Below are 144,179 nucleotides of genomic sequence, written 5' to 3' on the forward strand. Positions count from 1 at the left end.
AGACTCTATACCACACTTTGAAGGGGGGGACATGTTTTAATCACTAAAAATAAGAAATGCATGCAAGAAGGGAGAAGACTTGGTGCTAACCATGAAACCAGGCAAACATACTGTCTCAATAAACTATGAAGTTAAAGTCCTAAAATAGGAACAGTATAGTGTACGCATCCAAAAGTATTTTGAAGTCTAGGCAAGGGGCAGTGGTTCTTCAAGAATTCAGCTTTGTTGATCCAGGAGAACTCCATCTTAAGAGGAAACTACTGCTTGCAGATGTACTCCCTACTAGGAACTCTGCGGGCAGAGTTATCTGGAAGAGATGGTAGGGGAAATAAAAAGTATGCTAAAGACCTTGTCTTGTTGGGGTAAGAGTGCAGTAGATAACTGATTATTTCGGCATTGATAAGAAAATGTTTCCTCAGTGCCCGGAGTTCTTGCGTCCCATTCCTAGCCTTCATTCTAGACTAGGAATGGCTACACTGACTGAAATGCAGGCAAAGTTTCTAGCAAGCAAAGGCATCAGGTTTAGAGTAACTGATAGAAACTTCCAGAGGAGTTCAAGATCACAGATAAATTTTGATAGGCCCCAAACTATTCTCAAGGAAATAGACTAACTATCCTTTGCTAGAGAGGATTCAGAAACTGGGGAAAGGTTTAAATTGAGGTGATGTTGACCAGCACTGCCATTAAGGAAAGAGTATAAAGAAACCTTTGATTTGAGGTGAGGGGTCAATATCAATCTCAAAGTTAAGTTATTTTAGGACACGGTCCAAATGTCCCTGTTCAGTAAACAAGTGCTTTAGGGCTTCATGGTCAAAAATAGTCTCTTTCCACAGTTCTGTCACCAGAAATGTTTCTGCTCCCTGAAGATGCCCACCGTCCTGTAATGGAAAATTATTACGATTGAAGAAAAACTTATCTTGTAAGACAGGTACCTAGAGTCTTTGTGGTTGGGTAGAACTCAGGAAAGATAGGGAAGAAGTAGAGAACAAAACAAATGAAGTGAAGGAAGGAACAAATGCTGACACATGAGGGAGTGAGGAAACCAGTCTGACTGGCGTAGATCTGCAGGCAAAGAGAGAACAGGAAGGGTTATGTAGGGAAGTCATGGAGGACTTGGATGTCGGGGGAGGGGGAGTTTAGATTTAATTAGGAATTGAGTTATATGAAGAAAATGATATTTTAAGAAGGTAATCTGACAGCAATTAACAGGATGTTCGGGAGTGGAAGGATATAAAATCTTGATGATGAGAGCCTGAGCAAGGGGCAGGAGACTGGTGAGGAATGAACAAATACTAGGCACATTTAAAAGCAGATGGCTTTGGGGCGCCTGGGTGGCTCAGTGGGTTAAAGCCTCTGCCTTCAGCTCAGGTCATGATCCCACGGACCTGGGATCAAACCCCACATCGGGCTCTCTGCTCGGCGGGGAGCCTTCTTCCCCCCCTCTCTCTCTGCCTGTCTCTCTGCCTACTTGTGATCTCTGTCAAATAAATAAATAAAATCTTTAAAAAAAAAAAGCAGATAGCTTTGCTTTATTTTTTTATTACAAAGGTATAATGTGCTCATTTTAAATGTTTTAATGATACAAAAGTATAGAAGGTAAAAAAAATGTGTATATATATATATACATACATATATATATGCATATATATATATATATATATATATATATGTGCAACCACTATTAAAAGTGATATTTCAGGGGCGCCTGTGTGGATCAGTCAGTTAAGTGTCCAACTCTTCATCTCAGCCCAGGTCTTAATCTCAGGGTCGTGAGTTCAAGCCTTGCATTGGGCTCCATGCATGGAGCCTACTTAAAAAAAAAGAAGAAGAAGATTTCAAACTCCTAAACCACTATAGGAAAGGAAGACATGCACCTTGACAAATCTAGCAAGAAGAGGAAAAATAAAAATAAAAATGACAGAATTATAAATATTACAGAATTGTAATAAATGTGAAAGTTTTAATTATGAGTTAAAAGGTAGATATTCCAGATAGAGTAAAAAGAAAAAAACTCATCATGTACTGTTTTGAAAAGATACGCCTAACCAAAACAACATGGAAAAACTGAAAATATTGAAATGGATAAAGATACACCAGACAAATGCTAACAAAAAACAAGTAAATGTGGCAAAGAAACATCAAGGCAAAAAGCATCAAATAGTTCAAAGAAAGTATCTTTATGTTGCAAATTAACACTATCCAATAAGATAATCATGAAATTTAATGCACTGAAAAAGAATTTCAAGTATGTAAAGCAAAAAAGTCTAGCAATAAGAGACTATGATAAAATAAATGGGAGATTTTACATACTTGCAGCAAAAATTTAGATCAAGCAGATAAAAGGGGGAAAGCTGAGTAACAACAAGTATGATTTAATATGTAGAAATGTGATACACTATTACCCAAAAAGAAAATATACATTTGCTTTAACTGCCCATGGAATATTTACAAATGTTTATTATACTAGGATGCCAAAAAATTCCAAAATATATAATCCACACAGGAAATATTCTACGTCCATGAGAGAGTGTAAGCAGTAATAGGGGTGGGGTGGGGGAGGATAGAAAAACAAAAAATCAACTAAAACCTGACTGCGCTGAAATATATAAATACTTCCAAATAACTTTTGGATTAAAAAGGAAAACAAAACTACTGATGAGGCAACAAAACAAGGATTATGGTAGCACTGCAGGTGGAAACTAGGGGATACGGTCAAACATGTATCCAGAGGAAAGTTTATCCTTTATGTGCATTAAGTAGAAAAGAAGAAAGACTGAAAAATAAACTAAGCATTCACCTAGCTAATCTAAAAGGAAATCAAACAGAATCAAAGAACACAGAAGTATTAACGAAAGCAGAAAGTGTTATTTTAAAAACAACTTGTAAAAATAATTAACTGAAAATAGGATATACAAATCTATGAACAGTCAGTCCTATTAAGAAAAGAAAAAAAGGGGGATGTAGTCACATATATGCAAATTAAGACACATTAGAATATATTATGCACAATTTCTAATCAATACATTTGAAAATCCAAATGAAATGGAAGAGTTTTACCAACTGACCCAAGGAGAGGAGGAAAACCTGCATAAACTGATCTCAAAGCAAAAAGGACACTCTTAAATACAGAGAACAGACTGGTTGCCAGAGGGGAGGTGGATGGAGAGATGAGTGACATAGATAAAGGGGATTAAAAGTATGCTTATCTTGGGGCACCTGGGTGGCTCAGTGGGTTAAGCCTCTGCCTTCAGCTTAGGTTATGGTCTCAGGGTCCTGGGATGGAGCCCTGCATCGAGCCCTGCATCGGGCTGTCTGCTCAGTGGGGAACCTGCTTCCCCCTGCCTCTCTGCCTGCTTGTGATCTCTATCTCTGTCTCCGTCAAATAAAAAAACAAAATCTTTTTTTTAAAAAAGTACACTTATCTTAATGATCACTGAGACATGTATAGAATTGTTAAATCATTATGTTGTACACCTGAAACTAATATGAACTATGTGTTAATTACTCTTCAATAGAAAATAAAAATGAAATTTTAAGAATAAAAATTCATACACATATAAAAGAAAGATCTATATTTCTACCCTTCCCCTCCCCAAACAAGCACCAGGACAAAATGGTTTTGTGGGTATTACCAACTTTTCAAAGGAACAGCTTGTGTCTAAATTTGCACTGTAAAATAAGAAAAAGAATTCAAGTTTGTTCACCAGTACACACAATCATGATTTAAATCGGGAAAAGGACATCACACCAAGGAAAACTGTAAGTGAGAGTTTACCAGCAAGTGTGCTATGGATGGGATGTAGGTGTGATTTATCTCCTAAGGCCTTGGGTGCAAACAGGCAGAGCCGGAGAAGCCAGCTGCCTCTGACGTCAGCAATCCTGCCCATTTACCCCAGTGTGCCACGATGTGAAAAAGGTAAAGAGGCACTGCTCTAGGCACTTGTTAACATAGTTTATATCTTAAATTAAATATCGACATAGCCAAAACACCACTAACAACTCAGTGTTATTCCAAGAATACAAGCATATCTCAACATTAGGAAACCTAATAGTGTAATTACCCACATTAATGGATAAAAGAGAATAACCATATTATCAGCCTGGCAGATGCCAAAAAAGACATTTATACCACTCTACATCCGTTCCTGACAAAACTATAAGCCAATCAGGAATCAAGACTAGAAGGGTATTCTCATAACTCGAAAAAGGTTACCCATCAGAAACAAGGACAATCATCATTTTTTAATGGCAATCATCATATTTTAAAGTGAAAAATGGTATTTGTTTTAAAGTAAAAAACAAGGGACGCCTGGGTGGCTCAGTTGGTTAAGCAGCTGCCTTCGGCTCAGGTCATGATCCCAGCGTCCTGGGATCGAGTCCCACATCGGGCTCCTTGCTCGGCAGGGAGCCTGCTTCTCCCTCTGCCTCTGCCTGCCATTCTGTCTGCCTGTGCTTGCTCTCTCTCCCTCTCTCTCTCTGACAAATAAATAAATAAAATCTTTAAAATAAATAAATAAATAAATAAAGTAAAAAACAAGAGGATCCCTCTCTTTATTAATCAGTATAAATCTGTATTGTCCTAGAAGTCATAAGATCTTTATCAGTGTTATAGAAGAAAAAAATAGATATAAACATTAGCAAAGAAAAGATAAACATTCCATTTTCTGTAGCTGACATGACTGTGTACCTAGGAATTCAAGCTAATTAACTGGAAAAATAATATAAAGCTAAGAAAAGAGTTTAATATGAGGCCTGGACACAAGATAAATGTAAAACTCTGTATTGTAAAGACGTCAGTTCTTGACACAAAAGGTCAGAGGCAATTCAAGGGATTTTTTTCTAATAGAAGCTGACAAGTTGATTCTAAAATTTGTCTTAAAAAAGGAAATGTACAAGAATAGCCAATTCTCAAAGATAAAAAGAATAACGAAGGGGGAAGAGAACACCCATCAGATTTCAAAACACATTATAATGCTATGGTAATTAAGGCAGTGAGGTTCTAGTTCAATAAAAGACAAAACTGAACAGAAAAGAAACATAAGCATACCCATATATTTTATGATCGAAAAAGAATTCCAAATTAGTGCAGACATGATACAGTAAATACAGTAAGTAAATTAGGAAAACTATCTCTTCTGAAAAAAAAATGTAGGTCCCTACTTTCCAACACACACACACACACACACACACACACACACGCACACATCAAAGCCATTTGGACATATGTGTTAAAACACTAAGCAATAAAAAATATATAACATTTTGAAGAAAATGGTCTTTATTTCTTTTAATTTTTTTAATTTATTTTCAGCATAACAGTATTCATTGTTTTTGCACCACACCCAGTGCTCCATGCAATCCATGCCCTCTCTAATACCCACCACCTGGTTCCCCCAACCTCCCACCCCCCCGCCCCTTCAAAACCCTCGGATTGTTTTTCAGAGTCCATAGTCTCTCATGGTTCACTTCCCCTTCCAATTTCCCCCAACTCCCTTCTCCTAACTCCCCATGTCCTCCATGCTATTTGTTATGCTCCACAAATAAGTGAAACCATATGATAACTGACTCTCTCTGCTTGACTTATTTCACTCAGCATAATCTCTTCCAGTCCCACCCATGTTGTTACAAAAGTTGGGTGTTCATCCTTTCTGATGGAGGCATAATACTCCATAGAGAAAATAGTCTTTTTAAAATGTCAAAATAGAGATGCCTACCCAAGTATGAGACAAAACCAAGAAATTACAAAAGAAAGATTAGTATGTTTACCTATTTCCATAAAATTAGATCTTTAAGATCTAATTTAGATCTTAGATTTAGATTTAGACTTAGATTTAGACACCACCATAAATAAGCTTTTAAAAAGACAAATGACAGACATCTGTGGCAGAAGGCAGACAAAAAGATATCAGCTCTAATATGCAGAGACCTCCTACAAATCAACAAAGAAAAAAGATTCAACAGAAAAACAGGTGAAGGTTATGAACAAGCATTCTCCAACAGAAGAAACATAAATAGCTAATAAATACATTAAAATTTGCTTAATTTTACTAGTGATTAGGGGAAAATAACTTAATGGAATGAGATTGGATTTTTCATCCAAAATGCTGACAAATTAAAAAGAATGATCATTTCCAGCATGCTGGGGGTGGGGGGCAATGTAGCTCAAACACTTTGATCTAGCCATTATACTCTATAGTACCAGCCTATAAAAATACTTCGCAATGAGCAAAAGATAGATGAAAAAGAACGCTTTTTGTAGCATTATCTGTAATAGCAAACACACTGTTAACAATCTAAAAGATTTATCATGTGGAAAGAGTTGGGTAAATTATATAGTCCACCTTACTATGGCATTTTACCAGCTGCTACAATGACTTTCTATTGAGCAGGGGGTGAGGAGGGCAGGTTATAGAATACTATGTATAGGATGGTTTCATTTTGTAAAACACACCAAGGACACATGCACATAGAAAAAGAACTTGGGGGGCACCTGGGTGGCTCAGTGGGTTAAACCTCTGCCTTTGGCTCAGGTCATGATCTCAGGGTTCTGGGATCGAGCCCCGCATCGGGCTCTCTGCTGGGCAGGGAGCCTGCTTCCCCCTCTCTCTCTGCCTGCCTCTCTGACTACTTGTGATCTCTCTATCTGTCAAATAAATAAATAAAATATTTTTAAAAAGAGAGAGAGAGAACTTGGAAGATACAAAGCAAACAATCATGGCTGTCTCTGGACAGTGGGACTGGGAGAGGGATACTTTCACTTGTTACTTTATATACTGCTGCACCTGTTACTTTTATAATAAGCATATACTACTTTTATAACAACAAAAAGTAAGCTTACTGCATAATATTTGGATTAAAAAACAAGTATAAGAAAGTATAAAAATGATATGAAATCTCACTACACAAAGGCAATTGTTAACAACATGTCAATACCTTTTCAGTCCCTGTTATGCATGTTTAATGTATTTGAGATCTTACTCTATGTAATTTAGGGCCTGTTTTTCAATTATAATATTGTATTTTCTATTTTATAGAAAATTTAGAGAACAAAGAGCCACAAGGGAATAAAAAGCCCATGCACTCCAACTACCCAAAGATAACTATGTAAGAAAATATGAAATTTGAGTGCTATGAATTATATTGCGAGTAATCCACACACACTGTCATAGATCACGCACACTGTCTCACTGATCTATATGTGGCCCGCTTTTATTTTTATCTATTAAATTATTTTTGTTAATTTTCATAATACTTACACAATTATTAAATAGCCAATGACATGCTTTAACTTATATAATGAACGCCCACCCACCCACTGAACCTGAGCACTAGAATACAGACAATAACTTCTATTCACTTGCCTGATCCTCTCCTATTCCAAGCCCCTTTCCTAAGCCCCAGTGACCATTATCCTGAATTTTTTATTCTCCTTTGCTTTTTAATAAAATATTTTAATCCCAAATATATATGTACACCTAAATAATACAACATTTAGCTTTACTTGTTTTTGAATAATATAGAAATGATATCCTATTATATGTAGTCTTCTGGGACTTGATACCTTAATTAACATTATAGAAATACAATTTACCCAGATTATGTCTAGCAGTAGGTCACATTCATTTCATGGCTGTATAACGTTACAGTGTGTAAATCAACCACAATTTAGTCATTTTCCTTTTCAGATTTTTACTACTAACATGTTAGTGTCACTCTTCTGGTCATTTTTCTGAGGACATTTATACAGTTTCCTTTCTAAAAATTTGAATATTATACATACTTTCATGTGACCTTTTCCTCCCCCTACTGAGATCTTGTGAACATAGTCCCATTTCGGTAAACATTCTTCTGTGGTGTAAACTTAAATGGCTGCATAGTAGTCCATCATACAGTTACCACAAAGTTTTATTTAACCTTCCCCAATTGTTGGATGTCTGGATTGCTTATAATTTTTGTTTTTGCTCTGATAAGCATTACGATGTACATATCCCTTGACTCAGCAACTCTCCTTTAAGAGCTTCTCCTAAGTAATAGCTGACCAAATTTGCACCCAGTCATGGCCAGGATGGAACAGATGACATGGTTTGTGCTCTGCACAACTTGTGTAGTGTATGTGCTCATCACAGCAATTTTTAGAAGACAAAAAAAAGAAAAACCCAGAAAGAACCCTATGTCTACTAAAGGAAATAAGTAAGTTCTGTATTAAAATCAGAATGTAGACTCACAGCTACTGACATGGAAAGATGTTTACAATTTATTGTTAAGTGGAAATAATGGGTTAAATGGCAGTATGATTTCATTTTGTAAAAGAGAATAAACATGCCTCTGAAGGAGGGTGGAAACACATACACCAAAAACTTTATAGCAATTATCTCTAAGTAATGAGTTTATTTGAGATTTTTAACTTTTTCACTTTGCTTGCTTTTATTTTGAAGTATTTTCAACAGTAAAACTTGAATACATGTGTAATAAGATGAATAAATAATGAGCTTTCTATGCACAATCATTTAAATTTTTCCTGAATATACTTTCACACTGTAAGAACTTTGGAAGAAAAAAAGGGAACACCAAGAAGTAAACAAAAATCACACATAATCTTACCCACCTAGAGATAATTAGTTCACAATCTCTAATGTGTTTATTTCTAGTCATTTGACTCTGATTATATATATTTAAGATAATTGCAATCACACTTTATATAATCTTGTATGCTGATTTTTCACTTAACATTACATAATATCAACATACCATAAATATTTTAATGAAAGAATATTCCAGCACATGGAAATGGCACATTTACTTAATCATGCCCATAAAGTTAGACCCCTAGGTTTTTCTGTTTTTCACTATACCAAATAACTATGTGAGGAACATCTTTGTGCATGAATTATCCACATTTTAGATGATTTCCTTGAACATATTCATGGAAGTGAAAATACTAAGTTAAAGAGTACCAACGTTTTTATATCCCTTGATATATAGTGCCCAAACCATCCTTACTATGTATTTTAAGGCAGCATGGAGTAATAGGGGAAAAAAAGAAGTCAAGATACCTGGATCTCACGCCCATCTTTAGTACTTGCTGTCTAACCTGATTAGGTAAAACTGATATAAAAACATCCATCTTAATAATCAAATAAAGAAAGTAAATCCTTCACTCACCATAAATGTTACTTCCTCAGGAATGCTTTCCTTCACTTTCTAGATGAAAGTGAAGGAAACATGCTCTTGCAGCAACTGATAAATAATTGTTCAATTATTTGTACACTGTCAGTTCCCTAGGTGATCTTAAGCTCCTTTGAAATATGCCTGGCCCACAGCTGGTGCTCAATAAATATTTGTTGAATGAATTAATGAATGAATGAGTAGATAAATGATGGATGAAATGACAGCACTTTGCAAAATAAGGGACCAGATATTTGGAAGGTATTTCAATTTTAATAATAATTATTATTATGATTCATTTGTATTACTATGTAGATGATTCCAAATCTTTAGAGATTCCTTGTCTAACCATAATTTCATTATGTAGCTTTAATGTTTGTCAAGCCAGCCAGAGGCATGGTAGCCATGTTACTGGAAGCACCTGGTAGGAGCTGAGATTTGGGAAAACCAAGTAGTTAGTTCTCCAGGTCAGCAAGCTGAGAGTCAGGGAGTTGTAGTTACCATTAGCTGAATGCAAAGCAGTGGTCAGGAATCTAGGAGGTCAGTGATATTTGAAGAAACAGGTGAATCCTAGAGGTCAGAAACAAACTAATGGTAAATGGTCTAGATAATAAGGTGCAAAGTTGAGAATGGTCAGTGATAAGGGATGAAAGTAGATGGGAGAGTCAAATTCCAAGCATCAGTACTCAGAGCATGGAGCTGTGAATATGATTCTAAAGCAAATGGTACTTGAACTCAGTGCTTCCTTAATTATTTCTTCCTTATATTATATTATTTCTGCCCAAATGGTATTAGGAAGTATTTGTGTCTAGTTCCATATATATGGCAAGGAAATAATAGTAGCTAGTTGAGGAATGAGATCTGTGAATACAAATAGGTTCTGATAGTGAGAGGATGAAGCAAGACCATTTATAAAAAAGATCTGATAATAGTTTGCACATAAAATAGGAGCAATCATGCTTTGGATCCCATAATTCTCAACTTGACTTTCAACAGCAGATATTATAGCACAGTGGTTAGGATCATGGACTCTGGCCAACAGGCTAGCTGGGTTCAGTAGGCTAGCCAGCTCTATCATTTATTAGTTGTGTCCTTTGGACAAATTACTTCCCCTCTGTGTGTTAGTTTCATCATCTGTAAAACGGGGATAATATTACCTACACCTCAATGGGTTCTTGTGAAGATTAAATGAGGTGATGCACATAAGACCTTAGAACAGTGCCTGGACATAGCAAATGCTATGTTAAGTGTTCTTATTATTATTGTTGTTGTTATTATTAACCAGTCTCATAAGACCAAACAAAAATTGGCAGTATAAGAAATGGACAAATACACTGTATTAACATACTCTATCTAAAATAATAAACAGTCTCTAAACAGGAGTTTTTTTCATTAAAATAAGATTTCATTTGCACCTAATCATAGTTGACTATATAAAAACTATAAGCATTAGCAAAGTAGCAAAATTCATCACAGTAATCCCAGCGATGTGTTTATTTTATAGAAGATGTTTTATGAACACTATCTTAAAAAGCTGTAAATAAATACACATTTCCTAGTAGCAAAAAACACTATTAAGCTGCAATACAGTTGATCCATAGAATCTGGTCTATAAGAAGGAAAGCCTTATTAAATTTTCTGAAGCTAATTCTACTGGAAGCAGGATTATTTGTGTTGGAAGACCTGTCTGTGGAAAAATCTGAACATGGAAAGGCTCGGACTTGGGAAGACTCCTTTTAAAAGGGTCTGGACCTGGGGAATGGTCAGGAAGACCTGGACTATGGAACATGTTAGAATACCTGGATATCGTAGACGCTGGAAGACCTGAATGTAGAAGACCGGTATCCTGGAGACGTTGGAAGACGTGGATATTGAGCCCGCTGTTGGAAGACTGGGTAGTTGTCGGAAGACGTGGAGATGCCGGAAGATGAGCAGATTCTGGAAGACGCAGGGATGCTGGAAGATGCAGAGATGCTGGAAGATTCAGGGATGCCGGAAGATGCAGAGATGCCAGAAGACGCAGAGATGCCGGAAGATGCAGAGATGCCGGAAGATGCAGAGATGCCAGAAGATGCAGAGATGCTGGAAGGCGAGCAGATGCTGGAAGCCCTGGAGATGCTGGAAGCCCTGGAAATGTAGGAAGACAAGGATTTTCGGGAAGACGTGGCTTAGTTGGAAGACGTTGATGTTCTGGAAGACGTGGATTTTCCGGAAGACGTAAATTTGTTGGAAGACGTAGGTAGGCTGGAAGACATGAATTTGATGGAAGACACACAGCTTTGTTGGAAGACAAGGATTTGCTGGAAGACGTGGATTCTGGAAGCCATGGATTTTCAGGAAGACATGGATTTTCTGGAAGACTTGGAGGTCATTGGAAGACATGGATTTCCTGGAAGACATGTTTTTTTTCTGGAAGACGTGGATTTTCAGGAAGACCCGAATTGTCCGGAAGACCTGGATTTTTTTGGTGGAAGACGTAGATTTGCTGGAAGACCTGGAGGTTACTGGAAGACATGGATTTTCCGGAAGACGTGGATCTCTAGGAAGACATATATTTGTTGGAAGACCTGGATTTAGTGGAAGACATAAATTTTCTGGAAGACGTGGCTTTATTGGAAGACCTGGATATATTTAGTGGAAGACATAAATTTTGTCTGGAAGACGCGGACTGACTGGAAGACTGGATTTGGTGGAAGACATGGATTGACTGGAAGACCTGGATTTTTCCGGAAGATATGGATTTGACGGAAGACATAGATTTTTCTGGAAGACGTGGACGGAGTGGAAGACCTGGATTTCTTTCTGGAAGACATCAATTGACTGGAAGACCTGGATTTTTCTGGAAGACATAAGTTAGCTGGAAGACTTGGATTTGGTGGAAGACATAGTTTTTTCTGGAAGACGTGGATTGGCTGGAAGACCTTGAAATTGCTGGAAGACGTGGATTGTCTGGAAGACCTTGAAAACATTGGAAGACATAGATTTTCTGGAAGACGTGGATTTTCCTGGAAGATACAGATGTTGTGGAAGACCTATAATTACTGGAAGACATGGATTATCTGGAAGACGTGAATTTTCTGGAAGACTAGGATTAGCTGGAAGACCTTGATGCTGTTGGAAGACTTGGAATTTGTTGGAAGACTTGGGAGTTGCTGGAAGACCTGGAGTTGTTGGAAGACCTTGACACTGGCACCATTGGAAACCCTGGACATTGGAGACATTGGAAGCACAGGATGTTGGAGACATTGGAATCCTTGGATTTTGTGGACATTGGTTATTCTGGATACTGGAGACTTTGGAGACCCTGAACGTTGGAATTCATGGGTATGGGAAACCCTGACTACTAGAGATATTATAATTCCTGTACCTTGGAGGCCCTAAACATTGGAAGATATAGACAATAGAAGATATAGACATTTAGAGACCCTAAAATTGGAAGTCCTGGATATTAGGAGACATTTGGAAAACATGGGTATTGACACATTCTTGTTGAGACATAGAATTTGGAAGCTGTAATTTTCATGATGCTGGAAGTCACAGATTTTGGCAGCCCTAGACAGGAGATTTGGATAAGATGTCAGGATGTTAAAAAACCTAGTCATTCAGACACTGGGGATGTTGGAACACTTCAACATTAGAAGACCAGGTTCTTGGAGATATTGAAAGACTTGGATGGTGGAACTGGTGATAATGAGACACTATAAAACCAGAATTTAGGAGACACAGAAGGTTGTATGACTGAATGATGTAAGCACTGGAAGATATTAGAAGAGCTGGACTTGGACACAATGAAACTCGTGGACTCTAGAAGACCTGTATATAGGAGACACTGGAAGATTGGAAACATAGAAAAATCAGAACTTAGAACTCTGGACCCAGAAAGACAAGACCTGGATCTTGAAGACTGTTGGAGAAAGCAGAGGACCTAGACTTTTAATTTCCCTGATATTGAGGAGATTAGAAAACCCACATTGGAGATGCTTCAGGCCAGAGAATGGAAGACATGGGTTAGTTGTAACATTTAGAAGATCTGGCAGTTGGAGATGTTGGAAGCTATGGTGCTCAGAAAACCTGATGTCAGAGACACTAAAGAACTGAAAGTCCTAATCTTAGAGATGTTAGAAGGTCATGTTGACAGATACTGGCAATGTTGAAAGACTTTCACATTAGGACCTGATATGACATTTAAAGAACTATCAGAAGGCTACTCTAATAGTCTTTATGACTATGACATCTCTTTCCCTAACAATCAAAACACAGAGAAAGGACATTTTAAGAAGGCAACAAAGAGGAAGCAGGAAATTCAAGTAAAAGCAGGTAGTTTGAATGGGTTGCAACCTATTTTCATGGTCTCTGTGAACTAGCTTTCTAGGTCCATACTGTTTGACAGGAGGGAAATGATGAGTTATCAAAGAATAAGCAATATCAAGGTTTGGAAACTACTTGGCTTTAGATAGGAGTCAGCAAATGTTTTCTACAAATAGTTAAGTTTTTAAAGGCCATGTGGTTTCTATTGCAACTACTCAACTCTGTCATTATAGTGTAGCCATAAAACAAGTGTTTATGGTTGCTTTGCAATAATATTTTATTTAAAAAAAAAGTTGGACCAGATTTTAATCAAGGGCCCTAGTTTTCCAAGCCCAACTCTTTATGCCAAATCTAGGGTATAGTAAGTATATTAAGTACATTCCAGGCTAGCATTCACATGCAAAAGAATGGACAGAGTACTTTGTAACCTGATGGTTCATAAACATACTATGTATGTGATAATGCTCAGGACATGAGACTAGCAAGAACCTAAGAATGGAGTTTAGATCTCCACTTACTTGTTTCAGGGACCTAAGAAGGATATTTGTCTTCAGAGCCAAAATTAAATGGGTAGCATCCAGGACCCCAGGCAAGAGGGGCTAGGGTTCCAGGCAGATAACCTAATTTGGTAGACTGGAAGCTTAAAAAGAAAATTAAAGAAGAAAGTCATTTTTACAGACTGGGACTATCCTTCCAGGACTAAGCAGCACTCAACCCAAAGAAAGGGAGTCTCCAGCACAGGGCAGACAAGAAGTAGCAAAGCCCTCACTCTACCTCGCATGGGCTTCTCATTAGGGCACTCCTCATACCACTGCCAAGTAATCAGGAGCCCACTCTGTTTGTAATGATGGAGGAGAAAAGGAAGCGGACTACAGCTTTGTATTCTCATCTCAGGCACTCTGGCTTCAGGTAAGAAGTCTAAATTCTGTTTATAGCCACCAGAGCTTAAGTGACAAACTTAGGAGATCAGGGTTGAGTGGCAGGCTGAAGATCCTTAGTGCTTAGTCAGATAGGGCTGAGGAAGACACAGACTATCACATATATTGTATGAAAGAGAACATGGACAGACAAACCCAGCTCCAGTACCCTGGGTCTGGGTGGTGATTTAAAGGTGAAGTAGTGGAATACACAGACAATGGGCTGTCACTGAGGCTATATACACTAGGGCATCAAAGACTCCCAGTTAAGACAGTAAAAGGGTTGGGATATGAGTCAGGAGGCCACCATGATAATCCAGGTGAAGCGGTAACGGGGCCTGGAAATAAGGCAGTGACAGCTCTGTTGCTCAACAGATCCAGCACTGGGATTCTGATGAATACTCATCATTATGAAAAGAATGACTTTAAACTTCCTGAATGCTATCAGAATACATGAAATAACCAAGATGTTCAGATGCTAGTTAGGAGGAATTGTCCTCACCAAGTAACATGACGTGGATATCCAATTTTCTCTCAAAAGCAGCTAAGCTAATAACTCGGTGGTTTAAGCAAAGTAGGTTCTGCATAGTTTTATCTTTAGCTACTATTAACACAGAGTGACTTCATTATCTCAAAAGTGGACCCAAGTGGATGGATTATTTTCTAGAGAATAGGAATACAACTATGTGAAAAAAGTCATTAAAAGTAACCACTATATAAATAAATATCATGCAATGATAACTACATTCTAAATAAGTGATATAAATGAAACTGCAAGTCAAAGAGTAACACAGGGACAAAGGAACTACTGTTTCAGGTTTCTTTCACAAGCAAGAAAAATACTGAAAATCAATTTTTATTCCTTCTCTCTTCTTAAAACCATCATGCATACCATTTTTGAGAGGTATTAGATAAAATACCAAAACATTAAAATTTTGCAAAGACAGGAGTAAACTATCATATTTAGCTCTATAATGCTTATAACAATAACAATAATGGTGATGATAATCATAATAATATCTAATAGCAACAATTTATTGAGCGCTTGCTATGTGCCAGGCACTGTATTAAGCATTTCTTGTAATCTCATAGCAATCTAACAACGCAGGTATTTTGACCCCATTTTACAGATTAGAAACTCAAGTCTGAAATGGTTAAGAAGCATGCCCACTATCACACAGCTGGTAGCTGGCAGGGACAAGATTGAAGGCAGGTCTGACTCCACAGCCTAGGCTCTGGGCTGACTTGTCACATCCCGATAGCCCAAGAGTTATGGTGCCAGGACTAAGCACCACTCATCCAAAGAGAGGGAGTCCCCCCCGCCCAGGGCAGACAAGAAGCCATTGGCAAAGCCCCCCTTACCTAAGTCCCATGTTCTTCTCAGTATGGCCCTCATCACACCACTGCCAACTGACCAAGAGCCAACTCTGGGTGTTTGCAAAAATAGGTTAATTGTATCACTGGCTTTACATAGTAATGTAAGAGGAAGTGCGATGTCTCAAGCACAACTAGATTCATATTTAACTCCTCAACATTCATTGTTCATGTTAATGAAATGTACTGTTTGCCTTTATTTGATGTTATGGCTCCCAAGAACATATATACTCTGCTCATACCACAGTTTATTTCTGGATTCTTAAACAAGCATAGAGCACTGACATCAAGACCATTAAAAGGTAACTCTATGTAAAGTTCAGTGATCAATTATTCCATAGCACAAACATGGTTCACACACCCCTTTAGATTACACACACTCGAAGCCCTTTATTAGCATTCAGGTGGCAGCAGCTCTGAAATCCAAATGTGTGCATTTGCAAATGTGTGCAGAACCTCCTCTGCATTTTGAACTTAAAAGATCTTAAACAAACAAAAGGTTCTTTTTAAATGTAAAACCGTTTTTTTAATATTCTCTACAAAGTTCAGCAACTTGGGCTGCTCTTTCTCCCCACCTCCTTTTCCATTCTTTTCTTTTTGCCAGTGATTAAGTATGTAAAGAAGAAAACTGCTAGGCACTTTGTAACACTGAACCCAAGAATTTACCTGAACCATTTGATTCCACCCAAATTGTGTATAAAATCTTCTAAAAGAAATTTCAGCTTGTCAATTTTGGGGACTATTCTTAATTTGAAAAAGGAAAAAAAGAAACACCCAGTTACATGCACTTCTATTTCTACCACTTTGCCCATACCAACTTTCAAATTCACCTGTAAGTTCTGCTGACTTGTTAAATTCAGCCATGTTGAAATGTTCTGGCTTTTAGCCTCATCAATGATACTTCTTAGATTATTTTAACTGGGTATTACCTTAAACAAGAATTAAATTTATCTCAGTAATGTATTTCAAATGGCCTGGTCCCTAAACAAAAGTTTGCATCTATCAAGTCAAAGTCTAGGCATCCCTATGACAACTAAATCCATACAGTAGTCAGTTTCCCATTGTATTATTTTATATTAATGGTTCCCAGGTGATGCTCTCCAACTTAAATTTGATTTCTCTAATTCTAGTCAAATTAAGAGAAAAAATTCCAAGGCAGTAATCTCAATGAATGGTAAAATTTATCAGGAAACTACATTCTCTAAAGGCATATGGAACCATTGATTAAACTGGTAAAATAATCATTGACTTAAAACTATTTACCTCTAGGTATGATTAAGAATACACCAATTATCCATGGAACCTTGGAACAGCAACCCTGACACAGAATTCTCTCTGCTTTGGTTTATGAAAACAATAGATACAACATGTTAAGGTGTTTTCCTCATAATATCTATTATTTTCCCCAAGCCCTGTAACTCAGAAGAAAAAGAACAATTACTACAAATAAACTCATAGGAGGTCCCCTCTGTCTTTCCTTTCAGGAAATTGATGTTATGTTTGTTCTTTGTTTTCTATGCCTAACTCTCTTTTCTGGAAGGGACTAAACCATGGTCAAACTTGAACCAGAAGCCACCATTTTTAAAACATCAAGAACACAGTGCAGCAACACTACTACTTACCTTGGTCTCTATGAAAGGGCTTAGGTACACTCAAAGTCAATCAAGAAAATTGAAGAAGCTTTCTCTCAAAGTAACAATGTCAGAGATAGAGGGACCTTGGAGACCAAGTGGTCCTAATCTCTCATTTGATGGGTAAGGAAAGAGTAGGGTGGTTTGAATAAGACCATCCATTGAGCTAGTGGTAAAGCCAAAATTTGGAATAAAGTTTCCCTAGATCCTGGGCCCACCACCATTTGCATTGTATTTTCTATTACAATTCTGTTTAGACTTAGAGCAGCAGTTAGCAGCCATGGCTGTATAAAAAAAACAGTTGAGGAGCTTTCAAAATTTACAGATGCTGACCCCATCCCTGATTCAGCACATCTAGGGGCAGGTCCCAGAACTCTGTATTTTTCAAAGCTCCCTAACATGATCTGGATGCGCTGAGAACTGCTATGGCTTAGAGCAGGCGTGTAGGCTTCTCTGGCACTGTGGGGGGTGGGGGTCTCTAGAACCACAGCACCTGAAAACGAGTTTTCAAGTCTCATCTGCCTCTTTTGAACCTATTGAGGAATATCTGTCATCTCAACTGTAACTATGCGAGCAAGCCCTTTTAACTTTTGTATTTTTTCCCCCTTTCCTCTGCTCACTTCAAACTCAAGTATAGCTAGGCTATCATTCAGACCTCCAGGCCGGGGGTGGGGGGGAATTATTGGATTTCCACTACCCTCAGGGAAGAAGAAGTTTCAGTCAGAACCCCTTTCCCGGAGGATATCCAGATGTTCAGATTCCTGGGAAGACCAGATATGAGAACAGAGATCAATGGAAATGAACTCTAGCAACTTCTACTCCTCGATTAGATGCCAGAGTAAATGCAGGAGTCCATTGTCATTGCACTGCCCTTCGAGACTGACCCATAGCTACCTCATACAACCGCTGCAAAGCAAGTTCACTGATACCAAACCAGGTAAAGGGCAAGGGTCTGGATTCTTTCTGCTGAAAGAGCAAGTAAGGCTTAAACAGAATTAAAATAAATATCAGGATCGAGAGTACAAAATCAGATTGTGCAACGAAGTAGAGTAACTGCCCTCCCTGGGTATGAGAGTTGAGTTCCTGAAACCCTCGCTGTAGAGGAATTTCTGTTGGAAGGAGTCATGAGCTTTTGGGGAAAACTGGGGGCAGGGAAGGGAGTATTAGGACAGCCCAGACCATTGGTTTGTTCACTCAAATAAAACACGAAGTAAACTGAAGCTTGTTGGTATTTTCCTAATTTTGCATCAGCAATCATGATTAGTGGGCAATTAATTTCTATTTCTCTCTGATCTCAAGGTGAACACAAGCATGCGTCAATACAAGTGCCGGTCATCACAGCAGATATGGGGAAAGAAGCAAGACACTTGGGTTTTGTCTGGAGATAAGCTCTTCTGTGCTGCTTTCCTCTTCTGGCACATGGATCAGCACGTCATCAGAGCTGTCGGAGTCTGCATCCCAAGGCTCGACTCTCAGTGTGTGGCCTTTCTGCCTGCTTGTGGAACGGGTTTGAATGACAAGGACCGAAGGTCCAGCCTCTTCTCCCCTGTTGAAGCAAACAGAGAGAAAAGACTTACTGGCTTTCATTTGAAGCTTTCTTATTATTGCTTTATAGGGTTGTGGGTAATCATTTAAATCATGCCTGTAGGTCAATAAATACTCTGTCGAAAGATGTCTTTCCTCCGAACCATTACAGCCATTGGATTTGCAGAGTGGCTGCTTCAGCATTCTTCGAGTTCTGGATGTTAACCTACGCTGACCTCTTTTATCAATTTTTGATATGATCACATCTCTGAAAAATTTCTCAACTGTCTTCTGAGGGTGAGAATCCAACAGTTCAGCAAAATGTCACTTCATTCGAGGTCTCCAAATCCTCAACCCCCCAAATGTTTCCCGGATGCATTTTCGATTTCTTCTACCACTGGAAGAAAACTTCCAGAGTCCATGACAACTTCCTTCTTAAGTTTCCGCCAGGTTCCCTTAGGGGGTGATCGTGTTAGTTCTCCCACTGGTTTTTCTACTATCGTTAAAGCATTACGAATGGAGAAGTTTTGCCCAGCTCTTTTCACAGTAAGTTCTCGGGACCCTGTCATCAGGTCTGCGAGGTAATCAAATAGACACCAAGTACAGTACATGCTGAACAGTTTTTAGCACTCCCGGAGGCACTGGGTGAAGGAGTGGAGTCATACTGGGGGGTGTGGAAAGGACTGGAACATGAGGATCAGCATTTACTATCATGCTTTTGTCAGTGGAAATGGTGTCTGGAATCAGCAATACTTTGAGTTCATGGTTTTCTCAGTTTAAATATTGTTTAACCTCGGGAACAAAGCGCTTCAAAAACCAGTCCAACAAAGAGTTCTTAGTGACCCATATTCTATGGTTTCCTTCCGTGTGAACAGGAAAGTGTGTTTAGCATTCTCTTTGAAGAGGGCAGGACTTTTGGAATCTGTGAAGCAACACGGATTTAATCAGAGAGTCAACAGAAACACTGAAACAAAACAGAACTTTAAGCTGTTTTCTTCAGGCTGGAAGCCTCTGGTCTTTCCCTCATCTTTTGCAATGGATGTGCACGTAGGCACGCACTTCTGGCACGGGGCCAGCTCATGGGCACTGAAGACGCGGCCATTTTCCTCAGTCGGTTTCTTTCAGTACTTAGGCAGCTTCATGACTGGCTTCCTCTGCCAGCCATTTCTTGTCACACAGACCATGGCGCTTCTCGAACCTATCCAACCTACCCATTACTCACCATGAATGCTACAGTGTTTTGTCCAGATCGAAATTTAAACGAGCATCTTTGTGACGCTCACTAGCCAATGACGCCTACAGGAGGAGGCCCCATTCTGCTCTCTCTGTGTTAGAAGCCAGCCATGCCCAACTTTTTCCATTGTCTCTGTTTTGACATTTCAAGCTATGTATGATTTTCCTCAATGAGTCTGGTGTGCCCCTCCATACACTGGCCCTAATAGCTTCCTCATTTTTCTTTACTGTGCAAATTAGAGATGTATTAATACCCCCAAAATGCCCTACAGAGGTCTTGGTTTCACCGTTATCAAGCATTTCAACTTTCGTTTTGTTTGCACTCTTCTTGATAGCACTCTTCTTGCCCTCGTTGCTCTGCTTGCATTTCTATCATCTGTATTCTTGCTTTGCTGCTTGAATGCCATTCTTAACCAAATTACACAAATTTACAAGTATTGAAAGTTTTTAGATCACTGAGCAGGACATGACACTAACCTGTGACATATACGAAGCCAAGGACAACACTCACAAGACAAATAAGAAAAGCAAAACAGCTTTTGGATGACAACACGTGTGTGTGTGATCAATGGCCGTAGAGGGAAAGACAGGCAGAAGACCAAGGGCAGAAGCAAGCAACCCCAGTGTTGGTCTTGTCCCATGAGATCATCAGCAAGATGACATGATGGTGACTTGAACCTGCATATTGTTCCAAAACTCTCAAAGGTACACACTAGGTCAACTCAAAGTTTGTATGAGATTGACTTGCAGTTGCGACATGACCATGGAACTCAGGAGTTAAGGTCAGGCCACCGGGCTGAGCTGAGAAGGACGAATATCACCATCTAGGAGAAAGCAGACACAAAAATAGGAAATGAACTACGGAACAGAGGCAGACTGCCTGAGTAGCTTTTACCTTAGCGAGGAAACAAATTTGGAAGAATAATCATATATGCCAAATTGCCCTTACAAAGGCTGTACCAATTTGTATGCTTGCTAACAGTGGGTAAGAGTCCTTTTCTCCCGTATGTTCACCAACATGAAATATTACCAATCTTCGTAATTTGTGCCAAACAGAAGGTGAATAACAAGGTAGCTCATTTTTGTGTTAATTTTCATTTCTTTAATCGCCTTTCCATATGGTGAGTCATTCCTATTTCTTCATCTTTAAATTGTCTGTTTATATCCTTTGCCCACTTTAAAATGTTTTTCTTGCTGATTTGTAGGCACTATTAGCATATGCAGGAACTCTTATTTTTAACTCTATGTTGTAAATGTTTTGTCTGAGCTTGTCATTTACTTTTTAACTTTGTCTTTTGCCATCAAGATGGTTCAAATATTTATGTAGTCAAATGTTTCATGCCTTGCTTTGAAAAGGCTTCTCCTCCCTAAGATGATAAAAATATGTTCATGTACTTTCTTTCATTATTTTTACAGCTCTGTGGTGTTAATTCAAGGTATGGAGGAAAGGATGGACTACTCAGTGAATAGCGTTGGAATAAATGACGGTCCGTCGACAGGGATGTCAGAAGGCCTCTCCCAATGGCATTTCCCCTCTGTACTAGAGACAGGGGCTCTGGTAGAGTCAGAGCCCCAAGATGACCAAGTTGGAGGCTCAAGTCGATTCCGGTTGATGGCCCAGTGTTCTCCGGAGATCAGTATAGCTTGAGGAGGGGAGTGTTTCCAAATGAATCATTAATTACTATACATTTTGCTGGCTTAAGTTCTCTTCTGCTACCAATCTATAGTCCTGCCTTATATCAACTGAGGGACAGTTGATATAAGTTCCAGTTCTCAGATCTCTGAGCTTCCGATAATGGCTTCACTACTAATGAACAGTCACTCACAATTCTGGCACAACTGGAGAAACTTGGATATGAGGAGGCTGCTGGATGAGAATAGGTGATGACTGCTGACTCTATAGGTACAATCACAGAACCATGGTAATATTGGCAAATACTTTTTTGGGGGGAGGGAGAGAGCTGAAGCAAATACCCATATAACTAGTCACACTTATTTTATGAGAAAAGGTTAACAATTGTTCCTTCCAGGTGGTTCGGAGGTGGGCATGCATTTCAAAATCTCCCTTCTCTGCAGATCTGAACATTCTCATAATAAAAAGTGTGTGTATGTGTGTGCAAGCCCATGTGTGCATGAGGTAATAATCTCATATCTCTTGGGTCCATGTTGGGCACTAGCACATAGGTGTCAATGGCTTTTCAGGTTAAATACAAGATTCAAAATTACAGCAAAAGAACACCCTCTCCCTCTGCCCCGTCCCCACTCGTGTATGCGTGCACTCTCTCTCAAATAAATAAATAAATAAATAAAGTCTTTTTAAAAAGAGATGGAGATGTATGAAAGGAAATAAGGAGCAAAGAAGAGCATAAAAACAGATGACCCAAGGCAGGGCGAATGACTATGTTTAACCAAATCCCTGGTTCATTCAACCGACTTTCAAATGATGGAATGTACCTTTTACCCACAACATTCACTTTGGGTCAGAGCTTCACCTTGTGTTCTCTGCCCTTGCTAAGGATATGTCACCTTTGTTAAGATGCTGGCACCCAGCCAATGTGAAGAGTAAAGCCCCTGAAATAAACACCCTGTTACTTTTCAGTTCTGCTAACTGTACAGAGACTGGAAGCTGTGCGCATTCCTTCGCAAGGTATGATTCCCAAGGACATTTATCTCAAGGGCTGAGGGTGTCACATCCTTCCTCTAGTCCTTGTGCTGTCTCAAGAAGAAATAGAGCCTAGCTGACAGAGCTTTGAGTTAAAGCTCACACAGCTCAAGTGCCCAAAAGGGCAGGAAGATCTCAGGATGTTTTTTCTGTTGGTGGCATTTCAATACGGAAGAACAAGGACTTTCTCGACAGGCCACACCCTGTGAGGACTTGTCTGGACAACCCGGAGTGAGTTCATTGCAGCCTCCGCTGTGAAAGGACCTTTGGTCTCAAGGGTTTGCTGTCATACAAGCTGTGTAGAGCTATCCGTCTCCCCCTTCACAAAGCGTAAAACACATACACTCAAGTGGCAAGCTCAAAAAGTAAAGACCATCTGAATCATTTAACATTTTGGAGAACAGGGCAAGTGAGTGGGAAGGAAGTGGAGGCAGAGGCAGGAAATGCTGGGAAAAATGAGATGAGGACGAAAGACAGGGTGGCTCAAGTAGACAGTAAAACACAAAGCTGGAAAGTCTGTTGAGAGAAATCACAGAAGGCCTCAGATGGCAGATTTCCTTGGTGAGATGGAGTTATGTTTAACTGTCCTCATATTAATGAAAGGGCTTTTTGCAATAAATAAAAAATTTAGGGGCGCCTGGGTGGCTCAGTGGGTTAAAGCCTCTGCCTTTGGCTCAGGTCATGATCTCAGGGTCCTGAGATCGAGCCCCGCATCGGGCTCTCTGCTCGGTGGGGAACCTGCTTCCTCCTCTCTCTCCCTGCCTGCCTCTCTGCCTGCTTGTGATCTCTCTCTCTCTCTCTGTCAAATAAATAAATACAATCTTTTAAAATAAATAATTTACAAAGATGTTTAGGATAAAGCAGATCTGTTCTTCCTTGTTACTAGGTCTCGGCACACACATTCCTAGGAGAAAAAGTCCTATTTGTGTCCTAAATAATTTAGGTATATCATGCTGATATTTATTGTCACATTGCTATTTTGTTCTTGCTATTTTAATGTTTGATAACTACAGTTACAAAACATCTTCTTTCCTTCCATGGTTCGATGGGTCATTAATCAAATAGACAACCACAAGTTTTTAATAATAATGTATTTTTCACATTAATATTTCATGGAAAATCATGCATATTTCTTACTGGATCCAAATATTTTTTATAGCTCTGAATATTCTCTCCGCCCCCAAAAGTCAAAAGGATTCTATGCGGCGACAGTGCCCTCTGCTGGCTACAGAGTGGAACAGCTACACCAGGACAGGGAAGGAATGCAACCACCTAGGTGGCCAGCCATGCACCCTGCGGGACAAGGCTCCAGAAGTCCACATTTCCTGTTTCCTCCCCTTTTGTGCTAAGAATGTTGACTCAATACCTCCTTGAGGTAAGCAAACTCGTCTCAAATGGCCAGGAATTGGGCAAGTGATCCGGCAAATTCCCTGGTCTTTTGAGGAATTGGAAACACCCAAAGCTTCCAAAGATTTTTTTTTTTTTAAAGAAAAGGCACATACATTTGAACAATAGTTCCTGATCTCCTTAATGTGCTCTTCCTCTTTACCTCATTTTCACTGCCCTGTGTCAGACAAGAGGGAGGAACCCTTTAAGGAATCCAGCTGCCAGTCCTAATGGCCTTCCACATCCCAACTTGAAATATAACTAGGCCACCTCCTCAGCCGGGCCAGATGTGCCCTTTGTCTCTGTCTTAGCCACGAGGACAACAAACACCACAAGGTCAGCATAAAACGGTTCTAGGGGATAATGACAACTGAAAGCCACCTTGAGCCAGTGCCCCACCCTGGCTGGGGGTGAGAGTTGAATGAGGTATAATAAAGGGGAGAGGCACTGTAAATCACGGAGCATCGTCCTCATGAACCATGCGCGTATCATTGCAAATTTAGACCGAATTGCAATACCAGGAAATGCTCGTGGCTGGCTAGAGAGGAACAAGGTGTCCCCAAGCACAGAAGGATCCCTCTTTCTGCAAAATAATTTCCCCAGTCCTTCCCTGCTGCTTGTGGTTCCTTTACAATGTTGATATTCATCCCAATTCTGAATGGGTTCCTAAACCCATTAAGGGAGCACAGCTTCCTCTTGTGCCTTACTTCTGTGGGGTTTTGCTGCTTCCAATGCAGAGCTTTGCAACCTGGGGCTCATGCAAAAGCTCTTACCTTCAGTCTCCTCCCAACTCCATACTGTTCCTCCCGACTCCATACTGTTCTAATGGCCTCAGTGAGCCAAGAACGGGGCTTGCTCCTGGAGACACAGAGGGGCGAAGCAGCAGTGTCTCCTTCCTGCCGCCCAGCCAGGGAGTTATGCACATGATAAAAACCCAACTCACTGCACTCAAAGAGCCAATGTGAAGTAGGACAGAGGTCCAGGCCTTGGGAGCAGAGGGAGAGGAGGGAATCACTTTGGAGTTGATTTGCAGAGCCCGGAATTAGGATGAGGCCAGTGTGGCTAAGTGGTGTCACATCAGGGTCAGATCGTGTCTTTATTTCACATTCTCATGTGAAATATGGGATTCTGTTCATCATGGGATTTTTCTCCATTAACTTTGAATAGATATTGCATTAATTTTTATCCTAATTACTGGGTGTCTTTGTGCGCCCCGCCCCTCCCCACCGCCCCCGCGCCCCGCACGCGCGCCTTCAATTTTGCGGCCGAGGTGCCTCGCTCGATTTGCCCCGAGCCCGGGCGTGGGCATTGGCGTGAGGGATACTCGAGGGCCTTAATTTTGCAGCTAGAAAAGGGGTAAACGGCCGCCCCGAGCCACCGCTGTTCGGGGGGTGCGGGAGGCCCGCGAGGCGAGCTTCGGCGGGGGGTGCGAGGACGGGCCGGGAGCCCACGACGCTGCGCTCCGGTCATCTGTCGCAGCCCCCGAGGGAAACCGGCCTGGCGCGAGCCGAATGCCGAAAGGACGTGGCTGTACCTGCTCCCGGACCCTGCAAGCGCCTCTCCTAACTGCCAAGATACGATCTGCTTGCTGCCCCGCGGGGACGGAGCGTCGGTCCTCGCACTGCGCCCACCGAAGCCGCGCCCGTCGGCGCCGCCTTTATCGCCCGGCCGCTCCGGGGAGAGGGGGTCCCCCGGGGGACTCTCGCAGCGCCCGTCGCCCGCCCAACGTCCCCTCTTTCCGCGCCGGGTGGGCCCGTCCCCCGCAGGGATGGGAAGACCGCGTGCGGTCACTTCCCGGACGGTGGCCGCGTGTCACACCGCTCCCTCCACCCCCTGACCCCGCGGCCCAGCCTGGCCCAGCGGCGGCAGCCGAGAGGCCCTCTCGGTTACCCACGTCAAGGCCAAAGTGACCCGCGTCCGCAAAGGGCCGTTATTCCGCGGCGGTCAAAGTCGCTGATCGCCTGACCGCTGGGGCAGGCGGCCAATCTGAGGACGGTCTTTCGCACCCGATGTCTTTTCGTGGAAGGTCACCAAGCAAAGGAAATCCGTGTCCACAGTTGGTGCAGAAGAGCGTCCTACCGGGTGCGCGCGCAGAAACGAAAACAAGACGCTAAAGCAAGCTCTACCGATCGCTGCCGTGGGCGCGCTCGAAACTTCCATCAAGCGGGACGACACCGTGTTCAGACAAGGGTGGGGGTCTGCGGCGAACCGGCCGGCAGTAAGCCCTGTCCCCTAGAACACCAGCCTGGGAAGACTGGATCTGCCGTTCCCACGCAGCCCCTTCCTAAGCCCTCAAATTTCTCTGAAGCTCTTTGCAAGTGCCTTTGGGTTTCTTACGAATCAGTTAAAATGGCTTGTTCAAGTGAGGCTGGCACTCGGAAAAGCAGCACATACTCCTGGAAAATGGATGTGAAAAAAAGTGTTTATGCCGCGCGGTTGTTTGAATGCGCTCAAGTTAGGGGGGATGTGGAGATGCTCGTTTCCCTCAACTCTCTGAAGACCTAGTTCACTTGAGGAGCCCTGACTTCAGATGTTTGGTTATTTTTAAGGCGTTAGTAAATGAATGACGGACAAAAGTCCGTAAGTACAAGAACTGCCAGGTTTACCAATAAAAACACGGGTCAGGCGGTCAAAATTGAATCCCAGATAAACAACAAACACTTTGTTAATACAAGTATGCCCTATGCAATACAGGGAAAAAAAACTTTTATGTTAAAAATGATTCGTTGTTTATCTCCCTCCCAATCCCATCTTGCTTCATTTACTCTTCTCCTACCCCCTTAACCCCCGAGATAAACCATAAGTGACTCTTAATCTCACAAAACAAACTGAGGGTTGCTGGGGGGAGGGGGATTGGGAGAGGGGGGTGGGGTTATTATGGACATTGGGGAGGGTATGTGCTATGGTGACTGCGGTGAAGTGTGTAAACCTGGCGATTCACAGACCTGTACCCCTGGGGGGAAAATATATTACATGTTTATAAAAAAAAATAACAGAGGGGGGGGAAAAATGATTCGTTGTTTAACTGAAATTCAGATTTAACCAGGCGTCCTGTTTTGTTTTGTTTTGTTTTTCTGGCAACTCTAAGAACAATGCATCCACTACTTGAATTCTTTTTTTTTTTTTATAGTCAGTCTAACAAGACACAAAGCTATATTGAGAGGTAGGCAAAAATATCACAAACATTCCCAGAAATTTGTCCGCGTAAAAAAAAAAAAATAAGCCACATTGAAATATTTATCATGAAAGCAGTAAAAACGTTTATTTACGTTAACTAAGGAGACTGTCAGCCTGATAGTTAGGACTATTAAGAGTATTAATCCAGGGAGCTACGCATGACTCCTTGGGGAACAAGTCAGGCCTGTTGCCATTTTTTTGGTATGGTCTTTGAGCTAAAAATGGTTTCTATATTTTTAAATGGTGAAAAAGAATAAAAAGAATAGTATTTTGTGGTAAGCCAAACTTATATGAATTTCAAAATGCATCCATAATTAAAATTTATTGCAACCAGCCATGCCCATTCGTTTTCTCATTGTCTCAGTCTATTTGTAAGCTTGCAGCGTGCAAAGCTGAGTCCTGCAAAGCCGAAATGGATCGGCTTGCAAAGCCGGAAATATTTACTCTCTGGCCCTTTACAGAAGCAGTTTGTTGACACCTGATATGGATGAAACCATTACCTGCAAAGTGGTGTTATAAATAATCGTTAAGTCTGGTGGCTTTAACTCTGACTGGGTTAAACACTTCCTTATTTGCAGAAATTATTTGCTTAGCTGTCCTTTATCTCCTGGTCAAAAGGATTGTGTTTTCATAGATTCAAAATTTTGGTGAACTGAACCAATGGCGTTTGAATGAAATTTGTTTTCACAATACAGCTGGTCTCCACTTCTCACAAGTTCTAGTTCAGCCTTTGTCCCCTGCTGCACTGCTGGAATACTGCCGCATTTTGTAGGTCTCTAACCTGAACATTGTTTTACCAAGTGGCTCGCCTGCCATCTAGTGGGGAAAGTCATAAGTGAAGTATTATTTATTTACTTAGACAAACTGACTAGCTAGCCATGGGCTGTAGGACCTTGAATAGTGATGATAATAGTAATTCCTTACATTTGAACAGCAGCTTGTGATTTACAAAGCATTTCCCCGTATAGTGTTGTACTTAATCCTCCTTCAGGACAAGTGCTGTGTTCTAAGCGGATCTTCTTTGCCCTATTTTTCAGATGAAGAAACGGAGTCTGTACATTAGCTTACTCAGGGTCATACAGGGGGCTCAAACCCAAATGCCATGTTCTGCTTACTAAACTCAACTCGTCTGAAGTTAAGTTCCTTTGTTTCTACATGTCTAGCTCTACTCTATGAATGATTTTGAAAGTCTAGTTGCCACAGGTGCATTTATTTTAGGAAACTTCCATGGATAGTGTTTTTAAACAAACATGAGCCATCCAGAATATCCCTTCTCAAGAAAAACAAAATCAAAAGAGGCACACACAATTTTTTCCAGGCAAATTTTTAATTAGTATCTATCAAAAACAGGGTATGAGCTAAGATCCATTTTCTAATGAAAGCTGCAAAAACTGGGCAGAAGACACTCCTTGCTTGACCCTTGGAGGGCGGACTGTTGAATACAGCCACTGGCCACCTGTAAATCTTTTTTGATTGAGATCTATACTAATAATTGTTCCAGTGTAATGATTCCCTTACTTTTAGGTCTTCAGAATGATGTTTGCATAGAGCTTTGAGACGGTGAGACACAGACGTCTCAAAGGAGATCCATTTTAATTGCTCTGTGTCTCGGGAACTTCCAGAGGCTTGTTGTGAATCTACAAAGGAAACTTTGAGCCTGTTCTGCTAAAGCTCATTCGAGAAGGAAGATTTGTGGGCTCTTCCAGGAGTTACTAAAGTGCCTCTGTCTCGTAACGGCAGCCCGTGTGCTTAGCGATGACCAGGAACCAGATTCAATAACCGAAGTTTAGGGCAAGCCCTAAGAGTCACCTTTACGATGACATCCATCTGCTGGATCTGCAGCTGGGCCCACAGAGGGAATATATGAAATCACAGGCCACCTGCTTAACGCAGCTGTGCATGTCAAGTGTGTCCAAAAACGCACCAAGTGTCAACACAAGAAAGAACAGTTTCTAGAACTTTGCAGATCACTGTTCTCAGGCTGTGCCTGTTTCTTGCGAGCCTGCCCCCAGTGGAAATGCTGCAGGATTACTTGCAAATAGTCATACTTTCATACTAAAATTTCAGCTTGAGATAGGAGTAGGAAAACTGAGGCACCTGGGACATAGGCGTTCAAGTCTTTGATTGCCAGACTTTCTCACCACCTTACTTTTTTTTTAAGGACTTATTTAGCTATTTTAGAGAGAGAGAGCAAGAGAGACATGCGCGAGCGCATGAACAGGGGATGGGCAGAGGGGGAGGGAGAGAGAGAGAACCTCAGGCAGATTCCCCATCGAGCATGGAGCCTGATGCGGGGTTCAATCCCCTGACCCTGACTGAGATCAAGACCTGAGCCCAAACCAAGAGTCGGACACCCTACCAACTGAGCCACCCAGGTGCCCCCAGCACCACCTTCAGGTTAACAACAGGTAATCCGTATTGTTTGCAAGCTTTTTTGATGATGGGATTTGTACATGATGTGTGTGATTTGTAGACAGAGGAGCCATCCGCAACCCTAGCTTGGACGTGGTCCTGGACCTGTTTTACTGGTTGCCCCCATTGTTCTAGAAGTTAACACTCTGGTCGGGCCATTTAAACTGCTGAGGCCTGGTTGTTGATGTGGCTAGTACATGGATGAACACAGGCGTACCTTAACAATGACGCCAAGAGGACAGTATGGCTTAGCGCAAGAACTCGCTAAGCTGCTCCTATTTCTGTCACAGCTACGCTGCTCACCGCAGCTGCTGGCAACAAGTCCCACATGCCGTGTGCCCTCCTGCGAGGAGCTGTTATGAGAGCACCAGCTGGGGGGGACAGTATTACTGTCAGCCCCATCGTATGGGGGTTCAGACCAAGGCCCAGAGAGGCTAAGAGACTTGCTCAGTTTCATCAGTGGGCTTGAATGGGAAGGACGTGGCAATATTTGAACCCCACCAGCCCAACCCCAGAGCCCCAATCCCAAAGCAGAGTCAGAAGAAGAAAAGACACGCTGCTGACTCCATGAAGTCCAGCGACCCAGTGTGGCGTCCACTAGCTTCCACGTCTAGCTGCATCTCCTGTTTTCCTTACACGGGGCCATCACCCAGCCTTGTCCACTCTCGCAGCTCCAAAGGCCTTCCACTAGCAGGCCAGGCCTGTGTTCATGCCCTTCCTGCTGCTTCTTCCCCTCCCTCGCCCCTTCCCCTGTTGAACGTCTACTCAGCCATTAAGGCCCAGCTGCCATTCGACCTCTTTTTAAAAAAAAAAAAAAAATTATTTATTTATTTGAGATAGTGAGAGAAAGAAGCAGACTCCCCACTGAGTGGGGAGCCTGACATGAGACTCGATCCCAGGACCCTGAGATCAGAACCTGAGCCACCCAGGTGCCACCGAGGTGCCACCCAGGTGCTTCTGGACCTCTTTGCGAAATACTTACCTGAGGCCCCAGCTAGAAGTACACACATTCACCCCTCTATCCTCCCTCACAGCCCTTGGTCTGAAGTCCTCCTGGGGCACTCAGCACCTTTTACCTGGTATGCGTTCACTAGACTCTAAACTCACTAACGAAAGCCCAGCTCAACCTCGGCTTCAACCATGACTCCTTGGTTTCCCAAGTACATTAACTCATAGGTTTCCTCAACACTTTGTTCTTGCCTTAATTGTCTCTAACACTTAACCTTACTCCAGCGTGCTCTCATTACTCTGCGTATCTGCCTTACCCCAGAAGGGTAAGCTCCTTGAGGGCAGACAGTGTTTTCTTTGTCTCTGTATCCTCAGCCTAGCACAAGCTCCTGCTCATTTGCTTGTCGGATGAATAAATGAGTGAGTGAAGCCCTTCCTGAACCCCCAGCTGAACACCAATAGCTCCTTGTTCCTTCCTTGTGACATTTTTTAAATCTTTGTTGGACTATAAGCATCTTAAGGTTGGAGCTACGCCTTAAGCATAGCTTGGCATCTCCACGGTTCCATCACTTAGAAGAACTCCTGGTCCAGTACATGAATTCAGTAAGTATTTTCTGAATGAATGATTCATCACAACAAACAGAGACCCTTAAAGATAGACTCACAGGTGGTCCTAAAGAATAAGTTTTCAGAAAGAGGGCTGGGGCGCCTGGGTGGTGCAGTCGGTTAAGTGTCCGACTCTTGGTTTCAGCTCAGGTCGCGACCTCACGGTCATGAGACTGAGCCCTATGTCAGGCTCCACACTCAGCACAGAGTCTGCTTAAGACTCTCTCTCCGCTCCTTCTGCCCTTCTCCCTGCTCATTCTCTCTCTCTCTCTTAAATAGGTAAATAAATCTTTAAAAAAAAAGAAGAAGAAGAAGCCTGAACTGTATGGGACTCAGCCATGAAGGCTGAGGTGAGCTGAGCGTGTTGGAAGGGCTGTGAGCTCTGGGACGCGTCCCTCGCCCCCGTACAAACAAGCAGCCATCCTTTACCGCTTTGCTACTGGAGGTGTTAGGAAAACAAACATCAACATCCTCCAAGAGAATAGGACAAAGTGATAAAAACCCATAAAGAAAAAACCATTTTCAGGTTCATGCAACACCTGTATACATTCTGTGAAAAAATTATGCATCCAGGGGGCGCCCGGGTGGCTCAGTCAGTTAAGCGTCAGCCTTCGGCTCGGGTCATGACCTTGGGGTTCAGGGTCAGGCCCCTGCTTCTCCCTCTCCCTCTGCCTGCTGCTCCTCCTGCTTCTACTCTCTCTCTCTGTCAAATAAATGAAATCTTTTTTAAAAATTATGCATCCATTTGCCAGTGTGATGATACCCCAATCCTAGCTAATATTCCTCTCACATGATTAAAAACATCATCTTAGGATGTTTCCTTAGATAAGGAAAATAGTAAATGAAAAAGCCTGTATGCTATGAATTCCTACCTATGCAATGGTAGGAAAGTGTTGAAATATCATAAAAAAATTGTATGGGTCCACAGACTAATAATGGGTCATCCTTATGCCATCAACTGATAATTAAGTAAAAAATATCTCAGAATGGAGTAGTCTTCAAAACTGGGTTCTATATAGAATGACACCACTCTAAGATGTAAGAGAAGAAAGAAAAAGAACATTTCCTGAGAACCTTCTAGGTGTCAAGTACTATCCTCAATGCTTTTACCCACATTATCTAATTTATTGGTCTGAACAAAATCGTGGAAGGTCACATAGCTAATAAGCACCTGAACTGAAGTTTGGTCACACATCTTCTCTGTCCTCACCTTTATTCTGCCCTCATGCCCCTGTTAAGAATTCAGTGCAGGGGCACCTGGGTGGCTCAGTGGGTTAAGCCTCTGCCTTCAGCTCAGGTCATGATCTCGGGATCCTGAGATCAAGCCCCGCATCGGGCTCTCTGCTCAGCAGGGAGCCTGCTTCACCCTCTCTCTCTACCTGCCTCTCTGTCTACTTGTGATCTGTCTGTGAAATAAACAAATAAAATCTTTAAAAAAAAAAGAATTCGGTGCAAATATAACACTGAAATTCCTCGCCAGTTCTGTTTAACTGTATCCCTCCCTACCACGAGTGACATTTCAGACGCCGTCTGGACCAGTTAATTGAACTGCGGAGATTCATTCAAACCATCTATGGTCAAGTGGTCAGGGTTTCTTCATAGATACCCTATTGGTAGATAACCCTACTATCAATGCCTATGATCTTTTCCTTTAGAAAGTTTAAGCCTGTTAAGTTACACAGCCCACTAGTGTATTTACATTTTCTTCGTCTTCCCCAAACACACAGTCTTAGTAGCCTGATGACAGAAAGCCAGTCCTGGCGATCCAAATGGGCTGAGCTCCAATGGATCAATAACTCACTTGGCGGCCTACTGCCGAGTGGCCAAACAACCACCATGAGAAAACCTGGCACCCGATTCTTGTCTAGTCTGCCACTGTGGAGTGGGTCGTTTATCCTTGGCAGCGGTAACAGTCCCTTCCAGGCAATTCTGGCTGTTAGAGCAGTACGCAATCAGCATGCCACCAGGGGACGAAGAGCAAACACTTATCGACAGTTTCAGACTGGGGGCAAGTTTGTGAGAATGTAGAACCACAAATCTCAGCAACAGAGTATTCATAGTCAGTTTTAAAAACACTAAGCACTTGTCAACATGGCAGAGTTGATTTCTTTTAGAATTAAATGAAAATGAAGGAACAACAATTAAGCATGAATTACCCACAAAAATGTTTTTAAGATTTGTAATTACAGTTAATTGCTATAAAATATCATGTTGACTTAAAAAACTGTTAACAAAATTGAAAGTAAAGTAATGGCCTGGTGAATGCATATTTCCTTATGTTCCTTATCCCAGGCACAGGGGATAGGGAAAATCCCGATACACTCTGTGACCCAGCTCCCTGCCGTGCCCATGGAGGTGGCCATATATCCAACCTCCCTTACTCTTGTTGCACTGGCTTTCTCTCTTTCTAACTTTGTCCCTGCACATGTGCGAGGTCCCAATATTCTCTGCTCCTGTCCCCTGCTCGATAGAGCTCCTATGCTGGAGATACCAAAAGAAAACAATCCATGGGATTAAGAAAAATCAAAATGGAGGGGGCGCCTGGGTGGCTCAGTGGGTTAAGGCACTGCCTTAGGCTCAGATCATAATCCGAGGGTCCTGGGATCAAGCCCCATGTTGGGCTCCTTGCTCAGCAAGAAGCCTGCTTCTCCCTCTCCCTCAGCCTGCTGTTCTGCCTACTTGTGCTATCTCTTTGTCAAATAAATACATAAATTCTTTTTAAAAAAATAAAATGAAGCCATGGAGGTGATCTGGCTTTAAAATTCCAGGGGCGCCTGGGTGGCTTAGACGGTTAAGCAAGCAACTCTTGATTTCAGCTCAGGTCATGATCTCAGGGTGGTGAGTTCAAGCCTTGCATCACACACCATGCTGGGCGTAGAGCCTACTGGAGACTCTCTCTCTCCCTCTCCCTAACCCCCTCAAAAATAAATAAATAAATAAATAAATAAATAAATAAATAAATAAATAAAATGGGAATTCCAATGAATTACATCAGGGTCGACGTTCTCTAAGCTGGAGCTAACTTCAAAGCATGTCACTTTTATTCATTGTAGCCACAACTATCTCTTGATCCAAGAAGTGTCCGATCTTATTCTTTCCAAAGTTTCATTCAAGTGTCATTTAGGTTATGATAACATGAAGATGAACTTTCAGACAATCTACCCTCAGTAAAAAAGCATGAGGTCATTTAAAAAAAATCTAAAGGCATGGCTCCACGTAATAGCTCTTTGTTAGGTTAATATCACTATCCTCTTATAGCTGTTCTTGAAAACAGCTGTTCTTGAAAAGAGAAAGTTGGGCTACTAGGTACCCACTTGCTCTATTTTTGGGGGGCAGAGGTTATATCGGCAGTTCAGAGAATGCCACATTTTTCTTCAAGCACTGAAATATACATGGTTCAATATAATATATAATTCCTGATTACCAATCTAACTCCATGCTGTCCACTTCAATAGCTTCTTATTAGCAGAATTTACTTATATTTGGCTATCAAGTACCCATCTTTACCATTTTTCACATCTGAGAACAATTTGATCTCCCCAAATATCTCTGCAACATAAAACATGTTCCCCGGCCAGGGTGAGCCTCAAAGCCGATGGTCGAAGATGTTTTCTCTAGGGGCGCCTGGGTGGCTCGGTCAGTTAAACATCTGCCTTCAGCTCAGGTCATGATCCCAGGGTCTTGGGATCGAGTCCCGCATCAGGATCCCTGCTCAGTGGGGCGTCTGCTTGTCCCTCTCCTTCTGCCTGCTGTTCCCCCTGCTCTTGCTCTCTCTCTCTATGTGTCAAATAAATAAAATCTTAAAAACAAAATCCATTAAACCAGGTTTTTTAAAAAATAAATTGAAAAGAGAAGATGCTTTCTCTAGCTCTCCATCTATGCCTAGCACCCACTGTATGGAAGTGCCAGGGGAATGGAGGTACACTGAGTCTAAATCTTTGGTAGAGAAAGAGATTCAGCATTAGTAATTAGTTTAGCAGACTAAACCCTGGTAGTTGTAGATGGATCCAAAAAAGGGCATCCCTGTAAGCATGTACATTGACTATAATATTCATATTTGTAAATTCATTCATCTATTTACCCCACAAACCTTTCCTCAGCTGCTTTTCTGGGCATGTCACTGTGCCAGGTGCTGGAGATACACAGAGTGACTCACTGAATATTCACAGGAATATGAGGGAGGTACGTGATGATTCCTACTGCACAAGCGGAGCTCAGAGAAGTCATCTGCCCAACGTCACATCGCTAGTAAATGGTAGAGTCACTCCAAAATAACTCACACAACATAGACACCTTTAACTTCATCTTAACTCGGGGAAGTGGTATTTAATGAAAATCCGTAGGCAGAAAGAGGAATGGTCAAGCCTCAGGGCACCATGGACACCCAGGTTTACTGACCAGAACCTTTCTCTTACTAACTCCCCAGTGCCTTGCCGAGGTATCACCACCACTGCCCGTGGCACCACATTCGGCCATTCGTGATCACAGCAGCTCGGCGCCCCTTTTTCAAGCACCTCTGGAGTCAGGAAGTACTGTGACTTCCCCACACCCCAAGAGATGATTCAGTGGAGTCTGATTTAAAAGCCTAGAGTCTTGCGTTGTTTTTCAACCCTGTTCCAGATTCATTACCAGGACTCCAAGCTGAGGCATCCCCAGAGGGTGGACAGGCACCTGCAGCTCTGAGAACCAAGAGACCTATCAGAGGAGGAGCGCCTTGTTCCTCACCTAGGGCCCATGCCAGGGCCATGCCACAAACAACTGTGGCTCTAATGAGCACTCAGGGCTGGCAAGACCAGGGAGGGCAACTCCCAGACTTGAGGGTCAGGCTTGAAAATGCAGCATATAGTAATAGGAATCAACATGAACTTGACGGCTGCTTGCTCCGTTCTACAGGGCAGTCTCAGTCCAGTGAAACTGCCTTTTCTAGGTTCCCTTCGGTCAGTTAAACGTCCCCCCAAAAAAGGGTCCCCCCCCAAAAATGTCTCCACTAAAACAAAAGTAAAACAAAACAGCCAAAATTTGGCAGGAGGAATTCTCTAAACGGAAGAGATGGTCATACTCCTTGAGCCCCATTTTCCTCTTTGAAAACAGACCATGCAATGCCAAGTAGCTCCCTGGGAGGCCGGACAGAATGCTGTAAGCTGCTTTTCAGAACTGCAAATGCAGGAGAGCTAAGACAGAATGAATTCAAGTTACTGTTTTGGGTCTGCGTGCTTGATTTTTAACAACTGAAAAGCTAAGAAGAAGGCTCTTTTGCTGTTAACAACTAGCTGAGGGTCTGAGCTAAGCCTGCTTCCGTGTTGCATCCCCCTTCATCCCCCAGCTGTCCGCCGCAGGCTCATATGTGTTTCTCTACGATGACACTTCCTGTAGCCTTGTGGAAGAAATTCCAAGCATATAAGAAAGATCACTATGAGTTGTATCAGGTGAATCAGAAAAATAAGGCGGCGGGGGAGGGTGTCAATAGTTCTTAAAAGATCCCCGTGGGATTCTAAAGCGCACCCAAGACTGAGAACCACAAGGATAGATGGTTTCAAGTGTGGAAGGTTTTTCTAAGTAACTGGAACTCAGGTCACATGGAGAAGGAGGAACTCTCTGGGCCAGGATGCTCCAAGAGAAATATAATATGAGTCATGGATATAATTGTAAATGGTTTATATAATACAAAGAAGGAAATAGAAAGTAGCAGGTAAATTAATATATTTTATACAATCAAATATATCCAAAATATTATCATTTCAACATGGAATCAATGTAAAAAATAAGGGAATAATTTTTTCCATTCTAAATCCTGGAAGTGCGCTCTGTATTTTATACACAGAGTATATGCTCTGTCCTAGACAGCTCAGCTACAAGTGAAGGCACTCTCCCACCAGGGGAGTAAGTTCGGATGAATAACCCAAAAATGGGTATGGTTTCTACCTCCCTATTGGCTACCACTCCAGGATGGGACTCTATGAAGTAATAAAACTATGTTTCATCTACAGAGTCACTGAAAGGGCCAGAGCTGGAAGAGCCAGTCAATATTTGGTCCAACTCCTCTACCTAGTGAAGGCTTGTACCAGATGGTACTGATAATTTGTTATAGCACAAAGGCCCTGCAATTCTTGGCCGTTTTCTCTATCCTGAAAAAGACTGGTAGTTGAAAAGGTGGCATCTGTCCTAATTCTCCTTTTTCTTGATTAGCAAAGAAGTATTTTCTCTAATGCTGAATAAAACAAATTCATCAGATGCTTTTCATTTTATGTTAGAAATTCAAATACTGAATTTTCACTTTGTTGGGATTCTTTTTTCTTTTAATTTTAGTGCAGCGGGCTTTGGACAGCTTATCTGATGCCTCCTCAACTGTCAGTTTCAGCGTGCAGAGGGCCAAATTAACTCAAGAGGTTCCCAGCTGAATAGACTGATTTCTGGAACAATCCACCCATCTGGCAGGAGCAATCAGAAGCCTGATTAACAGACCTGAGTTAAACAAAATGTTAGCAGGGGTGTTAAAGGCCACTTGTTGTTTACACAAAGCTCCTTAATCTTTCATCTGTTCTTTAAGGAAACAAGAGTCAGTAAAGGTTACTTAAATACTAATAGCAAGCTGCCTAAATTTCAGGAGTGTATAGTAACTGAAGTGTTTCTCCCCAAAAAAAGATGCCTAGTGACTTATTAGCACGCGCTTCCTTGGTCAATGTGTTTGGGTCTTTTTTTTTCCCTTTAATTATTCTCTTCCGTGGTTTAGGTTAGGGTTAACCTAGAGACTGTTCTGTCCCCATTCAGTACTGTCTTTTCTACGGCTTGTCACTGTTACAGCTCATAACTGAGCAAAAAGCCAGACCATAGATACAAACAAACACATGCACACTGATTCTGTCCTTCATGCATCCGATCATTGACTAAGCACCCTATACAAGGCACTGTACTAGGCCCTGCAAGGGACACAAAAGTAAAGGAGATGTACCTTCTACCTTCAAGATGCGTACATGTATGAGAAGGGAAGAAATAAATAGCTGAACTATATCAAATACTCTTAGGTATTCAAAGACGTGCATATGCAATATTATGTGAGACACATCTTTTTATAGATCTATATCTGAATAATTTGTTTTTTGATCATTTTGACTAGATCTGTCAAATGAAAAAGGGAAAAGGGACACACAGATGAGGCAGGTGAAAGGACAGGCCATTTTGATAAACTCCAATACTTGAAATCAGCCCTTAAGGATGAAAGCTACAATTTTAGCTTCCACAGCAAAGGGTTTTTTTTTTCTTTATTCTGCTTTAATTACACACTGGTGAGAAAATACCCATTTACCCAGAAAAGTAATGCATTCTTGCTTGTCCAACTTGACAGTACGTTATAAGAGTTGGGCGTGAGTTTTTACCAAACCTGGGAAAGACAGCCTTCCCAGTCAATGGTACATTTACAAGACATTCAAATATTTGCACAGAGTTAACAAGAAATCCTCATTACAGGGCTGGCACACAGCCCAGTTAACCTGGCAGTATTCATGAGCCATGTGAGGAAAACACAAGCTAGTGGCCGTGTCCGACATTTGAAGCAACAGACACTGTGAAGGATTGCCCATGTTAGGGACAGAGAAGCCACAAGAAAGCCTGGCACCTTTGCTCTCTACTTCCTCCTCTTCTTGACCTTGGAATTGATACGACTTTTAAGTTTTGCTACTGGGCAGGCAGAGCCGGGAAGGCCAAAGACCACTGAAGATTTTGTTTCTTGTTGGTGGAGGAAGGGACAATAAGGACGATTTGAGATGAGTCTTAAAGGAGGGGATGAGTCTGAATAGCCAAACAGAGGAAGAGGAACCTTCTAGGCATGCCAAGGAAAGGTGGGAGGAAAGCCTACACTTCCGTACCAGGAGCCCTGGCAAGCCCATTCAAGAGGGCTTGCCTCATCATCAGCTAGGAATCAAAGAAGGGATGAGGGGACTGTATGGCAAAGGTGAAGGAACAGCTGTAAACGTCCCTTCCCCAAGCCAAGTTCCTCTGCCAAAGCTGTTTGTGCTCCCCTTTGTCTTTCCTAAGCCCCCCTGTGATAATGACTGGTTGTGGGGGTTGAGGGTGCAGAGGGCTTTCTGAGCCCCTGCAGAGAACTGAATAATAGGGCTTTGCAAACGAGGGGCTTTACATGTCCCTAATCCCAAGAAATTTAATAATATTCAAACACAAGTTTAAATGAAAAACTTGAAAAGCAAAAAATGTCTGCTACATTAATAAAGCATTAGTGGACCGTAATCAGGTTTTGATTTAATCTCTTTAGGAAGCCCTTAATACTCTGCATCAAATACAAAGCTAATCTTCTTGTTTCCTCTGAAACTCCACCTCAGCAAATTGTTCATCTAGCCGTGTAAAGAAATTGAAGCCTCTTCAAAATGTATTCTGCCCACTGGCAAACCAGTTGAAGCTTTCAGATCTTATTTTATATCACACGTCTCTCTTTGAACTCACGGTGATGATTTTGTGGGTTGAACAGTCCTCTATCAATAGTCACTTTTAAGTTTGGCAGCTTTGCAGTTTTTAAGCTGAGAAACTTTAAATACTTTTCAGGTCATTACCCACTGATGCTATTTCTCTTTCGTCCTCTGCCATGTCTTCCTGTAATTTATAGACACTCTGGGTCCACTTCCGGTTCACCGAGGCACACACTGACTACTGTGCATCTCCCTCTTCTTTTTTGTCTGCGTCATTGTCTCTGCCTCAAATTGTCCTTTAATTCTGGCTCCTCAAGTCTTCCTTCGGGGAGCTGATCTCAAATTCCAGGCATGGCTACCTGTGTGATTAGAATCCACCCATTTTCCCCTGCAAGCTGGGATACGTGTTTCCCTAGTGTTCGTTATTTTACAAAGTGTGCCAATTTGCTTCTCTTTGAGCTAGGGGTAAACAAAATGCCTCACAAAAACTCTCTCATACCCATCAGCCAAGAAAATTAGAGAATCTTAGAAAACTCTCAGCGGCAAAAAAAGTTTTATATTCCTGTAGCTGTGGCTATTCCGGGATGTAGCACGGGGACCACTGCCTCCTGTCTGGCATGCTCTAGGCATGTCATCTAAACGCTATACCAGAATTGTGGAAACCACCTTTTTTAAATATCCATGGAAAGGGACCAATTCTAAGAAATAGGTTGGAATCTAACTCAGTTGAATTATCTTTATCTTTTTAAATATATCAAAAGATGTCTGCAAATTCTATCTACTTCTACGGAAGTACACACTAAAATCTCCAGTTTTAATCACTTTACTGGAACAGTAAAAGCCACCCTATTAAATTTGTTAGGTATTGTTTTCCACACTGAAAAGTTATCTATGCCTCTTATTATAATTAACAATATGTCACAACTGTATATCACATTAAATATATGTGTTCATACATATTTTCTTACTTATATTCCCAACACCTGCTTTCATAGTCTCACTTTGACTCTGCTGCTGTACATGAAAAGCTAGGCCAAGATTTGATGCATTCCTACATAATTCTTTACTCCTTGGGTCAGAGATTTCCAAACTTTGAAAAAATACAAAATTCAGCTCAGCCCACCCTTTACTTAAATAAAGCTTTCTTACTATATTTATTATTTCTCCTACTAAGAAAACTATGCAGGGAAAAATGCATTTATATTTCCTTTTTAAAATGAACAATTTGGTATTTGAAGCTTACGTGCTGTTTTCTTCAGAACACTTAAGGTAGGACAAAAGTGAGAGAGGAGCAAGATAGCAGAGGAAAAGGAGATCTCAATTTCGTCTGGTCCCAGGAATTCAGCTGGATAGTTATCAAACCATTCTGAACACCTACAATCTCAACAGGAGATCGAAGAGAAGAATAGCAGCAATTCTACAAACAGAAAAACAACCACTTTCTGGAAGGTAAGACGTGTGGAAAAGTGAACCCGAGGTGATATTTGAGAAGAGAGACTGTGGGGGGCAGGGAGCCTCTGTCAGCGGGCTCCTGGCAAATGACAGAACAGCGGCACACAACATCAGGACTTTTAGAAGTCTGCTCTGCTGAGGGATATCACTCCGGTGGCTAAGTGGTGGGTGGAACCCTCGCTGGGACAGCGTGGTCTCAGGACCCGTGGGGTCACAGAAAGACCGGGGGTGCCTGAGTGTAACAGAGCTCCCAGGTATTGGAGCAGGGAATCCGGCTGCAGAGACAGAGCTGAGCAGTGGTCTCTTAGCTCAGGGTCGCCATAAACTGTGATCCCTGCTGGCACAGTCAGGCCACTGCTTTTCAAGCAGGAACCCCACAAGTGGCAGATCTGGGGAAACCCTCACTTCCTCCCCCAGGAAGAGTGGCATGGGAGTACGCTGCAGGAATCTGCTGGGTTTGGAGACTCCAAAAGGGGCTGTGAACCAAAGATAGAAACACTTGGTCACAGGCCGGGTGAGCACAAAGTGCGGCCAGAGACTAGAGAGATGGGAAGGATTGACTGCTTTTCTCTGAGGGTGCACTGAGGAGTGGGGCCCCGAGCTCTCGGCTCCTCTGGGCCAGAGATTGGGAAGCCACCATTTTCATTCTCATCCTCCAAAGAAAGCGCTCAGGGAACAAAAGCTCCAAGAGCGAACCCAAGCAGATTACTTAGCCTGGCCATTGGCAAGGGCAGGGCAATTCCGCCTTGGGCAAAGACATTTGAGAGTCACTGCAACAGGCCTCTCCTCCCCCAGAAGATCAGCAAGAACATCCGGCCAAGACCAAGTTCAACGATCAATGAGAACTACAGAGCTCCAAAGCTAGAGGAAAGCAACACATAGAATTCATGGCTTTCTCCCCATGATTCTTTAGTCATCCAAAGTTAATTTTTAAATTTTTCTTTCTTCTTTTTTTTTTGAATTTTTCCTCTTTCCTATTTTAACCATGTTATCTTATCAATACTTTTTAAAAATCTTTTTTAATTTCATTTTTATAGTCATATTCTATCCCTTTGTTGTATTTAACCTTATTTTTGTATATATATTTTTTCTTTCTTTAAAATTTGGGATGCAGTTTCTTCTAACAGACCAAAATACACCCAAAATCTAGTGTGTGGCTCTGTTCTATTCAGCCTGATCATATTCTTTTTTTTCCCTTTCTTTCCCCCCCCCATTGTGGGTCTCTTCTGATTCATTTACTGTATATTTTTCTGGGGTTGTTGTTACCCTTTTAGCATTTTTTTCTCTCATTCATTTATTCTTCTCTGGACAAAATGAAAAAAAAAAACAGAAAAATTCACCTCAAAAAAAAAAAAAAAAAAAGAAAGAGAACAAGAGACAGTGCCGACTGCCAGGGGCCTACTCAATATGAACATTAGTAAGATGTCAGAACTAGAGTTCAGAGTGACAATTATAAAGATACTAGCTGGGCTTGAAAAAAGCATAGAAGATATTAGAGAATCCCTTTCTGAAGAAATAAGAGAACTAAAATCTAACCAAGTTGAATCAAAAAGGCTATTAATAAGGTGCAATAAAAAATGGAGGCTCCTATCGCTAGGATAAATGAGGCAGAAAAGAGAATTAGTGATATAGAAGACCAAATGATGGAGAAAAAAGAAGCTGAGAAAAAGAGATAAACAAGTACTAGATCACAAGGGGAGAACTTGAGAGGTAAGTGATACCATAAGATGAAACAATATTAGAATAATTGGGATCCCAGAAGAAGAAGAAGAAGAAGAGAGAGGGGGGCAGAAGGTATACTGGAGCAAATTATAGCTTCCTATAATTTGGAAGCTATAGATAAATAGAACTTCCCTAATTTAGAAAAGAAAACAGGCATCACAATCCAGGAGGCACAGAGAATGACCCTCAAAATTAATAAAAATAGGTCCACACACCATCATCTAATAGTAAAACTTACAAATCTCAGAGACAAAGAGAAAATCCTGAAAGCAGCTCAGGACAAGAGGTCTGTAACATACAATGGTAGAAATATTAGATTGGCAGTAGACCTATCCACAGACACCTGGCAGGCCAGATATATTCAGAGCACTAAATGAGAAAAATATACAGCCAAGAAAACTATATCCAGCTAGGCTGTCATTGAAAATAGAAGAGATAAAAAGTTTCCCAGACAAACAAAAACTGAAAGAATTTGCAAACACCAAATCAGCCTTATAGGAAATAAGGGGTCCTCTAAGCAAAGAGAGATCCTAAAAGTAACACAGACCAGAAAGGAACAGAGACAATATACAGTAACAGTTACCTTACAGGCAATACAATGGAACTAGATTCATATCTTTAAATAGTTACTCTGAATGTAAATGTTAAATGCCAATCAAAAGACACAAGGTAACAGAATGGATAAAAAAAAATAAGACCCATCAATATGCTATCTGAAAGAGACTCATTTTAGACCTAAGGACATCTCCAGACTTAAAGAGAGGGGGTGTAAAACAATTTACCATGCTAATGGATATCAAAAGAGCTGAGGTGGCAATCCTTCTATCAGACAAATTGGATTTTAAACTAAAGACCATAATAAGAGATGATAAAGGACACTATATCATACGCAAAGGGTCTGTCCAACAAGAAGATCTAACAATTTTAAATATCTATGCCCCCAACATGGGAGCAGCCAATGATATAAGCCAATCAATAACAAAATCAAAGAAACACATCAACAATAATACAATAATAGCAGGGAACTTTGACACCCCTCTCACTGAAATGGACAGATCATCTAAGCAAAAGATCAACAAAGAAATAAAGGCCTTAAATGACACATTGGATTAGATGGACATCACAGATATATTCAGAACATTCCATCCCAAAGCAACAGAATACACATTCTTTTCTGTGCACATGGAACATTCTCCAGAATAGATCACATCCTGGGTCACAAATCAGGTCTCAATCATTACCAAAAGACTGGGATCATTCCTTGCATATTTTCAGACCACAATGCTTTGAAACTAGAAATCAACCACAAGAGGAAAGTTGCAAAGAGCTCAAATACATGGAGGCTAAAGAGCATCCTACTAAAGAATGAATGGGTCAACCAGGAAATTAAAGAAGAATTTTAAAAATTCATGGCAACAAATGAAAATGAAAACACAACTGTTCAAAATCCTTGGGACACAGCAAAGGCAGTCCTGAGAGGAAAGTATAAAGCAATAACAAACCATTCTCAAGAAACAAGAAAGTCTCAAATATACAATCTAACCCTGCACCTAAAGGAGTTGGAGAAAGAACAGAAAATAAAGCCTAAACTCAGCAGGAGAAGAAAATTAACAAAGATCAGAGCAGAAATCAATGAACTAGAAACCAATGAACAGTAGAACAGATCAATGAAACTAGGAGCTGGTTCTTTGAAAGAATAAGATTAATAACACCCTGGACAGATTTATCAAAAAGAAAAGAGAAAGGACCCAAATTAATAAAATCATGAAGGGAAGAGGAGAGTTCACAACCAACACCAAAGAAATACAAACAATTATAACAATATATTATGAGCAATATATGCCAGCAAATTAGGCAATCTAGAAGAAATGGATGCATACCTAGAGACATACAAACTACCAAAACTGAACCGGGAAGAAATAGAAAACCTGAACAGACCCATAACTGGCCAGGAAGTAGAAGCAATCCTCAAAAATCTCCCAACAAACAGGAGTCCAGGGACAGATGGCTTCCCAGGGGAATACTACCAAACATTTAAAGAAGAATTAATACCTATTCTCTGGAAACTGTTCCAAAAAATAGAAATGGAAGGAAAACTTCCAAATTCCATAAAATTCCTCACTTCATGAGACCAGCATTACCTTGATCCCCAAACAAGGCAAAGACTCCAAAACCAGACGAAGACCCCATCAAAAGGGAGAATTACACACCAATATCCCTGATGAACATATATACAAAAATTCTCACCAAAATACTAGCTCCCAATAGGATCCAACAGTATAGCAAAAAGATTATTCACCATGACCAAGTGGGATTTATTCCTGGGCTGCAAGGTTGGTTTGATATCTGCAAATCAATCAATGTGATACAATACATTAATAAAAGAAAGAACAAGGGGGCACCTGGGTGGCTCAGTCATTAAGCATCTGCCTTCGGCTCAGGCATTGATCCCAGGGTTCTAGGATCGAGTCCTGTTTCAGGCTCCCTGCTCAGCAGGAAGCCTGCTTCTCCCACTCCCACTCCCCCTGTTTGTGTTCCCTCTCTGGCTGTTTCTCTCTTCTTTTTGTTTCTGTCAAATAAATAAATAAATAAATAAATAAAATCTTTAAAAAAAAAAGAAAGAAAGAAAGAAAAAACAAGAACCATATGATACTCTCAATAGATGCAGAAGAAGCATTTGACAAAGAATAGCATCCTTTCTTGATCAAAACTCTTCAAAGTGTAAGGATAGAGGGTACATACCTCAATATCATCAAAGCCATCTATGAAAAACCCACAGCGGATATCATTCTCAATGGGGAAATGAGAGCTTTACCCCTAAGGTCAGGAACACAGCAGGCTCTTCACTCTCACCAATGCTATTCAACATAGTCCTAGAAGTCCTAACCTCAGCAATCAGACAACAAAAAGAAATAAAAGTCATCCGAATCAATAAAGAAGAAGTCAAATTCTCACTCCTTGCTGATGATATGATACTTCAGGTGGAAAACCCAAAAGACTCACCCCAAACCTGCTAGAATTCACACAGGAATTCAGTAATGTGTCAGGATATAAAATCAATGCACAGAAATCAGTTGCATTTCTATAAACCAACAATAAGACAGAATATAGAGAAATTAAAGAGTCAATCCCATTTACAATTGCACCTGAGGCAATAAGATACCTAGGAATAAATCTAACCAAAGAGGCAAAGAGTCTGTAATCAGAAAACTACAGAATACTCATGAAAGAAATTGAGGAAGACACAAAGAAATGGAAAAACATTCATGAAAATGTCTATGCTACCTAGAGAAATCTACACATTTAATGCAATCCGCATCAAAATATCAACAACTTTTTTCAAAGAAATGGAACAAATAATCCTAAAATTTGTATGGAAGAAGAAAAGGCCCCAAATAGTCAGAGGAGTGTTGAAAAAGAAAACCAAAGGTGGTAGCACCACAATACCAGACTTCAAGCTCTATTACAAAGCTGTCATCATCAAGACAGTATCGTGCTGGCACAAAAACAGACACATAGATCAATGGAACAGAATAGAGGGCCCAGAAACAAACCCTCAACTCTATGGCCAACTAATCTTTGACAAAGCAGGAAAGAATGTCCAATGAAAAAAAGACAGCCTCTTCAACAAATGGTGTTGGGAAAATTGGACAGCCATGTGCAGAAGAATGAAACTGGACCATTTCCTTACACCACACACAAAAATAGACTCAAAATGGATGAAAAACCTCAATGTAAGACAGGAATCCATCAAAATCCTTGAGGAGAAACAGGCAGCAACCTCTTCAACCTTAGCCGCAGGAACTTTTTCCCTAGAAACATCACCAAAGGCAAGGGAAGCAAGGGCAAAAATGAACTACTGGGACTTCATCAAAATAAAAAACTTTTGCACAGCAAAGGAAACAGTGAACAAAACCAAAAGACAACCAATAGAATGGGAGAAGTTATTTGCAAATGACATAGCAGATAAAGGGCTAGTATCCAAAATTTATTTAAAAACTTATCAAACTCAATACCCAAAGAACAAATAATCCAATCAAGAAATGGGCAGAAGGGGGCACCTGGGTAGCTCAGTGGGTTGGGCTTCTGCCTTCAGCTCAGGTCATGATCTCAGGGTCCTGGGATTGAGCCCTATGTCGGTCTCTCTGCACAGCGGGGAGCCTGTTCCCCACTCTCTCTCTGCCTGTCTCTGCCTACTTGTGATCTCTGTCTGTTGAATAAATAAAGAAAAATCTTTAAAAAAAAAGAAAAGAAATGGGCAGAAGACATGAACAGACATTTCTGCAAAGAAGACATCCAAATGGTCAACAGACACATGAAAAAGTGCTAACATCACTCGGCATCATGGAGATACAAATCAAAATGTCAATGACATCCCACCTCACACCAGTCAGAATGGCTAAAATCAACAAGTCGGGAAATGACAGATGTTGGCGAGGATGTGGAGAAAGGGGAACCCTTCTATGCTGTTGGTGGTAATGCAAGCTGGTGCAGCCACTCTAGAAAAGAGTATGGAGGTTCCTCCAAAATTTAAAAATAGAACTACTCTATGATCCAGTAATCACACTACTGGGTATTTACCCCCAAAATACAAAACACTAATTCAAAGGGATATGTGCACCCCTATGTCTAAAGCAGCATTATTTATAATAGCCACATTATGGAAGCAGCCCAGTGTCCAATGATAGACGAATGGATAAAGAAGAAGTGGTGTATATATACAATGAAATATTACTCAGCCATAAAATGGAATGAATCTTGCCATTTGCAACAAGGATGGAGCTAGAAAGCATAATGCTAAGTGAAATAAGTCAGTCAAAGACAAATACCATATGGTTTCACTCATATGTGGAATTTAAGAAACAAAATAAACAAGCAAAGGAAAAAAGAGAGAGAGAGAGAGGAGAGAGAGAGAGAGAGAAACAAACAAACAAAAAAAAAGACTCTTAACTATAGAGAATGAACTGATGGTTACCAGAGGGGAGGGGTAGGGGGTGGGTGAAATAGGTAATGAGGATTAAGGAAGTTTACCTGTTGTGATGAGCACCAGGTGATGTATGGAATTGTTGAATTACTATACTGTACACCTGCAACTAATATAACATTGTATGCCAACGATACTGGAATTAAAATAAAACGTAATAAAATAAAAATAAAGAATTTGGGGGGTGCTTGGGTGGGTTAAGTAGGTTAAGCCTTTGCCTTGGGCTCCGGTCACGATCTCAGAGTCATGGGAATGAGCCCTGGGATTGGACTCTGCACTCAGCAGGGAGTCTGCTTCTCCCTCTGCCCTAGCCCTCTGCTCATGCATGCAATCTCTCTCTCTCTCAAATAAATAAATAAAATCCTTTTAAACTTTTTGTAAAAAGAAAATAGAGACACAGAAGATGCCCCACATCATATGAATAAATGAGGGAGTCAATATAAGGGACTGTTGAGTAATACTACTGCCATTATTACTTCTACAACTATTACCTAACAACAACAGCAATGGTAGCTTACCGGTACCATGTTTTTGAGTACCGACAGAACGAATTCAGTACACATTAGAAAAGGAATGCTTCTAATTTAACTTCCCAACTTCAGTTCATTATTCTCTGGCAAGTTTCCCCTTTTGAACAGGATTGACCATAGAACTGGTAGAACAAAGTGCAAAATGAAAATGTGGGGACCCTTTCTCAAAACGTATTGAGAATTTCAGACCATTACAGCAGAGCATTAAACCAGGCAGAGAGCTCTATGAGACTCACAAGTCACAAGTCCACGAACCTGGCCCTACTTTGGAGCCCTTAAGAGATATGTGAGTCTTAGTATAATGCTGAACTGTAGGGACAACAAAGGAAACATGTTATCGGTTCTCTAGGTCTTCTCAATTCATGAAAACGTTTGTTTTTGTTACCTCTTGTAAATCTCACATCATCAAAACTATCATTAGATTCAGAGATGTGTCAATTCCTAGATGGCAAATCTAGGGTTGTTTTCATTGATTCTTGAGATAATGTACTTCCTGTGGAGTTTTGATTCCTCTCGCACACCCTCTTGAATACTATATAAAACAAGAACTAGAAAAGCAGCTCAATCTCCATTCCTCCCCCTCTCAAGCCCTTCAGTCAAGAAAGGACACAAAGAACATGTTACAATTAAACTAAGCCATGACAGGGAGAAAGGCTCCTCTGTTAGTCCACTTACAAAGAGCAAACAGTGCCATTGAAGGCACAGCCTCACACAAGACTGGGCTAAGTGGTTCTCACAACAGAGCGGCGAGACCTATTCAGGCTGGAGAGATCCCGTCTGTCCCCGCCATACTCTACGCATCGCAATTCTCACTCCCAAACCAGGAGACAAAGAAAAGAATGCTAAGAAAACCATCAGACAACTAAGATGAAATGTAGAACACAATGGCATTCAAGTGCACTGTGATCAATGTTTAGATAAGAGCCACATTTTGTTTTTCACAAATACAGTAATACACAGAAGAGGGCTTTTCGCTAGGCTGATGTCTTAGGGTTTGCTTTCTGTCTTCCATGGTCCTTTTTTCCTGACAAAGGACTTACCATATTTACCCGATTCTAAGATGTATCTTTCTTCCCTTTTTCACATCCTGAAATCAGAATGTGCCTTATAATCAGGGGCATTTTGCAATCACTGTCAGCCAGGAGGCAAGTGAAAGGTCATCGCCTGAGATACGCAAATATATTCAAATCTGCTTGTGGCTACTGTAGTATCACGACATGTGATAAACATATGTATCTAAAGAAGCCAAAAAGAGCTTCCAGTAAGTATAAAATTATAATTCTATTGATACGAAAGCACTGCATCATAGCTTATTCAGAGGCATTTGTTTTCTTTCGTAGTGTTACATAAAAACATAATTGCAGAAAAAAGCATCTCGAGTGTGAGGAAACACTTCACATCTTCAACAGATGCATATCTGCCACTGACATTTTTGAAGAGTTCGAAAACTTCACATGCCCCCACTTAGAAGCCATCCAAAGTTGATACTGAGAAAATTCCTAGGTACTAATAAAAGACTACTTTTTAAATACCTTTAATGAAATATTGAGGTTTTCTTTTTTATTTTTCCTGCTATATTACAACTAGAAATTCCACAACTTGAAAACCTAAACACTAGTGAGAGGTCGTGACTGCACCAGAATACCAATATACTGGACCAGACTAGTGGACAAATCCATTTTTTCTGTGGTTATGTTTTTAGAGGAAATTCAAGAGTTCCAACATAAGGTCAGGAGCAGCACTATCATATAAAATACATATGATGCAACCTACAGGTATAATTTGAATTTTCACATGTGACATTTTTAAAAGTTTAAAAAGTAGGTAAAATTAATTTTACAGATATGTGTTATTTAACTCAATATATCCAGAATACCATTGTTTCAACATGTAACCAATATAAAAAAATTAGTGAAATATTTAAGTTTGCCTTGTCTCTAAAACCTGGTGTATATTGCATTCTACACTGAGGAAATATCAGTCCTCACTAGTCACAATTCAAATGCTCAGTAGCCACGTGTGGCTCCCATATTAGACAATATAGGTCTAGTCTATTCATACATTTATCAGCAAAATAAAATAATCCCTTCCAGAACATTTTACTCAAACTCAGAAGCATCCAGCAGAAATCCAACAGTGGATATGAACTATGATGAATTATCTCAATGATGACAACAATGTATTGTTCTGGAGCAATCCTGCTGAAAATAGCCTACAGTAGTGGTCTTCGAACTAGGCTACTGGTACATGAAATCTTTTCAAGAACTTTGTGAGCATGGATAGTTGGTATGGGATCCCCTCTCAGATTCTTAACTCCCGTGGGTCTAAAACTGACCTGCCTAAAAACGATCTTTTTTCCATGTGCTTAAAATTGAGCATTATTTTGCAACTATTCTCAATACTGATTACTTAAATGCATCATTAACTGGAAAGAAATGCGCCTCCTAACTAATGGCAGTACGTACTTTTGATGCTGATTCTTTTAGGTATAACTGGGATAGTTTACAAAACGTTTACACCGGTAAAACTGATACACAGAGATTATAGGTGATTTCTTTCAGATAAGATACATCATTCAATTAAACTACTTAAAACCTGTTTTCTCAGATTGTATCTTGAAGTATCTTTTCCAATTAAAGTCAATCCTCATTTCACTTTATAAATAATTATATATTTTTTACCTCCCATTATCAAAAACGAAATATGGTCATTTCCAGACCAATTATTCTTTAGCCATATATACTTACCTCTTTCGTAAGATAGGGTTGAAAAGTTTGATTCTGTGGTCCAATAAAATTAATGGATTTTTCAATTTTTGCACATGATTCCTAGTTAATTATGTTCAGAAATCCAATACCAGAGTTCTAAAAACACATGCATACATGTTTCCTCAAGGAAACAATGCCTGCCATCAGATTCTTTGCTTTATACATGAATTATAATGTCAGCTACATATCTCATTGTTTAATTTAAAATCACATGACAACAAAATTATTATTAATATTTTAATTTATTTCAAAGTAAATAAAAATCTCACTATATTTTTAATCTATTTATTTTGTTAGTAAACTATTCAACAAAGGTGTCCCATAATCGATTTCTGTGTGGTTTTAATAATGCCCCTCAAAATGCATATCAATTCATTTTTCCATTGAAAGATGATGTAGGACACTTTCTGTGAAGGTACAGTTGATTTGGCCAATTATTTTGATATGGACATTGCCTTTGCCAATTAAGTTATATTATAAATATTTTCTATGAAATCAATGATCCAAATCTGCAGCCTCAAAGTTTTATATTTAAAGGATATAATAAATCAAAGGCACCTTTTCAAAATTACTGTATTGGTTAAGGCATACTTATCTAAGTATTTTGATTTTTCCAACCTTTTGTAAGTATACTGGATTAAAAATAATGCTTCGAAAGGCAAATATGATAGATATAATAGCTATATCTTGACAAAGTCATTTTGGTAAACTTACCAGAAACTCAGAAATAAATGATTCAGCAAGAAATCCTTTCATAAATTGAGGTTTCTTTCCTTTCATGGAACTAAAGATAGGTCTAATCAAGTAGTCCATCACAAATTTTAAATTTTAATTAAAAAACTTAAATCATGAAAAATTATTTTTAGTGACAAGTCACTGTGACTTTTGACTTACAATTTGGGCACTCATTCCATTCCCTTCTACTTATTTATGGGAACAAAGTTTTTTTCAATTCTTATAGCTCTAAAAGTGAAAAACAGGAATAAAATTTATACTGTACTGTCTCATTAGAAGTAACAGTCATCCTCAGAGTGACAAACTAGCTTGGAGGAAAACAAACAGTCATATGCACTTAAGGGATGCATTTCCAATCAAATTTGAGTTTTCATTTTTAGTAATTATCAAAATATATAATATTTTATACTATTTTATACTGTTCTGATAAACTGTATAGTACTAATAATTTAATGGTGAAAAGTTTAATATTTAATAGGCTTAGCATTATAGGAACATTTATTTCAATCCATATGTATTTTCATAGAGATATATAGTAAGATGACCAATAAAAGGCTTTTAAACATAAGAATATATATTACATTAGGATACATTACTGAGGAGACCTAAATAGAACAATGATTTCCAGGAGATAAGATCATGAAATTTTCTGACTGTTCATGGTTTTTTTCTTTGCTTTTAAATCAACAATGATGAGTATCAAGATCCAATGGTATTTTTAGTTCACTGAATGAATGGATAAATGTAACTCATTTTATTTAAAAGTATAAGTATTTATAATATGCTGGAAATAATAACCACAAACTTATGATAAGAAATTTCAGATACCAACTTCAAGAAATTTCAAGATACCAACTGATGGAGTTGATAGTTTTTCAAAATTATTTTAGCAGGCCTATAATTAGAAAGTTTGAAAACCACTGCCATAGAACACAATCTCAGAGAAGCCCAAAGGAAAACTAAGTGAGGGAAAGGAAATTTAGGAAGAAAGATTTCTTTTAATATTACTTTTAACTTCTGAATGTACCAGAAACCACTATAAGCTGAAGTATTCTAGCTTACTTGCCAGGGCAGTTAGGCAACCCTGCAATGGGTGAAATTTTAGGGGTATTTCTGAGACATCCATAGACACTGTACTTACTCACTATGATCACTAGGTGGCAAATACACACTGGTAACGAAGCCCTCTTCCCCTCTTCCCCTCTTCCAAGGGCTCTCTCAATTGTCCAATCTCCTCCTGCAAAAGGGAAAAGGATATGAATAACGACGACAATCGCAACAAACAATAGCAGGAAATATTTATTTCCATTTACCAGCAACAGTAACAAGCCCTTAATATCTCTGAAAATTTCAGAACTGGCCTTGCTTATGAAGGTGATCTACCCTTCATCAATACCATTTACAATAATGTTGAGACGTTCTACGATATGACCATGAACTTTGACCACAAAACCCAAACCCTGTGCAGCTAAGAACTTCACCTCTGGTAAAACCAAAAAGCATCAGGAGCATCTATGACATTCTGAGCACAAGACCAAGACTTTCATTTCACTGAATCTTCAAATAGCTCTAAAAGATAGGTGCTAATCTTACCCCCACATTACAAGTGAGAGAGCAGGAAAATGGCCCCAAATCATTGGGTTAGTAAGAAAATGCAGGTTTGGCTTTTTCTCACCAATTCAATAGCCATGCCCTTAAATACTACCCCATGTGATGTTTCAGTGGCGTGTGTGTGTGTGTGTGTGCGCGTGCACATGTGTGTGTACATGCATGTATCTATGTATCTTTCTGTATCTGGCTATGCACATTTGTATTTCTGTGCTTCTGTGTGATTCTATGCCTGTGGTTCTGTGCACGTGGAAGTGTGTGCATTCAGTGTGCACGTGTGCACACACACACACACACACACACTTGTGCACGCCAGATCTTTCAGCTCTCTTTCTGGCAATCTCTACATCTCTTCTTATACTGTATAGCCATTAGAGGAAGCTAAATAATTTCCATTTTCTTTTGAAGAGGCTAAGAAAAAGGTACATTAAAGTCACAGCCTCCTTTGGAAAAGGGTTTATTTGTGTGTGCTTTTATAAGTACCTGAGTCTGTGTGTTTTCATGCGTATAAATCTCTGCCTATGTCTCCACGTCTGTGCATATGTCTGTGTTTCTATTTGTAGCATGATTAAGTCTATGTATGCATCTGTATGCCTATGTTGGCAGATGTGTGTGTGTATGTGTGTGTGCATTCATATGTTTGATGTACATTCAGGATTGAGTGCCACATGGGCGTAGGAGCACATTTGTAGATCATTTGTGTGTGTGTGTACATGTGCCAATGTGTCTAAATGTTGACATGTGAAGGTACGTGTCTGTGCCTTTGTGTGCCTGTGGCTATGTCTGTATTTTTTACCATGTTCAGGACTGTGTTGTCTGTAGATACATGTGTGTAGGTCTCTTGCTTTCATATGCTGAGGATGTTGTGTTTCTGGCAGGGACCCCTGGCATCTGAGCGGACATCTGCATGTGCGTTGTGTGTGTGTATAGGCAGGCGCTATTATGGAGTTCTGTTTGCATGTGTCTGTGAGAGAGGTTTGGAGTGTGTCACCATCAGAGTAGGTGAAATCTTGCTTTTTTTGGAGGCAGGACTCATGTCTCTGTCTACCTGTGTAAGTCTGTGGAAGTGCCTCCGTATTCCCATGCGCAGATCTCTGCATGAGTCCAAGTGTGTAAGCAGCATCTCTATGTGGAAATGTCTAGTCCTCATGTTTGCTGCTTGCAATGGTTCATCAGTGTGAGTAGCTGCGTGTCTGTATGTCTGTGCAGACATAACACCCATGTGCATGTCTGAGTGTTGGTCGTCGGGTCTATAGCTACACGTTCTTGCCGTCAGGCTTTATCTGTGTCTAGGTGCTTCTATAGTCACACATGCAGGACTGTGTTCGTCCACCTGTTTCTCCACCTCCGTTTTCATGTGTATGTCTGTGTGACCATCTTCATGTCCACAGGGGCGCGTGTGAGTGGATCTGCATAAACCCACCTATATGAGGACGAGTTTCTTCGGATGACTCTCTGGGTGAATGCACATGCGCCTGTATGTAGATGTTTATGTCGCTGCACGATATAAGGACTCCACATGCATGAGAATTTTGCGTGTCTCTGGGTACATGTCTGTGTGTGTGCTTCTGTGCTACACATACTCATCTGTTCACAGGCATACACATGGCGACACATACAAGTGTCTGTGCAACTGTATGTCTGGGCGGTGTGCTGGATTCTGACGGGGTGTGCATGCATTTCTATGACTATGTGCACAGATCAGTAGACATGCATGCTTCTGTGGGTATCTGTGTGCCTCTGTGTTCAGGTGTGTGTCTGTGGGCCTCCATGTCTAGCTATACATCCGTGTAGAACTCCATGCGTGGGAATCTGTATGTATGCTTCTGCAAACGTCTGCTCAAGCTTCTGTAGCCATCTCTTTGTGATTCTGTATGGGTGCGGTCTGTGTGCCTCTCTGCCTCTGTGCACATGCCTGCATCTCCGTGAATGCCCTGTGTTTCTGCATGTGTGTGTGGCTTTGCACGCTCCTCTCACACATCTGAGTGAGCCTCTGTGAGTGCAGATGTGTTTGCCCACATAGATCTTTGTGTGGGTCTTTAGGCCCGTGTCTCTGTGGGGAGGTATATGCTTCTGCATCTAAAAGCATTTCTGCCAAAATGTCCCCCCCAATCTATGTAGAACACATCGCTCTTCTCTACAAAAGCATCTCTCTCATGCATATCCCACTATCTCTGTGTGTAGATACAGGTAGAAATCTCCGTATGGATCCGTATCTGACTTCTCCACGTACAAGTGCATTTATATGTGCACACCCGTGTGCTTGTGTATTTCCATGTGTACACCCACATACACGACTATTCCTTTGCATACTCCCATCTGCGCTGTCATGCATGTGCCTGTGTGCGCATTTAAATGTTCACAGTAAGCAGGAGCCCTTGCGTTGCATGTGTAGGCATGAACACGTTTATACCTGTGTGTTCTGATAACAACCATGCTTCTGTGTGTACATGTGTGTGACTCTGGGATCAGGAAAACACCAGTGAGTACATGTTGAAAACACATGTATCTAATCATGAATGAATCTCTATGTTGCAGTGTTTGGGTGAAAGCCTCGGGGTCTGCAGAGCGGTAAAAACACATCTACCAATGTCTGTGTCTGGGTGACTCTGTGCACTGATGGGCATGTATGCACTCGTGCAAACTCCTGTGTGTCTGTGAAGGTTCGTGTGCATAAATGTCGGGGGGGGTGGCTGAGAGCGTGTCTAGGTTTCATGAGCCTCCAGAGGCATCGATGTTTCTTTGTATGTGTATATGTGTGTGCATCTGTGCCTCTCCGAGGCTGTGAATCAGTAAATAGAACCTCTGGGTGCTAGCCAGGTCAGCATACATGTCTCTGCCTGCTTCTCTGGGTCCATGTGATTGTGGATTATGTATGTACGACTCTGTGTGGCTCTGTGCCTACATAGAGAACTGTGGGCATTCACATGTATCCGTGTGTGTGCATTTATGTATCTGTGTACACGTGAGATGACCCCTGTCGAGTCTCGGAGTTTTATGTTCATACTTGTGTAAACCTATGTCTCTGGACACATCTGCAGGTCCGGGTCAGTGGGAACATCTCTGGCATTGTGTGTGTGTGTGTGTGTTTTCTAGTGTATACTTATCTACGATGAATATATGTGTGTAGTTGTGAGCACTTTCTTCCAGAAAGACTTTTCTGGTTGTTTCCCCACCTGCTTTTCTATGATACAGCCAGCAGAAGAGGCTCAAGATTTTCTTCCTACTCTTGGGGTAACCAAGAAAATAAACATTAAAATATGGACTCCTTCGGAAAATGTTGCTGACTGAAGACAGTAACTATGGTCTAATGACACAGAGGCTTTTTATAATCTGAAGACAAAAAGCAGGCAGCACAGATGTGCACTCAAATCCCACTGCCACTGCAGACATTTCTGTCAGAGACTCTGGCCTGCCGCTACCTTCCTTCTCCCCTCTGGCCCCAGCCGGAGCCCACGTGCTGCCCCCTGGCTGCCCACAGCCCACGTGGTGTGGCCTCCACCCCACCTTCCGCTTCCCCAGGCTTGTCTATTACAAAGGGCCCCGAAGTTATGACTCCTACTTTCTTCCTCATTCTCCTTTGCTTTGACTAGCAATTCAGATTAAGATATCTGGTGTTACTTAATCCCTAGCACAGCCTAGGAGGCAGGAACCAGGGTCATCCCCTGGCTACAAGGGAAGGCCAATGATCATTCTGTAGGTCATATGGCCAACAGGTGGCAGAGGCAGAATTCAAAACCAGGCCTGATGGACACCAAACCCATATTCCTTCAGCTCAACCACTGACCATTTCCACTACCGAATGTGCCCAGGTCCCAGGGACCATAAAACGGGCACACCTGCCTCCAAAGACCGTGTTCTAAACCTTGATTCTTGATGTGATCTCATTTAATTCTTGGAATGACAAAAGAAGTACTCTGTCCATGTTTACGTGTGAGTATACAGGCTCAAAGAAGTGAAGTCACTTGCCAGAGCTCTGTGTGAGCACGTGGGTCCTCTGTTCATACCCTGTGGAGCAGCACGTTGTTGGGGCCAAAAGTGACAGAGTATGTGCCTCATGAAGTAAAGCCGAATGTTCTGGTGTCACCATACCTATTTTGCTGTCTTTCTTGGTGTGTGAGGCCTCCTGAATATTGTATAGTAGGTCTAGGTATTATTAGGGGTGTCTGTGAAGTTTGGGGCAAGTCTGGGCATCTGGGGTGAACACGTGTGTCGTGGATTGTGTGTCTGCGCATGGCTCTTCTCCGGGTTGTATGAGTGTCTGAGGACTGCGGGGCAGGTCGGAGGGTTCCGGGCTAGTTTCTGGCTTAGGTGGCACATCTCTCTGTAGAGCTGTGAGGCTAGATGTCATGTGGTGAAATGCGCCATGGCTTAGGTGTCTGGTTGTATAGCCAGTCTCTGTGCTATGGTGTAAGTCTAGGTGTGGGCGAAGTCCAGGGGGGGTAAGGTGAGACTGAGTGCGGTGGAGAAAATCTGTTACAGGGACATCTGTTTCTGCTGTGGATGGATGTTACATCTTTGGTGGGGGGATAAGTCTCAAGTTGTAGGGTGGGTCTGTCTGAAGGAATGTGGGTCCAGGTGTGGCGTGAGTGTGTGGGTTTTCTGAAGTATTAGTAAATTGTCGGTCCCGTGACTTTCTTGTCATGTCAGTCAGTGACTAGTATGATTCATGTGTGCACTGCGAGGCTGTGCTCAGTGCACATTATGGGAGGCATAGCAAGGGGAGACAAGGTGAAGCGGTGGATTGTGGGTTGTCTCTATGAATTACGGGTCCTGTGAGTCTTGAGCATCTGATTTGGAGTAAGTCCACTTTGTGGGAGTGATGCTGGGTGTTCTGAATTTCACGGCTGTGATTTTTTCGGGTACACTACAAGGAAAGTCTGGGGATTGTGCAACATGTCCTTTCACTGCAGGGCATGTCTAGGGGTTGTGGTATAGACATCGCAGTCTGTACATTGTGAGATATATCTTGGAGTAACGGGGTTAGACTATGTGTCATGGGTTGAATCTAGAGATTCATTGCAAGTTGTTTTGACATAGGGCCAGTCTTTGCATTGTAGGGTGTGTCTGTGCCTTATGAGGAACCTATATGGGTTTTTTTTAAGCAGGGGGAGCCTCTCAGGTATGGGGTTGTGTCTGGACATGGTATGGCATTTCTAGAGGTTGTGGTCCAATGCTGAGTATTGTGGGGCGAATGTGTATAAAACAGGCTGACTGCAAATGTGGTGTTGGGTGTGTTCTGGGGTTGTAAAGAGAGGATGGGTTGTTAGGGGCAAGTCTGGTTGTGGGGGAGCTTTTGTTTGTGCCGAGGGACTAGTCTTTGTGCTGTAGGGCACATCTGCTTTATGATGTATTTCTGTGCGTGATGGGGTATGCCTGTGTGTAATTGAGTGTGTCTTGAATTGGAGATCTTAGTGTTGGGTGATGATTCATTTCGTAGGGTGAGTTTGTGCGGTGGGGCATGCCTATGTATCATGGGGTGTGTCTCTCAGTGGTGTGGGGCGAGTCTGCATTTTGTAAAGCTTATCTGTAGCACTGTGGGCCATGTATTGATTTTGTGGGATGACGTGAGGTTGTGATGAGATTTTGTGTGTGTAGGAGAATCTGAGTGCTATGGGGCACATCAGTTCATTGTGGGGAAAACCTGGTCTGGGTTGAGTTTGGATCCTGTGATTTGATTCTAGATGTCTGGGAGTGAAATTGCATTTGGGACACAGTCTGAGCATGATGTGGCCATTGTGGGACTGTGGGGAGTGTCTGTATTTTCCAGGTATTTTGTACATTGTAGGATGCATCTTTTTATTGGAGGCTTTGCCAAGGTGTTGTGGGGGTATGTGCACCACAGACCTAGTGTCTAGGTTGCGGATCAAGGGTGCCTTGTGGAGCAAGGCTGTGTGGTAAAGCTGGTGAGGAGTAAAACTGTAATATGTCTTCATCCTGTAAGGCAAGTCCTGGGCAATTCTGTGCTTGGGGATACATGTTTTGCTTTCTGGGGTATTTGTCTTGTGGAGTGACTATGTGTGTGTGTATGTTGGGGTGAATATGTACATCAGAATGCAATTTTGCATTTGTAGGAGAAACCTATGTGTTATAGGGTACATCTGTCCACAGCAAGTTAGCTGGATCAATGTACTGTGGAGCTATTTTGTGCCTTACGTGTAGAACATGTCTTAGTGTTGTATGGCAAGACTGAATTTGGGGGTGTGCCTGGAGGCACGCAGTCTATTCTTACCACAGCGGGGTAAGTTTATGTTGTAGACTGAGGCTGTGCATTCTAGGAGAAATTTTGTGTTGTGGGACTTACCCGTGCATTATGGGGGAAGTCTGGGCATTGTAAGTTCATTGTAGGTATTGTGAGGCATTTCCACGTAGTGTGGTACAAAACTGAGTTTTGAGGCAAATCTCGGTGTTATGGTAATATTGGATGCCCACGGAGTAAATCTTGGTATTTTTTGGAGGATTTCTGCATTGTGAGGTAAATTTGCATTGTGAGGTAAATTTGTGATAGGACTCCATGGGCTGTGGTAGGAGTCTTACACCACGGAGCATGGGTGACATCATAAGTTGGTCTAAGAATTGAGGGGTGCGTGTGGGAGCTGTGGGAGAGTCTGGGAACCATGAGGCTCACAGGCATGCTGTGGAGGGTTTCTTGGTGCTGTGGTGCATGTCTGTGTGTTTGGGCACCTATCTGGCGGTTGTGGTATATGATGGGCTAATTATTTGCTTTGTGGTTGAGTCTCTGCATTGTGGGATAACACCACATAGGGGTAAAGTCTGCACACTATAGGATGAATTTGGAAGCTGCATAAATTTCTATGCATTTGTGGGACAAGTCTGTTTCTTTGGTATGTTTTAGAGCTCCTGGACAAGGATGCTGGTGGGGGTTGGGGCTGAGTCCAGGCATCTGAGGATGCCACTGATGTTGTGGAGGAGTCCGCTGATTATGGAATGTATGTTTTGAGAAATGTTTGCAAGTTGTTATGTAATACTGTGTTTCGCAGGGGGGGCGGGGGGCGGCAGTCCCTATCTTGTGCGGTGTTTCTGTGTATGACAGGACGTACGCTGTGGGAGAAGCTGTCCATTCTGGAACAAGTGTGTGTTTTCATGCAATTTGAGATCCTATGGGTGGACATTATGGGGAAAGCTCTGCAGTGTTATTGGATTCTGTGCACCGTTTGGGTGGATCTACGCTGTGACTGTTGTCTGTACATTGTATTGTGTGTCTGGGCATTGTGAGACGGATGTGAGCTGTCCGTTGGTTCTAAGCAAGGGCAAATCTATGTGCTATGCTGTGTTTGATGCGAGTGGGTGTGTGTATTTTGGGCTAAGTATGCATGTTTGGCACAAATTTGGAAACTGTGTGGTAAGTGTGTGGCGGGGGAGACTTTGTTCTCTGGGGAAGGTGTGTGCGTTGTTGGTTATGGTTGTACATTAAAATGCGGTTCTGCACGTTGGGCGGCAACTCAAACCTTGGAAGCAGAGTTGGAATGCTGTGGCTCCTTTTTACTCACTGCAGGTCAACCATGGGCTTGGTGAGGGTGTTTCCACGGGGGCATAGTTTTATATTTTAATATGGTTTGGCAGCTAATTTTAGAGTCTTTGTGTCATATTGTGAGTTTGAAACTCTGTGGGTCAAATCTGTGGAAGTTCGGGTTTTGGTGCAAGTTTGGGATTTGTCAAGTTAGCGTGCTGTGGGGCAAAAGTGTGTTAGGCTGATCTGTATCTTGAATCGTGAGCAGGTGTGCTGTGATGTGATCCTACGTGTTGCATGAGAAGTCTGTATCCGGGGCCACATCTCTGCATTGTAGGGTATGTCTACGTATTGTAGTGTATGTGTGTACAGTGCTTGGGCAAGTGGGGTAACTGCATTCATTGTGCGGTTGTTCAATATATTGCGGGATGGATTGTGTCTTGTTGGAAGAGGAGCTTGAGTTTTGTCACTGACCCCAAGAGTGTTTGGGATCCATCTTCTGCTGAAGGATGTGTATGTGTATATTTTGTATCAACTCTGAGCATTGTGTGTCATGAGTTGATCCTACACAATGCATGGTGAATACGTACACTCCAGGGTGGCTTTGTGTGCTTTGATCTGGGTCTGTGAGTGGTGGGCAGTCTTGCCTTCTACCTAGGAATTGAAAAGTATGTCTGCGCAGCCATGTCATGGAAGAGATGCATGACGGGGCATGTTTCTGCACTGTATGAAAACCCTTGGGACATGGGATACGTTTCCCCACTGTGACTTGTCACTGTGCGTTGCAGGGGCGTGCCAGTCTGAGCTGTGCATTTGTGTCCGTGATTTGGGTTTTTTGCAAATCCGTATGCTGCACGATGAGCTAGTCATTGGCAGGGCTAGGAAGTCTGTGTAACGGGCTGTGGAAGCACATGTCAGGGTGTGTCTTTGTCCAACAAGACAGCTCTATGGGCTCTGTTGCCCCTATCTTCCCTGGAAACCAGGTGTTTGCGTGGCCGGGTGAGGGTGTGTTGTGAGGCACGTCTGCACCCCGTTGCGCTGCTAAGGGCTTTGGGGGCAAGTCTGCGTGCTGCATGTCTGTGTGTTAATGTTATAGTGTTCTGGGTACTGTGGAACGAATCTGGGTGTTATGGGGTGATTTGGGGGGTTGCGACACATGTGTGTGCACTTTAAGATAGGCCTTTGTGTCCGGGGAGAAGTCTAGGGTTGTGATATTAGAGCAAAGCAAGTAGGACGGACCTGTGCTGCATGGCATGGGTCTGCGCATTGTGGTTTAAATGTCCTGTGAGGCGTGTTTTTGTTGCAGACGTGGTGGTCTGACATCTGTCTGGATAGCAGGGCTCGTCTACGTGTTGTATGGTGTGTCCAGGTGTGGGCAGGCAAGTCGGTGAGTTGAGGGGCGTATCTATGTGGTAGAGAAGCTGGGGCGGGGAGAATGCTTCGCAGTGAGCCTGGGTGTTGTGGTTCTAGTGTTTTCATCGTGGAGTGACTGCACAGGTTGTGGAGCGAGCCGGCTGTGTAGAGCGAGTCTGTGCATTGTGATTCCAACCTCTGCACGGAGAGTCGGTGTTGCACAGCACGCCGGTCCTTATGGGGCAGACTTATGTGCCGTGGGGTTTATGTGGACTTTGATGCGGTTTATGCGTGGCTCTGTGGTGCATGAGTGTGCTGTGTAAGGACTATGTGCATGGTGTGGCGGTGTGGGCTTTGTGCGGCATGCCTTGGCATTATGTTCCCATTCTGTGCATGATGGGGCGAGCCTCTATGTTGTGGGGCAAGTCTGTGGACGGCGATCTGTGAGCAGTGAGTTGACTCTGAATGTTCCGATGTGAGCGCGGGTCGTGCAGGCAGACATCTGCATTGTGGGAGACATCAGTGCATTACGGAACGTGTTTGCAGACGGTGGGACGAGTCTGTGGTTATGGGTTGTTTTTGAGTTCTATGGGTCCTGCGTATCTTTTGGGGGACTGTGTGGAGACAACCGAAGGTGTCTGGGGCCTTTGCATCGTGATGTGACTGCTTCCTAGGGGTTGTGCGGGCCGGAGCGCACAGTGGGACAAGAGGGCACGCTGGGAGGCCACTCGCTGCTGTGTGGGAGGAGTCCGCACTGTGACGCTGGGTCTGAGGAGTGGAGGGCATGTCGAGGTATTGTGTGGCGGCTGTGTGTGTTAGAGAGCTTTCCGTTTGTTGAGGGACGAGTCTTGGTATTGAGAAGTGAAGGTGTTTACTGGAGCCTGTGTGTGGGTTACGTGCCTAATACAGGCATCGCAGGGTGTATCTGCTTTGTCGTCCGATTCTGCACATGGAAGATCTGTCTGTGGGGAACGGGGCTATCCATGTCCTGAGGCACAAGCCGGCGTGTTGCGGAGCAAGTCTGAGTCCTGTGGAAAGATAATCTGCGTTATGGGGTGAGTCTGAGCATGGGGAGCAATTCGGGGTATACAGGGTTTTGACAGGGATGGCGTGATACAACCCTGTGTGTTGGAAAAGTCTATGCATCGTGGATTGTTTCTAGGGATTTTAAAGTGAGTTCTTTACGTTGTAGGTGCAGTGTATTCTGTGGTATGTGTATTGTAGAGCCTATATATAGGTCTATGTATATACACATACACATATATTCACGTACGCACGCGAGGGCGCATTCGGCTGATGAGTCTTCACATGGCTAAGTGGTCTGTACCTCGGGTATGCATATGCACTGCGCTGTGTGTCTAGGTGTTGTGTGATGCGTCGGTGTTTCGCAGACTCCACGTGGAAGCTGCTTCTGGGCGTTGTGGCCTAAGTGCAGTCATCACGGGAACTGTGAGCAGAGCGCGGAGAGAGTGGGAGCTGTGGCGTGGTTCTAGGCTTTATGGGGGTATACTCCATGTGTCATGGGGTTGCTTCTAATGATTCTAGATTAAGTCTTACCATCATAGTCCAGGTCCTTGTGTAGGAGAAAGAACAACAGTAACAGCAACAACAAGATCAACTAACATCCATAACACTAAGGCTGTGCCAGGCACGGTTCTAAACACTGCAGAGGGGTTCACTCATTTATTCCTCTTAACAACCCTGCTAAGTAGGTACCATTATTATTCCAATTTCTACCTGAGAAAAATAAGGCACAGAGAGGTTAAGAAACTTTTCCAAAGTCACACAGTTAGTAAACGATACATGTAGGATTGGAACCCGGTCAGTCTGAATCCTAAGTGGAAGTTTTTAACCCCAATCTATACCGCCCCTTCGTTTGGGGGTGTGCCGTGTTTACGGAATGTCTCTGGGTCTTGTGGAGTATGTCTAGCTGTGGTGGCAGGTCCTGGGTTACAGAACGGCCAGGGATTATAAAATTAATCCAAGTAATGTGGGGCTTCTGTGTGAATTGTGCAACGGGTTTCGTTGAGAGGGCATTCTTTCACATCGTTAGGATGTTGAAGGGTTAACGTCTGCCCTATTCTGAAAGTGTGCTTACTCGTGAGTCTAGTCCCTGGATCACGGCGTGGGTCTGTGCCTTGAGGAGTGAGTCTGGGTGTTGGTGCTCAAGTCTGCTTTATGGGGGAGGTTTGTATGGGACGATGCACTTCTGTGAGTCATGGGGCAACCATGTGTGCTGCGGGAAATGTGTCTATGTTGTCGGGGTCTCCAGGAATTCTGGGGCTCACTGTTACATGGTGGGGGGGCGGTCTGTGCCCTGGAGAGTGCCTCTGTGTGTTGTAATGTGTGTGTGCACATGCACACACGTGCATGGGTGTGTTCTCGTGGAATGCGTCTATGCCTTTTGGGCCTGTGCTCATGGGAAGTGTCTTTGTGTTGTGGCTGAGGGGGATGAGTTTGTGCATTGTGGAGCGACGGTGTGTGTTACGTGATGGTGAGCACCGTGAGGCTTCTCTGTACATACTGAAGAAACGCTAGGTGTCTTGGGCTATGCAACCTGTATCATGGGATGTTCTCAGGATTCGTGAGGCAAGCGTTAGTTTATAGGAAAGGCCTTACGTTGTGGGTTTAGTCTGTGTGTTATAACATAACTCCAGGCATCATATGGGGTCTATGTGTACACACTGAGCTGTTCCGGAGCAAATCTGTGTCCTGTAGAGCCTGTCTAGGTGTTCTGGATGAGTCTGTGCGTGATGAGTCTGCACCATGGGGAACCCGTGCACTGCTGGCTGAGTGTGTGTGTTGCAGGAAGAGTCTTAGAATCACGGCACAAGTATTGTCAATGTAGGAGCTGTTTGTGTGTCAACAGAAGATAGATCCACACATTATAAAAAAAATCGGAGTATGTGTGGGGGGGGTGTTGGCATGATATAGAGCACATCACTGAGTTGCAGGGAGCATGCATGCATGTTTGTGTGCGTGTTGTGTTGTGTTGTGCTGTGGGTCTGTGCCTTGTACGGTGAGGCTGGGGGTCGTGCGTCTAAACACTGCGGAATGAGTCTGTGTATCATGGAGCGAGCCTGTGCACTGTAGAGCAAATTTCTTGATTGTGCTACAGCTCTGTCTCGTGTGAGCGGCACCGGTTTAGGGCTCTGTGTTCTGTGGGGTGTGGGGGGTTGCGGTGCTATAGACTATCTGCACCTGTCCTAGGGCCAATCTATGTATCACGTGGTGAGCCTTTGTGTTGTCAGGTTCTAGGTATTTGGGGTTAACGGTACTAGTGGCTAGTCACTCCCTTCGGAGTAGGCCCTGCTGTTACCTTTGTTTTACAGAGGAGCAAACTGAAGAACAGAGAAACGTACTTACCCCGGGTGATACGCTTAGAAAAGGGTAGAACCTGGATCCTAACCCAGGTAGTCTGGGTCCAGAGGCCTTGCTCTTAACCACTACACAAGCTGTGTCTCTGTCGCAGGCCCGAGTTGTAGCTCAATGATACAGGAAAGTTGGTCTGTAGACTACGATGGAAATATTTGCATTGCGGGGGTCATATGTGTGTCGTGTGTCTGTCCGTGTGCTGCGGAGTGTTTATGGGAACGGTCGGTCTTCCGTTTTGGAGTAAGTCCATGCTACGATGCCAGGCTGTGTGCCGCAGAAGAAAGCTGCGTCTCCAGAGTGAGTGTGAGTAGGGCGTGGGGCCGGTCTCGGCCGTGAAGGGTGGCGGGCCTGCACACTCGGGGGGGGAGTGTCCGCGCTCAGCGGTGCTTGTGTGTGTTGCAGGGCAAGTGTGTACACGGACGGGGGGATGTGTGCGTTCTGATGGAGCGCGGGGCACGGCTGGGCACACTTGTGTACGGGCAGCGGCGTAGTGAGCGGTGAAATGGGTCCCCGGGCTTTGAGGCAGCTCTGGGCGTTGTAGAGCCAACGGCTGCCCGTGCCCGGGGCGTGTGCTCTCGGGGCGGAGCCTCCCAAAGGAGTGTGGTTTTTGTGAGGCGAATCTGTGTGGCAAGTGTGTGTGACACACTGACGTGCACCCGAGGGGTTGGAGCGCCGTGCTGGGGAATGTGTTTGGGTGACACATCTGCGTTGTGAAATGAACGAGGGGAGCCTGGATCGTGCCCGTGACTGGCCCCGCGGGGGGACGTGTGTGTGCCCGGAGGGCGGGAGCTGGACACTCTGGCGACAGCTTAGGTGCTGTTGCGGTCTGAGCGTGTCTGTCCTAGACCCAGTCTGTCCCTTGCGGGGCCAGTGTGTGCTGGGGCACAGTGCTGCACCCCGTGGGGGGCTTGTCAAAGGAATCGGGGGTGAGTGTCCGCATGGGGGAGGCTGAGATGCAGCAGAGCAAGGGAGCCCGCCCCGGGATGAGCATTTGCATCGTGTGGGGGCGGCATGGGTTGTGATATGACCCGGTGCACTGCGGGATGAGGTTGGGTGTGGTGGCCCAATCCTGCGTGCCCCTGGGGGATACAGGTGTGGTAGGACACACCACTGCACCTCTGGGATGTGGGGGGAGCTTGTCTGAGGGCTGTGGGTTTAATCTGTGTGCCATGGTAAGTCTTCAGGCTGTGGGGAGAGTCTATGTTCTTAGGGGCATGTCCTTGTGTTGTGGGACAAGTCTGTGTCTTGGGGAGAGGCTGTGCACCCTGGGGCCAGTCGGCCTGAAGTGGGGAGGGCCTGGGTCCCATGGAGAAAGTCTGTGGGGTGAGTTTATACTCTGTAGGGGATGTCTGTGTGCTGTGGGGCATCTCAGTTTGTAGGGCAGACTGTGTTCTATGGGAACAATCTTTTGGCTGTGGGGAGAATCTCTGTGTTGTGGGAAGACTCTCTGTGCCATGGGTTTAGTTTGCATCTTATGGGGTGAGTCCGTGTGATTTGGGTAGTGTCTGTACACCATGGAACAAGTTTGGGTCTTTTTGGGATGGCCTATGTCCTGTGGTGTTTGTCTATGTGCCACAAAGCAAGTCTGTCTGGTGTGGGACACTGTGTCCCTCGGTGTGGGTCTCCAAGCTGGGCCAGGAACTGTGTTCTGGGGGAAAGTCTGTGTTCTGTGGACAGTCCATGTGCTCTAGAGTGCATCTCTGTGTCATGGGTTAAGGCTGTGTGCCTTGCGGGGGGGGCGGTTGTATCTGTGTGCTCTAGGGAGTGTCTTCGGGATGTGACCTGTGCCCTGGGGAGAATCTTGGCCATTGGTTTAGTCAGTGGGACACTGGGAGAAATCTGTGTGCCGTGGGGAGAATCTGTGTGCCATGGGCATCCATAAGCCATGGGCAGAGACCATGTTCTCTGGTGAGGTCTGTACCCTGCAGGGCCTGTGTCCTGTGGAGTGAGTCTATATTTGCTAGAGAGACTGTCCTAGGTGAAGGGCCTCTGTGATATGGGGACAGTCTGTGATATCGGGGATTGTGCATGTGTCATGGATACAGTCTTTATGGAAGAGTGAGTCTGTGTCACGTGCGGTAGATCCATGTCCCTTCAGTGAGACTTTTTGCCTTGTGGAGAATGTGTGTGCCTTTAGGTAAATCTGAGTGATATGGGGGATGCCTGTGTACTATGGGGCAAGGTTTTCTGCTGTGGTGCTTGTCCGTGTGTCATGGGAAGAGCCTGTGTGCTGCAAGGTTAAGAGAGAGAGAGAGAGAGAGAGAGAGTGTGTGTGTGTGTGTATTTGCCCAGTGGACAGAGAGAGAGAGAGAGAGAGAGAGAGTGTGTGTGTGTGTGTGTGTGTGTGTGTGTATTTGCCCAGTGGACAATAGAGGGTAAGTTTGTACATTGCAGGGCAAGTCTGTTTCAGGGCAAATTCTCCTTTAATATCTACAAATGATACCAACACTTACACTACAGTTACTATGTAACAGACACTGTTCTAAAGGTGCTATTATTAATCTCCATTTTATATCTGAGAAAATGGAAGCACTATGTACTATGGTCACACAACTACCAAGAGGCAGAGGTCTGAAACCAGGCAGTTTGTTTCCTGTGTCCACACTATCATGAATCTCCTTAGGGTTCCGGGGGCATCAATGGCCTCAAACACTGGGAATACTTCGTGGTCACTGCTGGATATATTGAGAGAAGGGAACGTGGAAGAAAAGGGAGTAGCTCAAAGCCTTCCAAGTATTAAAAAAATAACGCAATGCTCTATATAAGATAACGATGGCAGTCTAGCCCAGAAAAACTGACATCATGACTGCAGAAGAGCGCCTCCAGTGACGTGGGCCCCCACCACAGTCCCCCCCCACCTCGCTGACACAGCCACATTCTGCCACTGCAGAGGAGCAAATGCGCATGCCCTGGAGAGCTGCTGTTGCCAGGGAAACCAGCCTCCAGTCACAAACAAATCACAGCCTAAATGTGCAAGTCAAGAAATGACTGGGACTCTGGCTGTGAGCCAAATGAGCCCCTAATAAGGGCAGGCAAGGCACCCTCCCACCCAATGCCCCCAATTTTTCTTCCTGAATCAGGAAAGGCTAGAGGCCAGAGTCAGGAAGACAACAGAGAAAGAAGGCTGTGTTGAGAGCGGGAATGGGGGTGGGAGGGCCAACAGTGGGTAGCAGGTGATTTCAATAATCAAAGATTTCTGTAAGCAACATTTAACTCTTCTCCCACTGAGTCTGTGTTTCATGCTGGAGCCTTCTGCCTACAGTGAAAAGAAGTGAACCACTGGGGGTGTGTCTACCTACAAGAGATGGTGGCAGTGATGGCATGGATTGGACTCATCCTACCTTCTTTAAATCCCTAGATCGGACTACTGCCAGCAACAGGCTGGCAAACATTATTTATTTCTGCTCCTCACACATCTCTTACATTTCCTTCTTATACCATTCTAGAAAATTCCGGAAACTAAGACCAGACAGCTTTAATTCTCCGAGAACCTAAGGAGTAGAAAAAAAGGTTGAAGAAGGAATCATAGGAGTAACATTAACTAACCCTGGGGGTAAGTTTTGAACAATTAGAATGCCAGCTGTGTCCAAGAGGAATAGCACATCTGGAACAGTGGTTTTCGATATTCAGATTCCTCGATTTTAATTTGTGAAAAACATCCGATAAAAATACAATTTTGGAAAATTTTAAATTTATAAATCCTGTTTGAAAACCACTGCCCTAAACCACATGTGCCTAGAATCCTTGAAAGGCATGAACACGAACATGATGTTTTAGAAAGCTGCCAGAAGCTGCAAGAAGGTAGGAGTGCTATTGTGGAATGTTACCATCTCGGGTAGAAAGAAAATGGCCAACCTGTGGACACTATACCCTAGCTAAAGGGAGAGCAGTTGTTGCCATTTCATATCAGTGGAAGAAGGTTGAATTATTCAATAAATGATGTTGAAACAATTGGTGACCTATTTGGAAAAAAAACAAAATTAGATCCTACTTCATATTCATACCACATACCAAAATGAATTCCAGATGAATTAGAGTTAATTGTAAAAAAAGAAAAAATGAAGCAATGAAATAACTAGAAAAAATACAAGTCAATATACTCATTAAAGGAAAGAAATAAATCATAAAATCAAAAATAGATTGCTACGGATATCTAAAAATATAAAACTGTAACATGTTAAAAAAAAAACCAGCATAAATGATACAAAATCAATAGGCAAACAACAACTGGGAAATAATGTTTTTACCACATATGATAAACTAATTAGGTGATGATGTATAAGGTGGTGGAGAAGGAGGAGAAATCTTAAACTGGTTCATACCATTTGATCCAGAAATTCCACGTCTACGAATTTATCCTAGGGGAAAAAAAAAAACAGAAAAGCACACAGAGGTTTATATGGAAAGATATTCCTTAAATTGTAACAGCAAAGACTGCACATATAAACGTTCAGTAAGTGGACATTTAGTGGGACACCTCTATGATCAGAAATTATGCATCCGCGAAACACTGACTTCTTGTGGAATGTTTAAAAATATGAGGAATTATTTTCAATATAATGTTGAATGATTATTCAAATAAGTCGAAAACTATATATATATATATATACGTCATATATGTAGTTATATTTATGTATATATGTAATTTTCATTTTGTATATAAGTATATATCTCTGGCATTTCTTTGCATGTATTCAGGAAAGAGGGACAGAGTAATTTTTCCAAATTTTAAACAATTAATGTGTGATTTTTTTATGATAAAGGGGAAAGATACCATTCTTAAGAAGCTACTTTAACAAGGGCTATAAAAGCAGTGGGAGCACAGAGAAGAAAGTCTAGGAATAAAAACAGGAAAAACAAAGCCTGACTGCACTGATTTACCAGTGGAGGAGCCAGCAGTGCGGACTACATGAAGATTACAGCATCATTACAGAATTTCTTATACAAGATGGACTCCTGGAAAATTTTCTTCACTACACCAGAGAATAGTCACATGTCCCTGGATGCGTCAGTCCTTCTCTTTGCCGCAGTGCTCAGTTCAATGCCCCCCTCCCTTTGCCTTTAACACGCTCTCCCCCCCCACCCCACCCCCTGCAAAACATGCCACCCGCAGACATTTTTGGCTTGGAAAAATGGCCCATCTTGAGAGCTTTCATTTAAGCGTTTCCTTCTTATTTTCCCTTCTTGGTTGCTGTTTGTCATCTAACTCAAAAATCTACCTTTTTTTCCACCTTCCCCTTGAAGGGACCAACAACCTAAATCTCAAAGAAATAAAAAGACCACCACTTCAGTTTTGTTTTGTTTTGTTTTCTTGCAGAAATGGATCTACTAATGCGATTTCCAGGTGAAAGGGGGCACAAAAGCTTACGCATTTTCAGGCACATTTCAGAAACAAACATAAAAGCTTTTCTGATAGGAATCTCTGTAATCGTTCTCAGAGCTCTTTTCAAATAAAGAAGCACTTGAGAATATTCTGCCTTTACTGTACAAATTGATGTCCATGAATACAAATCAATCATTTTCAAAATAAAGGCAGTCACAATATTCATTATTTCCTTTTCATGACTTCTCATCCTAAAACCAAATTTTAATCTTTCCCATTCAACACATGTTCATTTCTCCTTTGAAGCAATTAAACTGAACATTACAGGCTACCCTCCTCATTTTCTCTCCTGTACAGACATCCAGTCACATGATTTTCTTCATTTAAAAAAAATGAGGTATGCTATCCTTCCCATTGCAAAGTAACAGTTTTGTCATGCTCGCTCCATACGGGGACAGGAGCTCAGATCTGAGAACATCTTCAATCGTAACCCATTCTACCAAGTCTAATTCAAACACTGTAAGGCTGAGATACTGTTCCAAGTGCAATTTCTCATCTAGGTAACATCTTCGTCAAGTCATATGTTGGGAAATATCTTACCAGAATCACAAGGGGAGATTCCTCTATTTCCTTCTAGCAACTCATTTGCCATTTAAGAAACAAGCTTTGAACTAGTAAATGACCGGGGAATATTTAGAATGAAACTAACGCATCTTCCCAATACTGCTGATTAGAATCAGGAATTCCTACACAGTTCTGTATTATTCTTTTCCATCAAAACTTGTCACTTGCTTTGAAAAGCCCATTTGAGGGACCTATTTTACAAAAGATTTCTCAGCTACTTACCAGCTGCACACGCTCTGCTTCTCCACCAGCTCTGAGATTGTCGCACTGAAGGGGAGGGGGAAAGCGGCAGCCACTTGAAACTGAGCTGTGCTCTGAAGAAGGGATTAGCCCTATGGAAAGAAATGAAATGCCTTGGGATTACTCCCAAATTCCTCCAAAAACATAAAAATCATATTACAAGTTACATGCTAAAAAGTACATGTTCATCAAAGAAGAGATTTTAATAACAAAACCTCCAATCTAAAACCTACTTAAAGTGCTTTGGTTTTCAGAGGAACCCCTACAATGTCTTGGGCTTTTGGCTCTCCCGTCTCCTAGCAACAGTCTCATTAATATTTTTTTTCTGCAGTGGTCCTACTAGGCATCAGAAAACATTGACAAGGTCTAGTCTCTGGGAGCATTTTGTGGTTCAGTATGTGTTTTCCCCCAGGCAAATAATAAGGAGAGTCAGGCCTTAAATAACAAGTTCCCCAGAGGAAGATTTTGGATTGGAATGACAAATGACAGAGATTGTTATTCTGCCCTCCCTTGGTGCAACGCTGCCATTAGACCCTTGATCTAAAGATGGGCCTCAACAAAGGATGCCTAAATCCCTTCTGCAGTCCCCAAATTACACAGAGAAACTTGTGCCCTAAACCAGTGTTATTATCCACTATGCTCAGAAAAACTAAAAACCACACAGAATTCACCTGTGTCCTTAGCTCTGTCACCACGACCCCCACCCAACAGCATGGCTATTGGAGGTATATGGCATAAAAACAGTGGATGAACTACAAGCAGATCGAAACCCACTTATCTGTAAATATTAACATTAATATGACAGAATATTGACTATACATTAAGGAAATAAAAGCAGGTGATTAGACATTATGTACAATGCAATCACTTATAACTTACGTAGATAGGAATAAATGTATGCAAAAAAGTCTGGAAGGATACTACACCAAAATGTTAAGAGTGATTATGTCTGGGTTTTCTATGGATGGTAGAATTTGATGGGAGTTTAGATCATTTTTCTTTTTCATGATCTATTTAATAATTTTCCTGCAATTAACACATGTCCCTTAGGCTATTAAAAGAGAACCATGCCCAACAACGTGGATGTTCTTATTGCCACTGAACTGTACACTTAAAATAGTTACAACGTTAAATTTTATGTTATGTGTATTTTACCACAGCAAAAAAACAGCAAACCATTCATTCACTCCACAAAGATGTACTGAGTTTCACCACATTCAGTATACTATATGGTGGGCAGAGATTATACAAATGAATAAAACACAATCTGTTCCCTCTGAAAGCTCATAATCTAATGAATGACTACCCCAAAAACCTCTATTTGGGTTTTTATTATACATGACATGTAGAACAGCTGCCTTTAGAAATGGAGATATTTTATTAACATACTTTTTATATTTCATCAATTTTGGGTAACATTTATAATTAGGGTTGTTACATTGCTTGCCTAAAAAATACTGGACTTCCAGTGGGTAGAGGAAGTAAAGAAATACATATTAAATATTTTAATATGTTATTAAGTATTTTAATATGTAAATAAACATATATACACCTCTGTATATGTGTATAAAATTGTCATATTTTTTAAAGGATGGGAAGGGAAACTGTTCTAGATTAAAGAAGATTAAAGAGATATGACCTCCATAAAAAGTATGATGACCAAATGCACTGTGATCTTTGGTTAGATCGTGTATAGAAAATAAAACAGCTATAAAAGACATTTCAGGAACAACGGAGACATTTGAATGCAGACTAGATAATATTAAATCAATGTAAAAGTTGTTTGGTATGATAATATAGGAGGATGGATTTGTTCTCATGAGATACATGTGAAGTACTGAGAGGCAAAGTGCCATTATGTCTACTAAGTACTCTGAAATGCTTGAGAAAAAATTGTAGTAATAGATAAAGCAAATGTGGCAATATGTTAATAATTGGTAAACCTATGTTAAGTACATACAAGTTTTTACTATATTATTCTCTGGTCTAAAATCAAGAAAATAAAATATTTTTTAAAATAATTATCGTAGGGGTGTGCTTGAGTGGCTCAGTTGGTTAAGCATCCGACTTTGGCTTAGGTCATGATCTCAGAGTCCTGGAATCAAGCCCCCCGAGTTGGGCTCCCTGATCAGCGGGGAGTCTGCTGGTCCCTCTGCACCCCCCAACCTTGTTCTCTCTGTCTCTCTCTCTCTCTCTCAAATAAATAAAATCTTTAAAACAGTAATTATTGTACAACTGTATTTAAAGCTAAAATTCATTTTAAAAATTATTCAGTTTTAATAATAAATGGCTCTGATGGATATGACAAAGGGAATGGATATGAGGGTGGGGGGTATAGATTAATACAATCTACCCCAAAGATTAAGGCTTTTTACATTGGAATTATGGAGAAAACATTTTTATTTGTCTGTTGGATAATGATGTCATTTTCTTTTCACACATTAAAAAATGCTTTGAGAAATGTGCATTACTTTCTTTCTAAAAAAACTCATATACATTTTGGAATTAATGACAATTACGTTTATAATCTCTCATTCAGAGAAAGCTTTCCATACTGACCAACTGGATGATGAATTTTTGTCATGCGCCATCTAGTGGTAAAATACTGATTTACCATCACTGAAGGATTTCTACAGAACACAATTTGACAACTAACCTATTAAATATTACTATCACTTTATTGTAATAAACAAAAGTAAAATAATTTTATTACTCTTTATCAATATAGTTAATATTTTTCCTTAATTTTCATAATTTGCTTTTGGTTATAGGGAAAAGCCTCCACTCAGGTGTCCTAACAACCTGGCACTTCTCCACACACGTCCCACAAGCAACACTCAATGACAAGCTGACCTAAGTTTTGGTGAAATGCCCTGAGATCCTCCCTGGCACAGGTCAAGACAAGCAGCCTTGTGAAGACTCTTTCTCACTCCCTCCCTATTTTGTGGGGGGGCTGCCAAGAGACACCTCCTTATCCACCTCCCAATTCTGGTGAGGCATGGGACTTTCCATCTTGCTTCCTCCCTTAGGGTACAACTTCAGGCTATGCAAGCCACTAGATGTGATATGGGAACAGCTCTTCCATGATAGAGCGACTCACGGCTCATGTCATCTGTCATCTTGTCCCTCTGGTTGTCATTCTTTGGGATCAGGGATGTGCAGAACTGACGCCATGCTGACCTTCTGATCTCGCTTTTGCTGCACTTGTTAGTAACAGACCGTCTGTGTCCATTTGGCTCACTGTCTCCTCATCAAATGAATACGTGGTGGGGTGGAGCCAAATCGAGCAGCTCTTGTGGCTCAGAGCCTTTGTCGTTGCTTTGTAATAAATTATCTCCAGAGGCGCCTGTGTGGCTCTGTCAGTTAAGTGTCCGACTCTTGATTTCAACTCAGGCCATGATCTCGGGTTTGGGAGATGATACCCTGCATTGGGTTGTGCACTGGGCGTGGAGCCTGCTTACGATTCCCTCTCTCTCTCTCTCCGCCCCCCCCTGCCCTGCCCCCCAACTTGCACGCACTGTCTCTCTCTCTAAAAAAGAAATTTGTTTGGGTATCTACAAATGTGCATGGGGCTGGGGCAAGGGAGGTGGTGTGTGTCCATAGAAAGAATGCACAAACATCATACGTTCTGTTAAAATGCTGAGAGCTTTCTTCCCAAAATTGGAAACATGATGAGTGATATCCACTTTAACAACTTCTTTTCAACACCGTGCCAGGGGGAGACTGGGGTGTGGAACATGCTCAGCGTAGTAAAATTACATAGAGAGGTAAATGAAGAGTAATATGAACAGGTTAACACAGACACTCAAGTAATCACTCAGTCAGGTGCGCCTGGGTGGCTCAGTGGGTTAAGCCTCTGCCTTCAGCTCAGCTCATGATCCCAGGACCCTGGGATCGAGCCCCACATCAGCCTCCCTACTCAGCGAGGAGCCTGCTTCTCTCTCTTCCACACCCCCTGCTTATGTTCTTTCTCTCGCTGTGTGTCTCTCTCTCTGTCAAATTAAAAAAAAAAAAGCCTAAAAGAAATCACTGTCATAAATAAAAGAGTGACAAATCAAGAAGAAAAAAACAATATAGCTTTATTATGAGTCCAACATATTGCTTCAGGCCAAGTAAGTGGAGCTGGCCCTCAGCAAGCACCCCTTTTCCCTCCCAGGCACCCCACTGTAGTAGTTCTTGATCTGATCTGCCTGCTTGGTCACCTGATGAAAACTTCCAGACCCACTCAAAAGCCACCACGAAGGGGCGCCCAATAAACATTAAAAAAAAAAAGCCTGAAATGATTACAATGCATCAAATATGTAAAAATCATAATTAACCAATCAAATCATTGGTCACCTTCGGTAGTTACTAAGGTAGCGCCCCCTGATTCTTAAAAATTGATAGCTAAAGTCAACTATTCAAGCATTTATCTTAACTCTCCGCAACAAAATCAAGTAGTTGATAAGAGAAAGCTCTTTTTTTTAAAGATTTTATTTATTTATTTGACAGACAGAGATCACAAGTAGGCAGAGAGGCAGGCAGAGAGAGGAAGGGAAGCAGGCTCCCTGCTGAGCAGAGAGCCTGATGTGGGGCTCGATCCCAGGACCCTGGGATCATGACCTGAGCCGAAGGCAGAGGATTTAACCCACTGAGCCGCCCAGGCGCCCCTGAAAGCTTTTTTTTTTTTAAAGCAAATTTCCAGCTAATATATACAGAGGAAATGAAAAAATTAGGAAAAAAACTCATCATTTTGCAACCCTCGACAAAACAGTGGATCTAGGCAACAATTTTCAGTAGCTGCTAAAACGATTCAGTGAATGATTGATGAGAAATTTCTTTTTAAACAACAACAAAAAAAACTTCTCAGGCCCAACCTTCCCAATATCTTTTAGTATGCTATTATAATTATGAGCTCGACTCTGGGAACAGATAGCAGGAGAAAGGGAAATTACAGTTTTATCATGCATTCTAGACTTTTACCATTTCCGAGTAAGATGGTAATATTTTCATTGGAGAGTTCTGTAAATAATATTTACACAAGGAGTAACTCTACTCTAGGCTTGAGCAGTAGCAGGCAACTAAGAGACTCAGCGATAGAGCCACACTTGCCACTCCTGCAGCAAGCAAGGATTAGTCAGGACCTACTCCAGTGGAAAATAGGAACCAGTATCTGGAGAAGGACTGGCAGAACTGGAACTACAGCCCACTGAGGTTGTATCCTGTGCTGTTGATGTTCCCATACCTGGTACTGCTATGAAAAATGGCTCTAATTTCTTTTAAATCAGGAGATAGGAGAAAAGATGATGATATTTGCAACTTAATGCCTAGGAAATAGAAGAATACATTTAACTACTTTTGCATAAAAGGAAATGCAATTGAATTTTCCAGTTTTTGCATCTATCAGAACATAACCTCTAGCGTGAGATTGTTCCAGTGCAAGTACAGCAAAAATAAAACCACAGAAGGCCACATAGGGAAGCTCAACTCTTCTGCTGAGCATTTAGACAGAAGTGCAATTTCCATCTGAATTCAAAGGTTTTCATTATAAGGAGAAAAGAAGGCCCAGAATTGGGGTTTATTTTTAACCCAACTAGAAGAATCAATGGCTAAACATTGCGAAGAAAGCAAGAGAGCAGAAATGAGCAAGAGAGTAATGACACTGGCGATGAACCTGACCTGGTTCTCCTTAGTCTGTCCTTCTCCAGACTAAACGTCCAAGTTTCACGACTTGTTCCTCATTAAGTTTCCAAATTTTTCACCATGTTGAATAATCCTCTCTGGAGATCCTCTGGTATGTCTTTCAGAAGATGGTACCACGAACTCATCAGGAATCCAGATTTTGGCTCAAGATCCCAGAGAAAACAGTGTTGTTACAGATTTTGGCTCAAGATCTCAGAGAAGACAGTGTTGTTACTTCTGATGATCAAAAATACTTCAGGACACTACAGAGCAAAGCACGGGGTAGTGGGGAAAGCCAAGCATTGCCCTGGGTGCTGTGGTACAATGACTCAGACAGATAAGGTGCATGCCTTCAAAAGAACTCACCAGTTTAAGAGAGAAGACAGACCGATGTAAGAACATAAGATCATCATGAATGGTAGAAAGATAGTAAAAGAGAACAACATGACAGAGCATCCTGGGGTGGTCAAGAAAGGCCAGTCTCAGAGAGTGTCATTGAGGTGAGACTTGAAAGACAAGGAGTAAAGCAAGAAATTGTACGTAGAAGTGTTTTCTGGGCTGAGAGAAGAGCTAATGCAAAGGTCCTGAGAATGAATGCGCCAGGCATGTCCAGGAATAAAAAGATGGAGAAAGGTAGGAGATAAGGCCAAAAAGGTAGACAAGGGTCAGGTCACACAGCACCCTCCTGGAAATGGTAATAAATTCAGATGTCTAATTGTAATGGGAAGCTACTACAGAGACTTGGGCAGGGAAACTACATGATATGATTTATGTTTTTAAATCATAATTTGGGCTACTGTGCTGAGAAAAGACTATATCCTGGCAAGTTGTGAAAGCAGGGAGATCTGAGAAGAGTATCTTGCAGAAGTCCAGGTAAAAGATATTGATGGCTCGATTCAGGTAGAAGCAGAAGGAGTGGTGAAAAGAGTTCACACTCAGGATGTATTTTGGAGGCAGAGTCAAAAGGGTGCTAGCACTATAATAAGGGAAAATAAAATCTAGGTAAAGGAAAAAAGAAATCTAGGATGACTCTCAGTTACGGACATAAGTGACTGGGCGAATGGTGGTGCCAGGTCATTGATGGGGAGGCGAGAGGAGGAACAGATTTGAGGAAAGAGGTATGAATCAAGGACTCTCTTTGGAAATACTGAATTCGAGATTCTATTGGAGATGTTGTAGAGGCTGCATAGAGTTTGACAGGAGAGGTGCAAACTAGAGATATAGACCGGAAGTCATCTTCTATAAATGGTAATGAAAACCACAGGAGTATTTGAGGATACCTTACATACTCTGAACACTGGGATCTTCATCTATAAAAGGGAATTGATACCCATTAATGTTTGTGCCATATTGAGTTGTTGTAAAGATTAAAGAAAACCGATAAAGCCTAGGATTGCTTAACCTATTCTTTGTAGCTGTGCTGCCGTACGTAGGTGAGTAGATCTGTGTTGAACTCAAATTTCCAGAGCTTTTCGTATGATAGCCTTCTGTTAAAACAGGTATCTTCCTCCATTTTGGGCTAGGGTAATGGATTTATTTCATCCAACTGCCTCTCCTCTATCTCCGGACTCAGTTTTAGGCCAGGTCCTGTGGCCTTTCCTTTCCCACGTGCCGCATGCTGCCACAAGGTACTGCCAGGTGTCTTGCCCTGGTCTCCCTACTCTGGCCACAGAACGGACCACACTTCAGACAAATGCACTCCAGTGGGCTCAGCCACAGTCTGGAAAAGCACCAACAACCCAGGAGAGCTGGGCATGTACCCAAACAATTCCAGACTACAATGCTTAATCTGCTCATGGCAATTTAGTGAGGCACAGGTATGAATTAATTATCCTCCCATAGGACAGAAAGTGCAAAGATCATAGAATTAAGAGTAATAGTGACAAAAAGAGGGTGGGAGCCAGATGACAGAGACTGAACAAGCAGCAAAGTAAGGAAACAGGAAGGAAGCAAGGCAAAGAAGGAAAAAGTAGTGCTTAGGTCCAGCCGTATGGACTTTGGTTCATGGGCAGGAATAGGTAGGAGCTCGGCTGAAATAGTTAAGATTTATGGTCAAAAGCAGATTGTAATGAAGCTAGCAGTGTTGCATCTGGGTACAGAGGGCCTTCCAGTACTCTCTGCGGGCCAGACTGGTCCAGTTCTGGAACGCGGCGGAGACTGTTTGTGGGAGGTTATAGCCCAACTAGAGAGAGTGAAGGAAAGGAGAAAGAATAATTATCTTACGGCAGAGAATCAACCCTAAAGGGAACCCTTTCTGAGAAATAAGAGATGCACTTTGAAAGACAGAATGGATAAGCTGCATTGATCAGCTGAAAGATTATTTTAAGAGTTTACTCATCAGTCACACAAAGAGGCCAGACCATAGCCAGAGCATCAAACTCACCAGGAAAAATACTTTTCAAGTGCATATATGCAGTATTTCCCTAAAGACACAGAATTAGTGGGTCTTGGAGGGTTGGTACCAGAGAATCTACATTTTTAAAGTTCTCTACAGGATTAGGGTATATTAACAGGTTCAGAAATCACTGGACTAGAAGATTCTCAACATACTATTATCTTTACACTATTTTCCTATTATCTCAACATATGATTGTCTGAACTGTTATATATCACCTATACAACATTACTTTATCTCAAGCCTAATTGTTTACTAAAGTCTTACCCCTGGGGCACCTGGGTGGCTCAGTTGGTTAAGTGTCTGCCTTTGGCTCAGGTCATGACCCCAGAGTCCTGGGATCGAGTCCCACATCAGGCTTCCTGCTCAGCAGAGAGACTGCTTCTCCCTCTCCCACTTCCCCTGCTTGTCCTCTCTCTCTCTCTCTGTCAAATAAATAAATAAAATCTCTAAAAAAATAAATAAGGCCTTGTTTCTAACTCCAGAGGGATTATAAAATGAGATAACAGAATTAAATGGCCATCTAACTCGTGTTACTCTCTACCCCTATGTCAATATCATTAATACAGAGCCATATCCTTGTAGGTGGGTCGGGCAAGCCAGCCAGGCTGGGTGCAGGGCATTTTAAAGCCAAGGGACAGACCAAGTCTAAAGGGAGGAAGGTACTCAGTGGACCTCGGAGAAATCTGGAGAAACGGAGTATAATGTTTCGTTAGCTTTATGTGTCAACTTGGCTAAGCTAGAATACCTACTTATCTGATCAAATGCTACTCTAGGTGCTACTGTGCAGGTATTTTGTAGATATGATTAACAGTTTATTTTAAGTAAAGGAGATTATCCTCAACAAAATGGGTGGGCCTCATCCAATCAGTTGAAAAGTCTTAAGAGCAAAACGGGTTTCTCTGAAGAAAAAACTGTACCTCCATAAGTTAATTCACTGATAGAAAACTACAGATATAGAAAATACGTATGTGATATCTCCTATAGAGAAGATATACATACGTATACATATACATACACGTATACATATATAACATATAACATATATATCTCTTATGGGTTCTGTTTCCCTGGTAGAATCCTGACTTATACACTGATTACAGCATCAGTGTCATGGGGAGATGGACAGTCCCGGACTAAGTCAAAAGGGAACAAAGAGCAGGATCAGTCCAGGTGTAAAGGCAAACCAGCGTGGAAGGAATGAGTCAGAGATGTAATTCGGAGAATTCAGGCCAGAGACAGAGTTAGGGCCAAGGCCTCCCGAGGGTCATTCACAGCCAGAGAACGAGGGGAAGAAGACAGGAATGGGGTGTTGGGGGAATAAAGCAAAGGCCTGCCGCAGGAACCTGCCTGGGGGTGTCATGCTGATTGATCATCCACACGACAGGCATAAAGGGGAGCGGACATTTGCGGCTCTCATACACGACAGACTGGATCCCAGGCTCAGTCTCGGCAGGTTTGGGAAGGGTCCAAAGACCTGTCAGTTCACTTTCTTCTACGCGGCTGTGCATAATGAGAACTTCTGGATGAGGCCAGGGTAAGGGCTAACAACCTTCTTGGGGGCCAGCAACTTTTCTTTTCCGCTTTCCCATTTGGGGATTATCCAATATGTCTCCACAAAATAAGTTGGGAGGCAGCCCCTTGGGCTTAGGTCTCTGAATAGTATGTCAGAGGTCAGAAGTGCACGGAGCTGCTGAGTTTAGAGATGACCGTGTGTGTTCAGTGTCAGACACTGCTCGGTGAACTTGACACAGATTAACTCATTTAACCATCACAGTGACCACGTGCGAGAGGTGCTATTTTTACTCCCATTTTATAGATGAGACAACTGAGACTCAGAGGGCAAATAGTTTGCTGAAGGTCAACGCATAAGTGACCTCTATTTGATTCTTGTGATTTGTGTCATCGTGACTTATCACTGATACCTGTCTGCCTTCTGTTACTGAACTATAATCTGAGGGCAGGGGACTAGTCTCATTACTCTAAATCCACAGACACCCTTTAGGTCTGCCCCTTCATTCTCTCAGGCACCCCATTGGCTGGCTTGATTCCATGATGTAATATCATTATGGTGACATTAGCTGACCTCATATTAGTGTCTGTGCTTCGGAATCCTGAAGGGAGCAGAGCACCTTAGCTCTAAGCGTAGAGAAAGGGCAGATAACTGGACCACAGTTAAACTTTTTCTGATAGAAGAATTAAAATATTTAATAGAGAAGATGCCAAAGTTATTTTATTTTTTTGTTTTTATGTTTTTAGGGGAATGCCAACTTCATTTACACTTGTCTCATTCCGGTAAGTGAAAATTAATGGGACAATAAGCTTGAACACTAACACTAGCCACTGGGGAAGTAAAATCGTATCCTGGGGTAATTACATTTTCCTGTTAAAAGTTTTCAGAACAGTAAATAGTCACAAATATTTTGCAGCACCCATAAAACTCAACGGATCATCAAACGAACCAAATGAAAGCAATGAAACCTATCAAGACAGTGAATATCCACCAAAATACTCAGGTAAATCAATGCAATATTCACATCCAGTGAGCTTATAGTTATTTCAAAAGAAAATAAAGGCTAAGGCTTCTTTTGTATGTTATGTGATTCTGTCTTTGCCTGTGTACTGGTTCAGTCTTGGCCATAAAATACAATAATTAGATGAGCATTTGCTCAGGAGTTAAATACTATAATCTTCTGTGTCTTTAAGCTGAACATTCTCTTTAGGGATTGATGCTTTCTTTTCTTTCATTTTTTTCTCTTGGTTGGCACACATAAAATCCTCATTCCTAACCTGCCCGTGTGAAGATGACTATAATTATAATCTGATGCACATGTTTTGGGAGTAGAGAATACTAGTCCAGACACAGATGATTTGCAAGTGCAGAGCTTTCTTTAAAGTTATTTGTCTTTTGCTTTGCTTTGCTTTTTTTGTTTGAATGCTAGTGAGAATTCTGTTTATCTCAAAAGACAGAAATCAATACGCAACCATCTGTACAATCAGAAGGTGAATATTTGTGGGAGATATGCAGTCTGCCAAAATGATTCAATTTCTTACAAAGTAAATAATATCTACATGATATAATAACATTTAACTAGTGTTAGTCTTGGCCCCTCCCGATGAAGGAGTTTCTTATCTTCTGATGAAGAGGCTTCCTAACCTACAAAAAAACCAGACCTGAAATCAAATGGGCTCTATCCTTACTGTTCTGTATTAATGATAGCAAATATTTGATGTGAATATTTGCAAATACAGTAGAATTAGTCTACTGGACGTGGAGCGCTTTACATTGATTTTATTAACATTTAACATTTTAGCTACAGGAAAACATTTCCGGCTCCTTCTATGACTCCAAGTTACTTCCTAAACGCCCTAAACTTATCTCTAACCTGTCACTGCCCTCATATCTCCTTCCACAGCCTTCTCTCTGGGAGCCCTGCCTCTTGCCCTTCTATACTACTCTCGGGACATCAGGGGAGGTTGAGGACCCGGGATGGTGGGAGAGGACCCACAGCCAATGCCGAGGTCTCTTGTGCATGACTGCAGAGGGCATCAATGTGGCCAGAACTAGCCTACATAGCACTTCTGTGCAAATTAGAGGAAGATGCCCCTTCAGGACAAATGGACTTCGGAAAAGGTGCCATTCTGGGTAATGAATCACACACACACACACACACACACACACACACACACACACACACACCCTTCTTGGACATTTAAGAAATGAGAACCCTTTCTGGGCTTCCATAGCCTTGTGGGCTCCTAGCATAGCAAACAGAACACAGGCTGATTTTCAAGGGTCCCTGCCCACTCCCTCCCACCAGGTACCTTGTGCAGCACACAAATTACACAACCACACACAACAGTCCTAAGAGCAGCATTTCTGGCAGTTTCTCTTCTGTCCTGGCCTTCTCTCCTGAAATTCTAGAAGACCACTTGATTCAGAGTGCAAAGAGCCAGGAAGCCACCACTGTGCCTGGCAGTTTGCGCCCCTCCCGGCAGGTGTCCTTTCTCTTCCTCTTCTGCGTATTCGCTGACTGCCCGCTCCTCACCCATCACCACCCATCACAAACACACGGGCTTGTTCATCTTCCTAAAGCTCACACATGAATGTTTCATCACTTGCCTGTTCCAAAACCTTCATCTTCCCCATGCGCCAAGCACAGAGTGGGAGTCCTGGCCAGGTGATCACAAGTTCTGGGTGATAGTACATATTCTGACACTAACTTATTTCTTGTGAGCCTGGACAAGTCCTAACACCTCGTCTAAAATCTTTGCTTCCCTAAGCTGCTGGGTGTCCCAGCATAGGTAGAGTCATGGAGAGGGAAAGTAGAATTGTTTGCCCCATAAGTTTGACAGGTAGTTCCCTAGAAAAATCCAAATGTCTCTTGTAACTTTTGACTCATAATCATATGAAAAGATCCTTACCTCGTGTATAATAAATGTTACAATTTAAAGGTACGCCAAAAGAAAGAGTTTTCAAATATTATACTGAAACAGAGCAAAATGTCTGAGAATATACTGTGTTGGCAAAGGAACAGGGAAACAGGTGAGCTCACATTTGTAAGAGTAGAAACGGGTCCAACTTTTATAGAGGTAAATTGTCACTATCTTTCAAAAGAAAAGAATGCATACTATTTTTGCCCCAGCATTTAAATTCTAGCACATGTTTCCTAAAAAAATATACTATTCCACTTCCCTAGTCCATTTCCTCTCCTGATCTAGAAGCCTCATGTATTTTCCTCTCCTCTCGAATCCCTACTATATTTTCCAACAGCCTCCTACTCAGGTGACGGTCTGGGTTGTTGGTTTTTTTTTTCCTTTCCCTAAGAGAGAGAACTTCCCCCAAGCTCCCACAGCTCCACCCCCCCACCCCCCGGCCTTCCCTCCTGTGGTTGCAGAAGAACTAGTCACGTTAAGGCCAACCCCACCACCGGTGCACAAAATTCTAGCCCCAACACATTCTGCTTTTCCTCTCTGCTGGATCACTTCCATGAGCACACCCGCCATCATCGCCTGCCCTCAGTGTCCCCCATACTCCCCCCGGTTCCAGTAAACTCGGTCCCTTTACAGTAAGGCTCCTTAAAAGTGCCACTAAAACGAGCTACATCATCTTTTGCTCTTGTGTTCAATGTATACCAACAGTGACTGCTGTGTTTTCTTATTCCAGGCGGAATGAAAAATGAGAGCATCATCATAGAGACAAAAACCCAGAGAGATGATGATATAGCATATGCTATACCTAAGCGATACATCAAATGGAACATAGGGAATATGGATTTGTAAAATTCAATCCGAAAGTGCCCCGTAATCTCCTTTCATAAGGCATGCACAACTTGAAACAATAAATGCATCATTGAATCAGAAAAGCATGGTCACTATTTCTTCAACCAAATATGTTGCAAGTGTCATTCTGAGTCAGAAATTCAGATGCTCATAACACGGAAGACATTGAGAGATGGAGAGGGGAAATGAGTTGGGGAAAATCAGAGGGGGAGACAAACCACAAGAGACTGTGGACTCTGAGAAACAAACTGAGGGTTTTGGAGGGGAGGGGGTGGGGAGTGGGGTGAGCCTGGTGGTGGGTATTAAGGAGGGCACGTATTGCATGGAGCACTGGGTGTGGTGCATAAACAATGAATTTTGGAACACTGAAAAAAATTAAATAAAATTAAAATTGAAAAAAAAATTCAGATGCTCAGCAATGTAGGACAGAGGTGCTTTGACTAGGGACAGGAGGCAAATGAAATGAGGGAGGCAGGCATTAAGTGAGAATTTAATTTGTACTTGTTCACACAGACTACAATGTAGCCTCCATTCTTTATTTGTTTAAAATGGTATTTCTGGGGGTGCCTGGGTGTCTCTGTTGGTTAAGCGTCTGCCTTCAGCTCAGGTCATGATCTCAGGGTCCTGGATCGAGTCCCATGTCAGGCTCCCTGCTCAGCAGGGAGTCTGCTTCTCCCTCTCCCTCTGCCCCTCCCCACCACTCATGTTCGCTCTCTCAAATGGATAAATAACATCAACCAATAAAATAAAAATGGAATTCCTGATTTTTTAGGTGTATCTGATTTTTTCTTCTATTCCCCTGTGGGAATAACAATATGACTAACGAATGCATCACTGATACACAAAGTTAAGACAAAATTATGAGACTTTCTTCTTTTGTTTTAAGATTTATTCATTTGAGAGAGAGAGTACAAGCAGGGGCAACAGCAGAGGGAGGGGGAGAAGCAGGCCCCCACTGAGCGGGGAGGCCAGTGCAGGCTGGATCCCAGAACCCCGGGATCAAGACCCGAGTTGAATGCAGATGCTTAACTGACTGAGCCACCCAGGCGCTCCAATACTTTTTTTCTTTTAAGCAGTGGAACCACGTAGACTAGCTCTCGCTAGAGCCATTTTAATTGTGTTTGTAGCCAGCCACCTACCTTCATCTGATATGTGGACTGATTTTTGCAATATATAAATGTATACTGAACAGTACCCACCATTTGATAAGCAATTGCCTATTAACTAAGGTGCTGCGTAGTGTCAACTAATGATGATGATGATGATAATCACTAAATTATCACACTCAAATGTATGTTTCAGATTAGTGTTTTCCAAAATGTGGGGATGTGCTCCTGAGCTGCTTTGTAATATCAAGTGTTTAAAAATGACTCATAACATAACACTACTTAGTGGAATGGAAAATATCACATGGTTTAAATTGTTACCACTGGGGCACCTGGCTGACTCAGTCAGTGACACATGAGCATGCAAGTCTTGACCTTGGGGTCATGAGTTCAAGCCCCGTCTGGGGGTAGAGAGAACTTAAATAAAACTTAAAAAAAAAACTATCACATGCATAAAAGAAATACTTTATGACACTTTTCTGTTATACCACACACACACGCACCACTGAGTTGTGATGTAAAATGTATTTCCTATCTTGATTCGTGGCCAAAAACGTTTGAAATCCATGGGTCCAAATGCCAAACATCCTCCCAAGGACCCACCCAAAATGTGGTGTCACAAAATGAACATACAATTCCAGCTGAAGTCTTAACAGTGCAGATCAGAAAACGATGACCACCTTCTCCTTCTCTAGATACTTATTCCCATTAGTTCAGCCCGTGATAACATTAGGGAGTTTCTTTTGGGCTATAGATCGCACTGTTTGCACATATCAAGCTCGGGGTCAAGTTCAAGCTCTTTCAAGTAGCACTATCAAGCTGAAATTAGCATTAGACAAAAGTGAGCTATGATGTCTCCTCATATTACCAGCAGGTCTGAACAGAACACACGTATTCTGATTACTACTCCAGCATTCAAATGTAATCACATTACAGGAGAGCCTGGGTGGCACAGTCAGTTAAGTGTCTGCCTTTATCTAGGTCATGATCTTGGGCTCCCTACTCAGGGGTGAGTCTGTTTCTCCCTGTCCCTCTGCCCGTCCCCCCTGCTCTTGCACGCGCTCCCTCTCTCTCAAATAAATAAATAAAATCTTAAAATAAATAAATTAATTAAAAATATATATCTAGGGACGCCTGGGTGGCTCAGTTGGTTAAGCGGCTGCCTTTGGCTCAGGTCATGATCCCAGCGTCCTGGGATCGAGTCCCACATCGGGCTCCTTGCTCGGCAGGGAGCCTGCTTCTCCCTCTGCCTCTGGCTGCCATTCTGTCTGCCTGTGCTCGCTCTCTCTCCCTCTCTCTCTGACAAATAAATAAAATCTTAAAAAAAAAAATATATATATATATATATCTAATAATAAACAATTTGAAGTGGTATAAACTTACCTGTTCAACTAAATTTCATAGAAAAAAACAAAGCTTATTGCCATGTAAATGCAAGTTATTTTTTTCAAGTAGCCATTTTAGGACTACTTTGAAGTAAGCAAATATAGACAAAATAAAATGGAAAACAAACTCAAAGAGACCTCGCTGTTGACAAAACGGAACTGAAATGTTTGTTTCCGAGTTATCTAGTTTGATTATCTAGCTATCTGGATTATCTCAGTCTACATTGATTATGTTTATTCAAATGTGCGACTTTTATGTATTTCATTAGTGTGCACAAATATCAGAATAAATATAAAATTTTCAAAAGTAATTCCCTAACATTTAAATTGAAAGAACATCCCCCTGATTGTTCATTCAGTGCTCAAACGAGGAGCTGAGCTACAGTAATCTCTTATCGCTTCCCTGTTTGGCTTACCCAATTTCTTAAGTATCTTTAACAAAGTTTAATACAGGCCAAATTCTTCCCACCAATCAGCATGCTTCTGGAATGCCTGCCCTCCTCCCACTCCTAGGTCTTGGAACACAAATAAGTTAAGTCAAAAGTTACTTTTTTACATAGCCAAACAGTATTAAGGACATAAGTATGGTAGGAAAAAAATGAAAATTTTCATTATCCACTTAAATGGTGAATAATGAGAAATAGCTGTTAGATGATCCACACTTTGGGTTTATCAGAGCCCCTCCCTTCTTACCTAGCACATAAATGTGAGAACTGACCATCATGGTTTAAAGGTCCATTCCTACGCTCCTTCCCCACTAACCCACACCCACAATAGACTTAGAGAATCATACAGATGGTTGTACCTCTTTCCAGTAAAACGGCCACATGATTAGGTGGAAAGACTTCCACCTAACTGGATCTATCAAAATGTTAAAACACTATTATCAGTGGTGGAAGAAGATACCGAGGAAGACAAAGATGTAAGTGCAGAAACTGAGAAGGTACTAGAAAGTTCTTTCAAGTAGTAATACTACCAATTTAATTTCTCAGATTCAAGTCTACAGGAATGCTAAGCTAGCAATGATAATCTGATTTTCAATGGCAATGATAAATGGGACTTACTGCAGTTAAAGGTAATAAAGATTAACATTAAAATATTCATGGCTACAGAAATAGAGCTGTTTTCATCAAGTTATACTGAGGTACAGACAGCTTATTTGGTTGCTTCACTTTGCAGGGAAATTCTTAGCATCTAAAACAGGATTCTGTAAACAAACTGTTTCCTTAGACAAAATATTTCCCATAAACATACGTATGGAAGTTGTGTTCTTCCTTCACATAAGAATACGCACAGATGGTACCTCTTCTCCCCACGCCAACTGCTTTGATCTCACAAAGAAATGTGACCCAAGAGCACCTAAGTGCATCTTTGTGCAAACAACATCAGAGAACGTTAGTGAAAGCATGTGAATGAAATGAAAGACCAGCCGAAGACCCCTATTTTAGAGGCATGTCTATAATAAAAGTACTCTGCATTATAATAGCAATAGGAATGCAACATACATGATCATATAAACCAGATTTTGTAAAAGTTCTAAGATTTCCAGGTACCTATTTAAGAAAATGTAAAGTAAAAACATTTGGATAGCGAAGTCATGCACAGGTTACATCTGATGATTCAAGGCATACATAGAAGGGCATTCAAGGGGTACCTGGGCTCCTCAGTGGGTTAAGCCTCTGCCTTCTGCTCAGGTCATGATCCCGGGGTCCTGGGATTGAGCCCCGCATCAGGCTCCCTGCTCAGCAGTGAGCCTGTTTCTCCCTCTGCTGCTCCCCCTGCTGTCAAAAGGACTAAAGGGCCCAAGAAACAAGAGATAATGGATAGTCACTGCCGTAGATGGCCCGTGTCAGACTCCATAGAAAAAAAAATTTAAATGTCATTTCCAGCGTATGTTAAAAACTTTTCTATGTTCTTGGGGTGCCTGGGTGGCACAGACAGGTTGGGCATCTGACTCTTGGTTTAGGCTCAGGTCTGATCTCAGGGTCATGGGACTGAGCCCCGACTTGAACTCCACCCTTGGCAGAGTCTGCTTGAGGTTCTCTCTCTCTCCCTCTGCCCCTCCCCCTGCCCTCTCTCTCTGGAATAAAACTGTCTCTTTTTTTTTCCTTAAGATTTAATTAATTTATTTGAGAGAGAGAGACAGAGGCAGAGAGAAAGCAAAAGCAGGGGGAGGAGCAGAGGGAGAAACAGACTCCACGCTGAGCAGGTAGCCTGATGCAGGGACTCGATCCCAGGCCCCTGGGATCAGGACTGAGCCAAAGGCAGACGCTTAAATGACTGAGCCACCCAGGTGTCCCAAATAAAAATAAATCTCAAAAAAAATCCCTTTTGGGGTTCCTGGTAGCTCAGTTGGTTAAGCGACTGCCTTCGGCTTGGGTCATGATCCTGGAGTCCCAGGATTGAGTCCCACATTGGGACCCCTGCTTGGCGGGGAGCCTGCTTCTCCCTCTGAGTTCTCTCTCTCTCACATTCTCTCTCTCTCTCTTTCTCTCTCAAATAAATAAGTAAATAAATAAAAATCTTTAAAAAAAACTTTTCTACATTCTTTATAAATTTTGAGGAAAACGGGAAAACCACTTTAAAATTCAATTTTCTTCACCCTTTTTGACAATTAGCATATATTCCCCTGCAATTCCACTGTTCACACCCTTATCTTTCCATACTTTTTTCTGACACTTTTTGTTTCCACTTTTATTTTTCTACTTTTACTCCTCAACAATTAGTAACTCAGTAACACCTTGCCTAAGTATTAATTAGGAACGGCAAGGGAACATTAGTACTGAAAAGAAGAGAGGAAGTAAAAAGGAAAAGCGGGAAAAGCTATTTAAAGGAATACAGAGAACAGGTGTGGGAGCCCCGAAACTCTCTCCTTTACCGTGCCTCTCAGAACTCCCGACCACAGGGACTACATTTCACTGATGGCTCCGTCTGCTGTGCTCTGCAACCTCTCGCTGTGTTTGCACCAAAGCCCCACTTTCCAGGAGCTGCTCGGAGGCAGTGACTGAACAAAGCAGGCCCATTCCTGCCGGATGCAGAACACCTCTGACCACCAGCATTAGTTCAAAAACCCCTGCCCCCGCCCACAGGCCTTGCCAAATGTCCTTAGAACTATTCTTAGTCCCAGATTCTTCCACTTGTCCCTCCTGCTCGAGTTCCTCCATCAGGACAAAACCTGCGTTGTGACATTTCAGTTCTCCCAGGCTCTTCTGGCAACCTCCCCATTTCCCCTTATACGCATTCTATTTTTTTTTTAAGATTTATTTATTTATTTATTTGACAGAATGAGAGAGAGACAGCGAGAGAGGGAACAGAAGCAGAGGGAGTGGGAGATTGAGAAGCAGGCTTCCTGCTGAGCAGGGAGCTTGACGCGGGGCTCGACGCGTGGCTCGATCCCAGGACACTGGGATCATGACCGGAGCTGAAGGCAGACGTTTAACAACTGAGCCACCCAGACGCCCCTATACTCATTCTTCTTAATAATTCTCTGCTTGTGTAATCCCATCTGGGCACCTGCTCCTCGGGGACCTGAACTTGCACAAATGGTCCCCAGCGTGGTCCAAGAGGCCAAAGCTTTGGATTTGGGGACCAGCTCCCTCACTACCCAGCGGAGGAAGAGGACACCAGCCCGGATGGCGGACGGAACATGGCTAGTGTCTGGCACGTAGTGGTTGTGTAATTGCTGAAGGTTCCCCAGTGCTGACCCAAGTGATGTCCTAGCAGAGGGAAGGGCTGTTGCAGCCGTAATGGTTCAGGCATTTGGGGAGCACGGGTGTAAGAGCGCCTACACAGAGGGGGCGCCTACGTGGCTCAGCTGGTTAAGTCGCGGGCTCCTGATTTCAGCTCAGGTCACGGTTTCAGGGCCCTGGGGTTGAGCCCCTCAATCCCTCAGCAGGGAGTCTGCGGCAGATTCTCTCAGTCTCCCTCCGGCTGCCCCCCACCCCGGGCTCACTCACGTGCACGCTCTCTCTCTCGCTCTCTCTCTCAAATAAATAAATCAATCTTTAAAAAAAAGGAGTTGGTTAGTTACTGATAAGTTATACTGATCCCCTTTAGAGGGATAATGAGGGTCTGGGGGCCTCTAACAAGCAGTTAATGGCTAAGCGTGGGAACAAAGAGGTTGTTAGCTCCTGCAAGGAAGAGCGAACACGACAAAAAACTGCTACAGATGCAGGACCAGAGATGCCCCAGCCAAGATCAGATTGGTTCCGGGAATGTTAGGGCCCTGGTGGGGAAGAGCTGGGACACTGAGCTACGAAAACAGAACATCTATCTGAGTGGAAGTCCCTGGAGATGTCAGCTCGGCAGCTCCCTGCGTTGAACACATGGGGCTAACCTGCCCTGGGAAGGGCAAGTGCTTCGGCTCGACTAGAAAATGCTGCAGAGGCTTCTCCTTTGCGAGATCACAAATGCTTGCTAAGGATCTGCTCTCGCTTCCCCTCCTGACGACCTCCTGAGACCAGGAGCTGGCGCTGAACTCCAGTACAACCCAGACCATGATGTGCCAGGCCTGACAAGTGAGGAATGCGACCGCATGCTGAAATGATGTAAAGCGTGGCCTCTGCGTATCTTTACGATCCATGAAATGCATGGGAGCGTTCCTGAGATGGGATTCCGAGGCTGTTTGTTCCAGGGAGCTGGGATATAAGACTTGGTCATTGGAAATGCAGTGACTTGGAAGTACTTTCTTAAGACACAAGATGTAATACCCCAGTGAGGATGTCGTGGGTACACATATGTTACTGGGGTATCCCAGTAGCCTGGAGAAAGCTATGGCCAATATTTGACAAGAAGGAAACATTTGAGATGGTAGAAAAGGAATGAAGGGGCTGCGGGAGGGAATGGGAAGGTGGGAATGCTACGGTGAAGAACTCAGCCAATCCTCTCCCCGAAGCAAATGATAAAACCAGCCAAGAACGGTTAACTCGGGACTCCGTACACTGACCAAAGGCAGACAACAGGTTGAAAGGCATTTATATAAGAGAACGTACTGAACTTTTTTGTCTTGGATGCCGAGCTCCCATCCCCAACCAGCTCTGGTAGAATTGCTGCCCTGTGGCCAGAGGGTACTGAAAGCCCAAAGCCTGGGGGCGCTGACAAAAGAACAGGCCTTAGTGATGAACAAGTGGGGAGGGAGATTAGCTCAGCTGCCTGCGGCTGCAGCCCTCCACGGGACAGGCAGCGTGCCAGCCAGAAATTCGAAGAGAAACCAGATAGCCCCGGGGAGCCTTGATAAGCCACCAGATATCTCTGGTATCCTGGAAGGCTTTACACACCAATGAGGTTGCCCTCAGAAAACACACAAGCACAAAGCTCACCAAACTCCAAGGGGGTAAACACAGACATTCACACCGAAATGTTTCATAATCAAAGTTGGGTGGTTTTCTGTGCTTTTTGTTTGCTTGTTTGAGGGAGAGAGCATAAGCAGGGGCGGGAGTGAGGGAGAGGCAGAGGGAGAAACAGGCTCCCCGCTAAGCTGGGAGCCCAACACGGAGCTGGAAGCTCCATCCTTGGACTCTAAGATCATGACCTGAGCCAGAGGCAGATGCTTAACTGACTAAGCCCCCCAGACACCCCCATCATCAAAGTGCTAAAAGCAGTTAAAAAAAAAAAGACAAGAAAAAGAAAAAGACTCATCACACATAGGGAAACACTTTAAGATTAACAGCCAAATTCTCATAAAAAACAATGGGGACCAGAAAGTAATGAGAGCCATATCAAACAATAGAACGAGGGGAAAAAATCATCAACCAATAATCCTAGATCTAGAAAAGCTATCCTTCAAAAATGAAGGACAAATACAGATATTCCGAGAAAAACAAAGACTGAGAGAATTCTTCATTTGCATACCTGCCCTACAAGAAATACTAAAGGAAATCTTTCAAGCTGAAAGAGGTGACACCAGATGGTAACTTGAATTCACATGAAAAAACCAAGAGCTGATAAAGGTAACCATGTAGCTAGTTATAAAGATGGTATAAATACACTTTTCGCTTTTCTTCTCTTGCCTCAAGATACAACTGTATAAAATAATAATTATAAAATTGTATGGTTGGGCTTATAATATACAAAGATGTAATACAGATGGAAAAAATACCACAAAGGAGTAGTGTGGGAATGCAACAATATTAAAGAAAATTTTTATACTTTACTAGAATTAAGTTAGCATTATTTAAAGTAGGTTGTGATACATTAAGATGTATGAGGTAATCCACAGAGAAACCTTTAAGAAAATAATTCAAAATATAGAATAAAAAATCAATAAATGAATTACAATGGTACACTCGAAAATATTTAACACAAAACAAAATAGTAGGGGCACCTGGGTGGCTCAGTGGGTTAAAGCCTCTGCCTTGGGCTCAGGTCATGATCCCAGGGTCCTGGGATCGAGCCCCACATGGGGTTCTCTGTTTGGCAGGGAGCCTGCTTCCCCCTCTCTCTCTGCCTGACTCTCTGCCTGACTCTCTGCCTACTTGTAATCTCTGTCTGTCAAATAAATAAATAAATCTTTAAAAAAAAATAGTAAAGGAGGAACAGAAGAACAAAAAAGATATGTGACATAGGGAAAACAGGAGCAAAATGACAGTGGTAAATCCAATTCAATTAATAATTGCATTAAGTGCAGAAGAACTAAACATAAATCAAAAGGCATATACTTAGACTGAATTTTAAAAATACAGCCCTATTTTATTCTTTCTACAAGACAGGCACTTTACTTTTCTTAAAGATTTTATGTATTTCTTTATATTAGAGAGAGAGTGAGTAGGGAGAGGGGCCCAGGGAGAGAGAGAGTGAGTGGGGAGAGGGATTCACGGAAAGAGAGAATCCCAAGCAGACCATGCCAAATGCACAGCCCAATGCAGGCCTTGATCTCATGACCCTGAGATCATGACCTGAGCCGAAATCAAGACGGACTGAGCCACCCAGGCGCCCCCAAGACAAGTACTTTAAATTCAGACACTAACAAACAGATTGAAAGTAAAAGGATAGAAAAAGATATACTATATATAGTGAGCAAAAGAGAACCATTCTAATATCACATAAAAGCAACTTTAAGACAAAAATTGCTAGAGATAAAGAGGAATATTTTATAGTAGTAAAATGTCAATTCATCGGGAAGCTATAACAATTAAAAGAAATATACATACCTAACAACCCAATACAGAATTGAAGGGAAAAAGAGACAATTCAATAATAATAGAGACTTCAATTATGCTCCTTTTCTCTCAATAATTGATAGAAAATTATCAAGGATATAGAAGATGAGAATAACACTATCAGTAAATTCGACCTGGTATCTATAACACAACACCTACAGTTTGTTGAAATGAAATGAAAACCCTATTTTCAAGTGCACACAGTACATTCTCCAGGACAGATCATATGCTAGGCCATGAAGCAAATCTCAATACATTTTAAAAGAGTGAAACTGGGGCACCTGGGTGACTCTATTAGTCAAGCGTATTCCACTCAGGTCATGATCTCTAGGTCCTGGGATGGAGCCCCTGCGATAGATCAATGAGAGGACTGGGCTCCCTGCTCTTCAGAGAGGCGGCTTCTCTCTCTGCCTCTGGCCCTCCCCACCACTCGTTTTCTCTCTCTCTCTCTCTCTCTCTCTCTCAAATAAGTAAATAAAATCTTTTAAAGAACAAATAAAAGACTGAAATTACACAAAGTATGTTCTTCAACCAAAATAGAATTAAATTAGAAACCAACAATAGAAGAAAATTTGGGAAATCAACAAATATTTGGAAATTAAATACACTTAAAAATAACCCATGGGTCAAATGTCAAATCATAAATTGTAAGGGAATATGGGATTTTTTTTTTAATTGAGCAGGAACAAAAACACAATACATCGATATGTGTGGAATGTGGCCAAGAAAGTGCTTAGAGGAAAATTTATAGCTTTAGACAACATATTAGAAAAGGAAAAACCACAAACATTAAAGTAAGCTTCCACCTCGAAAAATATGAAGAGTGGGGCAGAGAACCTGACTAGATATTTCTCCAAAGAAATCAGGCAAATGGCCAAGAGACAGATGTAAAGATGCTCAACATCACTCATCACTGGAAAATGCAAAAAAAACTACAATGAAATATCACCCCACACCTGTCAATATGGCCCAAATCAAAAACACAAAGAACAACAAGTGTTGGCGAAAATGTAGAGAAAGGGAATGCAAACTGGTGCAAACACTGTGAAAAACAGCATGGAGGTTCCTCAAAAAATTAAAAACAGAAGTACCATATGATCGAGTAATTCCACTGCTGGGTATTTACCCAAAGAAAACAAAAACACTTACTTGAAAAGACACATGCACCCCTATGTTTATTGTAGCATTATTTACAACAGGCAACATAGGGAAGCAACCTAAGTGTCCATCCATAAATGAATGGATAAAGATGTAGTATATACGTCCAATGGAATATTACTCATCCATAAAAAAGAATGAGAGCTTGCCATTTGCAACAACATGGATAGACCTAGAGGGTATAATGCTAAGTAAAATAACTCATTCAGAGAAAGGCAAATGCCATATGATTTCACTCATACATGGGATTTAAGAAACAGAGCAAATGAACAAAGAGAAAAAGAGACAAGAAAACACTCTTAAATACAGAGAACAAACTGGTGGTTGCTAGAAGGGAAAGGGGGGCATGGATGAACTAGGTGAAGGGGATCAAGGGTAGACTTATCATGATGAGCACTGAGTAAGGTATGGAATTGATGAATCATTATGTTGTACACCTGAAACTAATATAACACTGTATGTTAATTACACTTCAATTTTAAAAAAAAGAAAGAAGAGAAAACTAAACGCAAAGGATGCAGAAAGAAGGAAATAATAGGAGGAAAGTGGAGATCAGTGAAATAGGAAACAGAAAAATGACAGAGAAAATCAATGTAACCGAAACTGGTTCTTTGAAATGATGACCAACAACTGGCAGCTGTTAGCAAGACTAAACAAGGAAAAAAGAAGACACAGATTACCAAAATCAGGAATGAAAGAGAGGATACCACCTCTAACTTTACAGAAATTAACAGGATTATGAGAAAATACTATGAGAAACTGTATGCAAACATTAGAAAATTTGGATAAAATGGGAAAATTCCTAGAAAGATGTAAAATACTGAAATTGACTAAAAAATTAATAGCAAGTTTGAATCAACCTATAACCAGAAAAGAGACTGAATTAGTAATTCCAAAACTTCCCACAAAGGAAAGTCCAGTCCCAAGTGGCTTCACCTGTGAATTCGTCAAACATTTAGAAAGAATTAACAGCAATTCTGCACAAACTCTTCCAAAAAATAGAAGAGGAGGAAACACTTCCTACCTCATTCTCTAAGGCCAATATTACTCTGATACCAAAACCAAAGACATCATAAGAAAAGACTACTATAGACCAATATCCTTTATAAATATAGATGCAAAAATCCTCAACAAAATACTTGCAAACTGAATCTGGAAGCATACAGAAAGGACTACCTGCCATGGCTATGGGATTCATCCCAGATATGAAAGTTGATTCAAAAATAGAAAAATCAGTCAATGTAATACACTATATTAGTTGAATAAAGAAAAAAATCACATCATGTCAATAGACATCGGAAAAATATTTACTAAAATCCAAAACCCTTTCATGACAAAAAAAAAAAACACTCATGATAAAAACACTTGTACAAGTGTTAAGACTTGTACATTAAAAACTACAGAACAAAGGGGTGTCTGGGTGGCTCAGTGGGTTAAATCCTCTGCCTTCAGCTTGTGTCATGATCCCGGGGTCCTGGGATCAGCCCCACAACGGGCTCCCTGCCCAGCGGGGAGCCTGCTTCCCCCACCCCAACCTCTCTCTCTGCCTGCCTCTCTGCCTGCTTGTGATCTCTGTCAAATAAATAAATAAAATCTTAAAAAAAAAAAAAACTACAGAACAGGGGCTGCCTTATGCATCTGCCTTCAGCTCAGGTCATGATCTCAGGGTCCTGGGATTGAGCCCAGTGCCGGGCTCCCTGCCCAGTGGGGAGTCTGCTTCTCCCTCTCCCTCTGCTGCTCTCTCTGCTTGTGCTCTCTTGCTCACACTCTGTCTCAAATAAATAAATAAAGGCTTTTTAAAAAACTACAAAACAATGTTGAGAGAAATTAGAGAAGATCTAAATAAATGGAGTAACATTCAATCTTCATGGATTGGAAAACACAATATCGTTAAATGGAAATTCTCCCCAAACTGACCAATAGATTCAATGCAATCTCTATCAGAGTGTCAGTAGGCTTTTTTTTTTAAAATACAGAAACTGATAAGCTGACCCTAAAATTTATATGAAAAAATTTATATGAAAATTTATATGAAAATCTAACAGACCCATACTGATCAAAGCACTCTTGAAAAAGAACAAAATTGGAGGACTTATACTTCCCAATTTAAAAATTTACTAGGACGCTACACTTATTAAGTAGAAAAATAACTTGACCAGTTGACATTAGCTATCCATTGTCACTAGCCAGCCCAGAATTGTCAGGATGGGCCCAGGAATGAAATAACCACAGTGCAAAGACAGAGTGTCTGCATATGGGCCCAGCAGCATGAACTCCCACTTACCAAGACCAAACTAGCTATCACTACCTCTCAGTGTCCACACTGTTAGCCACAGAGACCAACTCTGTGCTCCTGGGGTGGTACTATTCCACAAAGAGAGCAACTAGCCCCTTGGGTTAAATTGACTATAATCGAGCCCTCCCATCCTGGACAGGCAGACAATTCACACGGACAGGGAGAGACCCAATGAGTTTTCCATTCCTGCCGGCAGATCCTCAGCCAGCACCACTATCCTGGGGCCTAGAGAATGCACAGGCATGGACCAGAAGACCCAATTCACAATGAAAGAGGTGTGGGAGTGGACCCATAACCAAGGGACCTACAGGTTATATAATATACCGTACTTGCGAAAGCAGCCAGCCCCAGAGTGTGCTGGAATGGCTTTCTAAAGACATAGCTGAACCACTAGCTTGGAGATAATGCTTTGAAAGGATGGAGTGCCACCCCGAGAAACTCACTGTATATATTAATTAAAGACCTCAATATAGTGCTGTGTCCTCACTGGGAAGAATAAAAGGATCATGAACTAAGGAGTAGCAGCAGATCTGGCCCCACTTAATATGACGCCCAGTGACCAACTGGGGAATTTAGTACTTTCTATTCCCCCAACTCTGAACTCTGCAGGGCTGGAGGTCCCATTTCCCAAAGGGGACACAATCCAGGGAACACAGCAAATGTCCTGTTGAACTGTAAGACAGAGCTGATGCCAGGGCACTTTGAATTCCTTGCGCCAAAGGACCAGCAGACAAGAAGAGTCATGATACAGGCAGAGATAATGGACCCTTATTGGCAGAAGGATGTAGGACTACTTTTACACAAGGGGACCAGGAGGAATTACGTGTGGAACCCACGTGATCCGCTTGGGTGGTCTTGTGCCATTGAATGGACAAGTACAGATTAAGAAGGGTGTGATTTCTAAGGTGTCAGAGCACTCATCAGTGAAGGTTTGGGTCACACCACTGGGTAAACCACCAAGATCTGCAGAGAAGACAACGGAGGATGAGGTGAATTTTGAACGGATAGTGGAGGAGAGCGAAACTGAGTGACAGTTGCAGCCCCAAGATTGGCTGCAGTGGCTAGGGCGGGAGGTCATCCCACCAATGTCCAGCTTCTGAGTTCTCACAAAAAGGTACATGGGAACCATGGAGCAGGTGCTCCCTGAAACTGCGTGGAGAAACAGATCGGGGAGAAGCAATGGGAGAACTCCAGCGGTCCCGAGGCTGTACCTTTCACATCACCAGAGAGTGAAACTGACAAATGGCCCCAGCTGCTGTGCTCTGAAGCCAATGCTAGGCTTAGGCTGGGACTCCACTTCCAGTGACTGAGAGCAGCACGCATGCTAATGCAGACCCATTCCTGGAAGCTAGGCCTCCTTACAAAAGTCCTGTGAATAGCCTGAAAAATATCCTAGGTCCCTGATGCTCTAAGTGTTGTATACACCCACTGCACCGAGTCAGGATGACTAAGTCTTTTAGGGCTTAGGCCAGCCCGAAGAACACGCAGAAACTAGTCGTATGCCTCCCTCTCAACCTCAGAAAACACCACCACCACCACCACCCAAACACATACACACATAAATTATTTAAATTCCTCAGAGACGACATCAAAATTATATAAAGATAACTCTCTGGGATTTAGAATTATAGTAATTTTATTTTAGTTCCTTTTTTCTGTAATTGTGGGAAATCGGCAAACAGAACATGATATATAGTTAAAGGAATAATGGGCAAGAGGCCAGAAAAATTGATCCCAGCTCTGTTACTAAGCAGATGCGTGAGCTTGTGAAGAGTCTGTTTGCTCTCTGGGTCACTTTATTCACATGTAAGACAAGAAAATTGGATGAGATTATCTCCAAACCTCCTTTTTAGTTCTAAATAAGATTCTTTAGACAATCCGTACGCCTTTTGTCCAACCAATGGAATTACAACGTCACACATACTCCTAAATGTCCACAAGGGGTCAGAATGTGCTCATCTAACAGTCTGCAAATAACTATTCTGGTAATTTTGCATTAGACTAGAAGACTAATTTTCAGGTATCTCACACATTTCAAGAACCTTCGTAAATGCCCTATCAAGGACGGAAGATGAGTAGTATCTGTAAAATTTATCCTGGGGATAATAGGGACCCACCCATATAGCTTTTCCCAGACCTTCCATGTTCATTTGCTTCGGTAAACCATCAGTTCAGCTAATGTTGTTTCCCAAATCCAAATTTTACTTATCATTCAAAAGCTAGCTCTACCTATTCACAAGAGCAATAACAATCATCTCTAGGAATAAATCTAACACAAAATGCATAAAACCTACATGAATGCAACAATAATACTTTACTGAAGGACAGGAAAGATGATGACGATAAATGAAGACATCTGCCATAGTCTGGAAAAGTCAGCTCTCCACGAAGTAACTGTAATCCAATGTACTTTTCTCCATTCAATTTTAAAATTTCAGTCTAATTATTCATCCAGAAGACAAAATGGGCAAGAATGGCCTGCATTTTTTGACCTCTAGAAATAGTAAGAAAAAATGAAGAAATTACACATGCCTTACAAAATATCACAACACTTTAAGCTAGTCACTGAAAAAGTGAAATGGCGCAGGACTGGAAAACAGATCAATGGATGAGAATAGAATCCAGGGGCAGATCCTGAGGATATAGGAATTTAAGCATATGATAAAAGTTGATTTTAAAATAAGTGATAAAAGGTTTCAGTCAACAGTGATCACAGAATCAACTTTAATTAGAAAAATAAAATTAACTGAAATCCTAACTGCATGCCATGGTGAACTGGAAAAGAAGTAAAGATCTTTTTCTAAAAATTCTGAAATAATAAGAAAGAACAAATAACTTCTGTATGTGCTTCTTTTTCCTTTTCTGAAAGAAGAAATCATAATACCTGCACCTAACAGGGCCACTATGAATGTTTAAAAGGCTGATGAATGGCATATTGATAAGTACTAAATTCACGTTAGCAGTATCACAGAATCTCGGTAAATATTGATTAATAATGAATTTTATTAGACTGGGAAAACACAGGACTGGAGAAGAACTCACTTGCTCCAAATCACTCATTATATAATGGCTACAGAGGGCAGGGAAAAAGAGAGAAGGAGAAAGGGGCAGGCAAATCATAAGTGACACTTATTGATAGAGAACAAAGTGAGTGTTGATGGACTGAGGGAGGTGGGGGATGGGCTAGAGGGGTGGTGGGCATTAAGGACAGCACCGGTTTTGATGAGCACTGGGTGTTCTATGTAAGGGATGAGTCACTAAATCCTACTCCTGAAACCAATACTGCACTGTATGTGAACTAACTAGAATTTAAAGAAAAATTTGGAAGAAAAAAAATAATGAGTCTAGAATTTATAACTGAGCCAAAATTAGAAACTGAGTCCTCTGAATTCCAGCTCAGTCCTTTTTTGCCTTTTTGCTATAAATTTCTCTCTCTCTGTCTTTTCTGTCTTTTCTTTCTTTCTTTCTCTCTCTCCTTCTGTTTCTCTTTTAATATTAGGATGTCATTTTAACACTGAAATGTTTTATTGTCTTCCACATAATAGTAGTACCAATTCATTTAGAAACTCTTAACTGGTAGACTGCTACTATAAAGTCAACAATATTTTTTTAAAGATTTCTATTCATTTATTTGAGATAGAGAGCGAGCGAGTGAGAAAGCATGAGCAGGGGTAGAGGGAGAGGAAGAAGCAGGCTCCTCATGAGCAGGCAGCCCAAAGTGGGGCTCGATCCCGGGACCTTGGGATCATGACCCAAGCCGAAGGCAGACGCCCAGCCGACTGAGCCACCCAGGTGCCCCAGGTCAATAATATTTTAAAGTCAATTTGTATTTAACTAAGCATAATGGTACTTACATACGTTTAAAAAAAAGCTACAGTATGTTTATTTTCTGTGATATTATTTATTCAGTCCACAGTAAATGGACTGAATACAGCTGAGGGTAAGAACCACTGAAGTATGTCCAATGCTCTAGTTCATTACGACAGAGAAAGCATCAATCAGAATAATCAAAAGACTGATCACAACATGTCAAGGAACAACCTAAGAGCCTATATCCTTATGCCACCTCTCAATAGAGACCTTAATCCTACAGGCAGAGAGGAAGCTGACAGCCACTAGGGAAAGGGGGCTAAATTTTACAGGCAAAAGTAGTTTCACTGACGGCAGCAGCACAGCATTTTCATTATCAAGCGACTCATTTCTCATAGGATAGAAGCAAGTCTTCGAATTTCACCTCAGAAGAGGAAGAGTAAGGATCCAAACCTGGAAGGGGCCTGTCATGGCTCCCTGGGCTCTGCGTAGTCAGAGTCAAGGGAGAAGCAGGATGAAAGGCACTGGTCAGAAATTGTGGGGACGGAGTAGGAGGGTGGTAAGGGAAGAAAGGAACAAAGACATAGGGATGCCAGGGAGAGTGAAGGTGCATTTCCTGAGGATTTCTTACTTCTGAATCCTCCCAGGGCTAAATATCTTTTTGAAACCTTCAACTTAAAGTTGGGGGTTCAGGTTCTAGTCCACATCTGCCAGGTTTACCTCAGGGACTTTTATAAACATCCCTTAATCTCTGTACCTGTTCGCCCACCTGTGGAAGAGGACAGTCGCAACTGCCACCCATACTATTCAAAGCTATTCAGGAGATCCTGGTAGACCGGGAATGTGACACAACAGAAGGGACTGCTGTGAGTCAAGGCATTTGTCCAGCCTGGCTTGGGCAGAAACAGGAACGAGAACCACACCTATCTTTACCCTGTGACAGGACTTTGCTTCTGTGGACAAGAAAAATAACAACCCTCCTGCATCCCACTTCTCGGCATCTGGAAATGTGGCGGAGACTGACATGATGGCTGCTACAGAGCGTTCATCCGAGAAGCTGCCCTGACTTTCCATCACCCCGATTTATGACCGCTTCCGAGTTTCACAAGCAAGTAGACTATGGCCGGAAAAAAACTTCACCTGGAGAATTTTAGAGACAAAGATACAATTTCTTGGACCATAAATATAAAGCACTATACCTTTTCCCTTTGTCAGACAGAAATTGGAAGTCTCCCATTCCCCCAGCTAGTCATTTAGAATAATCACTCCAGCGACTCCCACAAATTATACTTCTATTTTGGCCTCTTCTCTTTGAGACTTGCTTTTACCTGGAGGACCCTCTCATCATAAAACCATCCCAGCATAGATATTGTTCTGAACCAACCAGATACTGGGAAATTCTCTGACAAAGATCTTGGGGAAAATGCCACAAAAGGATAACACTGCCTGTGTGAGAATTCCTGGCCCCAAAGTTTGATTAGTATCTGTGAAAGGTGCACGAGCTTGACTCTCTGGTGAGACCGACACAGATCGCGTCCTCCTGGTACTATGTACACGCACTTGCTACCCCATAGCACTCTTTCATTTCCACTGCTCCAAACTGTGATCAGCAGCTTCCCGGTAGAATGAGACATCCAACAGGCCCTCAAGAAAACCCACCACTGCCTTTAAAAGTAGACAGCAGAGGTCAGCAAAGCCCAGTCTGCTCTTCTACCCCTGGGAAGACTTGCAGACTCTGACATTCATATTGCAAATTTCAGGTCCATTAGCCACCAAACCTCTCTTATACGGACCCACAAAATAATCAAGAGGAGGTTTCTCCTGGATATAGAAAGTGAACATTACTAATCGCCACAGTATTGGTATAATGAGGATGAACAAAGCCGTGGCTGTTGGGATTATGCTGTAAACACAAACAACACAACAGGCTTCAGGAGACATTATTTTCAATTGAATAGGCTCCGCTCAGAATTGGTCAGGAGCAGGTGATATAATATACAAATAAACACAAAGCATACATATGATATGTATCACACTTGAATAAGAAGGCTGCAATTAAGGAAAGCCATTTAAAACTATAATTGATAATTTTTAAGTAAATATACCCTTGTAACCGAATGCAGATGGCAAACCCACTATACAGCTGACCCCTGGGCATGAAGAAGAAATAAACAGGAGGTGCATTACATGCTATTAATTATTTTCACTGCTACAGTTGTTTGCTATATAATATAGGCCAAGGGGTTAGCCTGAAGCTTCTCCTAATATATTAGTAAATAAATTTGAACAGATTTTAATTTGCTAATGGAAAGGTCTGGGCCAGTTGCAAATAAGAGTGAGGCTACTTTGTCTCCCTCATTAGCATGCAACCAGGCTTATCCTTCCCATTCATACAAAATGTTACATTTCCATAAAGTGTAGTGTAATTTGTCAGGGAAAAAACTCCGTAAACTATATTAGAATAAAGATAAATTTGTATCGTGTGGTCATCCTCCTCATAGTGTCTTCATGATAATTGCACGTCTAACACCTGCCTCCAAATAATACCACTCCGAATCTTCCTAGCACACAAAAATGACAGGCAATAGAATAGCTGTTCCTCTTCTTTCTAAGCATCCGCACTTACAACTGTAGCCTTTTCTTGTTGTTCACTGCCATGTCGCAGGTTTGCTTTCGTTTTGTCATATGGAAGAGTCTCCCAGCTTAGCAATTTTAAACACTTCGTCTACATTATGGATTTACGATGTTTTCAGAAAGCTGACATTAAAAGAACATAACAAATCACTGCCTGCTATGTGACGAAAGCCACAGTCTGACATGCAATGACCGTTTCAAGTTACGTGTTGTGGACAATTTAACCTACCTGTGGTGTGTACTTTTCAGCGCCTCCTGCCCCCACACCCAATCATTTATTTGACCCACTGAAAATAATCACTAAAATGTATGAGCTTTAAGTCCCGAATAAGGAAGAGCCAAAATCTACAGTTTTAATCCTCCATTCTCATTTTCATTCTTGTGCTCAGCCCGGACCACAGGCGGACTGTACACCTGCCGCAGCCCCTGTCCCTGAGCCACCTTCAGGGGGACAGCAATCTCTGCCACTGTTACTCAAGAATGACTGGGAGTTCCCTCAAGTTCCGGCCCCTCTTTGGTGCCTATGTTTCCTGCCCTGGTGCCCCACACTGTGGGGCAAGTCCTTTCAGGTATCGGGGCAGAAAAGGCCAGCTGGGCTAGCTCGTTCCTCAGCTTAACTCTGGGGGTCAGGAAGAGGCATCTCATTCAGTAAAAGGACAGAGAGGCAGGGCTGACCAGTAGAAATCGCTTTTCAAACAGATAAACGTAGATTCTACCTGCCAGGATTATGGCTTTGTAAGGGAAGGGTCCAAAATCACTGTCAAGGGGATTAAGGAAGGTCGACAACATGAGAAGCAAAACTGATAGGAGAAGTCTGGGTTTATAAAATCTGATAATCAAAAAAAAATCTGATAATCTAAGGACTTATAATGACAGTACAAGCTCATGAGACTTACCTCGAGCTTTCATTCTTATATTTATATTGATGGCTCAAACCTACATTTCCAGTCCTGAGCTCTCACACCAAAAGTTAATATTGGTTTAGTGTTTTGAGGTTTTAGAAAATGCTTTGCAGGGACGCGCGGCTGGCTCCGTTGGCAGAGCGTGCAGCTCTCGGTCTCAAGCCCCACCTTGGGTATAGAGGTTACTAAAAAATAAAATCTTTAAAATCTGTGTTGAGGTTTACTGTTGGGTAAGATGCTCATCATAGGACTGTGAAGCTGGCCGGCTCAGAGAGATGCAGTGCCTTGCTTCAAGTCACTCAGGAGGGATTTGGGTACTGGCCCAGTGACCCCAAATCCCAAGCCCTTTCCACAGCCCCATGTGGCTTTCCCCCAACCTTAAGTCTCTACGAGCTGTGCCACGCTCCACGCCAACTGCCATGGGAGCAGCCTAGGAGAGTGCCAGATGACTTTCTGAAATCCTTCGCCATATTTTCCCCCACCCCTTCCTCCCTCTTATCAAGATCCTTGGCTGAGTCTTGGAACAGAGAATGCTTGGGTAATCCTGACTCAAGAATGACCTCCCACCCCAAACCCCTCCAACTCTGGCCCTCTCCTTGCAGAGAGGCAAACACCCTCTTTCTGCAAGTGGCAAGCGTCTTCTGCATCCGGGATGGGAAGCGACACTGCTGTTCACAGGGCTGGGGGTGGGAAACAGACTGTAGTGGACAGGGAGCTCTCCCGGCGCAGCCAGTTCTATCATATCACAGCCGTTCCAGGCACATTCTCCAGAATGACTTATGGCTAAACTGAGTTAAACTGATTTCCCAACTCAGATGGCACAACAGACCACAAGATTCCCTGCTCTATATCGAGTAACCTACCCTACATCTCCCCCTGAAACTGAAGAAAAGGAAAATCATGACTTCAGTCCTTGTCCAGAATCTCCTAAAGGGATGTGAGACTTCTGGACAAACCACCTCACCCACTTCGCTCTACAGCTTTGGTGTCCAAATGAGAGACAAACCAAACTTTGTCTTGGACTAATTTGGATTGGGCAAGAAAGAAAAAATAACTTTTTTGATGATTCTACCATGTGATACCTGCAACAGAGACGGGAAAACTTAAGCAAGCCCAGGTAACAAGACGCTATTCTACTTGACAGGCACAGGGTCCCTTTGCCCCTGAGTACTCATCGTTTCACCTGTTACTTCCTACAAAGATAGAGGAATAGAGGAGCTCAAGAGGCAGTCCCTTTAATTACAATGATGTCTCAAGGATGATTCCAACATAGGCCACAATCAGGCACTTTCAATTCCAAGTATCTGCACTATTTAGTATGCTGCGGAAGAGAACCGAACCACAGAAACCACAGCACTTTCAACTTTAAGGCATCATTATACAGGTTGCTTTAAAATACTAAATGTCTACTAACTGCATTTTCCCTAGGAAGGCAGACAGTTATTATGAACTTCACTGGTATCCCCACTACGCGGATGAAGTACTAAAATCAAGCTGGGAAGGACACCGAATTCAGAGAGCGTAGCTGAATACTTCACTTTATAGTTCAGAAGACGTAAACTTGGCCTTGGTCAAGGGAGCCCAGATCATGACATTCAAGAAAGGAATTTAGCCAGCCTTTCAACAAAATAATTGAGGCAAATACAGGACTTCCCCACTCTTAGATAACTGTCTCAACTCTCCACCTCACTTTACATAGAAAGATGAAAATGATGCCATCGTTTTAAATAACCAGCACTTAAAGAGTTCTAAGTCTCTACTCCATTTGTTTGACCTTTATAAATTATGGATGAAATTTCTGCCTTTGTCTCCATTGTGAGAGCTATGGAAAGCTCGAAAATCCAAGAAATTTGCAGTCCGGAAGGAAAAAAAAAGTATAACATAGTAAATTTGACATCTTGGTCAGTAGCTTACGTTATTCAAAACCTGAAGGAATTGTTCTCAAACCCAAGAAAATTAAAGGTAGTTGGAACCTAAGCCAAAAGGATTTGCCAGTAGTTTGACTAATACAATTCAGTAGTGTACAAAAACACGCAGAGTAGGTTGTAATTACAAATGCCACACATAACCAGAAAACATTCCAACCGCTTTTATTAGGAGGGAAGAAAAGGGCTTAGAAAACTCTACTGCTAGAAAAAGTGGTAAGATAAACCCTCCTCAAGTCACTTCGTCAAGACATTCGTGTGTCCACAGCCAATTTAAACATTCTCTCCCATACAAATCTGAAGGTGCCTGTTCACCAACCATCTTTCCAAACCCAACAACTATCTGCCAGAAAAGGAAATTTACAGATATTAGTGACAAGGACAAAAATCATCAAGGGAGGCCTAATACTTCTTCTGTTTCACTGTAGGAATGTCAGAAGCTGTGGGTTTTACACAATTCCCAGCACACTAGCGGCTACCCCACTCTTTGTCTTGCCCTGACGCTCAGCATTTCCTAAGTGACAATTCTTAACTTACTCTACAAATACCTCTAAACCTTCTATAGCTATTTTAAACACTTAGCCAATTTAAAGGAACCCCTACTTTTGAAGGGGAAACTTCATCATGTGCCCTTTTTCTCTTTCTTGAGGCTGCTTGAAATTGGGAAAAATATGGGCATGTTATTTTATTTTCAAAATACAAATATTAAATATAAGGTTCTTTGTCAACTGAAACCATAAAAATTATGGTCATTTCCGCCCATTTTTCTGATTTCTACACCTACTGTTAAAAGAAAAAAAACAAACTTGAAGAGGCCAGTGTCCGGTGTGGCATGGGTTAAAGCCGCATATTCAGGTGACCTCACAGTTTAGAGAAAGACAGAAAAACTCCCTCACACCTCCAGCACCAGTCCTGAGGGCCAGGACTCCCTCCTTAGAGACGCACGGAAATAAAAACCACTTCCATGCTAGTTAGAATTCATTGAGCAGGGCCAGAGTTTACTGGCTGTTTACCAAGTGCTAGGTACCATACTAAGCACGTGCACGTATTGTGCGACTTCAGCCTGTCACTAACAGGAAGGCATTATCATCTCCATTCGACGATAAAGGAACGGAAACAAACAGCCTAAGATCACACACCCAGGAAGCGGCTACAATGGGATTCCAAGCTGGAGGGTCTCCCCTTTGCTGCCGCGCTCCTCAGCCTCTTGGATGGCAAACTCGCACCCGGCGCTTTCTGACTTGTATTTTCGACATTTAGCAAGTGTCTCGCAGCCGCTCTGTCAAGGCTCACGTCATCTCTGCCGGCCAAGAGGTTAACTAGTCTGTTTGAGGGCTTCGGAGAGGCGGAAACAAGAGTGGCGCGTGGCAGAGCCCTCGGAATCTGGAGTCTAGTACACCTGGACTCATGTCCCCAAGACCCTGCAGGAGCTACAGACTCTGTGACCTTGGGCAAATGGCTTAACCTCTCGGGGCTTCATTTTCTTCACATGCACAATGGGTTTTGTGGTCCAGCCTTATTGTCCCCACAGTGTCACTACTGCTGAGATGATGCATGTGAAGGTGATTCATTAACTGCAAAGTGACGAACTGGGATTCTTCACGTAGGGTCCGCAGACGGGCTATGGGAAGTCTGTTGAACACCTTGACAGTATCTGCGAGCTGTGCTTGTATGTGTGTATGAGCTTTTTCTTTCTTCTGGGAAGACTGGCCACGGGTTTCATGAGACTGCCTCCAAAGCAGGTGAAAAACTGCTCCAGTACATAAATACCATTTTATCTTTAGGTGACGAGAAGATAAGAATTCTCTTTATTGGAGACCAGCCTATCTCCCTAGAGTTTCTTTCCATACCTCTTGGGCCTCATTCTCTGGCTCCATGCTAGGGATTTGCCCTCCTTGTCTCCCTCTCTACACCTCAGGCTCTCATTCACCCCTTCATTCAACCCATATATTTTTTTCAGATTTTATTTATTTATTTGACAGACAGAGATCACAAGTAGGCAGAGAGGCAGGCAGAAGGGGTAGGGTGGGAAGTCTCCCTGCTGAGCGGAGAGCCCGACACGGGGGCTCGATCCCAGGACCCTGGGATCATGACCCGAGCCGAAGGCAGGGGCTTTAACCCACTGAGCCACCCAGGTGCCCCTCATTCAACCCATATTAAAGGCCAGATTTCAGCCCAAGTGGTGCGCTGGGTACTAGGGATATGGCAGGGAACAGCACTTGCTACCTCGTGAAATTTCAGAATCTAGTGGTGAAGACAGATAAAATTTGGGTCTTGAGAGCAGCAAGAGAGTGTTGCGGATAGATGAAGTGTGGTGTACACAGGAGCGCTGGGGATGCCTGTGTCCTTGTCATAGAGGAAATGCTGAATTCTTTCCCTAGCCTCGTCACTTTTCTCCCCATGCACTTAGTTTGTCCAGATGGTCCCTTTAAAACGAACCAGAAAAGACAGACGGGAGTATTATGATCTTCCAAGCAAGCACCACCTCCATCATTATAGACCCTAAACATCAATTAATTCATCCTTACATCAAATCACGTCTTTCCTCAATTCTGAGGCTTATGGTTTTTACACTTTCATGTCTGAAAGTGAGAAGTAACTGTATACACTTAACGTAAAGCACTTTCTTTCCCAACAGAAGTCTTTGGGATCAATGATGCAAGTTGTAAGCAACAGATGACATCTTTGAACAGTGGAAATAGGATAAATTCTTGGACGATCACATCTTGCACTCTCGACTCATGTATGATGAAGCATGAGCTCTTTATAATATTGGACAAGGCCCTCAACAATTGGGCCTCTGGCCAATTCTCACCACATGCTGTCTTGAACCCTATGCTCAGGGTCTTCCTAATTATTTTCCAGTGACAGGTGATAGTTTCCCACCTCTAACGGCTATCTATTAGCATATCTTCCCCAACTAAACTGTGAGCATTCCCCAGAGCACTACCATGCCTAATTCAGCTCCCAATCTCCAGCAGTTTCCCCAATATAGATGTGCTAAAGTGTGAAGGAATATAGTAACCCATGGTCTTACCATGGACTAGAACCTCCAGCCCCTTTTCCCATGAGTTGCTAGGCTCATTTCTTCTACCCTGTATTTGTGCGATGGGTTTCAAGATCTAGCTCAGATCCCAGCCTGTCTATGAAGCCTTTCCTAATTCTCCCTGCCCAGAAAGCACCTCTCTCTTCTCTGAATTCGCTCCTGGCACTCCATGAGGCTTCAACAACAGTTCATCAGCAAGCAGAAGCAAGTTTCACTAGAATCCTGGTTCCCAGGGGCTCTGTGAACAGGGCACACACAAATACTATACTCTATATAGCACACTTAACGAGATTAAAAGATTCAAAATAGCCCCAAATGTGTGATCATGACCTTACGGACACTACTGCTGTACTGGAAGGCATCCACAACCACGGCACGTCCACGGAGCTGTGTGAGTCAAACCTCATTGCCCTGAGAGCATTTGCTCTCTCAAATACTCTCTCAACCAAATTCGTACCCTTGGAGAAGTTTCTCCCTCCTTTGACGTTTTAAGCAGTTGGTGTGCTCCACAGAGTTCAGCCACAGTGAGACACGGTGTCTTGTTTTACTCCAGGTCTTGTAAATTCTTACATTTACAAACTCAAAGATAGGCATCACAATTGTTACGTGACATAATCTTGCGGGGTCTTCCCTAGTTTAGGCAGAGACTCATGCCTTCGTCTTCTAGATCCGCATACCCTAGCTGAGGTCTGGGGCCAAACACATGTACAGGGAATAAATAAACGAGGTGATTTGTTTTGTATTTGTTCTTGTTTTGCTTTAAAAGATACATGTCTTTGGCATTAATAACTGATCAATACAATCTTTACAAAAATATCAGGGATAAAGGAATCATTCAAAGCTGGCTTAGTTAGGTTTAAGCCCCAGGAGGGACTCACACAAACTCAGCTGATTTGTGAGGAAGTCATCTCATCCCTGACCAAGAAACCCCATTATTCCTCAAGGTCACAGGGAGCAGGAAGTAGTCAGGAAGAGTCCTGAGTAGGCGAAGGGAATCCCATCTTACATTTACAAGTGTAAAGTCCAAGGTTGGGTACCTGGTATAGTAGGAAATTACTTTAAAATAACAAAAAGTCATCTGTAACTTCAGTAACCCTAAGTGGGAGTGCAGAAAGCAAAAAGGAGACTTCAGGAGATTGAAGAACAAACTTAAAACTTCTGTCCCTGGGGCGCCTGGGTGGCTCAGTGGGTTAAAGCCTCTGCCTTCGGCTCAGGTCATGATCCCAGAGTCCTGGGATCGAGCCCCGCATCGGGCTCTCTGCTCAGCGGGGAGCCTGCTTCCTCCTCTCTCTCTCTCTCTGCCTGCCTCTCTGCCTGCTTGTGATCTCTGTCTGTCAAATAAATAACTAAATAAAATCTTTAAAATAAATAAATAAATAAATAAATAAATAAATAAAACTTCTGTCCCTGTCCTCAGCCAGGTATCAGCTTGAAGTTATCAGGGAAGAGTTTTAATTTTATAGTAGCTAGAGTGGGACTTTCTTTAATTCTTGTTTTTAAAGATTTATTTATTTATTTGAGAGAGAGAGAGAGAGAGTGCACGTGCATGAGTGGGGGGTAGACAAAAGGAGAGAATCTTCAAGCAGACTCCCCGATGAACGGAGAGCTGGATGCGGGGCTTGATCCTACAACCCATGAGATCATGACCTGAGCCAAAACCAAGAGTCAGATCCTTAACCAACTAAGCCTCCCAGGCGCCCCTAGAGTGGGACTTTCAGTTTTACTCAATTAAGAAAAAATATATAGGTTTTTGGAAAACAAGGTAGAGTGATCCAACTTACCTACCTGTCTCTGAAAAATACTCCTGGGGCTGGAACTCAAAGGAACTTCCAGTTCAAGGCCATTGTGCTTGGGCAGAGATGATGGATCATGCTACCAAATGGCTAACTCACTGAACTAGGAGAGCAGAGACATGAGTCTCTTCCTGACGGTGCTACCAATCCTCGCCCAACACCCACCCCAACAATGTGATGAGGCTTCTTCTTCTAGTAGAATATGAAATTCAATAACCCCCTCCCCTGGATTAGAAGGAGTTTATGACATAGCATCTTACAAGAGAAACACTTAGCCTCCTTGGAGATGTGCCCTGGGCAAAAAGATCTGCCCTGAGATTTCTGGGAAAATGAAATGACAGCACCTGCAGCCTCACTGAAGGCCAGTTTCAAATACAGAATTCTCAAATCCCTAGTAGTGCTGAGTCAGAATGTGGCAGTGAGTGGAACACCAGCCCCTTGACCCCAGACCACCCCTTCCTCTCCTCCCACTCCGACCCAGGCTATGCCACGTACATGAGGATTCTCACGTCCTCCCACATGGACACCCAAGACTGAATGTTCAAGCTCCAACCATTATGATCCAGAATTCTGTTTCTAGGTATATCCGTGTTGAAATCATACGTCCACACATAACTGTCTACACAAATGTCCACAGCGGTACTATCTACAGTAGTAAAAAGGTGGAAACAACCCAAATGTCCATCAACTGATGGTTGGAAAAATAAAATGTAGGGTATCATACAATGGAATATTACTCAGCAATTAAGAAGAATGAACTTCTGATACGTGCTACAGCAGGAATTAACCTTGCAAACATGCAAGTGAAAGAGGCCAGTCCTAAAAGACCCAATAATATATGATCCCACTTATATGAAATATTCAGAACAGGCAAATCCATAGAGACACAAACCCGATTCATGGTTTCCAGGGATTGGGGGGAAGGAGCAGTCAGGAATAGGAAGTGACTGCTTAGTTGGTATGGGGTTTTCCATTTGTGGTGATGAAACAGTTCCTGGAATTAGGCAGTGGCGATGGCTGCACAACATTGTCAATGTACTAAATGCTTGCCTCAGTCCATTCAGGCTGCTACAACAAAATCCCACACACGGGATAACTGGCAAACAAGAGAAATTTATTTCTCACAGTTCTGGAAGCTGGAAGTCTGAGATCAAGGCACCACATGGCTGTATTCTCAGCAGGGCCCTCGTCCTGGTTCTCAGCCAGTGCCTTTTCGCTGCATTGTCACATGGCCGAAGGGACTCGGCATCTCTCTGGAACCTCGTTTATGAGAGCACCGCTCGCATCTGTGAAGCCTCCACTCTTATGACTGCAAGCACCTCCCAAAGTCCCCACCACCTGATACCATCATCTTTGGGGGCCGGGATTTCAACGTCTGAGTTTTGGAAGACACACTCAGAGCATAGCGATGCCACTGAATTTTTCACTTGAAAATGGTTAAAATGGTAAATTTTATGTTATGTGTGTTTTTATCACAATTGAAAAAAGAATCCCAAACTCATTTATGCAAAAGTACTGATGACTGATTTCCAACAGCCTACATGTGTATGGTGAAAGCAGCTGACATTTGCTGAGTTTTAACCAAATATTAATTACTTGATTATCTACTGACTTTCACAACTACCCTGTAACGTATGCATTTTTATCCCCATTTTAAAAGAAAGACTAGGAAGTAAACTGTTTTATCTAAGGTCATATAAATCCAAGTAACAGCACGAGAATTCAAGTCCGGATCTGACTGACTCCGGTCTATACTCCTGACCATAACAAAGAAAGAGATAACGTGGAAGAATTCAGAGCATCTGTCAGCAGCTCAAGAAGGTCTGGAGGACAGAGTGCCTCCCACATCAGGAATCTAGCCCACCTGCACGTTCTACAACTCAAGCAGTGGTCTCCAAACTTCTGTAATCTCTACCCTTACCAGTGATAATATCTGAGCATGTGCTCCTAATATATATATATATTAAATTATATGCTTGGACCACTAGCAAATCACATATTATAACTATTACTGAAGATCCATTTATTTCTTATTAAAATCAAAATAAATGCAAATTTTCATATTTCCTTTCTACTTCCTGGATGGATTATCTTACCCACTCTGGAGACCACCGCTCTGGAGAAAGCAAAGTCTTAGCTCTAGCCACATACTAAGCGATTTGATTAAAGAAACATTATTGATGACTTACCTGTCACAAGACACCTTGCTTGCTTCCACAGATGGCTCATAAACAGGACACTCACCCAGTTTCAAGTTACTCACAGTCTAGTCGGGAGCCAGTTGTGTACCCGGATAAAGCCCATCTAACGCAGACTGGGCTAAGTACTAGAGATACAGGTTAAATTCAAAAGCCCTTTAAAAGCTGATTATTAAAGAGTTTAAAAAATAAGTTCTGATGTCAATTTGGGTTATAAGAATTTTTTAAAAAATGACGTGGCTAGAGACAGCTTAGGTGTTAAAATAATCATTTATCCAAAACTTAAAATATACCACTTTTGGGTACACACCGCATGGAATGTGTATATGTGGGTATACCCATGTGTGTATAAGACATACATAATATATGCACTAAGGGCAGATGCATGAACTTAGGATGCATGAACAAGAGAACTTGACTTTAGAAAAGGATTGTTAGCATTTATACAATTTTTATCCTCTGGAGCTGTTGATCATAAAGTTCGATAGTTCGTCTGAGATGTGGGTTTTATCTTTCTCATGTACCTGGTAAATAAAACTCTTTTTAAAAAATATGACCAGGCAATCACTAATGTATTTTAAATAAACTGAACAGACTATGTCCCATTTACCACTTCCTCACGGAGATAATTTATAAGTCCTTGGAAATTTAGTAGACTTAGAAAAAATTTACCAAATAAATACTTTCTCTGCTCTGGCTTAAAAATAAACTCCAATATGATTTATGAAATGTTCTTATTTCTGCAAGGTATTGTGATTTCTGAAATAATGAAGTGTGGTACTTGAAAATCACATTTAATTTACTCTGAGGGAAGCAAGCTAATGCCTTGTGAGGTTGCTGGGGAAACAGAAAAGCTTCTTTAGGTCAGTGTTGTGGCAGAGAAGTAAGCTGATATTTCACAATTTATTCATGGTCATAGCTCTAAACTCATTCCTGATTTTTAGCAACATATTCCTAATTTCACATGAAATATTCACATACCCCTTTAATCTGGTCTTATTTTTGGTAGCTGATGGAGATTTGTAAATCAAAAAAAAATTTGAGAATTTAAGCTGTTCTTTATCACAATCCCTGTACACTTTAAGTTATTTTCCTAAAGCCCAATTCAATAAAAAAAAAAAAATTACATCCGGTTTCGGCACCAGAGAAGCTCATTTTGGGCAATGGAAGCCCATTTATCATTAAACTTTTGGATGAAATAAAATAAGGGCCCTGGGCTTACAATGACTCTAATTATTCAGGTAATTCACAAAAGCCCTGATTTATGCTAAATACTTAGCTTTAATTAGCCAGCGGCTACATAAAGGAAGGGGGGAGGTGGTAATGATAAGTGTTGGAAAAAGGACATATGTGGCAGTCACTATTAGTTGCTTTCCCAACACCCATTTTCCTCCCCCTTTCTCCTATTGAGGCAGAATTACCTCTCACTATATACCCATATTCTAACCCTCTCTTGCAGCTAAGAATGAGTATGTGACTATCGCTTATCTGGCCAACGGAACCTGAGGCAAGTTGGCTAGAGGTTTTCCTGCATAATACAAGAAAAAAAAAAGAAATGCCCCCTCTTTCCCTTCATCAGACATAGATTTTTCTGCATATGATATCTGGAGCTGCTGCAGCCATTTTGCAACCAAGAGGGGAGACACCATCACTCTGAAGGTGCTGAGGATGACATAGAGTCAGAAAGATTGCAGAAAGATTAAAGAGTAGAAAGACTGGGAAGAAGAAAAAACACAGCTCTGAGGACATTTCTGAGCCACTGGATTAAGTAGTTCTAGAACAACCTACCTCTGGATGTGACATAACAAAATGTCCTTTTTAGGGACTTTAGGTGTCCTTTCAGCCACTTTTAGATGGGTATTCTGTTAATTGCAGCCAAAAGGATCATACCTTATAAAAACGTGATTCATTTTTTCTGCATACTGGGAAAAACTTTTATAATTATGGAGTCTAATGATTTTAAAGTTGGTAGGAGAATCATCTGCGGGATTTGTTTTCCCAAATTATACGTATCTTCCCACCCGCACACAGGTAGGAGATAGCTGCTGTTAAAAGTAAGACCCTTCACCGATGAGATGCCATCGCGGGAATGTCTTAGGAAAGACACAGACAGAGAGACTGACAGTGAATCATGTCCATCTTATCTACTCTCATGCCCTCGTTTTACAGATGAGGAAACTAAAGCCCAAGTGAGTTTTTTAAGGTCACCCAAAGCAGTCTTCAAGAAGGGTCAAAGTGCTCAGGGAGTTTTAGAGGAGGGAAAGAACACATCATCCTCAAAGAGCAAACAAAACCAACCAGCGTGACTTGCTGTTTAATGCTCAGCTTCTCTGAGAACATCTTCTTGTTGTCTGCTTATCAAGTTCAAACTCTCATCTGACCAGCCTCCTCCCCAACTTCAAATGCCATCCATTTTTACCTATTGGTCTTCCAAATCCTATCCATCCTTCAAGGTGTCACATAAACACCACTGCGTGTTTCATTTGATGGGGACAACAACAAATTATTCCTGTAATTTCTGCCTTTATACAGGTACAACATAGTACTTCGCTCAAAACTTTAAATTAAATTTAAAAACTAAAATAAAATAGAAGGGATAGCAAGTAAAATTGAACCCATTTGCACTTGTGATCAATGTACCTAACCATGAAGCATAAAACAATTTACGTCTCTCTGATTTTAAGGGCATCAAAAACATCTCAGAGCAAACTGTATTTTGCTTGGATATATCACATTTCATATGACATGTCTCATATGAACCAAATTACAGGGGGGAAATAAAGTGAAAAGAGCAGGGCAGCAACAATCCGCTCATTTATATCATCATATCATAGCAGAGCTGAAAGCTTCACCGACAGCCTCACCATACACATCGCGAAACTGAGGTCGAGAGAAGAAATGTGGATAGCTCCTCAGCCAGCGACTTTTATGTTTATCTGGGGATAAACATGGGATTTAGGACCTCAGTAACGACTATCTACAAGTCTTAGAACTTGTCACGGTTCCAACTATCTAAACTCATTGCCTTGGCCAAATGCACAATGCCAGGGCCAGGAGCCTTGATCTTTTTTCCTAACCTGTTTTTTTTTTTCCAGAAACTTTTCCTATTATCACCTGTTCCTCATACTTTCAATACTAATAGCATCAACATAAAAGTAAGACATCGATTCTCTTGTCACAACAAATAGGACTTCAAGTAAAAAGCTGGTAACAACAGTAAAGGGACTAAACTTTGTGAGTCCCTAAGTGATATAAACCTCCCAGTGTCAGGGGAGATAATGCAAAGTGGTGTTACTGTGACTCTGCTCTTAGATGAGATAAGTCCAAATTATACAAATAGAAGCAAAATTGCTTTGCAGAAAATTTACTGTACTTCACTGGTTCAGTTCTAGATTCTGGTTCTAGGTCTACTTCTGGCTTGTTTACGACTTGGCTTAACAGTTGTCCTTTTAGAAAAGAAAAGGACTGGTCTAGACTGAGGTTTCTCAAACCAGACTCTGCAGATGTATTAGGGGAGACTGTTGCTATTAGAATATTCCAATGTTGTTTTTCCCATTACTATGATCATTTATTTTAAAGTTTCCAAAGGTAGAGTCTTATAATGAAGTACTGTCATGCTATTTTTCTGTCCATTTATGTGTTTGTGTTAACAGTTGAATGGTAACCAAGTACAGTGTTGTTGTAATTGTTAAAAGCCAGACAAAACCCCCACAAAGGTGGGCGTATTAGACAAAAGATATGTTCCAGCTAAACAAAAGCCCTGTATATGATGCAGTTATCCTCCTTTGACTAGAAGAAAGGAGAGGGAGAAGGTAATTATCACACAAGTTCTAAGTTGATACCTAGTTTTATGTGCATGTTTAAAGATATATATTTATATGTAGCAATATATTATATGTTAAACTACACATTTCCTTTATATTATTATACTCCTACTTTAATAGCATTCTAAACATAATTTAAGTGACACTGGGGGTCAGTCAGAATTTTTCCCCTTTTAAAAGTGGTCTCTATATTACTCAGTTGAGGAAAAACAGGCTTAGATGGTCTCTCAGCCCCTTGTGGCTATGATATCCCATGCATCTATCAGAACTAAATCAGAGATCCTATTTACAGAGCCCAAGTGAAGTGAAGCGGAGAATTAAACAACATCCGATGAATATTCCTTCTTTTGGGGGGATATCATCCCAGAAAACAGATGAGAAGAATGGCTTTCTTAAATTTTCCAATTAGAAACAATACCCAAAAATGAAAACAAATTGGATAGACCAGTTTCTTGGGGTTGCTTGAGATTTCTTTAGCAGTCATCTCAGCAACATTTTTCATGAAGGACACACTGTAGCTGGCAGAGAAAGCATTAAAGAGGCTGAGACGGAAGCAAGATGTTTCCCCTCCCCATTTCAAAATCTGCAATGCTATCCCAAAAAGTACTTTTTAAATTTTAATGGAAAACTCAGTATTAGAAATCATAGAAGAAACATTGTTGTTTGCAAATTACTCATTCATGTGGGTAGGAGTGTGTCCTGCCCTTTTCCTCCTCATTCGTCACACAGAGACCCCCCAGTCTGGCTACATCCTTGACGAGTAATATTTTTTATAATGTTCTTATAAGTGATTGCTTGCAGCATCTTATAGTCTTATCTCAGCTTGTGCAGCTTCTCATTAATATTCTGTACATATGGAAGAGTTTTCTATATCATTGTCCATTAACAAGGAGAATAATCACTCATTCAGTTATCAAGCAGTCAGCAAAGACCTGGCCTTGTGCCCTTAGTGCAAAGAATCATGGGATATCAAGAAGGTTAAATGTAGTTGACATTATGATAGTTACATTTTTTTATATAATTAGAGTTCTATAACTAAGTTGATCAAAGATAAGCAAAGAAGTATTAAAGTCTTTTAGGACTTAGAGACCATATTAGGGACTCTTTACCTCTTAGTAGAATGACAAAAACCATATTTCAGCTGATAAATACCAATGAGCATTCTTTTATTGAAAACAAGAAAAAGTCATAAGTTTACATATAAATGACATATTATTACAAAATAGCTTTTAAAGAGAAGTGAGTTAAGTGATACTAAGAAAATTCAAAATTGAAATGGGACCAGGCATATGAAGAGTCACATAAAACAGCTAAGTGACTGAACCACTACCAGAGGTCAAAGGTTCAGAATGACCGAATTCAAAACAAAGTACTCACTTCTGCACCTTTGTGGTTATCGTTTAGCCATTCAAGCCTTTTTCATTTCTACAATCACAGAATCTCTGTACAAATATCTGGTGAATGAAAATATTACATCTATATGTGTGTATATGCAAGTGTCGGCAATAGCAGAGGGAGGAAAATGGCAACCCAACTTTTAGGCATGATGCCTCTGAGGAGGTGATGTGAACCATTCTAGATGCAGCTAAAAGTCAGATTTTAGAACAGAATGGTTGCAACTCAATTATCAATGTCCTCCCAAAGGAGCCACTGAGCCCATACAGATGAGATGATAAAGATCACTAAAGAGCACTAAGTTCTTTCCTGAATCTCTGAGAAGGAAAATGATTTGCCCAAAGTGACTCAGATATTGGTGCTCTAGGATCTGAATCCACAGCCATGAGCCATAGTTGTAGAACTGGTTTGGGCTCACTACGTCTCTTCAATTCTTGGGAGATCCCTCACTCATCCACTCCCCTGAAGGAAGGCCACTAGTCCCCTATCAGAATATTTTTGGGAATTATTGCCCAGAGATAGAATATGAACCCTTAGGAATATGTTTTAGTAAGAAGTCCAAATTTCACCATTCTATGTCTCAGATTTTGTTTTTGTTTAAGTTTTATTTAAATTCCAGTTAGTAAACATATTGTGTAATATGAGTTTCAGGTGTACAATATAGTGATTCAACACTTCCATTCATCACCTGGTGCTCACCACAAGTGCCCTTCTAAATCCCCATCGCCTATTTCACCCATCCCCCACCTACCTCCCCTCTGTGTTCTCTGTTTTGCCTTTCTTTATTTCCCTTTGCTCATTTGTTCTGTTTCCTAAATTCCACATAAGAGTGAAATCATATAGTATTTGTCCTTCTCTAACTGACTTACTTCACTTAACATAATACTATGTTCCATACTAGCTCCATCCATGGTATTGCAAATGCCAAGATTTCATTCTTTTTTACTGCCAGCATCTGTTTCTGCCCTAAACCATGTGTCCACACTTCCTACCTTCTTTGACATGACCTCTTCTCTCCCTTTAGTTGTGGCATTAGTTTTGTCAGCCTTTAGGTTGATTTCTGGGGTGTTTAGGATGATTTGATGGTTATCTATTGTATTCATGGGTTCAAGGTGAGCCTTGGGTCCTCCTACTCCACCACCATCTTCCTAGACCTGTCTCAGATTTTGTTGATTTCATGATGAGAGGAATGGTTATCAAATCTGACATCACATGGCTTAAAGAAATTGTAAGGAATGATTTATTTTCTTTATAGATGTGAACAAAGAAAATAATTTCCACTTCTTTGCAAGCTCACCCTGAACTAGACTTCAAGCATTTGCTCATTAAATATACATGACTTGGGATATAAGAATTATCTCTATATAACAAATTATGAGAGAACAGGGATTCATTTTGTAAATTCAACTTGATTTCCTCACCATATCATATTCAAAATAGCTCTCAAGGATCTCAAAATATGAACAAGTCAATAATATTATTCCCATCAATCTAGGTGTTCTTTAAAAATATAATTTAGGGTGAAATTGATGAAACTGGATAGCTGAACAGACTGATACCACAGTAAAAGCATAAGCTTGTCTTCTATTTAGAGACAAAGAAAAAGAAGCAGAAATAGACAAACAGAATCAAGGGGCCAGAAATAAACCCACACATATATAGTCAACTAATATTTGACAAGGGAGTCCAGAACACTAAATTGTTGGAAAGGATAGTATCTTCAAGAAATGGCCCTTGGAAGACTAGATATTCACATGCAAAATAATGAAAGTGGACCCCTACCTTATACCACTCGCAAAAATTAACTCCAATTGGGTTGAAGACTTAAACACAAGACCTAAAACTAGAACTCCTAGAAGGAAAGAAGAAAAATGTTCCTTCACATTGGTCTTCACAATGATTTTTCTGGACATGCCAGCAAAAGCACAAGAAACAAAAGCAAAAATAAACAAGTAAGTCAATAGCAAACTGAAAACCTTCGGCGCAACAACAACAAAAATGATATATTTTTTGAAATATCGAAAAGAAAACGAAAAGGCAGAATGGGAGAAAATATTTGCCAATCATTTATGTGATAAGTGATTAAAATCCAAAATATATAAGGAACTCCTACAACTCGATAGAAAAAAGCAAACAAACAAAAAATAATCTGATTTTAAAATGAGTAAAGGAGGGGCGCCTGGGTGGCTCAGTGGGTTAAAGCCTCTGCCTTCAGCTCAGGTCATGACCCCAGGGTTCTGGGATCGAGCCTGCTTCCTCCTCTGTTTCTCTGCCTGCCTCTCCGCCTACTTGTGATCTGTCAAATAAATAAATTAAAATAAAAAATAAAATAAAATGAATAAAGGACCTGAATGGACGTTTTTCTAAAGCAGATAGACAAAAGGCCAACATCACAAATCAAGAAAAAGTAAATCAAAACCACAAAGAGATATCATCCCATACCTGTTAGAGTGTATATTATCAAAAAGAAAAGGGATAACAAATGCTGGTAATGATGTAGAGAAAAGGGGACTCTCACGCACTGCTGGTGGGAATGTAAAGTGGTGAAGCCACTACAACAAACCATATGGAGGTTCCTGAAAAAATTAGAAATAAAACTACCATATGATCCAGCAATCCCACTTTTTAAAATTTTTTTATCTAAATTCAATTTAATTAACATATACTGTATTATTAGTTTCAGAGGTAGAATTTAGTGATTCATCAGTTGTATACAACATCCAGTGCTCATTACATCAAGTGTCCTCCTCAATGCCATCACCCAATTACCCCATCCCCCCGCTCTCCACCAAACTCCCCTCCAGCAACCCTCATTTTGTTTCCTAGAGTTCAGGGGCTCTTACAGTTTGCCTCCCTCTCAATTTTCATCGTAAAATGAAAATACAACCTATTAAAGTATGTGGAATGCAGCTGAAGTAGTACTGAGAGAGCAATTTATAGAACTAAATGCTTATGTTAGAAATAGGTAAAGGACTCAATTCAATAATTTGAGTCCCTACCCCATGAAACTAGAAAAAAGAGCACAGAGCAAACAGAAAGAATGAAATGATAAAGACAAATACAGAAATCAATGAAATTGAAAATCAGAAAACAGAAATTAATGAAAAAAGTTGATTCTTTAAAAAAATTATTAAAATGGATAAACCTCTAACAACATTAATTAGGCTTAAGAAAGATAGGGGCACCTGGGTGGCTCAGTCAGTTAAGTGTCTGACTCTTGATTCTGGCTCAGGTCATGCATGATCTCAGGGTTGTGAGATCGAGCCCCACATCAGTCTCTGCACTTGGCATGAAGCTTGCTTAAGATTCTCTCTCTCCCTCTCCTTCTCCCCCTCCCCCTGCCACTTGCTCTGTCTCTCTCTCTCTCTCTCTCAAAACAAAAACTTAGGGGTCTCTGTGTGGCTCAGTTTATTAAGTGTCTGATGCTTGATTTTAGCTCAAGTAATGATCTCAGGATCAAGAGATCAAGGCCCATGTTGGTCACTGTGCTGGGTGTGGAGATTGCTTGGGATTCTCTCTTTGCCTCTCCCTCCGCCCCTCCATCCGTGCGTGTTCTCTCTCCCTCTAAAAAAAATTACAAAAAGTAAATTTAAAAAAGAGAAGATACAAATCAGCAATATCAGGACTAAAACATGAGGATAACACTACAAATCTTACAGTCAGTGAAAGGATAAGGGAATATGAATGACTTTACACTCATAAATGCAGCAGATCGAACAGATGGTTTTAAAAACTCTACCAAAATGGAATAAACAATTGGGATAGTCCTATAATCCACTACAGGAATTAAATTCATAATTTAGAAGCTCTAAAAAAAGGAATTGCCAAAGGGAAGACAAACTTTGACCTAAACCTCACATGTTTAAATGGATCATGCACCTAAATGGAAAATGGAAAATTATAAAACTTTGAGAAAAGAAAAAAAACACAGGAGGAAAAACTTTGATACCTAGAGCTAGGCAGACAATTCCTAGATTTGACATCAAAAGGATGAACAATTGAAAGGGTCTGAATTTCCTGAGTTCCTACAACCAGCAGGGCTTAAAACCTAGAGTTTTAAGGGTCGAGTATGCTTGGCTCTGGAAAGCTCAGAGGGCATTGGGGTTGCTCTCAGAGAAAGTACAGGGCAAAGAGCCCACAGAGACACAGCATGAGGAGAGAGATCTAAAGTGTGCCTGGGGCACACAGTGGGTAATTTATTTGCTCATCTCTGAGCACATCCCAGAGAGACAGCATTCACAGGGAGACAATCCCCCTCCTGAAACAAAGGAACTGGCTAGGGCCATTTCCCTCCCCTGCCCCTCAACATAAACACAGGACCGCCTGTGGGGTGACACTCACTATTTAACTTGTTTACACGAAGTCCTACCCCTACCCTGCCCCCCAAAATCCAGAATAACCACCACTCCAAGTCATGCTTGCCTGAGGCCCAGCATGGTGAGCCCCCTCCTCCAAAAGATTGACTCCAACTCCTGCCAACATCATGTCTCCCATTGTGGTAGTTTTGTCGAGCCTTTGCTCCAGCAATGGTGGTGATGGGTCTCACTTCACAAACAGACCAGAGCATACCTAGTTAAAGCATGTCACATCCAACAGGGACCAAACACTGTCCACAACAGGCAAACAGAGCCTCTACAGACAACTGGTCTAAAGGATAAAGCAGCCAGGACAAAACAGCAGAGCACATGCAGCACACACTGGAGATGCTCCTGAAAGCAGGAGGCCCTAGAAAGCAGAGGACACTACACAGCAGGACACAACAAGGCCTCTTCTTCATAAGCCATTACCCCGAAGACCAGGAGATACAGCTGACTTTTCCAACACACAGAAACAGGCACAGAGACTCACACAGAATGAGAAAACAGAGAAAGTTATCCCAAATGAAAGAACAGGACAAGGCCACAACCAGAGATTTAAGCAAAAACAGATATAAGTAGCGTGCCTAATGGAGAATTTAAAGTAATGATCATAAACATACTCATTGGACTTGAGAAAAGAGTGGAAGACATGAGGGAGACTTTAACACAGAGCCAAGAGCAGAGATAAAGAGCATAATAAATGAAAGAGAAACACATATGATAGAACGAACAGAGAACAGAAGAAGCAGAGAAACAAATTAATGACCTAAAAGACAGAGTAACAGAAAGTAATCAAGTGGAACAAAAGAGAGAAAAAGAATTATGCAAAATGAGAACGGATGTAGGGAACTGAATGGTTTCTTCAAATGTAGTAACATTCATACCATAGGAGTCACAAAAGAAGATAGAGAAAAGGGGGCAGAAAATTTATTTGAAAAAAAAAAAACAAAACAGCTGGAGGTACCTGGATGGCTCAGTCGATTAAGCACCTGCCTTCGGCTCAGGTCATGATCCTAGGGTCCTAGGATGGAGCCCCACATCAGAATCCCTGCTCAGTGGGGAGTCTGCTTCTCCCTCTGCCCCTCCCCTCTGCTCATGCTCGCTCTCTCTCTCTCTCTCTCTCTGGCTCTGTCTCTCAAACAAATAATAAATAAATAAGTAAATAAAGTCTTTAAAAAAGAAAAATTAACATCTGTCAACTTCCTTAACCTGGGAAAAGAAAGAGATATCCACATCCAGGAGGCACAGAGAACTTACACCAAAAACAACAAAAGCAGACTCACATCAAGATATTATTATTAAATTGGCAAAATACAGTGATAAAGAAAAAAATGTAAAAGCAACGAGACAAAAGAAGACAGTAACTTACAAAGAAAAACCCATAAAGCTGGCAGGAGAGTTTTCAATGAAAACTTCACAAGCCAGAAGGGAGTGGCATGATGTATCAAAGTGCTGATTGGGAAAAATGTGCAGCCGAGAATACTCTACTCAGCAAAGTTATCATTCAGAATGGGAGAGATAAAAAGTTTCCCAGACAAACAAAATCTATAGTTCATGACCACTAAACCAGCCCTGCAAGAAATAATAAAGGGGACTCTCTGACTGGAAAGGAGAGGCCAAAATTGACAGTATTAAGTTAGGAAACACAAAAGCAGGAAAAATGAATATTACTGTAAAAAAATCGGTCAAGAAACTCACAAAATAAAAGGAAATAAAATATAACAGCATATACCTAAAACGTGGGGAAGAGAAGAGTAAAAAATGGGTTCAAACTTAAAACAGCAATCAACTTAATGTAGACTGCAACATGCAGAAGATGTTATATACAAACCTAATGGTAACCACACATCAAAAAACACCAATAAATATGCAAAGAATAAAGAGAAAGAAATCCAAATATATCACTAAAGAAAATAAGCAAACCATGAAAGAAATACAAGAAAAATCAGAAAACACCTTCTGAAACAACACAAAGCAAATAATGAAATGACAATAAATATATATCTATCAATAATTACTTTGAATATAAATGGACTACATGCTCTGATCAAAAGAGATAGGGTAACAGAATAAGTAAGAAACCAAGACCCATCTCTTTGTTGCCTACAAGAGACTCATTTTCGACCTAAAGATACCTGCAGGTTAAAAGTGAGGGGATGGAGAAACAACTATCATGCAAACATATGTCAAAAGAAAGCCTGAGTAGCAATACTTACATCAGGCAAATCAGACTTTAAAACAAAGACTAATGAGACAAAGAAGGATACTACATAATAATAAAGGGGACAAACAATCTCAAAAGAAGATATAACAACTATAAAAGTTTATGCATCCAACAGAGGAGCACCCAAATATATAAAACAGTTAATAACAAACATAAAGGAAATAATTGATAGTGATGCAATGATAGTAGGGGACTTTAACACCTCACTCACATCAATGGACAGATCATCTAAACAGAAAATCAACAAGGAAACCATGGATTTGAATTAGACCCTGGAACAGATGGATTTAACATTCCATCCTAAAATAGAATACACATCCTTTACAAGACATGGAACAGTCTCCAGAATAGACCAGATATTAGGCCATAAAACAAGCCTCAACCAATTCAAGAATGTTGAAATCTTACCATGCCTATTTTCTGACCATAATACTATGAAACCAGAAGTCAACCGCAAGGAAAAACCTGGAAAAAACGCAAATACATGCAGGTTAAATAACATGTTACTAAACAATTAATGGGTCAATCAAGAAACTAAAGAAGAAATTAAAAAGTACTTGGAAACAAATGAAAATGAAAACACAATGGTCCAAAATCTTTGGGATGCAGCAAAATTGGTTCAAAGAGGAAAGTTTCTAGAAATACAGGCATACCCTAAGAAGCCAAAACACCCCAAAACCCCTCAAATAAACAACCTAACCTTACACCTAAAGGAGCTAGAAAAAGAACAAACAAAAACCTAAAATCATCAAAAGTAAGGAAATGAATATTAGAGCAGAAATAAATAACATAGAAATTTAAAAAAAAAACAAATAGAACAGATCAATGAAACAGATCTGGTTCTTCAAAAAAAAAGTCAATAAAACTGATGAATCTCTAACCAGACTTATCAAGAAAAAAAGAGAAAGGACTCAAATAAAATCACAAGTGAGAGAGGAGAAATAACAGCCAACACCACTTAAACAGAAGCAATTGTAAGAGAATATTGTAAAAAACTATATGCCAACAAATTGAATAACCAAGAAGTGGATAAATTCCTAGAAACATATAAATTACCAAAACTAAAATAGAAAGAAATAGACAATTTGAACAGACCAATAACCAGCAGAAATTGAATCACTAATCAAAAAACTCCCAACAAACAAAATCTAGGACCAAATGGCTTCACAGGAAAATTATAACAAATATCTAAAGAAAAGCTTTTCCCCTAATGTCAGGAACAAACAGGGATGTCCACTCTCGCTACCTTTGTCCAACATAGTACTGGAAGTCCTAGCCACAGAAATCAGACAACAAAAAGAAATAAAAGGCATCTAAATTGGTAAGGAAGAAGTAAAACTTTCACTATTTGCAGATGACATGATACCCTATATAGAAAACCCAACGGGCACCTGGGTGGCTCAGTCAGTTAAGCACCCAACTCTTAGTTTTGGCTCAGGTCATGATCTCAGGGTCATGAAACTGAGCCCCATGTCAGGCTCTGTACCCAGTGCAGAGTGTGACTGAGATTCTCTCTTCCTCTGTCCTCCTGCTCTCATGCACTCTCTCTCTAAATATAAATAAATACAATTTTTAAAAAAGAAAACCTGAAAGATTCCATCAAAAAAAACCTCACAGAACTGATAAACTCATTCACTGAGGTCACAAGATATAAAATCAATGTATAGATATCTGTTGCATTTCTATACATCAATAAATGAAGCAGCAGAAAGAGCAATTAAGGAGTCAATCTCATTTCTAACTGCACCAAAAATAATAAGATACTTAGGAATAAACATAAACAAAGAGTTAGAAGATCTGTACTCTGAAAACGATAAAAACACTGATGAAAGAAATTAAAGATGACACAAAGAAATGGAAAGACATTCCATGCTCATGGATTAGAAGGACAACTATTGTTAAAATGTCTGTACTACCCAAAGCAATCCACATATTTAATGCAATCTCCATCAAAATACCATGAGGGAAAAAAAAATACCATGAGGATTTTACACAGAACTAGAACAGACAATTCTAAAATTTTATATGACACCACAAAAGACCCCATATAGCCAAAGTGATCTTGAAAAAGAAAAATAAAGCTAGAGGCATCATAACAGACTTCAAGCTACATTACAAAGCTGTAGTAATCAAAACAACATGGTACTGGCACAAAAAATAGACAATAGGTCAATAGAACAGACTAGAAAGCCCCAAAATAAACCCACAACTCTGTGGCCAACTAATCTTTCACAAAGCAGGAAAGACTATCCAATGGGGAAAAGACAGTCCTTTCAACAATAATATTGGGAACACTGGACAGCAACATGCAAAATAAAGAAAATGGACCACTTTCTTACATCATACATAAAAATAAATTCAAAATGGGGTGCCTGGATGGCTCAGTTGGTTAAGTGTTTGACTGTTGATTTTCACTTGGGTCATGATCTCTGGGTCCTGGGATCAAGCCGCACACTGGACTCTGTGGTTAGCAGGGAGTCTGCTTGGATTCTCCTTCTCCTTCTCCCTTGGCCTCTCCCCCTGTGCGCATGCTCACTCGCTCTCGCTCTCTCTCTAAAATAAATAAGTAAATCTTTAAAAAATTATATAAATATAGGTGTGCCTGGGTGGCTCAGTCAGTTAAGTGTCTGCCTTCCACTCAGGTTATGATCCCTAGGTCCTGGGATTGAGCCCTGTGTCGGGCACCCTGGCCAGCAGGGAGCCTGCTCTTCCCTCTCCCTTTGTCCCTCCCCTCTGCTCATGCTCTCTTTCTCTAATAAAACCTTTAAAAATTTTTTTGAATTAAATAAATAAATAAATTCAAAATGGATTAAAGACCTAAATGTGAGACCTGAAACCATAAAAATCCTAGAAAAAACATAGGCAGTAACCTCTGACATCAGCTGTAGCAAATTTTTTCTAGCTGTGTCTCCTGAGGCAAGGGGGATAAAAGCAAAAATAAACTACTGGTAGTACACCAAAATAAAAAGCTTCTGCAGGGGCGCCTGGGTGGCTCAGTGGGTTAAAGCCTCTGCCTTCGGCTCAGGTCATGGTCCCAGTGTCCTGGGATCAAGCCCCACATCGGGCTCTCTGCTCAGCAGGGAACCTGCTTCCTCCTCTCTCTCTCTGCCTGCCTCTCTGCCTACTTGTGATCTCTGTCAAATAAATAAATAAAATCTTAAAAAAAAAAAAAGCTTCTGCACAGTGAAGGAAACAATCAACAAAAACTAAAAGGCAATCTACGGGATAGGAGAAGATATTTTCAAATGACATACACAATAATTCGTAATTAGGATTAGTATCCAAAATGCATTAAGAGCTATTACAAATCAACACCCTAAAACCAAATAATCCAATTAAAAATGGGCAGAAGACACTAACAGACATTTCTCCAAAGAAGACATTCAGAAGGCCAACAGACACATGAAAAGATGCTCAACGTCACTGATCACCAGGGAAATGCAGATCAAAACTACAATGAAGTGTCACCTAAAACCTGTCAGAATGGCTAAAATCAACAATACAAGAAACAGCAGGTACTGACAAGGATGTAGACAAAAAAGAGCCCTGTTGCATTGTTGGTGGGAATGCAAATTGGTGTAGCCACTGTGGAAAACATTATGACGGTTATTCAAAAAGTTAAAAATAGAACTACCTCATGATCCAGCAATAGAGCTACTGGGTATCTACCCAAAGGATTCAAAACGCTAAAGGGATACATGCGCCCTGATGATTATAGCAGCATTATCTACAATAGCCAAGATATGGTAGCAGCCCAAGTGTCCATCGATCGATGAATGGACAAAGAAGAGGTGGGGGGGGCACCTAAGTGGCTCAGTCAGTTAAGTATCTGACTCTTGATCTCAGCTCAGGTCTTGATCTCAGCAGTCATGAGTTCAAGCCCTATGTCTGGCTCCATGTTTGGTATGGAGCCTACTGAAAAAAAAAAAAAGAGGTCTCTCTCTCTCTCTCTCACACACACACACAGAGAGAGAGAGAGAGAGAGAGAGAGAGAGAGGAATATTATTTAGCCATAAAAAATGAAATCCTGCCATTTGCAACATGGATGGAGCTAGCGAGTATTATGCTAAGCAAAACAAGTCCATGTAAGAAAGACAAATACCATATGATTTCACTCATATATAGAATTTAAGGGAAAAAAAGCAAAGGGAAAAAATAAGAGAGAAAGAGAGACAAATCAAGAAACACTTTCTTAATTATAGGGAACAAACTGATGGTTACCAGAAAAGAGGTAGAGGATGAATGAACTAGGTGATGGGGATTAAGGGAGTGAACTTGTGGTGATGAGCACCGGATGTTGTATGGAAGTGTGAATCACTGTATTGTACACATGCAACTCATATACATTGTATATTAACCAACTGGAATTAAAATAAAAACTTTAAAAAAATGACTAATTACTGATAAATACAACAGCCTAGATAGATCTCTAAGGAATTATAATTTTTTAAAAATCCCATAAAGGGACACCTGGGTGGCTCAGTCAGTTAAGTGTCTGCCTTCAGCTTAGGTCACGATCCCAGGGTTCTGGGATCGAGTCCCGCGTTGGGCTCCTTGCTCAGAGGGGAGCCTGGTTTTCCTTCTCCTGCTGCTCCCTCTCCTTGTGCTCTCTCTCTGACAAATAAATAATCTTAAAAGATAAAAAGTAATTAAAAATAATTTTAAATACCTTAAAGGTTATATACAATATAATTTCATTTGTAGAACTTTCTTGAAACATCAAAATTCTAGAAGTGTAGATTCTAGATTAATGGTTGCTAGGGGTTACAAAACTGGGAGGAGGGGGAAATGAGTGTGGATATAAAGGGATAACAGGAAGGATCCTTTTGGTGACACTTTTCTATATCTTGATCATGGTGGGCTTCATGCGAATCTACACATATGGTAAAATACATATAGCTAAATACACACACGTATATACATACCATATGTAAAACTGGTGAAACCTGAATATTGTAGATGTGCCAATATCAATTTCTTGTTTGTAATGTTGTACTACATCTTTGCAAATTATTACCATTGGGGTATTATTTACTAATAATTATTACCATTCGGCTCAGGTCATGATCCTGGAGTCCCAGGACTGAGCCCCACATCAGGCTCCCTGCTCAGTGGGGAGTCTGCTTCTCCCTTAGCCCCTCACCCTGCACTCATGTTCTCACTTTCTATTTCAAATAAATAAATAAAATATTTAAAAAATTAAAAATAAATTAAATTTAAATTTAAAACAAGAAATTGAAAGCGTGAAAGAACCTAGAGTATTCAGAAGAAATTCAAAAAATAAGAACAAAGTTGGCAAGTCTACATTACTTCATTTCAAGGTTTATAATAAAGCAACAATAATCAAAACAGTGTGGTATTGGCAGAATGACAGAAATATACCAATGTGGGGGCACGTGGTTGGCTCCATTGCTGGAGCATGTGACTCGATCTCGGGGTCATAAGTTCCAGTACCATGTTAGGTATAGCAATGACTTAAAAACAAAATGTTTTAAAAAAAGAAATATATCAATGAAACAAAATAGAGACCCACATATTATGTATATACAGACAACTGATTATAGACAAATATTTAAAGGAAGATTATAGGGGAAAAAATAGATTCTGGGAAAATTACATACCCATATATAGAAATAAATAAATAAATTTTGCTCTATACCTCACACCATATAAAAAGTTAAACCAAAATGGATCACAAAACTAAATGTAAAACCTAGAACTGTAAAACGTCTAGAAAAAGGAGAAAAGATTTATTAACTTGAATTACTCATCAAGTTTTTAAATACAATAAAGAGCACAATCTAGTAATGAAATAAAATTGATAAATAAGACTTCATTTGAATTAAGCCAGTCTCCGAAAGGCACTATTAATGGATGTGTGGGTGGCTTAGTTGGCTGAGTGTCAGACTCTTGGTTTTAGCTCAGGTCACGATCTCATGGGTCATGGGATCAAGACCCTGCTGGCCCTGCACTCAGTAGGGAGTCTATTTGAAGCTTCTCTCCTGCTTCCCATTCTGCCACTCTTTTTTTTTTCTCTCTCTCTCAAATAAACAAATAAATCTTTTTTTGAGAAGGGCACTATTAAGAGAGTTAAAAGACAAGCTACAGTCCTGGAGAAAGTATTTGCCAGTCACATGTATTGATAATGTAAAAAGAGCTCTCAAACTCAGTAATAAAAGAAACGCCCCCAAAAATAGGAAAATGATTTAAATAGTCACATAATCAAAAGACATATACAACAGCAAAAAGTCACATGAATAGATGCTCAACATAATTTGTTGTTAGGGAAATGCAAAGTAAAACCACAATGAGATACTACAACAAGTCTGTAAGAATGCCTAAACCTCAAAAGTCTCGCCATACCAAGTGTTGGTGAAGATGTCGAGCACTGTGGCACTTTCATACACAACTGGTGAAATGTGAAATGACACAATCATCTTGGAAAATAGCTGAGAATTTCTTAAACAGTTAAACATGTGCCTACTGTATGATCCAGCCATTCTACTTCTAGATTTTTACCAAAGAGAAAGGAAAATATATGGCCACACAAAGACTTAAACATAAATGTTCATAGAAGCTTTACTTATAATAGCCCAAACTGAAAACAACCCAAAAAGGAGGTGTATGGGCCAACTGTATATCCACATGATGTAATACTACTCAGAAATAAAAACTACTGATGCACCTACTAAAGACTTAGCTCCCCATATGCTGCTGACTTTCACCTCTCCTTGGAAAATTTCCTCCTTAGGGCACTTGGGTGCCTCAGTTGGTAAAGCGGCCAACTCTTGATTTCGGCTCAGGTCATGATCTCATGGTCCTGGGATCAAGCCCACACTCAGCAGGGTGTCTCCTTGAAGAATTTCTCTCTCCCCCTCCCCTTTTGCTCTCTCACTCTCTCTCTCAAATAAATAAATCCTTTTTTTAAAAAAGAAAATTTCCTCCATAACCCAATCCAAAATCAATTATTTCTTTACCCTGGATCTCTCAGCACTTGTATATTACATGTGTACTTTAAAAAAAAAAATTGCACACAGTAATGTATTGCTTATTAATTCAGTATAAAGCCACAAATCTGTACCCCTCTTTCATATATACTGATTCACAAGACAACAAAAGCTAACATCAGAATAAACCAGAACTCATTCTGACTTATAATAGCATTTGGCTGACAGCTGTTAATAGAGCTTTTCCCAACTTTCCACTAAAAGAACAACTGCCCTTACTAGATATCAAATATAAATCTAAATATATATATACATATATATATGTATGTAGAAAAATATCTGAGGTAATAATGCCTCTAAATTTTTCAAATTTGATAAAAACCATAAATCTATAGGTCCGAGAAGCTCAAAGAACCCAAGCAAGATAAACATAAAGAAATCTACATCAAACATATCATAATAAAATTCCTTGAAAACCGATGATAATAAAAAAATTAAATGCAGGCACAAACACACAAAAACATTTAGGTACAGAGGAACAAAGACAATAATACAAACAAACTTGTCACCGTAGAATATTCCACCTAACAACTGCAGAATATATATCCCTTTCAAATATACTGGCAACACGCAAGGTAAACCATGTTGTACGCTGTAAAACAACTGTCAATAAATTTAAAATGATTCATATCATATAGAGTATATTCTCTGACCAAAAGAATGAATTTAAATTAGAAACCCAAAACAGAATGCCTATGTAGATCACTAAATATTCAGAAAATAAGCAACACAGATTTAATAAACTGTGGGTCAAAGAAGAAATCACATAAGATGTTAGAAAATATTTGAACTTAGAAAATGAAAATATAACATATGACATTTAGGGCTTTCAGGTAAGGTACCATTTGATGGTAGACACTTTATTTTGTAGATAATAGATACACTTATTTGGAAAGACACAAGCCTTAGAATAGCTAAAACAATCTTGAATAATAAAAAAATCATGAAGGAGGAATCACTCTACCTGATATTAAATGTAAAAGAATTCAAACTAGAAATCTTCTTAAAGCTATATATAGATATATAGCTTTAAATGCTTATATTAGAAAATAAAAGTATGCCTGGGTGGCTCATTGGTTGAGTGTCTGACTCTTGATTTCAGCTTAGGTCACGATCTCACAGTTGTGGCATCAAGTCCTCATCAGGCTCTGTGCTCAGGGAGGAGTCTGCTTGGGATCCTCGCTCTCCTTCTCCCTCTGCCTCTCCCGTCACTTGCATGCACATGCTTGCTCTCTCTCTCTCTCCCTCTCTATCTCTCTAATAAATAAATCTTTAAAAAAATAAAATAAAAAAGTTTAAAAGTCAGGTTTAAGAGCTTCTTTGACCTTAAGCTAGAAAAAAAGAAGAGCAAATTAAATGTAAATTGAGTAGAATCAAGCAGATAAAAAGTACATAACTCTATGAATGAGAAAAATCATTTAAAAAAGAAAACTGTAAAAAAAAGAAAACTTAGATGACAAAAAATTAGTTCTTTGCAAAGAATAGTCAAACGGATAAGTATTAAGCAAAAGTGATCCAGATAGAAAACGAAGAAACACAAATTTCCAATAAAGGAATGAAACAGGAGACATCACTATAGAACTTACATTCAAAAGCTAATAACTATGGTGAGTGCTGTGAAGTGTGTAAACCTGGCGATTCACAGACCTGTACCCCTGGGGGGAAAAATATATGTTTATAAAAAATAAAATTAAAAAAAAAGAAAAGAAAAGAAGATTTGACTGGGATAGTTTGAAGACTGGAGAATGTGAATAAAGATTTTCAATTTGGATATTTCAAGATCAACCCTATTCATTAAACTGATTATATTTGTTTTGAAAAAACAAAACAAATCAAAACAAAACAAAAAAAAGCTAATAACTCAAAATTATAAGCAACTCTATACCAATAAATTCAATAACAAAAGAAATGGACAAATTCCTTAACAAACACAACTTCCCAAAACAGACTCAAATACAAAATCTGAATCGGTTTATACTCATGAAAATTATGGAATCTGTAATTAGAAAAAAAAATCTCCCCATAAAAAAGAAGCTCAGGTCCAGAGAGTTTCACTGGTAAGTTCCATCATTTAAGGAAGAAATAACATCAGTCTTACACAAATTCTATCAGAAAACAGAAGAGGAGAGAACACTACTGAACTCATTTTATAAGGTCAATATAATGCTAATTTCAAAACCTGACAAAGACATTCCAAGAAAGGAAAATTTCCCTAATGAAAACAAATGTGAATATCATTAACAAAACATCACATAGGTTTGCAAAATATGGCTCACAGACCAAATGGGGCCTGCCACTTGTTTTTGTAAACAAAAGTTTTACTGGAACGCAACCATGTCCATTCGATTATGTATGGTCTCTGACCATAGAGGCAGAGTTACAGAGTTGCCACAGAGGACATATGGCCTACAAAACTGAAAATATTTAACATCTGATCCTTTATAGAAAGAAGTGTGCTGACTCCTGGCACATTGAATCCAGTAATATAAAAGAAAGATAATACATCATCACCAATCGAGATATAGATATAGATATAGATATAAAGATATAGATAGATAGATAAAAATAGATAGATGTGTATGTGTGTACCCCCCACACATATATGGAAATATGGAATGCAAGATTGGTTTCACTTAAAATGTTAAGTAATATAATTCACCACAACAAAGGAGAAAACACATACAATCATTTCAATAGATACAGAAAATTATTTGACAAAACTCAATATCTTAATGATAAAAATTTTCAGTAAACTAGGAATTAGGAACTTCCACATTCAGATAAACAATATCAAAAAAGTTTTTACATCCAACATCATATTTAATGATAAATATTGAACATCAATCCCCTAATACCACTAACAAGATAAGGAGGTACGCTCCCATCACTTCTATTCAAAATTATACTGAACATTCCAGACATTGCAACAAAGCAGGTAAAAGTAATAAATGGCAGACAACATAGTTGTTTATGTAGAAAACCCTAAAGAATCTAGAAAAAATAAGTACATAAGAAGTAAATTTGGGTTGCCTGGGTGGCTCAGTCGTGAAGTTGTCTGCCTTCAGCTCAGGTCATGATCCCAGGGTCCTGGGATCAAGCACTGCATCGGGGCCCCTGCTCAGTGGGAAGCCTGCTTCTCCCTTTCCCACTCCCCCTGCTTGTGTGCCCTCTCTTGCTGTCTCTCTCTCTATCAAAAATAAATAAATAAAATCTATTTTAAAAAATAAATTTATTAAGATATAAAGTATACCAGGTCAATATACAAAAATGAACTGTATTTTTTATATAATGTAGTAGCAGCACACAATTCAAAAATAAAATTGAAAAAACTCTATTTAACATAACATCAAAATATTAAATGTTTAGGAATAAGTTTAATAAAACATATGCAAGATCCCTACACTGAAAACTACTTAGATTAGGATAAACGAATGAAGATTTAGTTATGCGGAGATGTATACTATAGTCATGAATTAGAAGATTCCATATCATTATGATGTCAATTCTCCTTAAATTGATATGTAAATTCAATACAATCCCAATGAAATCTTCATAAAAATTTCTGTAGAAATTGACAAATTGATTATAAACTTTATATGGAATTTGCAATGGCTTAGGATAGCCAAAACAATCTCGTGGAGGGAAAAAGAATAAAGTTGGGAGGACTTAAACTATCTGATTTCAAGACTTACTCTAAAACTATGATAATCAAGATAGTTTAGTAGTAGCTTAAGAATTGGTAAGTAGGTCAATGCAAGAGAATAGAAGGACCACAAATAGACAATAAACCAATGCTTATATGTCCAATTAATTTTCAACAAAGAGGCCCAAGTATTTAATGTGGAAAATGTAGCCAATTCAACAAATGGTGCTAGAAACTCTTCATGCCCTTATAAAAATGGTAAACTTCAACCTTTACCTCACATCCACACAAAAAGTCAAAATGGATAGCAGGAGTTAAATGTAAAAGAATTCAAACTAAAAAGCTTCTTAAAGAAAACAAAGGTGAAAATTTTAGTGATCTTAAGGCAGGCAAAGATTTCTTAGGACATATAAAACAAACTACAAATGTTAAAAAATAAATAATAAAACTGACTTTGTCAAAATGCAAATCTTCTGCTCTTAAAAACACTGTTAAGAAGGTGAAAAGGTAGGGCGCCTGGCTGGCTCAGTCGGTGGAGCATGCAACACTCGGTCTTGGGTTATGAGTCTGAGCCCCACGTTGGGTACAGAAGTTATTTTAAAAAGTGCGTTTAAGGGGGCGCCTGGGTGGCTCAGTGGGTTGGGCCTCTGCCTTCGGCTCAGGTCATAAGCTCAGGGTCCTGGGATCGAGCCCCGCATCGGGCTCTCTGCTCAGTGGGGAGCCTGCTTCTCTTCCTCTCTCTCTGCCTGCCTCTCTGCCTACTTGTGATTTACGTCTGTCAAATAAATAAATAACATCTTCAAAAAGAAGTGCATTTAAAAAAATGAAGATGAACAGGTAAGCCACAGACTGGGAGAAAATATTTTCAGTGCATATATCTGACCAAGGGCTTGTATCAAGAATATATAGCAAACACCTATACATCAAATATAAGACAAACCATTAAGATAGCAAACCTAAATAATTGGAGAGAAATACTGTGTTCATAGATTGTAAGACTCAGCATACTAAAGCCAATTCTTTTTTTTTTCCATTCTTCCAAGATTCATTGTTTATGTACCACACCCAGTTAAAAGCCATCAATTCTTAAATTAATATATAGGTTTAATGCAAGTCTGTAAAACTTTCAGCAAGGTTTTTTTTGTAGATAATAAACACATTTATTGTAAAATTATTTGGAAAGACACAAGCCTTAGAATAGCTATAACAATCTTGAATAATGAAAGAATCATGAAGGAGGAATCACTCAAACTGCTATTAAGGAATACTGTTTAGTTTGTTTAGTTACAGTAATCAAGACAGTATGACACTGATCAGAAAGAAACTCACACAAATATGCCCAACTGATTTTTGACAAAGGTGTAATAGGAATGATAGCCCTTTTCCAAAAATGGTGCTGGAGCAATGAGATATCCATAGGCCAAAAAATAATAATAATAAATAAACTTTTAAAAATTACTGACAGGGGTATGTGGGTGGCTCGGTTGGTAAAGTGTCTGCCTTTGGCTCAGGTTATGATCTCAGGGTCCCGGGATCCAGCCCCATGTCAGGCTCTCAGCTTTGGGGAGCTGCTTCTCCCTCTCCCTCTCCCTCCATGTGCTTGGTCTCTCTCTCTCTCTCAAATACATAAATAAAATATTTAAAATATTTTTTAATCTCAAAAAAAAAATCATTGACCTAACCCTTATGCCTTGCTCAAGAATTGACTCAAAATGGAACAGACTTAAACATAAAATGTAAAACTTTTCAAAAAAAACTTCTAGAAATTTTCAAAATGTCTAAAACTTCTAAAAATCTCAAAACTTTGTAAAAAAAAATGGGAGGAAATCTTCAGGATCTAGGACTAGGCAAAGTGCTCTTACACTTTTCTTCAACACCAACAGCACGATTCATAAGAGGTAAAATTAATAAAATGAACTTCATCAAAATGAAAAACTTCCGTTCAGTGAAAGCCCATATGTAAAGGATGAAAAGACAACCTATGGAGTGGAAGAAAATGTTGCAAACCATATATCCAACAAAGGACAAGAATCTGGAATATATAAAAGACTCTCAAAAATTAGTGGATAAAAAAAAGGAGATAATCCAGTTAGAAAATGATATATCTCTATGGTATACTTTTTTTTTGAGAGAAAGAGAAAGAGAGAGAGCATACACGCATACATGAAAGCAGTGAGGAGGGGGCAGAGGGAGAGAGAGAATCCTCAAGCAGACTCCCTATTGACCTTGGAACCCACCACAGGACTCAATCCCATGACCCGGAGACCATGACCTGAGCCGAAATCAAGAGTCAGATGCTCTCAACTGACTGAACCAGCCAGGCGCCCCTCTCTATGGTATACTTCCAATCATAAGAATAGGGGCGCCTGGCTGGCTCAGTTGGAAGAGGGGCCTTGAGTTCAAGCCCTACAATGGGAATAGACATTACTAAAAAAAATTTTTAAATTTTTAAAAATAAAGGTTGTGCTGTGCTTTAAAAAAAATTAAAAAGGCACAAAGAGACCTATCTCTGAAGAACATATATAGACGGCAAGTAAGCACATGAAGGATATTCGACGTCATTAGCCATTAGGGAAATAGTCTGGGAAAGGGGAGGACCTGGCAATAGCTACTACTGTAGCCAAGAATCGCAGCACAGACCTGGTATGTCTAGTGTGGACACTACTGCTGGTATGAATGTCGGACGGACATCACAGTGAGAAGTGGCCACTGAGCTCACCCAGTACCCCGCTGAGGTCCCACTGTCCTTGCAAGGAGTACCGGGGGAACTGGGGTTTGAAGTTCTGAGCTTCTGCCATAGGATGCCGGATCTCAGAAAGGGCGTGTCACTGAAGGGCTCCTAAAAAGTAAAAGATGCTACATGTACTGTCTAGAGTTCAAATCATGAGTAACGATTTTCCCACTTTCTTCCTGATGGTCACATCATGCTTAGAGAACTGGATTTCTATCTGAGCTTCACTGCATAAACAGGGCATTATAAAACAAGGGAACACACAGAGGAGGGTGACAGTGGCATGTGAAGAAAATTGCTCTGAAAAACTAGAGGAAAGAAGACACTTAGAGGGCTCTGAGAGCTGTTTTCAAATGTGTTAAAGGACTACCATGAAGGAAAAATGGTCTATTTATTTTGTCTGGCTACAGAGGATAGGAGCTAGGATCAAGGGCTAGGGAAATGGATTTCAGCTTTAACTTAGTGATTTAAACTATTCTACAGTGGAAAGGCCTTCTTTGAAAAACTAGAACTTGACTGTTCTTACCACACACACACACACACACACAAAAGGTAACTATGTGAGATGATATCTATGTTAACTAAACTTACTGTGACAATCATTTCATAATACATATGCATATCAAATGATCTTGTAACCCTGAAATGTACACAAGGTTATATGTCAAGTCTATCTCCATAAAGCTGGGAAAAAAAAAACCAAAAACCTGTTGTTTCTCAACTGCACTGAATCTATACATCAACTATTAATGCTTAAATATTTACTTCTTCAATTCATGACCATATTATATAAATTTGAATCTTCTTTATTTGAATCATCTTGAATATACTTCAAAAAAATTGTATACTAAAAAAGAAAAAGAATTTCATGGGCTTTCCTCCACAGCAGTGGCACAGAATCTGAGCTTGGCATCTTCAGCCTATCTAGAGGACCAATAGGTCCAGGGCCACCAAGGGTTGACTGAGGGACTCAGTAGCCTCTTGGTAAAGAACTGTTCCATTAGAAGGAGAGCTGGTGTGCTAAAATTTTGTCCAAGTTTAGTAGGTCAGTTTGGAAGAGAAAGAAGGGCATTAGTCTAAGAATATCACTGTGCCTATCACTCAGATTGTCCCAAGGCCCAGCCCCTGAAGACCTGAGCCGTGGAGTGATGGGACTGCCATAATAGGAGAATAAGGAAGAAGGGGATCAGAGGAAGAAGTGAGGAAGGAGGGCTGAGACCAAGTCTCCTAACTTCCTGGCTAGGATACTTTACTATGTCCTGGAAGAAATGCCCCACTACTCCCTCCTCTTGCCTTATGATGACTTTATAGGCCACTATATCTAGAATACTGAAGATATTTCATTTTCTATTAAGGCTTTGCCATTTAACCTAATTTTAAATGTTTTGGGATGGCACCTGTTGTTATGTCATAGGGGTTTAGGCCATGGTTGAGTGTTGTCCTAAGAGCGTAGAATCAGAAGAGAGGCCAAATGTGCTGTGTGCCAGATAAGCAGGACAAATATGGAAAATGAACATGGGCAAGAAAAAGTAACAGGGTAAGGTTTTAGGAACCACGATAGTAGTTGGCCTGGTACAGATGGATGAAAATGGCAGATGCCAGCCAGCTGCGGGGAGAAGTAGTTCAGGAGCAAACATCATACACTCCTTGACAATTCCTGAGACATTGGAGAAGGAATTAAATGGGGATTGGAATCCCTTTAAAAAAAAAAAAAAAAACAGATGGACTCTAAGCCAAATAAATACTATACATTTTCATCAGTGTAAACAAATTTTTACTCTCAGACACCATGATCAGAGAGACATGGGATGCTTCAGGAAAAATTCTACATTTATAAGATGAAAAGGTTATGAGGCTGTCCATCCCCAGAAAATAAATCATACAAAAGCACACAGTCAAAGGCCTCCGGGGATTCAGGAAGAGAGCAGAAATTTGACATCGATTTTAGCTTCTTAGCAGCATACTGCTAAGTGATCTTTCTCCCCAGTCCCTCTAAAGACAGAGAACTGTAAGTGCAAGTTCTACAGAGTGGCCAGAGAGAGTGTGGTGTCACCATGGTTTCGGGCCACAGGAGGCAAAGCTGACTGAATGGTGGTCTGGCTTAGTTAATGATGTTGCTAGGAAACCCACATTTGCCAAGGTTCTACCCACTCTGCTTTCTGTGCGTCATTTACCCACCACAAATAATATGGCAGCATCACCCACAAAGTTGGAAGGATGCCCAACACAAAGCCAACTGGGCAAACCCCTGTGCCCAGGGCGGGAGGCAGCCTATTGCTAGTCTCTCTGCACAATGGTCATACAGCCAGCTGTCCGTCAAGGGAGCTCTCCAGCAGACCATGATACCCACCACCAGGCTGCATACTGGAACTGCCACCAGACGGGCTGCACTCCAGTTTGGCCAGCCCACGCCACGAATGGACCTGGAGGCATCCCAGCAGTTATAGTGAAAACCTGGCTGCAAGCAAGGTAAGGGGCAGCCCTGGATGAAATCTCACCAGAGACACTTGAAGTCGTGCAACACTCCCGTGGGACTGCTGGGAGAAGCTAGTGGCAAGGAGCATAGCCCAAGAGGGATCTGCAGTCCCTGCAGTACTTAATAAGCACACAGTTTCTGCAAGATGCCACCCTGGTCCCTGGGGACCACAGGTAAACCGGACACAGTCCAGGCCATCAGCGAGTCTCTACATCTCTAACTCGAAGCCAGCATGGGCAATGCTGATGAGCTACATGCTGTGAGGAGACCAAGGAGGAAAATCGACCCATAGCCCAGGAGAAGCCATGGGATCCTTTCACTGCTCCTTAGGGGCAGAGGATGCTGGGAGTCGGCACAACCTACAGGTACAGGGTCAGAACACAGTAGGAGGGATGGCTGACAGTCTGCCTGAGGTAAAGAGGGAGAAAAGGGAAAAGAGTCACTGGCATGAGGTCTAGAGCGAGGAGAAGAATCTCATCAAACCCCAAAGTGAGGCGGACCCCAGAAATGCAGCTTCTAGATCCGTGCTGTCCAATCGAATACGACGTGAGCTACAAATCCAAGCCACGTGTGTATTCTGAAATTTTCCAGCAGTCACAGTGAACAAATAAAGTAAAAAAGAACAGATGAAATTAATAGGACACTTTATTTCAGAAAATATATCCCAAAATTATCATTTCAATGTACAATCAATATAAACAGATGATTAATATTTTATGAGGTCTTTTATGTTACCTTCTTTCGCATGCTAAGCCTCTCAGTTAGGACCAGCCACATTTTCAAGTGGCTGCTGACTACTGTACTGGACAGCACAGTTCTAGACAAAGGGGCTGGGATCCAAGAGAACAGAAAGAAAAAGACCAAAGTCTAAGAGCACCTGTAAAGATCCAGACTTTGACAGTGATGTCTGTACCAGCACAAAAAAGAGTCAGGTAACAACGGCATGTCTCATAAAGGGAATTACAGCTATCGTTCACCAAGTTCTTGCCGTGTACAACCACTCTGCATGCATTGGGTCATTTCACTCTTAAAGAAACCCCACCCCTTTCTAGAGACAAGAAAACGGAGGCTCGGTGATGTGAAATAGCCTGTCCATGGTCACAAAGCTGGTAAGAAAGAGGAAGGATTGGAGTTCAAGTTTCTCTGAGTCAGAAGAAATTCCTCTCAACCACTCACTAGATTTACATGGCTCCTTCCCTGCTGCCTGGCCTCCTAATAGGGCATCAGCCTCCTTAGACCAAGAGCTGTGTGCACCAGAATTAGTCTTACTCATCTCTGCATCTCCTCCCACTGGGAGCACTTCTAGAGTGACGAGAGCTTGTGAATGAAGGAATGGCGGTCACTCTTAGTTTCACTTGTTTGTTGACATGGTGACCTGGTTGGATCCTTAAATGTATCTACAGGGCTGGGTGCTAAATGGCTTTTGAACATCTCCTATCTCCCCCAACCGCCACCGCCAAAATCCTAGCCACCCCGAATGAAAATAATAAATGCCAGCTTGGAGGTCATGGAAGAAGAATGTACAAGTCATAGCACTTGGCCAGGGAGGAAGTCATTGGCTACGTGTGATTTGTGTCACCCTGTGGGGTAGACATGATTCATACTTTGATGATGATGATGACAGTAATCAGTAACAGTAACACTGATGAAACATAATACAATCCGGCAGCTGAGCAACTGCTGTGTGCCAAGCTGTGTGTTGTGTATTATGAAATTAGCTCTTTGATCCTCACAACCATATCAGGAAGGTGTGACAGACAAGAGAACGGACGCACAGCAAGATTAAGTAACTTTCCCAAAGGTGTACGTTGGTGAAGTTAGGATCCA

General features: G+C 41.3%; 1 protein-coding gene and 1 long non-coding RNA gene across 2 annotated transcripts; one reads left to right on the top strand and one right to left on the bottom strand.

Annotated features, from left to right (window-relative positions):
• The first annotated feature begins 11,082 nt into the window (after positions 1 to 11,082).
• CDR1 (cerebellar degeneration related protein 1) lies at positions 11,083 to 11,837 on the top strand. Its single transcript, XM_032841444.1, is given in 5 exon segments — positions 11,083 to 11,529; positions 11,531 to 11,566; positions 11,569 to 11,631; positions 11,633 to 11,659; positions 11,661 to 11,837. Coding segments are annotated over 5 exon segments (750 nt in total).
• A 4,540-nt stretch (positions 11,838 to 16,377) lies between these two features.
• Positions 16,378 to 71,992, bottom strand: LOC116857387. The gene is made up of 4 exons (XR_004380748.1): positions 71,928 to 71,992; positions 70,081 to 70,116; positions 53,093 to 53,188; positions 16,378 to 18,941 (listed from the first exon to the last, which is right to left on the bottom strand). It is a non-coding gene; the product is annotated as an uncharacterized LOC116857387 (long non-coding RNA).
• Positions 71,993 to 144,179: the final 72,187 nt, after the last annotated feature.

Source organism: Lontra canadensis, unplaced genomic scaffold (assembly GCF_010015895.1).
Source record: "Lontra canadensis isolate GAN:19392208 unplaced genomic scaffold, GSC_riverotter_1.0 scaffold123, whole genome shotgun sequence".
Classification (NCBI taxonomy): Eukaryota; Metazoa; Chordata; class Mammalia; order Carnivora; family Mustelidae; genus Lontra; species Lontra canadensis.